Source organism: Jatropha curcas, chromosome 9 (genome assembly GCF_041381405.1).
Source record: "Jatropha curcas cultivar XTBG-Jc1 chromosome 9, XTBG_Jcur_1.0, whole genome shotgun sequence".
Lineage (NCBI taxonomy): Eukaryota > Viridiplantae > Streptophyta > Magnoliopsida > Malpighiales > Euphorbiaceae > Jatropha > Jatropha curcas.
Window position 1 is genome coordinate 25,351,044 of NC_143159.1, and position 111,755 is coordinate 25,462,798.

General features: G+C 31.8%; 11 protein-coding genes and 3 long non-coding RNA genes across 39 annotated transcripts in view; 6 read left to right on the top strand and 8 right to left on the bottom strand.

The window, feature by feature from the left end:
• Positions 1-1,589, top strand: part of RPM1 (NB-ARC domain-containing disease resistance protein) — a 5,985-nt gene extending 4,396 nt beyond the window's left edge. For 5 of the 6 annotated variants that reach the window (XM_012221661.3, XM_037638100.2, XM_012221669.3 and 2 more), the window contains 2 exons: positions 1-993; positions 1,113-1,589. The exon at positions 1-993 is cut by the window's left edge and continues 1,749 nt beyond it. In XM_012221661.3, the coding sequence (XP_012077051.1) occupies positions 1-993; positions 1,113-1,125 (1,006 nt within the window). In that variant the 3' untranslated portion in view covers positions 1,126-1,589. The remainder of the gene's footprint in view (positions 994-1,112) is intronic. The other variant, XM_020681282.3, reaches the window with a different exon arrangement.
• A 5,175-nt stretch (positions 1,590-6,764) lies between these two features.
• Positions 6,765-7,458, bottom strand: LOC105637980 (ubiquitin-ribosomal protein eS31 fusion protein). The gene has a single exon (XM_012221680.4). The coding sequence runs from the start codon at positions 7,396-7,398 to the stop codon at positions 6,928-6,930; it is 471 nt and encodes a 156-aa protein (XP_012077070.1). The 5' UTR covers positions 7,399-7,458; the 3' UTR covers positions 6,765-6,927.
• Positions 7,459-14,278: 6,820 nt separating this feature from the next.
• Positions 14,279-15,114, top strand: LOC105637990 (uncharacterized). The gene is made up of 2 exons (XR_005177905.1): positions 14,279-14,382; positions 14,829-15,114. It is a non-coding gene; the product is annotated as an uncharacterized LOC105637990 (long non-coding RNA).
• A 4,406-nt stretch (positions 15,115-19,520) lies between these two features.
• SGR2 (shoot gravitropism 2 (SGR2)) lies at positions 19,521-38,157 on the bottom strand. 3 transcript variants are annotated; one of them, XM_012221699.4, is made up of 22 exons: positions 37,926-38,149; positions 36,997-37,318; positions 36,703-36,803; positions 36,183-36,374; positions 34,539-34,694; positions 34,226-34,297; positions 33,967-34,119; positions 29,854-29,904; positions 28,924-29,094; positions 27,648-27,797; positions 26,933-26,998; positions 26,291-26,836; positions 26,124-26,202; positions 25,912-26,033; positions 25,411-25,483; positions 23,288-23,390; positions 22,855-22,948; positions 22,702-22,764; positions 22,290-22,338; positions 22,035-22,138; positions 20,584-20,630; positions 19,521-20,191 (listed from the first exon to the last, which is right to left on the bottom strand). In XM_012221699.4, exons 2-22 carry the CDS (start codon positions 37,196-37,198, stop codon positions 19,951-19,953), a joined length of 2,835 nt encoding a protein of 944 aa, XP_012077089.1. In that variant the 5' UTR covers positions 37,199-37,318; positions 37,926-38,149; the 3' UTR covers positions 19,521-19,950. The 3 variants fall into 3 exon arrangements, 2 of the variants coding, with proteins under 2 accessions (XP_012077089.1, XP_089581969.1); XR_002284908.3 differs by lacking the exon at positions 22,290-22,338 and having other exon boundaries at positions 20,097-20,191; positions 37,926-38,157; XM_089725843.1 differs by lacking the exons at positions 22,035-22,138; positions 22,290-22,338 and having other exon boundaries at positions 37,926-38,154.
• Positions 38,158-39,630: 1,473 nt separating this feature from the next.
• On the bottom strand, positions 39,631-46,635 carry LOC105638011 (uncharacterized). 14 transcript variants are annotated; one of them, XR_016322605.1, is made up of 9 exons: positions 46,450-46,635; positions 45,549-45,672; positions 44,471-44,510; positions 43,866-43,975; positions 43,066-43,677; positions 42,690-42,881; positions 41,561-41,641; positions 41,077-41,317; positions 39,631-40,057 (listed from the first exon to the last, which is right to left on the bottom strand). It is a non-coding gene; the product is annotated as an uncharacterized LOC105638011 (long non-coding RNA). The 14 variants fall into 14 exon arrangements; XR_016322606.1 differs by having other exon boundaries at positions 43,866-43,980; XR_016322608.1 differs by lacking the exon at positions 45,549-45,672.
• A 2,623-nt stretch (positions 46,636-49,258) lies between these two features.
• On the top strand, positions 49,259-56,029 carry LOC105638022 (KH domain-containing protein). 2 transcript variants are annotated; one of them, XM_020680910.3, is made up of 7 exons: positions 49,259-49,700; positions 49,854-50,161; positions 50,821-51,006; positions 51,233-51,334; positions 51,425-51,499; positions 51,623-51,739; positions 54,537-56,029. In XM_020680910.3, exons 1-7 carry the CDS (start codon positions 49,463-49,465, stop codon positions 55,812-55,814), a joined length of 2,304 nt encoding a protein of 767 aa, XP_020536569.1. In that variant the 5' UTR covers positions 49,259-49,462; the 3' UTR covers positions 55,815-56,029. The 2 variants fall into 2 exon arrangements, with proteins under 2 accessions (XP_020536569.1, XP_012077120.1); XM_012221730.4 differs by having other exon boundaries at positions 49,260-49,700; positions 51,425-51,496.
• Positions 56,030-56,381: 352 nt separating this feature from the next.
• Positions 56,382-64,385, bottom strand: PFI (tubulin folding cofactor E / Pfifferling (PFI)). The gene is made up of 15 exons (XM_012221778.4): positions 63,555-64,385; positions 63,279-63,449; positions 63,020-63,066; positions 61,992-62,138; positions 61,792-61,866; positions 60,765-60,874; positions 60,521-60,657; positions 60,377-60,438; positions 58,659-58,766; positions 58,529-58,563; positions 58,298-58,360; positions 57,811-57,902; positions 57,651-57,727; positions 57,489-57,566; positions 56,382-56,906 (listed from the first exon to the last, which is right to left on the bottom strand). Exons 1-15 carry the CDS (start codon positions 63,865-63,867, stop codon positions 56,808-56,810), a joined length of 1,614 nt encoding a protein of 537 aa, XP_012077168.1. The 5' UTR covers positions 63,868-64,385; the 3' UTR covers positions 56,382-56,807.
• On the top strand, positions 64,143-70,215 carry LOC119370374 (uncharacterized). Its single transcript, XR_005177920.1, has 3 exons — positions 64,143-64,279; positions 64,913-64,997; positions 69,935-70,215. It is a non-coding gene; the product is annotated as an uncharacterized LOC119370374 (long non-coding RNA).
• On the bottom strand, positions 64,649-75,691 carry LOC105638041 (uncharacterized). Of its 2 annotated transcripts, XM_012221758.4 has the most exons (20): positions 75,459-75,690; positions 73,489-73,544; positions 73,271-73,375; positions 72,905-72,961; positions 72,053-72,123; positions 71,207-71,306; positions 70,528-70,598; positions 69,956-70,056; positions 69,766-69,869; positions 69,618-69,671; positions 69,402-69,457; positions 69,238-69,276; positions 68,972-69,116; positions 68,655-68,830; positions 68,494-68,561; positions 67,408-67,480; positions 67,217-67,278; positions 66,204-67,122; positions 65,738-66,028; positions 64,649-65,193 (listed from the first exon to the last, which is right to left on the bottom strand). In XM_012221758.4, the coding sequence occupies exons 2-20, from the start codon at positions 73,540-73,542 to the stop codon at positions 64,917-64,919; spliced, it is 2,823 nt and encodes a 940-aa protein (XP_012077148.1). In that variant the 5' UTR covers positions 73,543-73,544; positions 75,459-75,690; the 3' UTR covers positions 64,649-64,916. The 2 variants fall into 2 exon arrangements, with proteins under 2 accessions (XP_012077148.1, XP_089582119.1); XM_089725993.1 differs by lacking the exon at positions 64,649-65,193 and having other exon boundaries at positions 65,734-66,028; positions 75,459-75,691.
• Positions 75,692-78,040: 2,349 nt separating this feature from the next.
• LOC105638066 (esterase/lipase/thioesterase family protein) lies at positions 78,041-84,035 on the top strand. The gene is made up of 13 exons (XM_012221788.4): positions 78,041-78,290; positions 78,379-78,463; positions 78,561-78,631; positions 79,246-79,360; positions 79,510-79,589; positions 80,227-80,311; positions 80,412-80,492; positions 81,899-81,993; positions 82,178-82,228; positions 83,011-83,091; positions 83,417-83,489; positions 83,594-83,671; positions 83,766-84,035. The coding sequence occupies exons 1-13, from the start codon at positions 78,145-78,147 to the stop codon at positions 83,802-83,804; spliced, it is 1,080 nt and encodes a 359-aa protein (XP_012077178.1). The 5' UTR covers positions 78,041-78,144; the 3' UTR covers positions 83,805-84,035.
• A 130-nt stretch (positions 84,036-84,165) lies between these two features.
• LOC105638075 (uncharacterized) lies at positions 84,166-86,994 on the bottom strand. Of its 4 annotated transcripts, none has more exons than XM_012221832.4 (5): positions 86,771-86,994; positions 86,525-86,585; positions 86,317-86,434; positions 86,033-86,185; positions 84,166-84,573 (listed from the first exon to the last, which is right to left on the bottom strand). In XM_012221832.4, the coding sequence occupies exons 2-5, from the start codon at positions 86,530-86,532 to the stop codon at positions 84,334-84,336; spliced, it is 519 nt and encodes a 172-aa protein (XP_012077222.1). In that variant the 5' UTR covers positions 86,533-86,585; positions 86,771-86,994; the 3' UTR covers positions 84,166-84,333. The 4 variants fall into 4 exon arrangements, with proteins under 4 accessions (XP_012077222.1, XP_037493956.1, XP_020536682.1 ...); XM_037638028.2 differs by having other exon boundaries at positions 86,525-86,620; XM_020681023.3 differs by having other exon boundaries at positions 86,697-86,994.
• Positions 86,995-87,079: 85 nt separating this feature from the next.
• On the top strand, positions 87,080-89,100 carry LOC105638107 (uncharacterized). Its single transcript, XM_020681003.3, has one exon. The coding sequence runs from the start codon at positions 87,156-87,158 to the stop codon at positions 88,785-88,787; it is 1,632 nt and encodes a 543-aa protein (XP_020536662.1). The 5' UTR covers positions 87,080-87,155; the 3' UTR covers positions 88,788-89,100.
• Positions 89,101-89,296: 196 nt separating this feature from the next.
• Positions 89,297-90,803, bottom strand: LOC105638114 (Ubiquitin-like superfamily protein). The gene is made up of 4 exons (XM_012221855.4): positions 90,411-90,803; positions 90,190-90,295; positions 89,966-90,065; positions 89,297-89,604 (listed from the first exon to the last, which is right to left on the bottom strand). The coding sequence occupies exons 1-4, from the start codon at positions 90,634-90,636 to the stop codon at positions 89,509-89,511; spliced, it is 528 nt and encodes a 175-aa protein (XP_012077245.1). The 5' UTR covers positions 90,637-90,803; the 3' UTR covers positions 89,297-89,508.
• A 1,672-nt stretch (positions 90,804-92,475) lies between these two features.
• LOC105640479 (ethylene-responsive transcription factor ERF022) lies at positions 92,476-93,430 on the bottom strand. Its single transcript, XM_012224803.4, has one exon. It carries the CDS (start codon positions 93,395-93,397, stop codon positions 92,807-92,809), a length of 591 nt encoding a protein of 196 aa, XP_012080193.1. The 5' UTR covers positions 93,398-93,430; the 3' UTR covers positions 92,476-92,806.
• Positions 93,431-111,755: the final 18,325 nt, after the last annotated feature.

The following is a 111,755-nucleotide window of genomic DNA, read 5'->3' on the forward strand; positions in this document are numbered from 1 at the left end:
AGTATCCAAACTCAAATTGTTGAGAGTCTTGGATTTGGAAGATGCTACGATTGAGAAATTACCAGATGGTATAAACATTCTATTCAACTTAAGGTACTTGAACTTGAAAGGAACTCGAGTGACAGAGCTTCCAAAAAATATTGGGAAACTCCGTAACCTTGAGACCTTGAACATTAAAGAGACACTAATAAGGGAACTTCCAAAAGGAGTAGCTGAATTGCAGAACTTGAGAAATCTGATTATGTATCGTTATAATCATGGGAACAGCCATCAGTTTCAGTATGCCAGTGGGACTCGAGTTCCATTTAAAATTAACAAGTTGAAGAAATTGCAAGTCATGTCTTTCATTGAAGCAGAAGGTGATGTGATAAGGCAACTGGGGAGCATGACCCAGTTGACCAGAATGGGGATTTCAAATTTAAGAGCAGGAGATGAGGAGGACTTGTGCTCTTCAATTCTAAACCTGAAAAAACTACGCTATTTGTTTCTTATGGCGCATAATGAAGCAGAGTTCCTTCAAATGGATGCATTGCTATCATCCCCACCTCACCTTGACAAGCTTATATTGGTTGGTAGACTCAAAAGAGTACCACATTGGTTTTGCTCACTCAAGTACTTGACATACTTATACTTGCATTGGTCTAGATTAAATGAAGATCTTCTCCCTCACATTGCAGCACTGCCACATTTGGGAAATCTTGATCTAGACAATGCCTTTATTGGGGAGGAGCTACATTTCTCCAAGGGCTTTACTAAGCTTAGAAGTTTATGGTTGACTAATTTCCCTCAGCTGAGAGCAATAACTATAGAAAAAGGAGCGATGCCAGATATCCAACTGTTGTCTCTTGCCTCTTGTGCAGCATTAGATTTACTGCCTCAAGGTATTGAATTCCTAACCAATCTCCATACTCTGCTATTGTCGTCAGACTCTTCAAGCCTTGTAGAAAAAGATCATTCAAAAGTGCAGCACATCCAAAAGATCGAGATTTTTCAGTAGGTTCCATGCATCTTTCAGCTCACACACACGAACACAAAAGCTTTTATCCATTGAAAGTTCTCAATAGCATTCTTAATTTATTCTAACTATAATTCACTGTCATCATCTCCTGCAGACTGATATTATAGAGACTGGGTGATTTTGCTCCAAAATAAAGCTAGCTTCAGTTTGAAACTGTAACGAGAATTCCATTTGTCATTTTTCTTGTCCAATATATGTGAGAAACCATTTCCGTTTGGCATGTATCATTAGCATGGATGTTTGTGTACATGGCTCCTGACCTTTTTTAAGAACATTTTTCGGAAGGAGAATTTGAACTTTAATTTATTGAAGTCTTATATGCACTTAGATGTGCATAGATGGGTCTATTAAATTTGTTTGACTACTAAATTATAAACTCGAGCTTTTCGGTTAAGTAGTTTTATGAAGGTTTAATCATTAAATTGTACTGTATATCATACTACAGTTTTTGAGGTTGGTGTGGTCAAGCACTTGTTATTGAGTGTAATCCTTTGCTAGGCTGGACAATTTGCATTGTATATTATTTTAAAAAATTTTTGAAACAAATTGAAGAATGGAGTTTGATCTTGAATATCTGTTTCAGTTGTCACTATTATTGAGCTATTATCTTAATGATTGGAATATGGTATTTGATTGTATAGTAGCAAGTAATTAGAATATTTTAGCAATTTATACTGCTAAATGACAAAAAAAAGCCATGAATATTAGTCATTTTTATAATTTAGCTAATTGTTTTAGTTTAAAATAATCCTCAGATCTGTAAACAGATCTGAATTATTGTCGCCCATATATTGAGATTTATTATTACTCATATATTGTGATTTATTATTGTCCATATATTGAGATTTTGTCCTCAGATCTAGTTCTGAGTTATTGTTATCATCATTATAGTGATTTTGTCTAGCGTATTTTATTATTTGGATAGTTATGCAAAAACAAGTGCAGATCTTCTCTCCAATAGAAGGAAGAAATTTGAAGATAATCAGATCGGATGTATAGAAAAAACATGGAGTCGAACAGTGGTCATGAATAGCCACCAAATAGAGCAAGCGATCACTTATAGCACAAATATTATACTTTGTTGACTCGACCAAATACTTCAAATCAAGATTGTGTTTTTTTATTATTTGTATAAGTGGTTTATTATTAGGCTTCTTATACAAAAATATAGAAACATATTAATTTGATTTTATATCTGTATACAGTTTTCAATTAATGAAATTTTAGTTTTATTTTTCTAAAAAAAAACTAATGCTGTGAAATTATTTTTTCGTTGCAATTATAACCTCTATTTTATATTTATATATATGTTTTGTTTTTTTAGGAACCTCAATCTTTAAGCCATCAATATTTAATGTTTCAAGATTATGAAATCTTCCAATTGATTAGGCAGCTCCTTAACCAGGATCATGGTAGCTCAGTAACCAGATGCTCCATTCTAATTCTGAGCTTTTAGCAAACCAGAGGCCATCCAGTGAAAATAAAATTTTAATATAATAACAAAAATGTTTTGTTATTTAACATTAAAATTATGATAAATATTATGCTAATAAGGACCTTTATTGTCTAATAATTAATTAATGGTCCTTATGGTTTACGTTAATCTAATTATATTATTATCTTATTAAAACTTATGAACTATTTTCCTAAGTCAATTGAAAATAAGAAAAGAGAAAAAGCTTATAAATTTAATTTCACATACTTTAATTGGCATTTCCTAATTTTTTTACCTTTTAAATTTTGCTCAGTTTTTGGTAAAATTTCTGATCACATACAATAACATTATATACTTAGACATTTAATCTATAAAAATAAACTTGAAATATTAATTAATATCAAACTTGATGAAATTGAGATATTTAAAACAATATATTCACCACTCATTGATATGACGTGGTACGTTATACAAAACTCAAACAGTCCAACGCTCCAACTCTGTCCAATGGGCATTAGGGCCTGATGCTGCCCTGCCGTACTTCATCCATCCGGTGCACATTAAGATCAGTTTTTGATAATCACCATTAATCAAATTACTGTTATAAAGGATGACCGTGTAATAATTAAATTATCTCATTGGGTAATATCATTATTATTATATATAATAAAGGAGAATCACGAGTTTTTGTCGTACGTTGACGTGATATTTCATTTGAAAAGAGAGACTCTATTAATTGAGCATTCGAATTTAAATAATTTAAGAAAAAAATTATAAATTTTTGAGGAAAAAATATGTTACTCGTTAAAAATTGTCTCTCTAATTTATGAGAGAATTTTAAATAGAATGACTTCATTATTATATATAATTCTTTATTTATGAGTTTGTTAAACAATGTTTCGTTTCAAGTATATTATGATCTATGTTTTGAATTTGACAATATGGTCTTTTAATAACATATATAGATCGACCGAGAAAGTGCTAAACATTGATAGGCAGTTCTTGGAGTCTTCAAATTAAAAATTTAGGTATTTCAAATATAACAAATGAGTTTTTCGATAATTTATTTTCAACTATTTGATTACTGTCTACATGAGTGTTCTCAAATATTGATCAATCCTGTAAGTAGAAATACTCAATATATATATATATATATATATATATATTGAACTTATTGCATTAGTTTTTTATTTGAAACAATCATATTGGTTTTAAAATAGAACATGTGAGTTCTTAAAATTAAAACCAGTTCCACTTTTAAATGATGATTTGTTCATAAATTGGACTAAAATAATATTTTATAAAATAAAAAATCAAAATAAATAAATATAAATATGGACAAAAAATGTATTACCAAAAAATATAGCAGATATGAATTGCAAGTAATAGTTTTCATACATCTTATCTAATTTTGTTTTTTTAAATTTACTGACTCATATTTCTTACTTATCATTCATTATTTTTTACAAATTTGTTCATGTATGCATTTCTATGATTCAAGTTATTACTCCAAGGGAATAAGCTCTTACTAATTTTCTATCAGTATTTCATATTTATATAGTAATATGTTTTCTCTATTTCAATTGACTATATATAAATATTAAATTAGTATTCTTTTTCTTTTGCATGAATAATTCATTCATTAGTTAGAATAAAATTTTTCAATTTTACATAATACATTTGAATCATACTGCGGATGCATTGTATGGACTTTAAATTTTAATAATTTATTCAATACATATATTTTACAATTCAAAATTAAATATATTATACAGTCCGCATAAAACACGAGAAATCGCCTAATACATATATATATATATATATATATATATATATATATATATATATAGAGAGAGAGAGAGAGAGAGAGAGAGAGAGAGAGAGAGAGAGAGAGAGAGAGAGAGAGAGAGAGAGAGAGAGAGAGAGAGAGAGAGAGAGAGAGCAAACATTTTTTTTCCAAGAAGTTGACATGTGATATTTTTTAAATGAATACTCTTCATTTGCTCTTGCCATATAAGAATCTTGATGATAATACATAGGATTATAGTGTCACATAGAGCTTTTAAATTTTGATAGTGCCACATAAAATCTAATTGTTAGTTATAGTGTTATATAAATATAAATATTAATTATTATTCAATTATCATAATACATACATAGTAGTAAATAATTATAATTATTATAATATTATAATCTATTTTTTTCAATTAAAATTATAGAATATTGGTCTTAATTGTCATTCAATCATCATATTAATATGTATTAAATTATTAAAATTATTATAATATCATAACATATTTTTAATTAAAAATTATCATAATTTTGACGTTGATTATCATATTAATATGTATTATAATTTATCTTTTAAATTAATATTATTATAATATTGATATTTAATATCATTATATTCAATCATAATTATCATTTATTATTATGAATGAAAATTTTATATTTAAAAAAAATAATAAAGTTAATAGTGAAAATATTTATTAATAGTTTTTATTACCTATATAGTTGTCTTTATTAGTTCTAATGATAATATATTGAATTGCTGTCAATGATAATATATTGGTAAAATCATTTTTTTTTTTGGATTTCAATAATTCTTATATAATTTCTTTTCGAAATTAATATATTTTTTTCTCTTTTAATTTCTATTACTATATCAAATTAGAAAAAAATTTAATAAATCACAAGTGAAAGCGATTTATATGAAATTATCATTAAAAATAATATATATACCTCTATAATCGAATTTCTATTGTCCATCTTATTTTATTTATTTTATTATTTTTAATATCATCTAAGAAAATTTATTAATTCAAAAATATATTGATATCAATAATTTTTAATATATATTTCCTTTTCTTTCAATTTTATTATAGACATTAATTTTTATATAATTAGTCTAGTGTTTTGAATTTGAAATAGATATTTTTTAATTTAATAATTTTCAACAAAATTAACAAATATGAAATTAAAAATAATTTAAATTATAAATTTTTTTTCTTAATTAAATTATATATTTTAAAATATTATCACAAGATCTCTAAGATGATATTTCATGCTGCTAGTAATAACATATATTAAAGAAGATGGCAAGATAAGATGTTCATTAGCTCTAAGTTATGGCTTAGGCTTAAGCATCAGGCGACTAAAGAGATAATACCCCAAAAACCACATCAAGTTCAGAGATGAACTCAACCAACTCAGCACAAAAACAAAGGGCAGGCATTTTCTTTACCAGCCATACCAAGGAATCAGGTAACCGCTTATAAAGGTACAAAACGATACTAGCTAGAGCTAGAGCTAGAGCAACGCTTTTAAAGAGCCTGCGATGTGTAGAAAATCTAAGCATGTTATCAAAAGATGTAAAATTGTCGAGAGTATGCCTATTCAAACTACACATAAGCCACCTGAAACACGATCAGATACCTGCACTGGCAATTGGCAAGCAGGTACAAGAACCATGTCATTCATCAAACCTCCCGTTCCATGTAGCAATAAAAACCACAAAATCATGGAACATAAATTCAACATAACAGCAAGGAATCTGATTGAGGAATTATACTTCCCTGTTCAGTTCCACAAAAACAAAGGAACTCAGTTTTCCCAATAAACTTGGCTTATATATGAGATTGGTGGCAGGAAACTTTTGTTGCCCACTGGGCAGTGTTTATGCTTGAATCTATTCTCAATCACAAGATACTACATAGGCTTCTGAAAATTTCCAACATCCAATCCTTATTGAACAAATTAACTTAACTTGCATCCAACCTTAAAAAATATTTCTGATAACAATTCAGTTTCCAATCTCAGCTTACATTTCCATCACTACAAAATTATTCCTGCCTATATTCAAGGACTGTGAATTTGGTTCTATTAGTGAAATGTAAGTACATCTTTCATAAAAAGTTAACTAAACTTTCAAATGGGCTGAGCAGTATCGTACATGTTAAAGCAGAATCAGCACATAATCTAACACTAAAATTAACCAGCTGCCTAAACAAATGAAATAAAGTAGCAATTTTTCTACAGCATAGCCAAAAAGGCCAAGACTATGGGCCAACCACTAACAACTATCAATACAGTTAATGGTAACAATTAACAGACTCTACCCACAGAAACACCATTATCAATACCAATATTGAAAAGGAATTTCCTAAAACCATATCAAAACCTCAAAGACCAGCATGAACGCCATTAAAATAGAAAAACTACCCTTAATGTCAATCAGCCCCAATCAAATAGAAGAAAAGGGTAAAATAGCAACATTTAATTCTATTCATGAAAAGCAAAGCAAATTACTCCTTAGATATAAGCTATCCAGATAAGTATATTAAGAAACTAAACCAATAAAACCAGTATATGAATATCCATCAGAAGCATACTCAACTAAACAAAATTAAGCCAAAAGTAGCAAACTTAGAATTACCAAATCCATATAACCAAACAAAAACGCATTAAAAATAACCTAATCACCGCCAGCCTTATTGTAAACATAAGTCAAGCCACACTTGCCGCAGTAGTGCCTATCAAAATGGTTGGCCATGAAAGTTCCAGCTCCACACTCAGCATTCGGGCACTCCTTCCTCAGCCTCTGCACCTTTCCGGAGTCATCGACCTTGTAGAACTGAAGCACGGCAAGCTTGACCTTCTTCTTCTTGTGCTTGATCTTCTTTGGCTTGGTGTAAGTCTTCTTCTTTCTCTTCTTAGCACCACCACGAAGACGAAGCACCAGGTGGAGGGTGGATTCCTTCTGGATGTTGTAGTCGGCAAGAGTGCGGCCATCCTCCAGCTGCTTTCCGGCGAAGATCAGTCGCTGCTGGTCTGGAGGGATTCCTTCCTTGTCCTGGATCTTGGCCTTGACATTATCGATGGTGTCAGAAGACTCAACCTCTAGGGTTATCGTCTTCCCCGTTAGGGTTTTCACGAAGATCTGCATTTTTGCAGAGGAGAGGATCAGTAGCCAAAGCAGGGAATTTAGGGTAGCAGAAGAAAAATTAGTAAAGCGGGATTTATATAGGTATGGCAAAATCAAACCGATCCTATGGGTATGCTCCTGACCCGAACCCAATCAAGCCTGAATTTTAGGGTTATTGGATTTAGATAGGGTATGAGTAAAACCCGAAAGTTTTATTTTGAGTAAGTGTAGGGTATAGGTATTGCTATTATAAATCCAAACCCGATCCCGTGCCCGAAGTTCAAACCCCAGAGATTTAAAAGTTTTTAAAAAATTATATTATGTAATTTTTAATAAATTGGGTTACTTGTAATAAATTATCTATATAAATTATAATTTTACTTTTGTAGTGCGAAATAATTTCACTATAATTTTTATATATTAATTTGAATTGGTCAAATTTTAAAAATTTTAGATTTTGAAATTTAAAATTTTATTTCTAATATTTTTTTTACACTTCAATTTCAAACAATGTAGAAAGATCATAATGATATGATATGGAGTGTTGATATTATATGAGCTTTTTAATTATTTTATTAATTGATTTTGTTATAATTACACTTGTAGAGTCTGCTACTATCACATTTAAGTGAAGTACTATGATAACAAGAATAACTTTCAAATTATTTGAACATTTATTTATATATTAATTTATTTTCACATTTTTTATGCATTATATAAATCATTTGGATAAATGTTTTGATTTTTTTTTTAGTTCAATATAATCTAATTTTTCAAAAATATGAGTCCGTGGGTAAATGAATATATGTGGATAATGGATACTCATGGATACCCACATGCAATGGATATCTATGGATACCCACAAAAAATGGACACCGTGGGTACACCCAAACCCGTTGGATTTGGGATGGGTATAACATTCCCTACCCGATAGGGTATCGGGTAGGGTATGGGCATTGAGGATGAGATATGGTGCCTTTAAGGGTTGCACAGGGATGATTCAATGCATTGCGGTCTCATGTAGTGTTTATGATAGTTGGGGTGAGACACGTGGATATTTATCAATATGCTAGACCGGCTACATTTTGGCTAGTAAGTCTCGAAATTATATGGTGTCGTTTACATGGGATATTTATCAATATGCTAGACCGGCTACATTTTGGCTAGTAAGTCTCGAAATTATATGGTGTCGTTTACATGAGATTGAATGACGTCATTTTGATGGATTTTGACGCCGATAAAATATCATGAAAATATTCATATCACATATCCATTGGTCACCCGCTTTCTTCTTCACTCTGCTGTATGTGCAACTGAAAAAACAGAAAGAAACCTCTCAGAAACTACTAATTAATAGTTTTTTTTATTGTTGGATTAAGAATGACAATTGTGGTTTCTCTTTCAGGTATCAATCTCTTCTCTTTACTGCCATAAACTCCACCTCCAAACGATCCAACATCATTTGTCTCTCCTCGTCAACCACCAATCCCTATCCCGAAGTACCCTCCCCCACTTAAAAATTCCAAAAATTCCAAAACTTCAACTCCTAACCCAGCTTTCAAGTTCCCTCACCATCGAACCAAGTACTACAAGGCAGTGTGTTGTTTCATCGGACGACGACCGCTACGTCCTCATTGGTAAAAACGACATTTCTTATCAGCTTCCCGGGCTCTGTTCAAGTTTTAGTATAGCTACTCTGAGACTCCTAAAGTCAAGCCGCTAGCTATTCGTGAACCGGCTTTCTTGCCTTTTGTTCCACCTAGAATGCCGCGACCATGGACAAAAAAGGCTCCATTGAAGAAATCAAGGAAAAAGATTCCATTTTTGGATTCGTTTAATCCACTTTCGCCTGATAAGAAAGGGGTGAAGTTTGTGGAAATGCCTCGTTAGGTATAATTTAAAATAATAAATTAACCTCTAACCTAAAGTAAGGATTTTCATTTTAATTAATTGGGTGTCGGTTGTTATAGAAGAATATTAATAATCTCATATTATTGCTTAGGTTAAGTAGATTAATAGTTCAAGAAGAAAAATACAAGAAAAGTAAAAGATGAATATTTTTTCTATTACATATATAATAATTAGTTGTACTCTAATATCTCAATTTGTAAGATTTCTGATCAGTAAAGGCATATATACTATTTTTTAAAGCGTTAAAAATATTAATTTGTACTAACAGGGAATGAATGATCTCTGCAACATCAGATGTTCAGTTCATGAAAAACATATTTACAAGAAAAAAAATGTTAACCTGAAATAAATTAATCTCATACCAAAAAAATTGTGTAAATACAACAACAGTAATAATAAAGTAAATTTGTGATTTCATACACGTACGAATAAATAAATTGATCAATCATTTATTCATTGCAAACACCCATAAACAATGAGTAACAACACAAAGTTTATGATTTTGATGTTTTACAATTAATAATTTACTGAGTCTCAAGAAAAATCATAAAAATTGATAAAGATAAATAAGAAAATAAAAAGTAAATGTGCATTCAAAACGAGGAATCATGATAATTTATTTTCTATAATTTTTTTTTTTAGGAAGCTTATGTATCATAATGATGTGCTAATAGTAATATTTTACCTATTGTAGTCTTTAATCATACAAGAAAAATTTATTAGCTTTCTTACATTCATAATAAGATATTAAATCTTGAAATTTATAAAATTATGTCTATTATACATTTTAACTTGTAAAATTGCATCTAATTAAATAAAATGATTATCTCATTACAAAAATCCAACCACATTAATTTTTAATTATACAAAAATCCAAACACATCCTTGTATTATGGTTAAATTAACACTTTCGTCATTCTAATATTAAAAATAGCTTTAAATTTTTTAATTTACTATTCCGTCCTATAAGTAGGTCATTTTATCCATTTTAAGAAAAAATCATCATTAAAAAAAAAAGTAGCACACACTGCACTCAACTACCATAAAAAGGGGAAAATCTGCAATTTTTCTGAAAATTCCTAATTTTTTATAAATTTAAGAAAAAAAAAATGTTTGATGAATTCCATTGAAATTCTAGGTCAGAAGCATATTTTGGTAGTGGAGATGATGTAACTAGCCTTGAAGCTTTGAAGAAGTCATTCACTAAACCACTCTGTCAAACTCAGCCGACTCGTTTTCAAACACCTGACTAACAACTCAATTGCCTCTATTTGCAAGCTAAATGGTGTTGTTTGCTAGAAAGAGAAGGAGAATCACATTATCAGTGATTTAAATCGCAGAAAATGAACAAGCCTGTGTACATCTAACTCAACCGAGGTTCAGACCGGCGTTAGCTCAAATGAATCCACATTGTATATGTCTAACACAGTGACTGCTTCTCCTACTGAGTTTAATTTGACCAATTTAGATAGCTTTATGGAATCGGTTACACCAACTCAATATCTCGACAATAATTTCCCGTTGAAAATGGAAAGCTTTTGACTAGTTTATATGCATAGCTCTATCAAAAATCTTTTATCTTTAAGTTGTTTTTGTAAAATGGATGGAAATACTTACTTATAAGGCAGAATGGTAAGTTAGAGACTTCAAAATTATTTATTAATACTAGAAGGACGTAAATGTTAATTTAACTATAACTTAGAGACGTAAAAATATTTTACTCTTATATAATGATTAGTTGTACTCTAATATCTCAATTTTTAACAAATTTTGATTTATTGATAAGCAAGGTATATATACTATTTTTTAAGCCCTAAAGACGTTAATTTGTGCCCATAAAGAGTGAATAACCTCTGCAATATCAGATGAACAATTCACAAAAAAAATATTTATAAGGAGAAATAAATATTAACTCTGAAATGAAATTAATCTCATGTAAAAAAAGGGTGTGCGAATGCTCGTATAAAAATAATATAAAAAGACATTAAATTTGTAAATTCTTACACCTACCACTAAATAAATTGGTCAATCGTTTATCCATCCCAAACACACATAAAAAAATGATTAACAACACAAAATTTATGATTTTGATTGTTCACAATTAACAATTTACAAAGTCTTAAGAAAAATCACAAAAATTGATAAAGACAAACACATAAAAAAAATGATAAACAACACAAATTTAATAATTTTGATTGTTCACAATTAACAATTTACAAAGTTTTAAGAAAAATCATAAAAATTGATAAAGATAAATAAGAAAACAAAAATTAATAGTTGCATTAAATATAAGTAAACCATGATTTTTTTTTTTCTTTAGTGCAAATTATACGAAAAGTTGATTTTTTGGACAAATTGAATATTACTCCCAAGTTCAAGGGGCAAACGAGTTTTATTCCTTTTGTTTATAAAAACTTACTGAGTCTTGTCTACAATTAGTTTTTTTTATTTTGGCATTTTAATTTAATTTAATTTAATTTTTTTATCAATTCAATTTGGAAAAATTTAGTTAGCTTTTACATACATGTATTGCAAAATACAAAAACACAAGTCCAGTCTCGATATTTACCTTTACATTCTTGGCTTCTTCTATTTGGGTCAATTTCAGCAAACTACTATTATATTATCTAAAATTGGCAAGTTTTCCTCTTTTAAGGATTTTCTTCAAATTCTAAAATTAAAAAACAAAAAGAACATTATTTTTTATGACTATGGCTAGCTTCTTCTTCAAAAATAAAAAAGAATCACAAAATATCCAATGCATGTGTAAACTTAAAACTAATTAATTTTATTTTGGTAAAAGTTATGATGAATTATAATAAATTAAAATGCATTATTCTATTTAAACATTTAATTTAATAAAATTAAAGGTAAAATATTAAAATGATTATGTAGATAAAATTTTCTCTAATTTGCAAAGCTCAACTCAATCACAGGAAAAACTTATCTAGGTCAGGTTCATGACTTCACTTATGAATCGAACCAATAAAATTAAATATTTTTATTGAAATGAAGATATTTTTGACTATACACTTAAAAAAAAAATAAAATTAAAACACTTTAAAAAATTATCAGTTTTATTGATTTACCATATAAATGGGACCAACCCGGTCTATGCAAGTTTTTTCCCTCAATCACATCCACTTCACTACCGCTATCTCTCGTATACAAAGCTTGCATCATAACATTTGTCTTTGAGAATTATAAGATTCAATCACAATTTTATAGAGATACGAAAGTTGAGGATGAAACAGTATATTATATTAGCCTATTTGTACAAGTTTTTTACTTGTACGAGTTCTTCTTTCAACATTTCTAATGTTGGGATCACTTACTAGTTTTAATTTTAATAGAAATTAATTATTTTTTTAAAAAGAAAATGCTATATGTATGTTGATTTATAACTAAGTAAAAATCACATAGTTAATAGTAGGCTCTCACTTTTCAAATTCATGTTATTTAAACAACAAAAAGGAATAAAGTGTTAAATCGAAATTATTAAAATTTTGTCATTCTTGTCATTATTTTTTCTTCTCTCAATGTAAATTTTATGGTACATAGGCATTCATATAAAAAAAATAAATAATTATTGTTATTTGTTGATTTAGGATAACTATCAAACTATGAATTTGAAGAAGATTGTTTTTCCTATATTAAGAAAAAGATAATTAATTTACTAAATAAAATTTGATGGTGGCAGGAAATGAGGGGCTTGGAAAAATTGTGCAAGGTTGCTATTTCTAAATTTGAATATTGTAATTAGGATATCTAAACTATAAAATTAATTACTTTTAGAGGAAAAAGATGGATGATAATTATTACTAATGAGAACAATTTGAAAGTTATAATTGGAATGCACTTAATGTAGACTATATTTCCTTTGTTCCACTCAAAGTGCCGGTTTTTAGAATTGCTCTTCTTCCATTTTAAGTGTCATTTGTTAAAATTCAAGAAAGAATTTATTATACTTTTACTTTTTACCTTTTTTTTTAAATGTAATTCATTAATAATAATATCAATAATTACAAATAAGCATATGGAGTAGAACTTTACTATTAGTAACTAATATAATTCGCTGATCTTTTAACGAAACAAAAAAATTTATATCCTTTTAAATAGTGAAACTAAAACTAAAAAAATATAATATTAGATCTTTCCACTTGGAGTTGATATTGACAAAAGATATAAACTGATTTGGACATCAAAATAATAACTCTTCTGAATCTTCTATAATTGGATTATTTTTTCAATAGTTTGCAATATATGATAAATACACATGAGTTTCCGTCGCTATGAATACAGATGAATAGCATCAATAGAGGAACAGACCGCACTACTAGGTTCCATCGATCGAAGATCCACACTTGCAAATAAAGATTTAAAGTCTCCAACTAAATAAAATCAAATATCATAGATTTATTTAGTAATAAACCCTCATAAAGAAATGACTACCCTCACAAAGAAGGAACAAAAAAAAAAAAAAACTCTAAATATGGAGATAACCAATAGTAATAAAACAAAAAAGATAAATATGTTATGGGAAAAATATATCTGAGTTTATTAGAGCAAAAGAAGTTGAAGCGAAATAAATAGTAGATAATAGAAGTTAGGGGTTACCGCTGATAGTAGAAATTATTTTTTTACCTTCATCTATTGAATCTCAGTATAGTGTTAGAAAATTAGTAAAAAGCATATTGAAGTAATTTCAAATGTAAATTTTGCATAATCAATATAAAGTAATCATTTTCTTGATCTACGTAAAAAGTTAAAAGCTAAAAATTTAAATGGAACGGAGAAAATATATGCTGGGTTTGCATTAATTCCATTGATTACTAGGGTGGCCATTTGGAAGATATAATTGGAAGGAATATCTAGTATATATATTTTCTTTTTTGTGAGCTTTTTCAATATATTAATGTAGGGATTAGTTACTAATTTTAGTATATATATACATGTCCATTGATAGCTAAATAACAACCATATAGTCATAATAGGATCTCACTCCTCAAATTCACAACACTCAAAGAAAAGAAACGATGGGTAGAAGCTTTCAAATTTTTGTCATTCTTGTGATGGTTGTTTTCATCTTTAAAGGTAAACTTTCGCGGTACATATTATAGTTCGGTTTTCTCTATTTACAACTATTGGTGTAGAAAATATAAGGAAAAATTACAATATAATTCCTGTAATTTGCGAAATATAATTAATTTATTCATATCTTTTAGAAAATAGATTAAAATATCTTTATAGTTTGCTTCCGTCATCAATCAAAATTTTGGATCTTTTTTGTTAAGTAACTTATGAAATGATTAAAATATCACTTTTATTTTTAAAAATACAGAGACGGACTAGTTGTATTTTGCAAAGCACAGGGATCGCACTGTAATTTTTTCAAAATATAATTATTCTTATCACTTAATTTAGGAGCATATCAATTACTTAACAAAATTATCGATTTGTAGAAGATTATTTTTTTCCTGTATTTATACTTTATATTGAAGAAAATAATTAATTATATTAAATAAATTTGATGGTTACAGGAAATGAAGTGTTTGCAGCAACTAGACGCGTCTGTGCAAAGCAATATCCTCTTCGTAATTGCACCGATAAATCATGTAATGATTTGTGCGAGAAGAATCATGGCAATTCTCGTGGGTTTTGCGCATATAATGGTCCATTATACTGTGGCTGTTTATATCCCTGTGGAAATGAGGAAAATTTAAAATATTAAGTTCGAAGGGGCTAAAGTCTAAATAAAAAGTTTTGAGAGGATATATTTGTATAACAATAATTTACAATTTCAATCCACCCTCAAAACTCTTTCCAGTTTTTGCCCCTTATTTGTCTGTTATTGTGATAGAAAGAAGTAATTCAATTCAATAATATTTAAAATCTTGAATCTTAATTACAATTAATTAAAAATAAAACCTTTGATTGAGATTTTGTTAGTCTATTTATTGCTTAACGTATAATAGGATGAACGGAAATTGAAAACTTTTTATTGAGTGATTCCACCGTTCAGTAAAATTAAATCAATAAAATTTAATTGAAGTTTTAAAATATTTAATTTTTGTTTTAACTTTTTACATATTTTCGTGGGTTATTAGAAATTCACTCATTTACCTACTGTCAACATGGTATGAAATTAAGTAACATTCAATTATAAATTAAAAATAATAAGTTAACCTGTAACCTAATTTGGGAAATCGCCTTTAATATTTTAATAATTTTTTTTAACGGAATGAGATTAAAGATTTAATCCTTTAAAAAAGTAGTTACGGAAAACGACAGTAATAAATTTTAAAACGAGATTAGTATAAATTTATATTCAACGGCTGTAATTTTACAAACTAAAATATTCCAAATGTATAATTTTATTTGTTTATTGAGAATTCTACAATCGTTTTCTTATAAAAGTTGTATCAATTCATGTACCGAGTCTTATCTAAATTTAATTAATTTTTTAGCATTAAAAATTTATTATTTTATCGATTTAATTTCGCCAAAACTTACTTTTTTTTTTAAGGAGGTATATCAAAATAAAAAACCATAATTTCCATTTCTATCTTTAGTTTTCCATTCCTGGCTTCTTCTATTTGGGTTCAATTTCAGCAAAATATTATTATATTATTTAAAATCAGCAAGTTCCAATCAAACATACTTGTTAATATTATTTTCTTATTTAATTAAATAATAAAAATTATATTTAATTTTAAAAATACGAAATAGATAATAATATATAATAATACATGAGCACTTCATAGTTTCAATTAAAATTAAATCAAGAAGTTCTAATGTTAAAATTTTAATGAAACACAGTATATATTTTTATATTTAATATAAATAGAATTAAATATTTAGTAATTTAATTTTATCAAACTTTAATAAAATCACACTCTATGGTATAAAAATAATTAGAGTGCAAAAGATGTAAATAAAGAAGGTTTTATTAGTTATAAAATTTATATATATTCATGTTTATGATAATTAGTTGTACTCCAATATCTCAATTTTTTTCAATAAAATATAATTTTTTGATAAGATAAGGGCATTTATACTTTTTTTTTTTTCCCTCCTAAGCATCAAAGACTTTAATTTGTAATTTTTGAGAATCACTCATAATAAATTGATGAATCATTTATTCATTGCGAAGTGAAATAGTTAGCAGACATGCATGAAGAATGATTTACAACATAAAGTTTTTTAGTCTAATTGTTGTTTCATAAAATATGATATAAAGATTAAAAACAAAAGAAAATGAAAACTACAATAAATGCATTGGATAAAAAATCACGGTAAAATTATTTTATAACAAAACGTTATAATAGTGAAACCATGGTAAAACAAAATAATAAGTTTCACATTATTATTAATGGAATGAAAATTTGAATTTTGAACTGGAAAAAATTAAAAAAAATAAAACTATTTTGATCCGGTTAATTTTTGTGATTCAATCATAGTCATTTGTTCCGGTTAATTTAAATACTCAATAATTTGCTTAACAAGTTCACCATAAGTTTCTGATGCCAATGATTCAAACCACATCAAGACAATACTCATATCTGATGCACTCATTACATTCAAAAATGACAAGATAATTGATAAGTTATGAATCAATTAATATTTGAGTGATAATTTTGTGTGTTAAGACATAATCCGAAATAACCTCGGATCTAATTTTATAATCAAATCTGCCCCATGTTATTATAGTAATTGAATGGATGATAAGGGAAATGGGAGAAGCTTTAATTAGTTATACTCTAATATCTCAATTTTTAAATAAGTTTTGATTTAAGAGCATCTCCAATGCAACCATGGATTGTGGGTGATGTGTTTTAATAAATAAAAATTGTAGATGGTGATGTGGCTGAATGTGTATTTATAGATGTTAGATTTTAAAAATGGTTCTTCAATACACGAAGAAGAAATCAGTTTCAGCGCAAGAAAAAGTTTAAGTCCAAATAAAGGAGAATGCATACAGAAAAATAAAAAAAAATGAATAAATAGGAAAAAAGAATAAAAAGCTGAGTCACGCTATCTTATAGACCCTCTGAAAATGGAGAGAGTGATAGATAATGTCTCTTTTTCTTTTTAATACATCAGACTTGCAGACTACACAGACAATAGCATTGAAGAAAGTTTTTGTTTTTAACTTTCAATTGTTCAAACATGACAAATAAATTAATGCAATTAACTGTTGCATTGAATATGCTCTAAATAATTTTGCTTCTTTTATTTTTTTTAGTGATAAATGATTATTAATTTTAAATAATTATTTATTTTTTAAAAAATAAAAAAACAGGGCTGGTTGAACATTATTTGTAAACTAGTAAAAAATTAATTTAGTGGCCCTTTTAATAATATAAATAAATTAAATGAACTACTACAATTTATTTTTCTTCCCTTTTGATATTCAAAATCACTAATTAGATTTTTTATTCAAATTTAGAAAGTAAATATTTTTCAATTAATAATGTGGCTAAATTACTTAATATTTCCTGTGACATTGTTCAGAAAAGTAAAATTTTATTAAATTTTAATCTTGAAAAACCTGTTTCTGTATGAATGATATATCTATCAAGTGCATATTTTTGGGATTAAATTAGTTCTACAATTTTTTTTTCCTTAGGTATTCAATCCAAATTCAAAATGTTTTAGTAGACATTTTCACTCATCTTATCTTTGATTTTGTTAATGAGAAAAAAATTTAAAAAAAAAAAGGTTTTAATTTCAGTTATTCAAGTATACAAATTATATAAAAATTAATTATAGAAACATAAATTTAACAAAATTTGAGGTTTTAGGAACTGGCCTCACAAGTTAAATTAAGAATTTATGATATAAACATCAAAATGTCCGAATTACTTCCATATGAGTTGAATAATATAGTTGAATTCAAGAGCTGAGCTATGGAGTGCTTAATATTAGAAGAATAATTCTGAATTCTGTGAATTTTTAGGAAATGAATTGTGCAAATGGTTAATGAATGAGATTTGGGCAGTTAAAAAGTCCAACCCATGTTAATATAATTAAGACAGTAATAAATAGATTATAAAGAAAAAATAATATAAATTCCAAAATAATCTTGTCGTCCTAGGGGCAAAGGAGCTAGCCTGGAGGCAGCCCGGTGAGAACTGAAAATCCATGACCTAAGCAATGGTTATTAACCCCATAAGTGCTTTTCGCAACTGAGCTACCCCGTTATAGTTTCTGAAGAATATTGCATTGATTATATATATTCAATTTCCATATTTATAATATTTAGTTGGATTATAATATCCCAAAATTTTAATAAACTTTGATTTATTAATAAGATAAGGACGTATATATATCAATTTTATTTTAAGAACAAAAAGACATTAATTTATCATTTCTCAAGTCAATTATGAATTCTTTTTCTAGGTAGAAAATATTAATAAGAGATAATGAATGATTAAAAATTATGCTACCCAATAATCAAATAAAGTTTTATTTGGCCAATTAGGTGTAATCTGATTGATCTTCTTACCTCTTATAAAATATGTAGAGAGTGAGAAATCTCAGATTCAAGTCATCTCTACCATATGTAACCACATATGTTATTACTAATTTAGTAAATGTTATTTAAAAAAGAGTTGCCGAATGCTGTGTAATCCATAATGTTATTTTAGTTTATCGAGCCTACCATGTATCCAAAAATTAAAAATATAATTTTGTTCATCCTTGGAAAATACAATAAAAAACAATAAAATGAGCGATTTACTATTTATTGAATGAATCATAGGGAATAGTTCTTCCTGGCCGGGTGATCTACTATTTACCAATTAAATTATAGCGTATATTATCATTTTGTGACCATCTAATTATATTATCATTTTAAAGGAAAAAATAAAAACTGATAAATATAATTTTAGACACCAAAATTACCCATTGGATGTTATTTCCTCTGTTTTTTTTTTTCTTGTAACTATTTTTTGGTTTCTTTCCAGTCATTTCATTGGTAAAGATGGATGTCTCTTTCTATCAATCAGATATTTTTAGTTTGCGGTTACAGTTGCACCTTCAAATTTTGTTTTATGAGACTCTTGCCACAGCCACCTCAACATTTGGGAAAAAAAAAAAAATTAATTTCCATCCCAAGTGGTTTGTTCATTTAGATTTTTGGTCGAGCTCATACTACGTTTACATTTCATTTTATAGCAGAAAATAAAATGTTGTAATAGCATTAAAAATAAAAATCTGCAAGTATGATATTTGCTACCAAATAATCAAACCTCCAATCCAATATTAACCAATCTGAGTTAAATACAAAACTGTCATGTTCGCAACTCTGAATTGTACACTCTATGGTATTCATCTTTTGCAGCATAGATATACACATTATATGATAGGTTCGCTTTACATTTTTGCCAATTTCCTATATCTCCTTTTATGTACAGACAAATATAAAACGGCCATTTAACTGCTCAGAAATGTCTACATGCAACTAACAAATTCTTGAATACGTATCCTTCTAATAGTTCTTTTAATTTCTAATCGTACTGTGTAACATCATCTTCATTTTGAGGCGTGATAATTCAGCTCTACGAGTATACAATTAGTGTAAGCTTCAGTAGATGTTGGTTTAGGGCGTCGGTTGCATTGAAATCCAGCATGCATCAATAAGAGGACTCCTTATAGCATTCATGTATTCTTCATAAACCTTTTAGCTTTTCTCGAAAAGCTTTTAACCATCATTCTGTCTGAGAATGTCAAAGGAAGCTCCTCCTCTTTAGTCTCCCTTTGATCAGTCCATCCTGTTGAACTACTCTCGACTTTTGAGTTGCGTTCACCATCTATGTTATGTAAGCTGGCTTCTTCAGGTATATCCTTATACAAGTGTTTCAAAATAAATAGAGCAGTATCAAAATCCCTCCAGTAGTTTCTGTACAGAGAGATCCATAGATTAGAGGAAAGCACTTGGTCAAGGAGATGGAGCAATATGTGTGTGTGTGTAATATATGTATATTTGGTCAAAGAAAAAAAGTTGAGAAAAAAGTAAAGATATGATGATTTCTCGTATAACTCAAAAAAGAGCTACAAACAAGAACAGAACAAACAAGTAAAAGTAATGCTCTCCAACAATTTCCATTTTCTCAGATATGCTCCTAAATTTCATTTTTCCTAGGTACACAACAGTTTGTCCCACATATCGCTGTCTCCAACATGCATCAAAAACTTTACAAGAGACAACAAATGTTTCTCTCATATAAAACCAAGATGAAAAAATCCACACCGTGTTTAATAAAATTGTTAGTAATGGTATATAGCACTTACGTATGTGACCCAATAGCTTGTAGATATGGATGTTCAAATGTCTTATCCTGCAAAGTTAGCAGCAAAACATTAGGGCAAAAATAGCAGCGTGAAATCTAACATGACATTCATGACAAAATTAAATATCTTCTATTCTTTTATAGGTTAAGGCAACCAGACAAATCCATCAAATCAGACAATATGGTACCTCAGTCCTAGGAAAAATTATTGCTATGCAAAAACAATTTCAACATTGATAGAATTGCATTGGCTTTGAAATTGGTCAGACACACCTGCATTGGTACCAGGTTTTATTGCAAAAATTTTACCGATACAAACAAGTTTCCACATTTGCAGGTGCACCAGCCCTTGTCACTCAATAGAAATAGATAAACACTGGTGAATGGCCATTACAACTATCAATGCCCCATTTCTTACCTACCCTACTCACAAGGTTTATCATTCCTTTCTGACTTCATCCTGCTATAACTTATTTTGGCATCAAAATATTTGTATTTCACTTCATTTTTAAAATTTTTTCACAATTCCAAGACTTACTGCAAAAGCTTTCATCAAAACAAGGTCCATTACACGTTTTGGTAGGCCATTATTTTAAACAACTATAAATTGTTAGATCTACAAGATTACGATGCTATTTTTCTAATTTTCCTTGACATGCAAGCTTACCGTGCATATCGAGCTAAATTATTTCTAATATTGCTTGAATTCATTCTGTCATATTTTTATAGGAGACAACAAAAAACAGTAGTACAGTTTGGTAGATCTAGAACCACAACAATGCCACAGGAAATAATAACATAGTTTGAAACCTCAAATGGAACCCCAAAACCTTTTTAAGCATGTACAAAATTACATGAATGATGAATTTAAGTCATTAACATGCTTGATCAACACATTCTATCATTTGCTAGAAGTATCAAACTGAAATGGTGTTATTGCAGTGGTACTTACTCAAATCCAGTGACTATAAGCTAAAACTCAAGTCAAGTAAGCCGTAAACCCAATCTTGCTTAACCATTACTCCAACCAAATCAGATCAAAAGCACCCACATAATGCATAAATTGTCTATCTACTTTCTCGGCTCTTGCTCGCAGAGATGACTAACAGAACCAGAAATATCAATAAGGAATCCCCAATTCCATGAAATCCTATTTTCATTCTAATTTCCCATATCATTCCAGAATAGCTGGAGATTCAACCAGCTAAAGCATATTCAAACCCACTAGAGGATGGACATCAGAACAAGTACATAAATACTTATGAGAAGGGATAAGAAACACCAGTAATCCGTCCTGCAATCTAATAATCCTATGTTTCTAAGAAGGTATATGGACCTCAACAACAACTACATCAACTACTCACAAGAAGTATAAACATCTAAAATGCATACACACACAGAGATGGGAACAGAATTATAGCATTGAACGCTGGAATGTAATGCACAACATACTTGAAGCATGTGATCAATCCGCCCTTCTTCACTTCCGGTTAATCTCTCCATCATTAAAGAGCCATATGTCCTCTCTTCTTTTTCTTCAGCATTTTCCGCTCCCTCTGAAACATAGTATTTTCTTTCTAATTTTAGGGGGGATAGTACAATGGATAGCAAACAGAAAGGACAGAAGGCTGATACTATAGTGAAATTCCACCTAAAAAAAAAAGGGGGGAGTGACACAAGCAGCACTGAATTGGAAATTTCTTTTACCTTCAAGGCCATCCTTGTTTCTTGATTGGCAAACTGTAAGCACTTTAATCTGTTTGAAGTGCAAAGAACTTAGAACTACAATGTTTTCTCAAAAACAGAAAGAAAACAAACATAAACCCTAAATATAAAGGAACTGTTGTTTCAGCCACTTGTGAAACAAGAACTCAAGCATGTACTTAAGCCAGGTATATCAGCGAATCCAAGGATTCATAGATTAAGAGTAAGCATATTTATCAATTCTAACAGATCAAGATCTTATTAAAATCCAGCATCAGCCTTTTCTTTTTCCAATTTTGCCAATTTAGAAATAGTATTGATGGTACGGAAGGGAAAAAAAGACGACCAAATCTAAGCTCATTCATTGAAAAAAGAAAAGAACTTTGAAACAACTGAGATTGAAAAGTTAATCCACCTTTACAAAATTTAGACGATCCATCATCGCATGAGAACGAGCAGCTAAATCTTCTGTAAATTCCTGCAGAACACAGTAACAAGCATTGAGAGAGAAATAACAAAAAATAGAAGGCACTTTCAACCACACTTATAGAACATCTGAGGACCTTACCTGAAAGCCAATATGTAACCTTTTTCCACCTCTGTGATAAGGTATAATAACTGGGCGTTTGGTCATGTATTCTTTACAGACAAGTGGCTCTACTCTGCGTGAAAATCCAAAATAGCATCTATAATGTGTTCCAGTGTAAACATAGGCCCCAATATCAAGATATGAGAAAACATACACAATGTATCGAACTATCTATCGATAACATTATAGAAAAATATAAAAAGTGTGGATGCATGTAAGTCGCTGTTCTATATAAGGTAAGAGAAGAAAGGGAGAATTCTACCCCATCCCAGCTTGGGTGAAAGATTATCAAATTATAAGCTCACATATGCTCTGTGCACTATAAAAAAAGGCAACAAGACATGGAAATTTTACAAATGAGACGACAAAATAGTAGCATCTAACAATTTAATATTGATAGAAGAGAACAAACCTATAAGCAACAGGATCAAATGGGTGAAAAATGTTGAACATTCGCTGACAAGCTGGCATCTCTTCAGTAATATTTTCCTCTGCCCAATATTCTTGCCCTTTGCCTGGAAATAGACAACAAAAGGATAAAAAGCTGCTGAAACTTGGATATCAAGATATTCAAATATTAGACCAAGATTAATGACAGAGCTGCACCCAGAAATGATTAACTTGATTCCCTCAATATCATTAAGTATACTATTGAATTTAATGTAATGGTATAATATTTAAAAAAAAAAAAAAGTAGTAGACATAATACTTTCTATAAAATAAATTATAAATTAGACGTAATAACTTGTTGAATTTGTTTGGATTTATAGTATGAAAGGTCAAAATATTTTGGTTGTTGAATATGTAAACGTCTCTAAGGATATTGTGTACAAATTAAACGATATTGATGGATATTGTAAAACGTACATTTCCATCTCTAAGGATGCAAATGCTATTTCCCATGTATATTGGAAAATGGCAATTGGAACCACGAGCAAAGAAATGGAACTTTCTAGGGAATGCAACATTTTGTGCAAACCATGTCACATTTCTGATCCATTCTCACAACTAACTCTAGCAACCAAATTCAACATGAGTACTAAAAAATAAGTTGTTGATGTTTAGAATGAACACTGTGTTAGCGTACAAGCCCTGGAGGCATAGCTACCCAGATCATGTATTTTGGAAGGAAAAAGGAGGTCAATTTCATAGTGGTTGGCATATCTAAGAGAATAGAAATCCAAAAATACAGCAACTCTAAAACGTAGGATTGGCAATGAGGTTATCTTTAGCATATAACTAATGTAATTGCCTACTAGATTTACTAATTATTTTCCCTTTTGAATGTTATTTTATTTTCTAATCAACAGCGAACTTTTTTCCCCCTATTCGTATTTGATTTCCTTCTTGTTCTCAATAATACAGTATCCTACTATCAAAAAGTAAAGAGAGAGGATGGAAAAAGAAAAAGAGGAAGAGGGAGGGGGTGGAAGGGAAAGGAACTCAACGGAATTGCTGCAAATGTATACTTGAAATTAGATGGGCCTAAATCACTGGAAAAAAGATCAAACTATATAAACATCTCAAAATAGACTACTTTACTCAAATTTCAGAATTAGTTGCAATTCTTCCAATTTGATCATTTTTTGTAATTAAGGAGAGAGTGATGAGGAGTAATGTCAGAATTAAGTTTGACAATGAGTTCTTGAAAAAAAAGGGCACACTATATTTCATTCAATTGGGCCCTATTCGAACAGCTTTTAAGATAGTGTTTAGTGTTTTGATTAGGGCCAAAACATCATCTCTGCTATTTATATTGTTCGGAAATATAATGTTTATACTAATGTTTAGAAGTTGAGAGAGTGAATCATAAAACGCTAAACAACCCACCCACCCCCCCCCCAAAAAAAAAAAAAAAAAGTCAGCTAACAACTAGCGGCCACTAGAATAACTAATATTGCCAAACAAGACCTAAATAAAATTGCAACTAATTTTAGAAACTAAGGTTTTTTTTGGTGCAACTGCAATTTTTTGAAAAGATTCAAGTTGCTTTCGATCAAAAGGTCAATTAGATACTATAAGCAGAACACAAAATAGTTTCTAGATATAAACATAAACATGTCTAGTTTAATCTTAAAAATTGACAAATAACCCATTGAAGAACCTATCATTTCGAAACTTTCTACAAGGAATGCAAACTAATTGATTCTTCAATATTTGTAGCACAAAAATTCACCATATTGCATTACGTTAAAAAAAAATGTCAAATAAAAGCATTAACATATTTGTGTAGTTGTGATGGGGACACTAGCATTTGAACCCCTATACTTCTTGCACTATGACTCTATGAGGCAAGCACTTTAACAATGGCTGATCGGCCCAAACATCTAAAATTGATATTGTGGAGATATTTAGTTGAAGTGCACTTACGGTTAAAACTAAAATTGAAAAGAAATCCTTCATGTTCGATCCAATAAATTGTATGCAGCAAACATAAACATAAAAAAGAAAAAAAGAAACTATAAATGCAATGTCACAATTCTTAAAAGTATGGAATCAATAATGCTTTAAGCATATCAGGAATTTAAGTACTACCAACTCCAATACGAATGTTTCGAAGCGAAAGGAAGACTCCAAGAGGCGATCCAACAGCAAAGAATGTGTCAACCTGATATGTAAGAATTTCACTCAAATCAGTGTCCCATCTCATGAGATATTAAATATGAACTTTAAAAGATGATAAATTTACAACCTCTTCCCTTCCTATTTTTTTTTTAAACTACACATATTAGCATTTGAAACTCTTATCTTACACATAGAAGAAAAATTCACGCGACACAAAGACTCCAGATTATATCACAACATAAAGGGTGCCCTTTGTGCAAAGGAGTCCCCATTTTGCAAGGGTTGGTGGAGGTTCATCCATTGTTCACAACCTTGTCTCTGCTTTTCTGCAGAGGCTGGATTCAAAACTTGCACCTATGACCTTCTAGTTGTAAAGGAGCAAAATACTGAATGCCAACGCTTGCCCTCTATATCAAAAAACAAATGTAAAAGGAACTTAAAAGAAAGGTATAAGAAAATTTTTATCCAAACCTTGAATTCAAGCTTTGTGTACTTGATATAAGGTGTATAACTCTTCGGTTCATCATCTAACCCAGATGGCAACTTCTCTGGAATGGGTTGCTTTTGTGTGGTTGCAACATCAATTATATTTTCTGTTTATCATATAAAACCCAGAGATATCACACATTAGAGCACCTCTATAGCACAAGAAACAAACAAATACTGAGAAGATCAGATATTACCTCTATGCAAACATCCAGTTGTATCTCTACCATTGAATTGCAATTCCAGTTCTGCTATTTTGGCTTTTAGGGAATTAATCTGGAACATAAACCCCAAATTTTAATGGATTGAGAATCTGTCTTAACTAAATTATATAGGAAACTAATTAAATACTATAAACACAGACCTCTTCTCTTAGCAATTTGATAGTTTTATCTTTATCCTCAGCATCGTTGCAGTCCTCTGCTACCATTTCGTCCAAACCATTAACTTGGTCATGAAATTCCACCTCTGTAGCTTTAACTAAATAATCCCTTCCCTGAGAAAGCATGTCAGTGGAATCATTACCCAATTCACAGTCACCTTTGTCATCGTTTCTCTGATTAGAATCCACTGCAACTGCTGGTAATTCTGAATCTGACACTCGTGGTTTTGAGATTGAGGAAGAATCTGCAGCTTGTTCATCTGGACAAACTAAAGTTGATTGTTCACTCATCATTTCTTCATGAACATCATCCACTTTGTCTGATGCCTCGTTTAGTACATTGTTGTCACTCTCTGCACTGGCTGAAGAGTCACGTGCAGAAGATTTGTTATTCATACCAAGAGAAGATTCATTACCCCCATGCTCCTTATACATCCAATCCATTGGAAATGGAGAGGACAGATTCTCCTGATGGCAGAGGATGTCATATGAAAGGACACTTCCCAAAGAATGGCCATAAATAGAAACCTATTCAAACATTGGCAAACTTTTGAGACAATCCAGTGCAAATCAACTGCCATGCCTTGACAACGAAATGAAGCATCTGCTCAATGAGCCACGTACCTTTCCATCATAACCAGGATTGCGTTTAATAAACTTTAAATATAAGCGGTTTAATTGGGTTGATACCTGGGAAAGAAGTAATTATTAATCAATTCAGACAAGTTTCTAATCCCAACATAAATAGCCTTCATCCATTAATTGTTGTCCCCTATGAAATGAAGTTATTCTTTTTCAAATTAATTGGCAAAAATTACCAAAAGGAATAAACATAGATCACTATGATCATATCAAATATTATCACATAAACCTATGAAAAGGATTTGAAACTTGTTGATACATACGACAGATAAAAGGTTTTTGAATTGTGCAATAATATATCATCTGTTGCTAAAGATATCTCTAGAAAAGGTCATTTCCACAAGAAACTACTAATAAAGGCCATGAAGAAAAATTCATACACTCTTAAAAAGGCCAAGGCATTTCTACATATACACTCATCAACAGCAAATGTTTTGTCCACCTAGAACACTTAATCACTACCCTTCCTCATCAATAATGTGGACTCACAATCAGGAATAAGTTTTTCAAAAGAAAAAAAACAAAAGAAACTAAATTTTGATATGCCAAAAATGGATTTTAAAACAACCTGCAAGTACATGTGATTATCCCATATCCATCAAGTCTGAAAATCCAAAAAAGCATTTTAGAATATTCAAACAGCCTAGGATATTGAACAACAAAAAGAAGAAAGAAAATTTGAACATCAGATACACACCGAGTTAATAATATCTTGACAATAGATGGGGCTCATGTAGTATAATACATCATGTACTGTTGCACTCAGCATGACACGCAAACCACGTACACCATCCAACGTAATCTTTTCAACTGCAGTTTCACCACTAAGCTTCAAGCCCTTTCTCCACTGAAATGAAAATTCAATATGCGTATCCAAAGTGAGAGAAATAAATGAAAGCAAGATAAAATAATATGAAGAAGCAAAAAGGAAGAAGTTGACAAGAATTACACATGTTAAAAAATACAAGGGAAAAATGTTTGTTTCAATGCAAAAAATAAATAAATAAATAAAGAATAGTTCATACCAAAAAGTGAACTTCAACCATCCTACAGCGACGCTTGAGTTTTAATTTACCATATTATTTGTGGGATCCCTCTTCTTTTTCATGAAGTTTCCGCAAAAGCAGGTCCAGAAGCATCAATATTAAAATTTTAGAAAATTTTAAAATTTTCTACTCTCAATTTTCCTAGAGTAGAAAGCCTACCTGATGTTGATGCTCAAAAGATCTATAGCTTTCTCAGGAATTCTCAAAGAACCTATCTCATTGGTAATTTTAGAAAATAAAATAATAAGGGCTTAGTGGTTTTGGGAATGCTTAGTTCAACAAATTACATACACCTTAAAAAAAGGCAACCCACACCTTAAATTTTGTCCACTTCTAGAACACCCTATATAAACTTTTTTATGGTATGCCACGTTCACAAAAATAGATAGCACAATCTTGACACATCCGACTTAAATATGCAAATAATAAACTGCACATCCTGCTGATACCATGAGAAGAATAACATTTTAGAAATAAAATGAATGGAAATAGATAGAAAGAGGAAATGAAAATTCTGATAAAACCTAATCAAACAATGACGAGAGTACCCATCTATTCATAGTAGATAACAAAGCCTATCATCCTCCAAACTATTATTTTTTTTTGGGTGGCCTATTTTCAGAAAGGGAGTCGACCACACAAATAGGTAAGTAAAGCAATAAACAATTAGGGTATTTTGTCCTATAAGACAATATCCATTTGCTTTTCCAGGATTTCCATTATGGTTGTTTGCCTTGCAGAAGATACGATAAATGTTATCAAATGACCCTTTCATGTAAGGAGCATATAAAATTGTTTAAGGCTTCAAAAGTAAGCATTTATTCAGGAACATGTTTAGGTAAACACTTAGGTAGGTTATGACTAAATCATTTCTTTATTAAAGGGTTTTTCCAAGGGAGCTCCAAAGTAAAGAAGTATTTTGTTTACCTGGCATGGGATAAAAAGGACTCGCTGAGCACCACGTTGGTGTGCAGTAAGGTGTTGTTCAGCAAGACTTGCTGTGATATGGCGGAAATTACCCACATCATCAACCAAATTGGATTTCTCCAACCTTTGACCAATACCATGAACCATAAAAACAAGATGTTGAACAGGAACCTAGAGCAGAAATAAAGATTAAACCATATCCAATCAACAAAATAAATCAATAACTTAGTACAATTTAAAAAATAGGAACCTAATCACTAACAAAATTACTGAAAATAATTAAAAGAAGAAGAAAAAAAAAAAGCGACCCAATCTGAATATGTCCATATGCAACCTGCAATTAAGTTTAGGTGCACATAAAAATTTTAACAAAAAAAAAAAAAATTATGCCCTCATCAGAACATAAGAAAGTACAAGATCAATAGCCACATTCATTACAAGATTACAATCAAGAAAAAGGGGAAGTAAACATGATCACAAGTAAAATGGCCTTACCAAAACCACTCTATGAATCACTGAGTTTTGAAAGAATACAAAAGAGCATCTGTAGAATTAACAACTGCCTAAGGAAAAAAAAAAACGATTTGTATCCATGGAAATCATGCATTCTCTGAATTATTATTGACAAATTATTCAAACAATCCTAAGATCCAGAGACAGGAAATGGCCCAAAACCTTATGATCATCCTTCTTTTTACCAAACAAATCTCCTGGCTCAAAAAATAAATTGTTGGCTCTGGAAATAACATTTTAAACTGATTATTGCACAAAAAAACTCTATAAGGACAGAAATTCTGACTTCCAAAAAAAAAAAGTAGAGATTTCTTTTAACTTCTTGAGAAAATCTAAATCAATTCAATCATTCTTCCACTTCTTGTATGTTGTAACTAGCTTGAAGCAGCAGAACAAGGAGAATCAAACAAAAATCACCTGTGAACAATAATCATCCATCTCTTCTTCCTTTTGCTGTCGAAGCTCATCCTGGATAAAAGAAAACATATGTTAACAGGAGTAGCAGTAGTAGTCTTTATGGGAACAATTGGGAACAAGTAAATAAGACATTCATTTTATTTGCAAACATGCACTACAATTGAATTTATTTATACTGAAAACTTCATGCCAGCATACTATATGCATAATTCAATTGAGTCGCACTTAACTTTTTTATGTGCAGCAAATGATGAATTGAATTCAATATACCTTTGCCCTAAGACCCCCTTAACACATATTAGATAGGTGAACAAAAGAGAGTAGGTATTCCTTTCACTAACTAAAATGTCTTATTGATTTTGTAATTCAATTAATATTGAATTTAACAAAGTGAAAAGCAAGTTCTACAGAATGGCAATGAGCCAAGTAATGTTATATGGAAGTGAATATTGGCCCAAAAGGTCCAACATATTCACAAGATAAATGTTGCAGAAATGAGGATATTAAGTTTGATATATGGTCACACGAGATTGGACAATATTAGAAATTATCACATCTGACAAAATGTGCAAGTAGCACAAGTTTGGGATAAAATGAGAAAAGGACAAGTGAGATGGTTTGGATGGGTTTATAAATGTGATGTAATGATAATGGAGGGTGTTAAAAAGGGACAAGGTAGACCTAGGAGCACATGGAGAAAAGTTTTCTCAAAAGACCTACTACTTAGCGAACAAGAAGTAACACAAGAAGTGGTAGAAGACACCGAGTCAGATGGGGAACCAAGATCTGTGCTGGTATACTGGAGAAGGAAAAAAACAGGGAATCAAGCAGGCAATCAAGTTGAAGATTGTGACTGATAAAGAAAGAATCATAATTGACTCTTTGATTACAAGATAATAACACCCTAGGAGATTATAAAAGCATTTCAGAGGAAGAGATAAAGACGTCACAATCAGTATTGTTTATGGCTCAAACTACAAAAATACTCCAAACTATACGACTTGTTGCAAAATCACTCCAAAATGACCTTTATACTCTAAGCATCCTCTTTTTGAAACTTATATATATTGGCACCCTAAATTTGAACTGGGACCACAAATTGGACTAAAATCATATTATGGTGGGACACATTGCTTGACCTAGGTTAACTTAACCCAAGAAGACAAAACTCACAGTTTTGATACAACTTCCCGTATCCCTAAGAAATCAACTTCAACTCATTGAACCGCTATTCTAAAATTGCAATCGGGCCTATCAGCAAAATCAAACAACCACTGTAGAAAAACGATTGCCTATTATTGAGGCTGGTGCAGGAACTGGAATATCAGCAAAGTTTAAGGAAGCCGGTTGTGTTGATTTAATTATACTATACAACTTGGGACGCTTTCGCATGGCAAGAAGGGATTCTTTAGCAGGCTTATTGCCTTTTGCTGATGCTAATGCAATAATAATTGACATGGCCAATGAAGTTTTACCAGCAAGTTTCCTACTTCCTAGTGCTAGGGTTTTAAAGGAAATATTTAATATTTTCTTTTTTTTTTTTTTTTTTTTAACTTCCTCTTGCATACTAAAATTAAATATATATATATATATATATATATATATATATTCTTGCAATCCCAAATCTCCATGGGACTCCAAAGCAGCTTTCATTTCCATAGTTTCTCTTTCATGTATAGCCTGCCGAAAGTCAATGAAGGAGCATAGTTCGATGATTGATATTCTATTAAAAAAAAATAATTTCATCTATTATAACCTCAAATCAAAGTCATAGATGGATTAAAAGTTTGCAAGCGTTTTTTGATTTTGAAAGCAGGCGCAATTTGGGAATTGGAAGTTGATTTCTTAAGGTTAGGGAAAGTTGTATGACAACGGTGAGTTTTGCCTCCTTAGGTTAAGTTAACACAAGTCAAGCAATGGGTCCCACCATAATATCATTTCAATCCAATTTGTAGTCCCAGTTTAAATTATGGTGCTAATATATTTAAGTTTCAAAATGGAGGTGTCCAAAGTACAAAGGTCATTTTGGGGTGATTTTGCAGCAAGTCACATAGTTGAGAGTATTTTTATAGTCTAAGCCATTGTTTATTTAGCTCTAGGAGTTGTATCAAGAATATTCCTGGAAACTTTTTTGCTTTTCTTTACCAATTATCAATAAAATAATCATCCTATATTCTGACAACCATTTTAACTCTTAACAGTTATGAACAGAGAATAATAAAAACAAAGGTTTTATACAAAGGTTTTATCCCAACAAGTTTGGGATTAAAGGTTCATAGATTCCAAAGAAATGAGAATCAGCATTACCATCTACTGCTCTTCAACATGGGGAACCACATCTAACCTAAGATTCATAAGTTTGGTTGAGTTCTAATTTCTTTTACATTTTTTTGACATGCTACAGCATTCGCTATTGTTTTCTTGTGCTATTGTAATAACTAACCAATGCAAAAGAGTACACAAAAACTTATAGAAGAAAGAACAAAGTTCAAACAACTACAAATTTATTGAGCATTATTATCAAAACTAGTGTTTATAACCAATGTGGTTGTCTAAATTTAATTATGATTAAAAAAAATCTACTTATAAGATTTTATGCTTTGATGTCATCCAATGATTTCTTTTCTATTAAATTATTAACTTATCTTGCTACCTAATTATTAAATTACCTTCAGATAGCAGGACGGATAAAATAGAGAAACATAATGACAATGATGCAACACTCCTCCAATAAACTGAAGGGAAAGTTCTATAAGACCACAATTCAACTAGCTATGATGTAGGGTCACTAGTGTTGGGCATGAATAAATAATGTCCAAAAAATTGGCATGGTAAAGATGGGGATGCTGCAATGCATGTGTGGAAATATTATTAATGATCATATAACTAATGAGCTCATTCGTAGGAAGGTCAAGAGGCATCCATCATAGATTAGTTGAGAGAGGCAACTAAAATAGTCTAGACATGTCCCTAGAAGGCTAACAAATGCTTTAGTACAAAAAGTTGACCACATAGAACCTATATAAGAAAAGACAAAAGTAGAGCTACGATGACATGGGTAAACTAGTGAAAAAGGATTCAGTAGCACCAGGCCATTATATAGATAGCCCTAAACCAGGTGAAACCGAGGAAAGGATCCATATAGCCATTAGAACATATCAGAATTTTTTTTATTTGAGCTGGTAAATTGATTAGTATATTAAGAGGAAAATATTTAACATTCAAATAATTAATGTAAGAATTAGGATACCAACAACTTCCGCGTCATGGCAGAAAGCACTCTTATTTCAACCAATGGACTAGATAACTAATCTATGAAAATAATTTACCAATAAACCGGAAAAAAATTATGAGCATTTAGCTTTTTCTTATTATATATTATTAAACCCAAAAAAAAAATATGAACTTTCAGCTTTTTCTTATTATATATTATAAGTCTTCCTAATAAATAATGTTTTATTAAAATATATCTGCAAAGTCTTCCTAAGGCACAATGCTTCCTTAAGGCACATGTCTATGCTTTACACCTTGCAACTTTCACTTCGGCTTCACCAGCAGTCGACAGTTGAATGGGCCAAGTGCTTTTAATAACAAATTATGAAAAATAAGAATAGTTGCATTTCAGTCAAAGAAGATATGTATACAGCCATGTATTGTATACTGTTTCTTGTTTCCAGAACTGCATTTTCCAGAAAAAATGGACACTAGAAAATACTAAATAGGCCCCACATAAGCATATGCATGCTAGTGACAAGATGTATACGTCATTAGCAATTTGGCATCAACTAAATAAATCAAATATAACTCTCCTTTACCTCCTTATACACAAGCAAATGCACCTGTGCTAGGATATTAAAGAAAATCCCCAGCCATATGAATGAAAGAGAGGAACTCCTACAATTTTTTATATCATAATAAATTCAATTACAAAGCTATAATTAATTCTAAATTTGACATAAATGATATGTCTGAGAGGAAAGGATTAGTTGTCAAGGTAACACAAAGAGCAGCTCTTAGACCAGTTTTGCTATCATGCATAAATGCCATTTTTCTGTGAATGATAAAAATAAAATGATAGCTTGCTATCTGCTATAATGAAGTTTATGAAGAAACCTGGGTTGGTTTTGCAGAGTGAGATGCTGCATAACCACGCCTTAACTTAACCCCATTTCCACTTAAGGTAACGATACCAGAAAAACCAGAAGCATCAACATTAAGCCAAGCCTCCCAAGTATCATCTTCTCCCGTAAAAAGTGCATGAAGTCCCTGCATGCCACGGCCCATCATATATATTGTCATGTATTACATATTTGTACTCCAGAAGATAATAATCAAAGATTAAAATTTCCCTTTTACAGCAAGATATACTCACTGGAGTAGAGCCTTGCAAATCAACACGAGCTGCAAACAGCCCTGATGCTTGAAATGTCCTCCGATGCCAAACCTAAAGCCAAGTCCAAATTTGAGGAAATGGAAAGAGAAAGCTTCACGATAATGGTAAAGAGAAAAATAAAAAGGAAAATATAATATCAAATAACCCGCATAAACAGCACTATAGAATTCAAAGGCTGCAAACTTAAAATATGCAAGTTCAAAGAGAATCATACTTTCTCCAACAGACAATAGAAATTATTAGACAACAATTGAGAAATGGTATCAAATAAAATTACTTAGGACTAACAAACCTTGCTACGATATGCAATCTCTAATTGTTCTGCAACATCTTCACGAAGTGGCAACCAATCAAGGCCTCCTTTACGAGCGAACCAATGACCCCTTAAAACACGCCGATTTTCTCCATTCCAGTAAACAGGGAAACAATGTCTCTTCACTAGATCTACCTGCATAAGAAAAACATGTCAGTTTTAGAAAATATCATCAAGCTGATTCAAATTTTACATGACATTATAGAATAGCATGCCAAACTGAAGAAAGTTAGATAGAAAATTATGAGCAAAAACAAATATATAAGATTATAGTGCATTTAATTACAAAAAATACAATAGAACCAGATATGTCATTGTCTCATTACATGGAAAGGTCAAGAAGAAACTGAATTTAAAACTAAAGGAAATGGCTTAGTGTGACAACACAGACAAATGTTTTAGCCATTCCAGCTTCTAAAACTAGAAAATGAATGCAATGTAAGATGGCAAGTAGTAAAGAGTGAAGAGCCAAATAACTGCCCAGACATCCCAAATCTACTTAAAACAACTAATCATTAATTCCAAACTAGTTGGGGTCGACTATATGAAATGTTTGTTCCATTCTGGTCTATTCATAGCTAAATCCGCACTAATGTCAAGAAACTATAGATCTTTTGCAACAACTTCCCTCCATTTGGCCCTAGGTCTACCCATCTCAAATCAAACCATCTTAGACATCCTTTTCTCAATCTATCCATGATTTGTGCTACTTACACCTTTCATCAGATGCAGTCATTTCTAATCTTGTTCAATGTTATGTGACCACCTTCATCTTAACATTTATACCTCCACAATATTCATCTTGTGAACATGTGGGCATTCAGTGCCCAACATTCACTCTCATATAATCTTGTAGGCCTCAATGTTGTCCTATAAAACTTGCCTTTTACTTTGTTAGACATCTTCCTATTACATAGCATATCACTATACCGCAGCTTGGGTGCAATAAATAAGATCACCGTACCTGGTAACATCTTCCATTCTATGTAGCTAAAAGATCTACACCTTTCCTACAAGAATTTTATTTCCTTATTTTGATACAAAAAGAATATTATATGGAGAGAAAGAAGGAAATTGTGCACCACAAAGAATCCATGAACACTTGCTTATCCAAGAGTAATAGTTCAGCAATACTGCTCCATACAAATTCTAGCATTATGCTTTGACCAATCAATCCAACCACTACACCATGAACAACCAAGCAAACCTCCAAGGTGCCAGTAAAAGCAATATTCACAATTAATAGAAAAAAGATTGTCTAAATATACCAAGTGATGGAACAACCCATTATTCTCACCACAATGAGAGCACAGAAAAAATACAGCCGACAACACCAACCACAAAAATATAAATCACTATTTGCACTAGTTGTAGCTATTATGAGCACTGAGGTTACTTCATTTATACATCTTTTGTCATCCCCTTTTCTTCCCCGTAAGTGAATTTCCATCACTTTTCTTTTTGTTCAGTTTTTGTGTTTGCCTTACAAGTCCTTGTTCAGGATTAAAGTTTATCTTCAAACTGACCGCTTTCGGGATAAGAATATAGCATCCAGTAGAACCAAAATGAAAATTACTGACAAATTAGATAAGTAAAAACAAATAGGGGAAATATGAGGTATACCTCATAGAGTCCTCCCTTTACAGGCACACCGACTCTCTCCTCTTCCACTTCATATAATTGAGCTGCTATAGCACCCTCTAGAGAATATCCACTTTGTTGCATATCTTTCTTACTGGACGTCGGTCGACTCCTCGGACCTTCACTACATTCTGCGTACTCTCCCCACCAGCTAGAGAGCAACTCTTCCTCTCTCTATAATATTTTCACCAAAATAAAAAGTAAACAAACCAAAAACGTAAACAAATCAAACAAAAAAAAAAAAAAAAAAAAAAAAAAAAGAAAGAAAAGAACTACTATATACTGATCAGACTTCTCACTTAGCTTGATACACAAAGTACAAGATAGGATGGATAATGCGAACTATTTCATTCAATATTGACAAAATGCATCAAACACCAAAATAAACACACCTAAATATCCTAAATTCAAGAAAAAGTTACTAAATTAAAATTTTTTCTGGGACTACACTAAAAGGGTTAGTTTAAATATCTAAAGACAATAGAATTTTCAACATCCAGACCTGCAAGAAAGATGCCTCTATTGCAAGAGAATCTCTCATACCAAAACGAAAATAATCACCCTTTCCCACTATTTCAGTGCGAGGAATTGAGGCAGCTAACTCTGTAGAAACACCAATAACAAGTAAGTTGATTTTCACTTTCCTTTTCACCAGATACTATCAATAAAAGTTGTTTCCAGTTATAAATTAGAGGCAGCAACAAAAATAAAAATAAAAATAAACTGACAGTGACATTTGAAAGTATGCTATAATAGAACAATTAAAAATAATAATAATAAAATCCACAAAATTTACCATTTTCAGCCAAAGGCACCTTGCAAAAATACCATCGAACATCACTTCCATCAGATGGACTTCTAGTCTGCGCATGATACTTCTCTCGGCCCTGAGAATGCTCTATCACATCCTCCAATCTCGCAATATTCCATGGCGTATTCTTCAACAAATCAGGCGACGTCTCCTCTGAAATTCCCGAGTTTGCTTTGGAATCCGCCATCTACGGTTCCAAAGCAAATTGATCAAATTGGATAACCTTCAATATCGATTATAATCACATTAATGAGCACTGTCGCTGTTGTTGGAGCAGTGTCGCTGTTGTTTGTACGTGGAATGCGAACTGAAGAAATGAATAACAAGTGTTTGAAATTTAGAGGAAAGAAAGACAGTTGGATATTGAATGTCAGGTATAAGCATACCCAAGAAGAGAAGAAAAAATAAAAATAATAAAAATAAATTTGGCGGTTGCGTAAGCGGTAGGCGTAGGCGTAGGCATGGCCGGAGATACTGCACAAGGATGGCCCCAAATTCAAGCTTGTCAGAGGGCCTAACTGTTGGCCCATAATAAAGGGTCTTCAGGCCCATAATAGGTCTATATCTCATTGTTACACAGAACTCCGAGTTTCGTATACCATTTGGATTAACTCGGTGGTAGTCGACCCTTGGGTTATGTTTGGTTGAATATGCAATACAATATGATAATGAAAAATGTAGTGTAATCAGTATCAATCGGAACAAATATTACGAATCTTAGTTGTGAATCGAACTAAGACTGAATCGCGTTTAAATCGACAAAATCGATACTGAATCAAGGATAATAACTATTCGAAAATCAGTCGAAATAGAAGAAGAAGAAGAGAAAATACTCTCGTCGCATGCATATTATCCCAACAAGAAGGAAAGCCGATTGCAAAAAGGAAATAAAAGGCTCTTGAGTCTTGACTTACCTAAATAATTTGAAAGAAAATTGGGACTAGACCTCTCCTCTCCATCAATTCTAAGAACTCTAGAGATATGAATCTTTTTCCCTTCCTTCCCTCTCTTTTTTTGTTTTGCCTCTTCCTTCTCCACTTCTCCATCTTCTTTCCTCTTTGTTCTTATTGCACTGCAGTTTTCTTTCTTTCCCTTTTTTTTCCCCTCTTTTATCTTTTAAAATTACCAGCCTCCGTCACACCCTTTTTTTTTTCTTATAAATATAAGCATCCATCTACTGTTTCCTTCCTCCTTTATCTTGAACACTTGGCTCAAACTCGGAGTTAAACTTTTGGCTGATTGCACTGTACTGATTCCCTTTTTGATTTATTTTCCTTTGTTTACTATTACTGTATTATTTTAGAAGTGATAGACAGGTGAAAGAATTAATTACTTATATTTTATTTAATTCAAAAATTAAACTTATTGACATATAATCTTTAGTTAAAATTTTAATATCTTTCAATAAAATTAGTAGGAAATATGTTTTATTTAATCTTGAAAATTTATAAAAAATGTTACAATTCGATCCACAATTCAATTCAATTGTCGATTTCCAATTCAGAAAATGAATATTCGGTTCTCAATTTGACAACTATGATTATAATGTAATACAATTAACATTTCATTGCTGTATTTGGCCATGTGATTAGAAAAATTTATGAAATGTACCCAACATACCATTTTTTATGTTTGTTTCTAAATGTGATATAATCAGCATAACACCACGAACAACAAAAGCAGTTCTCCCGGCAAGCAAAAACAGCCAATGATGCCCAAATCAAGGAGATGAAAACAAAGCATATGACATGATTACTTAACCAAAAAGCTTGTGTAACCAACAATATATTCACAATGAATTGTGACTACTTGCTAATTGATTCCTAATTCCAAGATTGCAAAAACACCAAAACCTCAAAAAATGAGCTGCTATTACATATCTCTTATCTGAAAGATATTCTTTTGGGAAAATCATATTGCTTCTGTTATTATTGGCTTAGTCTGATCAAGAAACATGGGAATGGGTTACTAAAACTTGCTGAGGTGCAGAAAATAGAGAAGAAAAAAAATACAATTTCTAACTGTTTTCTTCTCAAGTTTTTGTGTCCTACATCAATATTACAAAAACATGAATGAGAAATAAAAGGGAAAATAAACCACAGCGAGTATTACATGCCATGCACATATTTATTCAATGAACAAAAGAACAAAAATAAGCCAAGTGGATACAAATTTTACCATTACAAACTTTTTTTTTTAAACCAATCAAGTTGGCAGCTAATGCCAAGTACAAGAAATAATTATACAGAAGTGATAAGGACATAGTTAAATGAGAAAGCAATTGGTAACTTCCATCTAAGTTTCAACTAATAGATAAATCACTATTAAACCCATCATTCTGGAATCACAAATCTTGCCCTTATCCAGACATTGAATGATGTATCAACAGCAACACAAAAAAACTTTGCATGCAGTAAAATGATAAGAACTGGTATATTTATATCATATTATAATACAGCAGTTTGTCATTTTAAATGTTAAATAAAAAATTAAAAACTCACCCAGTCATCACATTGTCAACAAAGGCAATGAACTGCATAAATGTTCAGGGCAGAGTAGATTAGATCAAGTTCTTCTATCAATCATTTTCTAGAAAAATGGGGTAATAAAATTTTCAAGTGGATTTAAACTGCAAAAATATGAATTAAACAAGAGGACAAGTTAAATGCAGAGTAATGATCTGCTATTAGATTCAACTTGGTGTTGGTGGAACATTTTACTGGATGGATGGTCAAAAACTAATAATTACAAATTCAAGAATAGCAGATTCGACCACTCTGGGACATAACCTACTGTTTTGTAGTATTATTTTTTCCAAATCTTGAAGATATTAATTAACCAATCAAGAAACTAAAATAATCAATTAATTCATCCATCAAAGATCATAAAACTATGGGGTCTGTTTGATTGTACTCGTCCTTATTACCTGTTTCCAATAATACCATGAAGTTGAATAACAAATTTCTTGTAAAAGGACACCTTTTTATATCTGACCTAAGATAGTTTGTCCATCTAAGCCTGCAACTGTTTCCACAGCGAAGAAGACCTGTCAAAAACAAATTGCTGAGAAATAGAACATGACTAGTCTTATTTGCAGCTATACATCTGTTTGCGCAATACCATTTGGCTCAAACACACTAGCCAAACTCTGAAAACTGAAAATTTTAAACTCAAAGAGAATTAACAGGGTCATGAAAATTAAGGAGATGTAGATGCTCCGTAAAATTTGCACAAGCAAATGGCATGCATATCCGTGGTTGTAACATTTGTTAACCAACTACAGGAAATTAATTACATGTATTTTCATCAGAAACCACAAAAGAAGATAGACCCAAAGGAAATTTGAAACCAACTTATAGAGCATTAATCTCATCAGCAACCGAAATAAAAAAATACAAAAGAAACAATCGAGAGAAGCTTACTCAAAGAGAGTTAAGTGAGCAAAGCGGAAAGAAGATCAAACGCGGGTCTTGTTGAGTTGTGATTTGGGAGAGAATCAAGAAAGCAGCAGTTAACAAAGAGAGACTCGATTGGAGATGATTCACAGCAGAGAAACAGAGAGAAGGGAGAATGATTCAAAAACGTTTTCAAAGCAGAAGCACCAATGCTAAACATATGAGAATGCTAAAATTGAATGCATAAGCATGTGAGATTGTAGTGAAAGAGTTCTTGGCTCTAGGGATTTCGAACCAAAATGTTGAAAATATCTTCAAATACTTTTGGGATCCATTGATTCTATATTGACAAAGATGTTTTTGGTGGGATTTTGATGATATTGTAGTGAAATTCGGATTTGATTTTGGAGATAGTCACTGAGTTGAGAGAACCAAAAAGAAGAGATTTAACAAAAATCAGATGGGTAATTGGAAGTTGCATCGATGGACCCGGCGGTGGTGGAGCTGGAGTTGCTTGAGGCTGGCTAGGGTTTCAAAGAAAGTTGCTTGATGCAAGGCCTCAGTTGTTTGCAATTTCACCTAATTTTGACCTTTATTACATTTATATTTTAATTATGACCTTTTGAAGCATCCTAAAAATAAAATTAGGTTTAGAACAAGCAAATGTTACCCGCGCTTCGCTGCGTGTTTTGCAAGCATTAAAAAATAGACAAACTGAAATTGTCTTCCTCTGTTAAAAATAGACTGTCTTTCAAACACATCATTTCTAGCCTTCCCACTGCAGATGGATATCCAAAGACTTTCCCTGAGGGAACACACTCTTTCGAATCCATGTATAAACTTCTCCCCACTATTTGTGCTTAAGAAACCAAAAATTGCTCAGTCTACCAGTTGAGAAAGGGTCATTTTACCTAAGGAAGCATACGACATAGATAAAATAGATTAGTCAAAACCAACTAACCATGCCCTGATATATACAATAAAGAGATAAACATTACATGTAGCTGCTACATAATAGGCCGAATCAGATGCAGAGGCTCAAAAATTTTCTTACCGTTAAAATTAGAAGGGAAATATAGGTTAGTTCTAACAATGCAAAATAGCTAGCAATAAAACATGAATATAAAATAGAGTCTTATATAGTGCCACAATACCCCATGTTTCCTGGATGCCACATGTCACATATGTTCGATCTAAATCGTCTGTTGAACCCCAAGTAATGAGCTTTCCAGACTCTGATTAAAAAAGAAGCATGAGTAAAATACTTGCATTTTCCAAATCAAAAGGGGGGATCAATTGACTGAATAACTAAACATATAGTTTACTTAGTTTTAAAGAGATCCATGAAAAAGCAAACTTCATGTATATATACTCATCATCCAATGCAAAACTTCAAATAAAAGCAAGCAGACAATTACAATACATGTTAATATAACTCTACTCCCAAACCAAATAAAGTTCAATGTCAACATGAAAAACTGTTTGTTTAAATTGCAAAGTTACTACATCGGAAATCAAATAACTGTATTAATCTAAAATTTTTTTTATTCAATACTATTTTTTTATATAGTTTTGGAGTGTTCATTACCCATGACATGCATGGCTTAGCTAGCTTTTTCCATATTCCACTCGTCCAATTTAATTTCTTCAAACTCCTAAGGCTTTCACGTCAAGATTCCCAACTGCGAATCGGCTGGATTTCTACTCAACTATACCAATTCGCAACTATAAGTAATTAACTTGATTCAAGTCAAAAGATCATTCGCATTATTAATGAAATATATAGCATTAATTAATAATATATCCTTGTTTAATTAGCAGTAGCTATATACTTTTGCAATTGAATTTCATTAAGAAATTTTTCTTTTACTTGTAAGTGAATGTTCATGTTTAGATCATCTCATTATCCATTGTTAGGATTTGAGCCAAGTACAACTAATTTCTTAGAATTAAAAATGTAAAATTTTAAATGAATTTAGATTTATATCAAACATGAAAGTTTAGAAAATCTTATGGAATTCATTTACACCAAACAAACTGATAAAATTAGACCATCAGATTTAAATTCTCGGCTAGAGCATCTCCGCCGACTTTACAGTTTAAAGGCTGGCCAATTCCATCACCATCCTTTGGACCAACAACAGCAACACCACCACCATTATTGAGAGATATAACTCAAACAAAATGAAATAGCATTACAATGATGAAAGAGGAAACAAGATGTGTACACGAAAGAGGGAAGAGGAAAGAGAAAATATAGAAGGCTTAACGGGGAAAGCTTACTTTCATATCTTTTGAAGGTTGAAGTCTTTGTCCTTGGTTCAATCTCACTTCTGAGCCATCCCAAAGGTTCCTTCCCCTTTGGAATATTCAAATTCCAAAAATATTCATTTTCTCTTCTACTCTGATTCTACTCTGTCTCCATATATAATACCCACAATTTTCCTATTATCTTCTCCTTTCCTGGAAAATTTTCTGTATAGGTTTCATGCCAAACAAAAGAATAAGAAATTGATTTCTCTTGTTTCAAAATTCATTGTGAAAAGAAGAAGAGGCCAATATCTATAACCTGAATGAGTATTTTTAAGTTTCTGATAGAAAAAACAACAAAATAATAGAAATTAAGAAGAGAATAAAGGCAAATAAAAAGGAAAATTACATTGAAGTATCATCTGGAAAGGTACATGAAGAAGATGAGAGTGAAATTAGTCAGTAGGGAAAAAAAATCTAACGTCAAACGAAAAGAAGTTTCAAGGGAAGATAAGGGTATAATAGAAATAAATTAAAATGAAATGGTTAAAAGGGCATAACATTGTTCTATGAACAGTGAATTTGGATTTCGTTTTAATACATGTACAAGCAAAGTTTCCCAAGCTTTGTAGCGGGTTAAAATTAATTTTATTGATATAATTACTATTTATTGTTTACTCAAATTTTTATATATTTTTTTCACGGAAAAAAAGTATATTCATCATATAAATTTTTTGTTTCCCTATTTGTTATTATAAAAGTTACTAAATTCATACAAAAGATTCATTTCTATACCTTTAGATTTTGAAGTTTTTCCTTTCAAAGAAAAAACTTTTGGTATTTTAACTCTAAAAAAATAGTTTAAACTACTTATCACAATTTTTTTCCATATATTTTCGGTTCATCATTGAAGAAATACATAGAATGGAAAGAAATTCAAAGAAGTAAGTGCTAAGCGAGGATGATCAAAAGTTAGTTGATGAGCCATGTGAACGCAGTCTATGATATCCCCATCTAGACTCTGCATAGCCATGAAAAAGAATAAGATATCCAGAATTATAACTCAGAAATTTTTCACTCAAATAAATTATGAAATTATGTTTAAGGTAATGAGTGATCTTAATGTATTCAAACATGTAAAAACAAAAATATCAAATTTAAAAAAAAAAAAAGCCCAAAGAATAAAATAAATAATGGGAGCTGACTAACCATTAGCATTTCAGTTCTATTTGATTGTATTATAAACACATTTTGCACACCAAGACCGAGCCTAGACAAGTGCATGTACGACCTTACAACAGTTCCAGCTTCGAATCCCCCTGTACTAAAAAAAACACATATTTCAATTGCCTTCTTTATCTCTTCAATAACTACACAAAAATAAATAATTGCAAATAGAGAGAGAGAGAGAGAGAGAGAAGAGGAAGGTAATAATCAGAAAATCATTGATTCTTTGGAAATCTAAATTTTTAGCTATAGATTAAAAAAAAAAAAATTGATGGACATTATAGAACAAAAGTTGAAGAAATGCCCATTAGCATTCATGACCCATTTGATTGATGGGAAAATGCAGGAAATCAAAAGAATATGAAATCCTATTTAAAATATTTATTATTTGAACTATAATTTCAAAAACCCAAACAAATCTGCCGTATAAACACTCCCAGTGGAACCCTTGTCAGGCTTAAAACCTTTGGCAACCAAAAGCCAACAAAAAAAAAAAAAAAAGAACTCCAGTGTCAAAATTAACTTTGTTTCACTTTTCTCCGAGTTTCTCAGAAACCAAACGCGCTTTAGAGAAAGAAAGAGAATACCTTAATGCTCTTAACAGCAGGCTTGCTCTTAAGAGAATACCTAGGTTGAGATAATAACAATCAAAGAAACAAAGAATGTACTATGCTTTTAAAAAATCTTAACAACAGTAACAACATGAATGGCATAAACACTGTCAGCTCTAGAGTTAGCAAAGATAGTATATACTAAAGAAATATAAAAGAGAAATCAAAAGCCGCAGCAACCCACATTGTCAAGGACGTTATGTTTTATTATTTGAAGCATTAAAAAGTTCATCTTTCTTAATTTTGCTTTCTACAGCAGCACTTATTGTTTTAGTTCTGGAGAGGCACGAAACTGCTTCTCCTCCTAATTTCTGCAATTTACGTAACAGGTTTCATTTTTTTTTATTTCTTGTTTAATTATAAAATCTGAATAGCTTTTTATTTCTTCTTTTTATTGAAATGCCAGGAACCCATCCAAAGTAAACAAACAAAGTAATTATTCATTTTATGCGTGATTCCATGAAAGAATGAGACCACTGAGCTCAGTAATTGAAATCTCTAAGCATGCTTTGTGTAAAATTTGTATAACATGTTCCCAAACTATCCAATTAGAAGAAATAACAAATCTAATTATCTTCAATCATAAAAAGCTCAAGGAAGAAATCTTCAATAGCCAAACAAAACAGACTTTCACTACAAATATCAAATCCTCAAACAGAAATCCTCAAACTCATAACAAATAATTTGGATAATTAAAACCCTGATTACTAAAGTTTAGGTCTAAGCTCCATTAGTATGAGTTAAAGATCAAAATTCTCCCATTTCTAGGCCATCGAATGCATCAACATACAACAAAGAAAAATTAAATATAAGTATTCAAAGAATGTAATTAACTCGAATCGTAATTCGGAATCAATGAGTATGAACATATTAAGGATATGCAGTAATTTCAAATATAAAATCTAGCAAGAAATATAAAGATGGGTTTCATGCAAAAGAAAAGAAAAAAAATTCAGTTTCTCTCATTTTAATTTCATTCTTAAGTTTCTTACAAAAGAAGAGAAAACAATACAAATCAAAAAGAGAATTAAATGCAAATAAAAAGGAAAATTACCTGAAAGAGGAGGTATATTCTAGAAGCAGTACATAGAAATAGGAAAGAAGTGAAGGTGAAGGCAGCAGGGAAAAAGGAAGAGAAGGTCTGATGGAATTTGGAGAATGTGAAGTAGCGTTTTTGTCTGTAAATGAACGATACACAAAAAAGGGGTAAAATAGAAACTTGGTTAAATTGGTATAACCCTGTTCATATGATTTTGGATTTTGTTTTAGTATACTAGGAGAACTAAAATCAAGTCAAAGTCTCAATAACAAAATTGCTTTTGTACGCATCCTACATTTACATTCAAACTCTTGTAGATAGAAGAATAAAAATTCAAGAATCATGGACAAACACAAATCAAACAATTGAAATTTTACAGCTAAATTTTGCACATGCATCCAAAGAGATGAAAATAGATTGGGACTGTAAACCACTGTCTCTAATGTCAAGTTCGATTTTGAGATAATTAAAATTAAATTTGATTGTAATCTTGAAATTGCAATTGTAAGTATATATTCCATTTTCACCTAATCAAAGCTACTAATATATAAAAATATTATAATAAATTTGGTTCCCCATATACTGAACAAAGTAATCGTCTTCCACCACAATTCTAGAGTAAACCAAACATACAGACCATTATTATAATTTGTTTGTGCCATTCATGCATATGCAAGCCCTAGTAAACAACTCAAGAATACAAAGATTGGGCCAACTGGCCATCTAAATTTTGAATAAATGTTAATGTCAAACCCTAGAATTCGAAAATTATTGAAGAAAATATAAACAAAAGAAGAAAGGTAATAGCTAGACGGACATCATTGATGCGATATTACATAATTCTAATGAACTTACTACGCTCTTCAGCTTTAAAGATTCGAAAGATAAAAACAGAAGACATGGTTTTTGGACTCACCTGAACGGAGACGCGACGGCGGAGTCTTCAACGGTAAAACAGCACAAATGATTTTGCTAGCAGAGGAAGCATCTCATTACCCAGAAGGCCTAGAACACGTTCTTGAAAGGAAAAAGAAAAAGGTCCCAGCCAACTACAAACGCTGTCGTTTCTCCTATCCTCTTCTCCTTGTGTGCTCTTTTCCCTCAACAAAACAAAAGAGAGTGTTTTTATAATTTTTCACTTGATAGTATTTTTATTTTATATAAGTTTTTTTAATATGTTTTATATTTTATATTGCATAAAAATTAAATTTACTTTTTTTTTAGAATGCAAAATTATATTTACTAATTTAAATTTACTTAACTTGTTTAAATATCTAATAAATTATTAAAATTAATAAATACATTTGTATAAGTATATTTTTAATTAAACTAAATTAAATTAAATTCAAATACTTGATTATAGTTTTTAGGGTTACTATTAGCACTATTTTTATTATTATTTATAGTTTTCTGTGATATTAGTCTTTTATTCTATTATTTAAAAATTCAAGAGTATTTATGAAATATTAGAGGAAGTAACCAATGTTAGTAAAAAATAATAATAATAATTAGTAAGACTGGTTGCCATGAAAGTAAAAAATTTGATCCAATCGCAAAATTTTTAATTAAATTGAGCTTAAATAGTATATTATTATATTATACAAATAAGTTAGTTCAATGTACAATCTTTAACTATGGATTACTTCTTATTATACCTACTCATTATTTAATTTATAATTTTTTATTATTTATAAAATGATATTCATCATTGTCTTCAAATTTCAGTAAAATAATAATTGAATATAATAAAATATAAAATATAAATAAAATTAAAAAAATTAAAATTTCTTTTCTTTCTATATATTATAGATATTATTTATTATATAATTAGTCTAACGTTATGAATTTGAAATAGATGTTCTTTAATTTAAATAATTTTTAACAAAATTAATAAATATGAAATTAAAAATAATTTAAATTACAAATTTTTTCTTAATTAAATTATATATTTTAAAATATTATTAGACAATATCTCTAATAATATAGATCAGGATATTTACTGTGCATATCAAACGCACATTGTTAGTGAGTTGTAAAAGCAAGGAGGGTAAAAAAGTAATAGCAAAAAAGTGAGATGGTTTAATCGGTGTTACACTGTGCAATGAACAATGATTTTGCTTTTCATTTTAATATCTATATAATATAATATATCTATTTATAATTTATATTTATTATTTATATTTATAATTAAAAATATAACATATATATATATATATTTATTTATTTATATTACATATATAAATGCTGCAATAAGAGGAATCATTCAAATAATATATCTAATCATCTAAAAGATATCCTAAAATGTCTTACTCATTGCCAATTGCAAAATTTTAATAAAATAATAATATGTGACAAAGATTTAAAATTAAAAGTTAATTAAAATTATTATTTGTTGAAGTAGTAGTTAATTATTCTATTAGCTGTTTCTGTAATTGTTAAATTATAAGTTTTCGGTAAAATTAGTTCATTAATTTAAAATAATTAAAAATGACATTAATTGTTTAATTTTTATAAATAGCTGAACGTTATAATGTTTAATATTTCATAAAAAAATTTCATAAACCTCAAACAATTCCCTAGTCAATAATACTTTATCAATCTTATAAACTATTGACCACTCCTCATCTTTTATTGTTCTCATTATCTTAGTTGTTATAACCGTTATTTTTAACGTTATGTCTTCTGCATTAGTTTACATGATGAAACCATGCTTATTAGCGCCGTTAGTAGCCAATGTGTTCATAAATCTGTTACTGGATGTCAATATTTGTAAGGACCGATAAATAAGGATTCCATAATATAGCAGGAATGACACATTTTGAGCAGTGGTTAAGTTTTTATACTCAGGCATGAAACAGTTTATGATAGTTTCAATGCGAAAGGAGCTCATGGGAAATGAAAATAAGGAAGATGAAGACTATGAACAGTCTAAAGAAAATCATGGATGGTTATTTTATGGGTAGGTGTAATCTTGAAGAAGTTGGGGTTTTGGAACTAGGAGAAAAAACAAAAAGAAGAAAGGAGAGAAGGTGCAAATTGACCTTTTTGGACCTTGAGTTAAGTCAATTAAAAGTTATATTGTGAACCCACGATTATATTATTTTAATTTAAATTTTAGTTCAAATTTGAAAACAGGGTGGCTCGAGATATAGAGGTAAAATTAGAGTGTTTTTGTAACTATTCGCAAAGTTGAAGGTATTTTTTAGATTTAGCTAATTAAAATTTAGTTGACGCTTCACATAAGTTTGCCCGGAAAAAGGATGAAGGATACTTTTTGTTATATAAATCGAAATTTAGGAACCTTTGTTTCACAAATTAAATGTGAGGTAGGTTGTGTTCGATAGCCACTATTTAAATAGTTTTTGCACGTTGTGACTGAACGTTATTTTTATAATATTCGATAATATAGAGTTTAAATTAACTTTTTAAAAATTAATATAATGTTTTATAAAAAGATACTCCTGCTAGCTACTAAAATAAAAGCGCTACTAAAATATACAAATTTGTCGAATATGCCTGCAGTATAATGTGACAGTGATTATAGTTCGGAGACACCGGGTGAAATTAAGCCTCCGGTTTATTTGCCCAATGAGGATATAGGCCCAATGCCCATTTGCAATGCAAAAATCTAGAAAAGCCCATCTACACCCAAACCCTAACAACTGGGTCACAATCACAATTAAGAAATCAAAAAATATCTCCTCCTTTTATATAAAAGCCTTAAACCCCCTTTTACACTGTGTTTGCCTCTCAACAGCATATCACATTCTCCACCTCTCTCTCTCTCTCTCTCTCTCTCTCTTCCTGTATCTTTAACCCGGTACCAAAACCCTTCTTCACAAACTTACCAACGACACCACGTCCTTGTATTCGGCATTTCCGATCTCAATTCACTAACCCTAGGGTATTTTGGGGTCTTCTTGATTCCAATGGCGGAGGAGGAGGTTGTCCCACTGACAGCTAGCCCCGTCCCTTCAGATCACAAGCGTAAGCTCGAAGATTTAGAGCCTGAAGCTCCAGAGCCAGTCGAGTCCAACCCGGAACAGCCGGCTGACTCTAGCGCTGAGCCTGATGCAGATAAGAAGGCGGATGATGCGGCGGTGGAGGATGGTGGATCGCCGGACACTAAGCGTCCACGGCTAGATGAGAATAAACCTGATGGATTAGGTAATTGCAGTGTCTGTTGAGTCTTAAGTTTTAATCTTTGGTTGATTTTTACTAGGGTTTTGTTTATATATAGCGTGTAAGTGTAAAATTACTTGGTGCATTAGTGATTTTGAGTTTGAAATTTGTTCTGATACTCTGTTTTTATTTTATTAGCTAGTGAAAATGGTTTTGAAGGAGAGAAGTCAGAGCAACGCGCAAAGGAGGAGGCTGAAGAGCCAATCATTAAGAATGAGGAAACAGATGATGCTTCTCCTCCTCAACCTGAGGGTGTTACTGATACAATAGTTAACGACGAAGCCACTGGACATGAGCATGAAACAGTTGATACTCGAGAGACTTCTTTTGAGGATTCCAAGCCAGATGATGATGAGAAAAAAGAGGAAAATCTCTCCCTGGAGGCAGAGGAGACAGCATCCGAGACTCAAACCACCTCACGCAAAATGGATGTTCCCAATGATAAGGTAGAACCAAAATGTTGACTACTGAATTTGCTTAAAGTGATTAGCTTTTTACAAATCTAATTTTCGTAAACTAATATAATGCATGGGAGTTTTTTTTTTTTTTTGTACAATTGAGCACAATTCATAACTTAAATGATTCTCATTTTTATTGCTATGATTGTAGTTTTTGAGCAGAATGCTAGGCTAATCCAACTTATTGTATCATTGGGAATTGAGCTGAAGTCATAGTCCCATACATAAATGAATCTTCATTTTCATTCCTGATGTCCTAATCATAGAATAGTGATAGGCAGTTATTGGCACAGCTGTGTCCATCACATATTTTTCCTGTCCCATGGACTGTGAACAGCTTTTTGAATTTTGGATTGAAGCATTGCAAATCATCGGCTAGAAGCTTCATAGCTCCGTAAAAAAGTGGGTGGGTTTTTTAGCCATGGGCCTAGCAAAAGAAAAATTGGGATAGGATCCTATAGGGTCTCCCCCCTTCAAAATCGGATGTGAAAGTTTCCTCTCATCTGGCTCCAGTAGTCACTCTACCCTTGTCATGTTTTTTGTGATCCTAGTGCAGCCATTTCTATTTTTTTTAATTTGTTACTTTGATTATTGAATTTGTCATCAGATCGGCTTTGATTGATGTTTAGGAAACGCTATGTTTGCAGGTTGGGGTTCTTATTGGGAAGGGTGGGGATACCATACGTTACCTGCAGTATAATTCTGGGGCAAAAATTCAAATCACAAGGGATGCAGATGCAGATCCACATTCCACAACAAGGCCAGTGGAAATAATAGGGACCTTAAGTAATATAAGCAAGGCTGAGAAGCTCATTAGTGCTGTCATAGCAGAGGTGGCTGATTTAATTTTATTTCTTGATATATATCTATATTCCATGGTAACAAATGATTCATATAGTTGATCCCAACTATTTTGGGACTAAGGCTTGGTTGTAGTTGATATATATTCCATGGTGTTGCTTTGAATTTGTATGTTCTTTTTAACAATCAAGGAGTTGATTAGAGATTATGTTAATGTTTTTTCTATTCTTCTCTAACTTTTTTGTGTATTTATTGCAGGCTGATGCTGGTGGTTCCCCTTCTCTTGTAGCTAGGGGACTTCCTAGTGCGCAGACTGCTGTAGTGGCAGATCAACTTGAGATGCAAGTTCCAAATGAAAAGGTTGTTGGTCTCCCGTTGACCATTTAGTTATTACAGTTGATAGCTTTGCGTACTTTTTTAGCATGTTTATGGATGCTTCCCTTGTTCCAGGTTGGTCTGATCATAGGCAGAGGTGGAGACACCATTAAAGCTCTCCAAGCCAAATCAGGGGCTCGGATTCAGGTAGTTGATATCGTTGAACATACATTGAAATTTATTTTCTTGAAGCAATGCCACTGCTTCAGTTTCAACAGCTTTCTGAAGGTATTTAATCACATGGATGCAACTGATGATCTTGTTTCCATTTAGTTGATACCTCAACACCTTCCAGAAGGTGACGGATCTAAAGAAAGGACAGTGAGAGTGACTGGTGATAGAAAGCAAATTGAGATGGCAAGAGAAATGATAAAGGATGTTATGAATCAGGTATGTTATTGACTCTTTTTTTTATAAGTTCTGATCAATAGAGTACTGGTTCCTCTTAGATGTAATTGCTTCTATTCGATTGCTATATTGGTATATTTTTTAGTAGTTTCTAATTTTGTGTTCTCTAGTTAATTGTTATATTGGTATTCGCTGAATGATTGCAATCAGTATCTGTTATTAAGTCCTCTTGTTACATGAGGCAATTGAAAAAAAATATCTGAAGGGGATTAGAAATCTGTTAGTATTTGAGTGGGAATAGCATGTATAATTTTCGTTCATTCCATTGATAAATGCATGTGTAGAATCATGTGAGCTGCACTTCCATATTTATTGGTTAATATATTTCAGTTTCGTGATCTTTCTAGATCTAGGATTCACATGCGGTTTATATTCGAAAATGTTATGGAGTATGATATGAACACTTTGTTCTTGCTCTTACTTCAATCAATGGTGTCATATTGGGTTGTATTGTTGTTGTGAATGATATGCCTTGGCATAACATGATCAGCTGTGGTTGTGGAGGAACAATGTTAGGTTTACAATTTATAAGAGAAAATGTGAAGAGAACTTTTTATCATAGCAGTGATTGATTGGTGTATATATCTATAGAAAATAAAACCTGATTCATGTTTTTATGCTGAAGTAGGAGTCTAGCAATTGCCTTTTGTGTTGCCAATTCATGTTCTGGTTGGTTTCTGCAAATCTTGTGTTCATGGATAAACTGAGATGTTGATCGTTATCAGTGGGTTTTGCCAAGAAATATGCAACTGTAGGTCATGATATGTTTTCTTTGCATGTATGAGCAACTTTTTTTTTTTTTTTTTTTTTCCATTTGAGGAAAGAGAATGTAATAGTTTAGCTGTGGGAGGGAGAGCTAATTGCTTGATAAGTGGGAATTTGTGGTATTATCCGTTCCAAGGTCACTTGAATGCTCTTAGGAAGATCATATATTCAATCCAAGATGTCGGTTGCCATGATTTATTTATGATGAAGGTGCCGATTTCGAATTGGTTGACTTTAAAAATGCAGATTTGGCTTTTGCTTTTCCCATGGGGTCAGCATTGCTTTCTTGGTGTAGCAATAGACAACCACCATTCACTATCATCCACTGAAGAGAGGTATCAGGCATTAAATCTCGCAATGCTGGATGTTAATAGTTGGTAAGATTGCTTTGAGACTTAAAAGTTAATAGTTGGTATTAACCTTAGTGCTATGTAGTGCCCCATCTATGCATGAGACATTTGTTGGAAGAAGTGTAATGTCTGATGAAGTCGTCGTGTATGAAGTTTTTGCCAGGCTCGTACAAATTTGTTTTTATCTATTGCTGTGCTGAACATAAGAAGAATGTGGTAAATCTTCTATGATATGCATTGGGCTGCAGGAAAATTGTAAATAAAGGCGATCACATTAAGATCAGTGTAAGAATTATGATTTGTTGCCTTTTCAACATGCTAGTATTCCGAAATGGATTGATATGATGTGTTGAGTTATCAGGCATGCATGATTTGGAATGGACATTTGGTTATGGTGAAAATGTGAACTCTACTAGATTTTAAACTTCAATTCCTTCAGTAATGCGAGATATTTCTGTCATGGATGTTCAGTTTCTGTCTGAGTTTACCTTCTACGTGAGTTTGTTGATCATCATGGCAATGTAGCATTGACCTTGAGATTGTAATTTTTCCACCAGTTCTAAGTTCAAAAGTTATTGTGCCAAAGGGTCATTTTGCTCCGTTCATTTGGTTTTTGAGTAGCTTAATTTTTATATATTGAATTGTACTCTGAAGTAGACGTGTAGATTGATATCTTGATGAACTGTGGCTATGATAACATTTTTAGGCTTTTCCTTCAATAACAAGAAAGGAATCTAAGATATTTTGCATGAGCAATTTATTTTACTTTAGTATATATTGTATTGCTTTGAGCTGAACATGGGATAGTATCTGAATTGAATAAATTCAAGCAGGGCAAGCTGCGGAGAATGGCTTATGATTGTCTTTCAGAATGCTTAAGTTTATCACTACAGTTTGTGTTTTCCTTGATTCAAAAGGGAAGTTTAAATTGGGATGAGTATTCTTTTGGACTAATAATAGAAAAATCTTGCCAGTGGTTTGAAAGTAATACTTTTTAGAACTTTTGTAAATATATCATGTACAATGTATTTATGCAGGCATGTTGTCATGTATATATGCATGTATAAGCTCTTAAATTTCCATTGTTTCTCTTATGGTCTTTCCATCTTGCTCGGGCTCCGTCCTCAGCCTGTTCTGGTCTTTCCTGCCAGTTTTGGTATTGACTGTCAATCAGTATCAAGAAAAAGAAGAAAGCATGTATCATATGATAAGATTTTCTCATCGTAGTGTTCCTGCATTTTGGTTCATGATTCAATGGGAATAGTATTATGAGATCAGTTCGTTTCTGATTCTAATTTAGAAGGTTTGAAACATGGAATGCTTTTTTTTTTAGCATACGTTTTGACTTTGTAATATTGCTCTTCTTTGGTTTTTTGCCGGCTGTTATGATTTTGAAGAGTAACATTAGACTAGGATGATTTCCTTGTTTTTATTTATATTTCTATTTTCAGTTATTATGGTTCATATTTTGTATATGTTATACATAGTGTTGCATTTAATCATTGTTGGGGGTTGCCTGGGGTGTATTTGCTTTGCAAAAGAAGACATGGTTACTCTATATAAGCAGCTATGCCTTTCTTTCCTCTCTTCCCTATTTCATTTTTATAGGTTTTTACTGGACAATTGCTTCTTGCTAACTTTGTTTTGTAATTTGCCTTGAATAGAATGTGAGGCCATCACATTACTCTGGTGCTTACAACCAGCAGCAATCGTATAGACCTCGTGGACCTCCTGGTCCATCTCACTGGGGTCCTCGAGGTCCCCATTCATCACAGCAAAGCCCTTATGATTATCATCACCGAGGACCATATCCATCTCAAAATTCACAATATCCACCTCCAAGTTATGGTGGCTATCCTCCACAACAAATGGCTCCAAGAGGTAACTATGGTTCTGGCTGGGAACAAAGACATCCTCCCAGTATGCAGGGGCCAGGGCCACATGGTGGTGGTTATGATTACTATGGAGGTCAGGCAGGCCATGCATCTGACCACACAGCATCTGGCCCTATGTCAGGGCATGGTCCTGGCCCTTCCCCTACCCCTGCTATGTCACATCCACCATCGCAGCCAAATTATAATTATGGGCAGTCACATGGCCTAGATTATGGGCATCAAGCTCCTTATTCTCAGGGTGTACCTCCGCAGAGCTATGGGCATGTATATGATGAACCAAAATATGACAATCATGGTCAGACTCAGCATCCTTATGGACATGGAAGTTCGCAACAAGTATACCCACAATCCAGCAATCAACCAGGCTATGGGGCTCAACAGCAGTATGGAAAGCAACCATCATACGGCATGCCATCGCAGGGACCACCTCCCCAATCATATGGCCCTCCTAGGCCTAGTCAACCTGGTGATATGCCTTACCAAGGTCCCATTCAATCCGGTCAATCATATGGTCCAAATGTGCCACCTCAACAGCAGTACCCATATGCATCAAGTGGGCCCGTGCAGCAATCATATACTCAGTATGGATCTACATCGGCTGCTGATGGGTACAATCAAGCAATGCCTGCTTCTGGCCCTGGCTATACTCAGCAAGTTGGCCAGCCAGTTCCGTCGTATGGTCAGCCTAGTGGACAGCAGGCAACAGGCTATGTGCAGGGTCCCTCTGGTGGTTATGGTTCATACCCATCGTCACAACAAGGTTATCCAGAGCAGCCAGCTCAAAACAATGCAGCTTATGGGTATCAAGGTTCTCAAGATCCTGCTTATGGCAGTGGCACTGCATCAGCCTATAGCGCACCGCAAAGTGGCCAACAAGCCTATGCTCAGCCAGCACCAACTCAACCAAGTTATGATCAGTCAGTTCCACAGTCAGGTGCTTATGCTGCTGCTCCAGGGAGTGCACCTGTTGGCTATGGTAAAACTGTCTCTCCTCAGCCTACTTATCCTCAATATGACTCGACCCAGATGTATGTTGCACCGAGATGAGGATTCTGTTGTAGCTTGAAAGTGATTTTGTACTCTGAATGTTATTAAGCTTTTGCAGTTAGTATTTGAGATCTGTTATCATTTGGTAGTCTTATTAGCCTTAGACGTTTGATATTCTTAGATCTTTCTCTGACTATTGATGGAACATCTTAGATTTGCTGCTCAATTTCTGTATCCACATGATGCTAATTCACAAAGTTCCTTGTGTTTTCTTATTTGTTGTTATTTGTTTCTTATATTCTTTTTTGGTTGGCTTGTGAAATCGATTAAGGAAAGGCATGAGCACTTGCCATAAGATGAACAAGGCAGGGTACTGCAAGGTGAAAGAGGTAAAACTTCTTTTAGTTCCGCGGGGAAGAATTTATTATAGTAATTGTATATTATTTGACTTTTATATGTATTTCATTTCATGAAAAGTAAAATTTCTTTTTTTTCCATAACTTTTTATTTTATTTTATTTTGTTTTCATATGGAGCAACATGTGTGTACTTAAAAAAGTCAGTCTTTAGAAATTCATGCAATAAAAAAAATTAAAAAAAGAGATTAGAATCATGAAAATACATGATATTCACACAATAACAAAAATTATTAAAAAGAAAAAGATGAACCTTTTATAGTTCCATAAATTACAAATTTTTAGAATTTTCAAGTAATTCTAAAACTACTACTACTATAAAACAATAGACAATGAATCCATTTGTAACTTGAAGAATATTTTTCAAGAAAGTTATTCCATAAAATCAAACGGTTATCGATCAAAAACTGGTTGCGACTTGTTCCTCCCAGGCATTAATTAAAAACTGGTGTTGTCTCAGATCAGGAGAATATTTTAATTTTGACAATAAAACTACTGCCATCATCTGCGGGGAAAATAGAGAGACATGGCCGAATTATCTTTTGTGTCACCAGCATGCATGAGAAGTGTAACTCCAGCAAATCTAAAACAGCATTCAGTTTGCAACAGATTACATTGAGCTCGTTAGTATTTGCGTATCAACTCTCTTCATCCACGAGAATGGTTGAATCATTGCCAATTCCAACGTCCATCAAAGTTGCCATTTCATCATCCAACAGCAAAGGTAGAGGGGAGCCCTGCAATTTCCCACTCAAAAGAAAAAGTAAGAAAGGAAACTCTTTTCCAAGTCAGTGGTGAATCAAACTTCAAAAATAAAACTACTGGAAAAGAAATTCTACAAAAGGAAAAGCTTCATTTGGTTCCTTCAGAATGAATGGGATTTATTAGGTCATAACTTATGTCGTTTCAGCTATATCATGTTCTCAATTTCATTCTTTGGCAAAATCTATCAATGTCAGCAAGTTATAAAGGCATCTGAGAAGTAAGAAATCAATTGAACGAATGAATGATTATATTCTTCTTTTTCTGGTTTTTTTTTTTTTTTTTTCCATCTCTTTTGGTGTTGGAATGGGTTATTTTCAACATTAAAGTGATAAAGTATTGCTGTGAAATATGAAGAGTGTAATGCCATTAAAAAAGAAAAAAACAATTCAAAATAGCTACCAATTTTAAGGGTTGAGATATTTTCTTTTTGAATATTTACTATATAGAAAAGATGATTTAGCAAAAAAATGCTACACCAAACTGGATGATCAACATACCAAGAGGTATTCACCATAGTTATATATATCAATGAATAAAAGGGTGTAAGGACAAACCTCTTCTTGAAGAAATAATTTGGGTTTGATAGACTTGAGATTGAAAAAGCTTTCACACAGAATTTTTAGCTTGCCAACCTAAAATGAATTCAGAAGAATAATTTCATCTTAAAATAACATCCAGGAAGATATGCATTTTAATACAAGTCATGTGAATATCACCGTTGTAGTGGCTGGCAATTTCTTTGTTAACAATGGTTTCTCACCAATGGATGCACCAACGCATTTCAGGGTGATAGCTGCAAGATTTATTAATAATGTTCGAGCATATATATTGCAACTGTGTTAAATAATCAGATGAGAAAAATCTGAAGATTCATACATAGAAGACTGGATGCCATTTTTTGAGGGCCTGATGTTCCAACTGATGGCCTTTCACCTTCAATGCCATGAAAAGCCTTCAGCTCAGCAAACCTTTAACAAAATAGGTCCAGGAGTGAAAAGGAAGAACATTATTGCTGAACAACTAATACCAAAAAGTTATTTGCCATTGTAAACGATTGTAGGTGGGTTTGTTCCAGATTTTCTGTTAAGGCCCCAAGAAGAAACTTTGGCACATCCAATGGAATAAAAGGGGGAGGTGCCGGAAAATCAGGGGTAAAAAGGAGTTTCAGAATAAAAATTTAGTCCCTCTTAGATATGCAGACTGAACCTGGAAGAGATTTGAGACAGTAATACTGAAAATAAATAGATCATCACTAGAAGAAGGGGCATTGGCAATCACTAAGAATGATGAACTCCAGCAATCAAAATCTATGTGGCAAAGAAATTTTGTGGATTTTCATGTAAATTCACAGGAAAGTGATTACCTGGGATGCTCTTTGATTTCATCTGGATTTTCATGTAACCTTGACATAACTAAGCGGACATATCTGCAAAAGATATTCCAAGGAAAGAGGAAGCAAATATTCTTAAAAAAAGAACAATAAATATATGTAAACCAAAGATTATATTCATTGGAATGAGAAAACACAATAGCAAGAATATCTTATTTTCTGAAAAGGTAAATAAAGAAGTCAGAAACAGGATAAAGTATTTACCGAATCTCAGAGTCCTTCCTTTCGCGAGGGCTTACCTAAGAGGTATATCAGATGATGGTAGATCGGATTTACAAGAGCATCGACATTAAAATCCTTTTAATATATAGAACTTAGAAATTTGAGAAATTACCTCACTTCCATTTAGTATTTCAACTTTGGATAACCGTGCAATCAAAACAAATCTTGGGATACCACCTCTTCCAGTATCAGTTATTGGATTTTCAGAAAGTCTGATATCCTAAGAATGTGACAAAGCAAAAAAATAAAAAATAAAAAATAAAAGAACAGAAAGCTGCATTTTACCTCTCAATCATACAATCTAAAATTCTGAATGCTTCTCTATCACCCAGGTTTCAAACCAAATTGAGGCTAAATGTCATGTGCAGAGCAGGGACAACAGGAATACACTATATTGAAGCATGTAAGGGGCATCGTATTGCAGCCGGTAATTTGGCATGTTGACGAGGCCCTACTAACCTCAAATGTAGTAACATTTGGACTATGAAAAAAAAAAAAAAAGTGTGTCCATACGGAGAACCGAGGCTTCCAATGCACAATAAGACAAGTTGCATTCTATGCCAACTTCGAATCTTTGCTTGGAGTTGCTATCAATCATACAGTGATGATTTTATTTAATAAGCACATAATCAGGCAACTAGGTTCAAATATTCAATTATAACAAGGCCAGTTGTCCAATTCTTTCTTGCTAAATGAATGATATCAAGTCTTATTCATTATGTGAAAAAAAAAAACAGAGAGAGAATTTCATCTGCATCAAATTTCAGATCAAAATTTTTAATCATAAGGATTTCTGACCACATTCTCCATGGGGCCCTGTTGAATTCTCAGAATTCAAATTTACAACATAGGCCATTCATCCAAACTAAGCGTTGGTCCAGTACAAACTTCTGTCATGTATGTAATAAATATTCCTCTCTCGCTTTCTTCTCTTTTCATTTTAATCTTTAAGATGTTTAACCTTACCATTCAACTTCTATATGCAAATGTGTGGAAGGCAATACCTATATAGTGTTGGTAGAGCCTTGTCATGCATTCTAGTCAAGTAAATGAATAATCAGCAAAATCTGATTAGACCCTGAAGGTTAGCAACAAGGAGGTAGGCTAATCAAGCATTCAAGCAACTAGACCTCTCTCTGCTAGCAACATTCATCTTGCCAGAAATCTGTTATGATCAAAAGGAGGGATCATCTAGATCCATAACTTAATCCATTTGTTGAATTCATAATGCAAATTTACAAATAAATACGTGTAACTAGCATAAAAATTCGTAAGTGAAATCTATTTTGCAACTAACTTATAGCCATTAAAGTAGAAGAATTGGATCTCAGACAGTCAATCTGCATCTTATTAGAGCTGAATGAGACTCAGCAAGCAAGCCTATTGGCTCAGCAAGTCTTTTGCTTTGGTGGTCTGTTCCCTGATAATGACAATGAAGATTTAAAATGTGGAAAATCAATGCACTATATGAATTAAATGTATGGACCAAGAGAAAAACATATCAAATGAAATGGGGCAGTGCACAACCTTTTCTATTTGCCTAGCTTTCTTCTTCAGCATAAAGGAGTATATGTGGTACAAAGACAATAATAAAGATACAAATATTAATTTCTTATAATCTGTAATGCCAAAGTAATTCCAAATTACCTACTAAGGAATATATAATCTTTTAAACTAAAACCTAGCTACTCTAAAAAGTGATATATGAGGATGATCGGCCATATGTAATTAAATTAGTAGTCTTATTGATTGATTTTATATTACACAGATATGGTATATTATATATTCCTAGTCTGATATCAAGTAATAGACTTGCATACAACATATTACCACCAATTTCGGGAATGAGTTCAGCGAGTCAATTGATGCTAGATCCTCAAGTTTGTTAGCCCCTGACGTGCATAGAAGAATCAGAAACTTCTATGAAGTAAAATAACAAATTAACAAATCAAAGAGGAGTTTTTGATTAATTACCCAGAAGAAGGCAATGCAAACTTTGAAAAGGCGTTTTCAAATGAGATTCAGATCCACCTAGTAATTTATCCATTATATCAGCACCCGGGTAGAAGATACGTTTCAAATTGTTTTTATTCAAATGAAGCTGCTCCAAACTGAGTGCAAAACATGTAATAGTGCTTATCAAGAGAAAACCATTGGCAGAAAAATTGGGATGTATGGAAAAGTTTCAGATGGAAGAAAACACACACAGATTTTTGACCTTTTTAACAGTGAAAGCTTTAAGATTTCATTCCATTCAGCTATCAAATTATCTTCCAAATTTAGAAGCCGTAAAGAATCAAATCCTTGAACAATTGATGAAGCTGTTGACTGAAAAATGAAAAAAAAAAAAAAAAAAAATTGAGTCTTATCTACAAAGAGGTCAACACAGAACATACATAAGCCGAGTGCAAATGTTCATAATATGAAACCCCAATCTCAGCCAGAAAATGGTAAAATAAAATAAAGTTCAGTGAAGCAGCTGTACACATATTTTCTTTCTGTTCCCCTTTTTGTTGTTACTTTTTTAACAGGCAAACATCTAAACAGTAATATAAACAACTGTGCATTATCTTGCAGTACCACAAACCTGCATTCACACATCAAAACTTGTAAACCTGCATATTACTGTCCAGTCTTAGCTGAAGGTTCTGCAAACGGAATTCTTAACATGGATATTTGACTTCTACTAATGATTAAACTAGAATGGATTGAGTCCACTTTACAGTTTAAGATTTATTTCTCACATTTGGAGTTTCAGCAACATGCTCATCTTCAACTATATAGCTACACGCCCCTGCCCATAGGCAAGAAAAGGCCTTTATCCATAAACTCAGGGCATTTCTGGATGAATATTTCAAGCTGAGCAAATCAGTTATCATCTTCTCCATCATCATTATCATAGGTTACTAACACAGCTTATTAGAAGTGCAAAGCAAAAGCATACTGGATAGTGATTATGAGGGTCCAATTCTTGACTGGAGGGAGCACTAAAGGCCTCTGCTCTTCCGTCCCTTGGGGTGAATGATTAGTGGAACTTAAATTTGGTAGCGTGTAGTTTCTTCCTCCTTTTTTGATAGGATTATTACACATTCTTTCATAATTTTATAGTTCACCATAACTTTTCAACTTCATGCTATTGCAATCAGTAACCATCCACAAAATTAAGTTTATTGTGTGAGAACAAAAATAAACATGAAAGACTGTTCAAATATTATCATAATGGCAAATATATATAAGAGTAAAACCGTTATTGTGCATATGCCGTTCCCCATCAAATGTAGCTCCTCAATCACTGGTAATAAATGATTAAGAACTTCAACCTGCAACGTCAAAAGTACTATATTTAGGTTCTAAATTTAAAATTTAAAAGGGAAAAAAGAGAACAACAATTCTAAGACAGATGGAAAAATAACCTAGACATGAAAAGTACATAAAAGCAGTCCACCTGTGTCCAATTTATGCCAGAATTGTTTAGAACTAAAACACGGATGTTTTTCAGTTGGGGTAGCCCAGTAATGCTCTGTGACATTATATTATTAGACAAATTGAGAGCTGAAAGAGCTGGTAGATGCTCACACATGGTACCAACGTCCTGCAATATTAAGAAGCATAGTTCTTCAGCACCAAGAAATTCATTAAACAATTCAGCAATAAGCAAAATTTGAATAAAAATTAAGAATGCATCTCCTCACTAACATCTAGAGAACCTAGTTAAAGTAGGAAATACACAGTAAAGGAACATGTATCACCAGCAGACTCCATATCTAGAGGCAAACTCACAATCCTTTACCAAGAACATAAAATATGAATGGGAGCAATTTCCAAGAATTTATTTATTCTTAGGCTCCTTTTGTTCCTCCTCCTTGTGATTTCCTTAAAAAGTGAAGGCATCGGGATCTGATATCCTAGTTACTGACAAGCCTTATGTATGACTGGTAAATCAGTATATCTCACCATTTTAAAAAAAAAAATAATTCAAAAGCCATATCATGAATCTTCAGATGTATATAAAAACTTTGAAATGCATTGTGTATCCTAGTTATTTTATGACTTCAAAAAAAAAAAAAAAAATCATTGAATCGATAATACACAAGTGGAGAAAAAGGTAAAAATCACCAAGAAAAATTTCTCCAGAAATTGCGTACATCACCTGTCTAACGAATTTAGAACTGAGAAAACTGCAACCTAATTTGTGTTGCAAAACTTAGTAGCTGAACTTATTTGTCCCATCTTAAGTTACAAACAACATCTAATGGACTGAACGTGTCTAGAATTACTCTGAGTTTTAAATAAATTAAAAAAAAAAAAAAAAATCTACTTCTAGCTCAAAAATTATAAGTGGCAGGCAGATGGATTGTATTCTATATAGCATGCAGAAAAAGTATACACTTACATTTTAAGAGAATGGCAGTAAACAGTACAAGAAATGCAAGTTCATGATAAAAAATTCGATTGCTCACAAATGGAACATACCTTCCATTCCGAAAGTAAATTTCCTGTCAAGTCCAACTCCTTCAGATCTACAAGAGAAGCATTAAATCATTAAACAAATTACTATCACATATGTCATGCTAGCATAATCATGCTATATATAATTGCAATAGCAAACAATTAGGAAGATGCACAAGAAGTACATGCTAAAATACTCTTGCTTTAAAATCTTGCCTCAAAATTTACTTAATTACTTGATCTTCATAACTGAAAATGGAAAGCACAGTATTAATATACTCACTGGGAACCAAATTGCTAATATCAGTTGGATTTCCAGTAGTGCTAACACCCAAATAAGGTAGTGAAGCACCCTTCAGTTCTTCAAATCTACTTAGCTTATCTTGAATTTTCTCTTTACCCACAAGTTCAACTGATACCCGTTTGTTACTAGATGAAAGCACATACATTTCATCTGTATCGAATCCATGCTACACAAATTAAGCTCAAATTGCCAAAAAAGGGGGAAAAAAAAAATACTGAAATGATCCAAAGAGCGATAATGCAACAATCGCAATACCTTCTTCTTCCTTAGTGGACTCGCTTCTGTACCTGATATGGAGAGCTTCAAGGAAAGAAATGCCCGGACTTAAATTTTGGGTTCGAACAAAGGATCCTGACCGTTCCAATCTCGAATGGAAGTAACGGACGCCGTTGACGGATCCGTCGTGCTTGCCTTCTCCATTGTCCCAATCAACCCCGACCCATGTACCCGGATGGCCCTGCAAGGGTCCAACGTACTTTACCGTCCCAATTCGGCGACGATCGCTAGTTGAGTGGACCCGCTGGCCGATTTTGAAAGACTCGTTGCTTGACTCGGTTGAGTCTTGCATTTTCTTCGCTAAAATCACAGTCGCAAACCAGCAAGTAGGAATTGTAGTGTAAACCAAAAGGGAAGGTTTTCGCGCTGTTCTGGTATTTGACTATTCGGGTCAGGAACCCGTATAGAAAACAAAAGAATTTCTATGAACCTGCAATTAACAGGTCAGTACGAGTCCAATACCCGAAAACACATAAAACGTCACGTAATATCAGTGGGCCTGTGTGCCAGTTATGGAATAGGAAAAGTGTCAGTTCTGAAATCGTCAGAAGCATATGCTAATTTATTGTCGTTTTGGTCTTCGACGATGACGATGACCCCTTCCCTCCGATTTTCTTTCTCCATCTCTTCCCACTGTTAGTTCTTTCACTCCTCTGCTAGTTTCTGCCACCGTGGGGGTGCTCCCAAAATCTAAGAGTTTTCCAGTGAGTTTGCTCCCAAAATCGTGTAATTTTATGCTTTGAATCGATAAATTATGCTTTTAAGCTCAAATTCATTTTTGTCTGGTTGCTGCTATTTCGTTGTAATTTTCTTTCTTTTTTGTTTAAATGAGTGCTGCCATAAGTAGATAAAAGAGGACTCTTGTACTGACACGTGGCGTTCGACCAGTTTCCTTTAGGAAATACACATTAGTAGATTAGTAGAGTCAGCAGTAAGTTAGAAAAGGCCAAGGAGTAGGAGACAATGCCCTTCTTCAACAGTGCAAGACCTGATTAAGTCCTCTTAGTGCTAAGAGGTCAGAGGTTGAACCTTATTATCAGTCAATATCCCCTTATAAATATTTTAGATATATATCAAAAAAATTTTAAAACTTGTCATTTAAGTTGGTGATCATCATAACATTTTGTGTCATAAAGATTATAGGATAGTCTTGCAATTTCCTATAATTTGTAGTTGGTATAAACCACATCCTGAAGTTATGTTCTGAAAGTCTGTTGGAGTATTATACTTGTATAACATCTAGCAGAACAAATGAACTATTATAACAATGCCATCTTTTGTTCATATATCCAGCTATTCTACCACTGAAATATACAACACTTCTGAATGTTTTGAAGGTTGCTATGGACATCTACTGCAAGTGAACTCATAAGCAACCTGTAGCAAGCTTTTAGAAGCATCATCATCTGGCAACTTCAAAAGGTGAGCAACTTTAGAAAACCCAACATTTTGCTTAAGATATAAACTTTCATTAGTCAAGTCAAGCTCCATCTCCTCTTTAAAGAGCTCAGGCTTTGATAATGCCCACTGCATTGCCCATATCGCTAATGGTCGCATGTAACAAATAGATCTATACTGGTCATCAGTATTCCACCCTTCTGGAATCTGAAATGAATAACTATGACCAGAAAACAAGTAATGAGTAAGTTTTAGTGGAAATTGCTAGAGAGAGAAAAGATACAATAAACCCTTGTTTGCTTTCATACTTTTACAGAACAATTTTGTTATAAAATTCATGAGTTTGTAATAAATTTTAAGTGATAGTATATTTGAATTCTATTGTTTGGAATAACTGAAAAATAAAAGGGTTGTATTTAGTTATAAAGAGACATATTTACTTTAAATAAGGTTATCTAGGGTTTTAACAGTGAGTCTCTTTAAATGAATTTAATTCTTGCAATATCTTACTATTTTGGACATCATTTCATTTCTTCTAAAACGACTCATACATGCTGCTCTACTGATTTCTTGATATTCAGTTTCCTACTTTTTCTGTTTTCAATACTTTATTGTACTCATATTGTTATTGTTCTATAAGCTTATCATCATACTATTAAAGGATTCTTTGATACCACACAGCTTCAAGAAATATTAGCTGAACATAAAGCATATCTAAACATTAAAATAGGAAATTATAGTTAGTGAAAGAGAAGAAGACTCACCCGAGACCTTCTTGTGACCATGCCGCTTGATAGATACCTGCAGCAGTCTGAAATGCCATTTCCACCATGTCCTCTTGAATCATAGACGCAGCAAGACCATATGTAACTCCAGGCCATATTTCTCTTGATTGCAATGCTGACTTATCTACTCTTCCATCTGGTAGCATCCCATTGACTGCACCCCGCATTCCCCCTTTGACTTGTAAGACGTTAAACTTGTAAATCTTTTCAAGGGCGCTTCTCAATTTTTCCTCATCAACGATCGGGGAAAGGCCACATGCCCTGGCATACCTGTAAAACAATCAAAACATTAAGCCCATTTCCAAATGTCAGGAAGTATATGTAAACTACTCCTGTAAAAAAGAGTTAAGCACTTAAATAATGTAAGTTTATCCTATAGGTTATTATTATCAATACTCTGAATCTCGACATAAAACCTTTAGGAACTAGAGAATTTCATGCTCACCACTGCCCAGCCAACTGATCAGCTTGAATAGAACTATTACCACTGCTGTCATAATTGAAGTAGGAACCATTCCATAGTGTGCTATATACAGCTTTTGCCTTCTGAAACTTGACCCAGAAGTAGCTAGCAGATGCATTGTCACCAACTTCACACGCCAGGGCTGAAGTAGCCTGGAGCGCCGCCACCCAAAGCCCACCACAATATGCACTCACACCAGTAACAGACCATGCATCATAGGTTTGATCAGGGAATCCCTCGTTCTCAATCATACCATCTCCATCCTTGTCAAACTGATCCATATAAGCCATTGCAACATAAACTGATGGCCAAACAGCTTGTGCAAAACTTTTATCCCCAGTAGCAATTACATCCCTGTATATTTGGAGTACAAATTTAGAATTCAAGTCCTTCCATCTTGATGTACTGAAAAGATTATAAGCATTTACTTCAAACCAAGGGTCATTAAGCCCAATATCATGTGGAACAGCACCGAGAACTGTTCGTGGAACCTGCTTTCCATCGCTCATCACTTGCATCTTAGTAGGATCATGCATCATCACTCCAGCTGCAAAGTCTCTTTGGATGCTTAGCTCAAGTTTCGGGAATAGCATTAGAAGTGCAAAAGATGAGTAGAAATGAACATCATAGGTATTCCACATGAGGTATTCAGAACCTTCAAGGTACAGGAATTGACCAATATTTTCTTCTCCAATTTGGAGCAAATTTGTTCCGAAAGCAGCATTTGAGATTTCTGGATTTTGTATTTGCTCATATATAGATGCCATCCTTTCTAGGATTCCAATAGCTGTATCATTCTTGTGAGCCATACCATAAGTATTTCCGAAATCTGAGCTTGACTTATCCAGAAAAAATTTTCTATCTTTAATTGCTTGAAAACTTTGCATTGGAGGTGATCCATCTGGGGAAAGTAAATGTTTAATATTGATAAAGAGTAAACCAGGTTCCTGCAATTACATATTGAACTACATAAATCATGATCTGTCATAATATACCTGTCCAAACAGTTCCCCCAGCAGTGAGATAATAAAGCTCATTGAAGAGAGCAATAGGATACCTAGAAACAAATTTCTTGCAGTTAATTTCTTTTTAAATATTATAGCCATAAAAATGAAGAAAAAGAATTAAACTATTGGAAGTTTTAATATGGACTCATACTTTTAGCAGAAGATTCGTCTTATCTTACCATTCAGGAAGTCTTTTGTCTTCGAGAATTGGTCTTTGCCATGCTTCTATCTCAGATTCCCAATGAGCATGCTCTAGTTTCAAAAGGAAGAAAAAGGAAAAATATTTGAGTTCCGTATTATTCTCTCTCCATTTATTTCTTTCTTTTTTTTTTTTTTTTTTTTGAAAAAAGCTACTGCACTTGTTTTTGGTTTTTATTTTTCCTTTTGATACGCCTTCCATCCAATTTCGGACATAACAACTAGGACCTCAGTGAATGACTATTCAGTGACCAGTATTGCTCGTAAGAAAAAAAATACTGATTCTGTTCATATCAACAAACAGAAAGCAACTCGAACTATATCAAATTTTGCAAAGATGATGCATAAGTAAAATTCTCTTCTTAATGCTGTAGAGAAATATATGCTGGTTTCTGAAATGCTTGTGACAGAAGAATTTGCATTTCATAATGTTTTGAAAATTAAATGTTTCATTCATAAAAATGATATTATTTCTTTTTTTATTATAAATACCTGCATATAGTTTCCGGGCTGAATCTCCAATTATAGCAGTAAAGAGGATGGGATATTCCCAAGAATGGCTCTCTAAAGTTCGAGGGATTTCAGAAGACTGATTCTGAACAATTCTATTACAGTCCCAAGTTTGGATCTAGTTGTGTATATTTGATTAGATTTAAACATAGAATTGGGGCTTGTTAAGGGAGTACCTTACAATCTCTTAGGACTTGTTGACAAAGAACCCTACAATCTCTTAGAGCTCGTTAAGGTAGAGCTTGTTAAGGAAGGACTCTAGAATCTCTGAGTTTTAGGATCTCAAAAACTAGAGTAAAATTCATTGATTGTTGAAAATCCCTCGATCATTGTAATATCTAGTTTGAGGGTTTTGAAATCTCATATAAGAGGTAGAATTCTGTTGCATTCCTCATGAATGAGGGATTTCATGACCATTTATTATAAAAAAACGCCCTTTGTTTCTACTGCTCTAATCTTCATACCAAAGAAATGAAACAACATAATGGAATCAGATATCCAGATTTTCAATTCCATATATTCTGAAAATCTTCAATCCAAATGGGGCCTAAAATTACCAAGAATAGCATCATGTGCAATATCAGCAGCTGCATCCCCTAGAGTGCCATAGAATTTTGTATAACGCCTGTTTTTGAGGTGTTTTTATCAGTTCAAGGAATGCATATAACATAACAAACCAAGTAATAGCGCAAGTTCTAGGGAACAAAAGGCAGTTCACCTATGATAACTTCTTCCGCTAAATCTTACTTCTGGGCTGTCCCATGCCAATGAAAATGTTACAGTACGGACACAGTCAGGAGGAATAGACACCGAGGCTGCTATCGCTGCACCAATGGACGATCCTGGTTCTGAAGGTGAGGTTTTGTAGGAGCCTAGGTGATCAAATGTTCCATGCTACAAGAATAAAGGTTAGAAAATTCAAAAAACTTTGCGAAATCCTTGTATCGTTGTCAAGTAGAAATTGCATATTAGTCCCTACAAAATTTGTGCTCTTGAAAGGTAGAAATGCGGTCATGACAAGAAGAGAAGACGTACCTTTTTAATTTCCTCCCACATTTCTTTTGCTGTAATGCCCTGAGAATTGCCTGATGTAGCGAAGCAAGGGCATTCTGATACATGTATATCAGGTGTCTCTTGTGCTGCAATGGCAAAAGTAAATGGAGGCTGTCCATCTGGTGTTCTGCAGGAATTAGGCTTAGGATTAGAGTTACAAGGAGGCCTTGATATCATATCAAGCATATGGAAGGGAATTTTACTTGTTAAATTGGGAGCTAGAACTATTTTCAGAAATTAGGACTCACTTGTGCTGTAAATTGACTACATGAACTCCATCTTCTTTCCTGTTATGAGCTAATAACTGTATTAGTTGATTGAACTATTAGATTAGATGAAATATCAACTTGCAGCAGAACATTATATCTGGTGCAAATGATAAGTTCCAGTTAAATAAATATATAGAACTTACATGATAATTGAGTTGGAATGATGACCAGAAAATCCTGAGACACCACCAACCGAATTCTGGACGATGAAAAGTTAAAATTTTAAATAGGTTATGTCAGACAAATTTGTAAAAACTCCATTCTCTTTTTTTTCTTCTATGATACTATAACCACATTCCTGCAGCTAGTCTGCTTAAAAAGAAAGAAAAATTCTATGAAGAACATGTTCCTAAACTTACAGCCCATGTAAAGAGCAGAGTGACATCTGCTGAAGTCCTTCCATAATTAGATAACTGAAATAAGCATATAATAACATACTTAAGTCCTCAATCAAGCTAAAGAGAACTAATAATGACAAGATTACATTTCTTTGAGTCTCTGTCTTACTGTGAATGTAAAGACTGATACAGGAAAGCTGCTTTCTTTATAGTTGTGAGGAATGAAAGGTGAGATTTGGCGCGAAACAATTTTAAGTTCTGGATCTGGTTCATCTGGTTTACAAATATTTGTTATATTTCTAATTATGAATATCTAATTCCTAATTTTATGTCTGCAGTGTCACTGAAGCAGATATTACCTTCATAGGTTGTCCAGGCCCTTGGAAACAAACCATGGTATGTACATTTTTCGCCTTTCAGATTCCAATCCCATGATTCAATTCCTGAGCCTGTGCTTTCTCTGCATATTGCAATTCATGAGAAAATATAACTGTATTTCTTAAGGATTTAGAAATCAGATCACGAGGAAATAATTTAAGCAGAAAATGTTAATTACTGTATAGTCCTTCTGGTTTAACCATATTCATTAATCGGAACCTCTATTTATTCGACTCGGTCACTACGGTACAAATTCATTCTGTCGACTGCTTAATCATTTTGTTAAGTTTTTCCTTAGGCAAAGGAATTACAATGAATTAATATTTGGTCTTAAAATTGCGAAAAATTCTTTAGTCATGAGCTGTATTTAACAAACCTTAGAGACTAAATAGTTTATAGAATGAATTATTAAGTACTTAATCTTAATAATTTATTTTTTAAGATAGCATACCATATTAGAGAGCTTAAATAGCAATTAAGAAAATACCATATTAGAGGGCTTAAATACCAATTAAGAGAAAGAAAACTAAAGAATATGGTATTGGTAGCTTACTTTGGTATCTCTGGCTTTCTTGAACACAATACAGTAGAAAACTTGTTACCGTTTGGGCGGGTAACAAAAACCTACAAGAGATAGCAAAATTTCACTAATGGTTAGGGAACATAATTGTCTCTAATGATTCCTCTAACTTGCTATAGCATGTGTTTGAATTTCTGAGGAGCTTGTGTTTCATTATATGGCTACATGCCAATTTACTCTCTTCTTTACACTACCATAAATCAATATAAATTTCCTTATGAATTTCAGAGTGAATTATTATTTTGTTCTTATAATTATTGAATTTACAAATTATAACTTTTGCTTTCGAAAATTAATTAAATAGTCCTCAATTTTGTTATTGTTTAACTAAATAATCTTTCAATTAATTTGTCAATTTAATTGTGATAAAATGTTAACTTCACCTTTAACATTTACCATGATTTACCATGAGTTAAATAGTGATTTACCATGATTCAAATGAGATCTTCTTTCTTTTCTTAAAAGAAATATTTTAAGAAATATTAATTCTTTTGGGAAATTAAAAAAAAAAATCATGATTTGATCTATGCTTACAAAATTGGAAACTAAAATGATCTGTCCTTATATATGATACATTTGTACATAAGAGTTCATCTATTTATATTATTTCAGGCAATAAAGTAAAACAAAAAATAAAGAAAGATGAACTTACTGAAAACTGATTTGCTAAAATGGGGCTTTCTTCACATATTAATGGAAACAATTTAAAGAATTGAAATTCCCCTTTGTAGCTTCTTCCAATGTTTCCTGCTCTGAAATTTGTAATCTCAAATAACAACAGTCACAATTTTTAATTTTACGTAAATAGCTTTATAATACCTTCAATTTTTAATTTCACTTATTGAACACTTCAGCTTACAAAGTTGTATCCGTTAAATATTTCAACTTACAAAATTATTCTATTGAACATTCAAATTTGTAAAATTAGATCGTTTTATATGCTTATTGAATAGTTGAAAAATATAAAAATTATTATTTTAAAAATTATAATAACCACACATCAAGTGAATATTTTTTATATAATTTTTATTTTTTTTGTAAAGTATAAGGGTAAATTTATGAATTTGACCCAAAGAGACAATCTACAACAATGTTGTTCGATTAATAATTTAGTACTTAAATTTATGATCCAATCCATAAATTTGACATTGAATTTTAAATTAATGGATGCTTGTCGTGACCACCTGAATTTTCTAAGGTTTAATTATAAATCTACATTTTTTAGTTTCAATAATAGCTATGTTCTCGTTAAAATAAAATATGAAAATTCAGGGTCAGTGATATGACCGTGCACTTTCAAGAATTGAATTAAATAATATTATTAATTTATATTATGAAAATTTTTATGTTGGTAGAATTTATTAGAGTATTTTAATAATAATTGAAATTAAATATTAATTCACATTTTAAAAAATAATAACAGAAATTCAGTAATATGCACAGGCATGGTGTAGTTGTCAATTGTCACAATCACTGTAGGTCAAAGAAAACGACCTACCCAATACCGCCTAAGGGAACGGCGTGATCACCCGTAATCACACGCTTCTTGGAAAAGTCAAATATTGGAAACTGAAAAAGAAAAAAAAAAGTTGACAATTTGTATAAAAAAATATTATATATTTTTTTAAATTTAATAGTTTCGACTTTTACAAAAAATTAAATAAATAATTGAATAGTCTCAATAAATTATAAAATTATAAATGAAATTAAGAGTGATCGACTAAATTACTCTTTTGCTTGGAACGAATTTAAATGCATATGTCTAAACAAGCATAAAATTGGGATAAAATAATTAATGTTATTTTAATTTTCTGAAAATGTCATCCGCGAAGCATAAAAGAAGTAAAAAACTGTCAAATGAAACGGAGAAAACTTCATTTTGACTTCATAATTTAATAAAATTTAAAATTAATTCCTATATTTCGTAAATTTGAGAATTTTTGAATTTTTTTGTCCATTTAAATGATTCTTTCAGAAAATTAAAATAGCAGTAAATTTTTTTTTTCAACATTTAGATGATACAAAATCTAAGTTCTTTTTTTTTTATAATCTTAAATGTCTTATTTATAAAAAAATATTAAATACAACATGTATATGTTTAGATTAAATTATTGAATAAAACTTGATTTCTTTCCCACAAGCATAAAATTAAAAGAAAAAAAATTTTCCATATTTAACTTCTTCTTAAGTTGATTAACGAAAAAAAAAAAGTAAAATTTTTACAAAAAGACTATTTAGTTGAACATAAATAAATAAATAAAATTTTAATTTTTAAAAATAAAGATCTAATTCATAATTTTTATAAAATTATAATAATAAATAACAATTCACCCAAAAATATATTAATTACTCTTCTTTTCGCTGCTTCTTCCTTGGTGTAACGCCATAGTCGCAGGCCTATTGGAAGCTTCCAAAAAAAAAAAAAAAAGTCAAAAAATGCAACAGCTACGTAAGATAAATATAATAATTAACAACTAATGCAAATAATTGTTACTAAAACTGAATTAAGCCCAAATTATAATTAAAAACTCAAAATTGAATTGAACGGAATTAATAAATTCAAATTGAATTTTTTTGTTAAGTATTTGAGAGATTAAATATTCAAATTTAAATCTATTGTCAAATCGTACATATACTTATTTGGGTGTGTCTTCGTCCCTAAGTTGTAAGTGTCCGAATCATGAAAGTATGAAATAGAAATAAAAGTATAGCATACCATATGCATTATTTCTCGAAAACTTAGGTTGAAAGCCAAAGGTATATTTCCATTAGCATTCAGCTGTCGTTGCCAAGTTAGTAAAGGAGGTTTTCCTGGCGATATCTAATTATTGAAAATACACAAATTTATAAATTATAAAAAATAAGATGAAATATTAAAGTTATAAATAAATATTAACTTCATAAATATATATATATATATATGATAACACGCACCTCGTGTGCAGAAGAATCTTTTTCAGCATTTTCTTTCACAGTATCCTCCACCATGTCTGAGGTAATAAAGAGGAATAAAATCATGACAAAGCATCACCAAATTATGTCCATTTTCTTTTCAATATTCCCATGCTTTTTAAAATGTCTGATTTAGGATTTCAGATTCTCGGTTTGATTTCAATTTTGACTCAACGGATTCGATTTGATTTCGATCTCTTTAAAGCTAAAATCCAGTAGAAATATAATTCAGAAAATAATCCAATACATAAAGGGTTTATTTTCTGATTTGCTTTGCTGAAGATAATCAAAATCAAATACGAAATAAAAATCAATTAAATAAACATTTAGAAATTAGTTCTAACTAAAAAAAAACACATAACCAACAGTAGAAATAATTTCTCAAAAAAAAAAAAAAAAAAAAAAACAGTAGAAATAATTAAACTACAATATTTTTTAAAAAGAAAATGGAAAAATCAAAGTAAAAACTGAGAACCACCTCCGGAACCAGGCATGCTGGTTCAATGCACCGATGGCTTCGGTTCACTGAAGCACGGATTCAAGTCTAACATGTTAAACCTGAATCAGGCCTTCAATTGATAGTTCTTGGCCGACTCTGGTTCTGATTGGTTTTGGTTCAATTTTAATGAATCGAAGATTCTGATTTTTTGTGCATTTTTTTTTCTAAAAAAAAATGCTGAGAAAGTGAGAATTTCATCTCAAAGTTATACGCGACTTTTTTTATAAAAAAAAAAAATCGAATTTTAGAAAATAGACCCATAATTTTTGCTATCTAAACCAAACAATACATTTCTAAATTTTAAACGATGTGGACTATATTTGTTTATTCACAATTGAAAATGGGCTGAAGAGCCAAAAATTTTCACAAAATAATTTTAGGTGTGCCTATATTGAACCGGACAAGACTGAACCGCCGGTTCAACATCCAGTTTCGAGCCGTTTCGGTTACTTTTTTCCGGAAATATAAACCTTAACCAACCTGAGAACCGCTGGTTCTGATTCAAATATTTGAACCATCCATTTCAGGCTGATTTCAGTTTATCAAATTGTGGTTCAGTTCAGGTCCAGTTCCGGTTCAAACCAGCCCGGTGGCAAATTGAGACCGGAACCCACAATCAAAATGAGGGAGTTAACGAGTCAAGTCAACAAAGCCAACTCATGGGAATCATCAAGAAGTTTACTCTTAACAAATAATAACTTCTATGAAAAAATGAGATCAGATAGCTATGAAAGGAAATCGAAAAGGAAATTAAGGAGAAATATAAAATGAAATGAGATCAGATGGCCGTTAAGATGGTAGATCCACCACCACAATAAAATCTGCACCAAGTATGAGATTAAAAGGATAGAGAAGGCAAAAATAATGGAAAAAGAAGAAAGAGAGAGGAAGGACTTATCTAAACCTGGATTATTTCATACACCAAACTAATCAAAAACAGTGAGGGAGAATAGTTGATCACAAGTGGCTCTTTTTTTGTCCTTGTTTTACTTGCCTCACGGCTTTTTTATTCTACTACAAGACAATGTCTAAAGCAAATAAAGCATCACTGAAAGCTAAGATTCATTGACATTCAGAGAAAAGCAGAGTAAAATTACTTGCTCTGTTTCCTTTAATATATACCACCGATTGTAATAGACGAATACAACATTATATCAAATATTGAATGACCCATTTTTAGAAAAGAACTGAATTTGATATTTAATGCAAAAAGGTTGAGAGTTTCTTGTTTATATATCAAGTGTTTGTTAAAACAGAGGAAAACCAATAAGAAACAGAGCATTCTCTTGGTCTTGGATCGACCTTTGTTTTCCGTTTTATTATCAGTTACCATTTCCTAAAAGCATAAAATTCAATTAAAAACAAAAATCATATTCAATTTCTTAAAACTTAACTTTCAGGATTAAAATCAGTATATTCATTTTCAAACTAAAAACAGAGCTGCAAGACTAACCTGGAATTGCAAAATTGCTGTCTTTTTTGGATTAAGCAGCGAGAGAGAGATTGATTTTGATTAGAAGCAAAAATAGTGAATAATAATAAGGTTGTTCCAGAAAATTGCAGACCAGTTGATTGGGAAAAAATGGATAATGGGTGATGAAGTTTCCAAGTTTCTCTATTATTGTATGGCTATGGCATATTTTTCTTTTTTTCAATGCTTTGTTTGGTAATGTGGTTGGTGAGAGTTGTGAATTATTACTATTCAAATACAATAAAACTATAACTTATCATTGTATGTTCTTATCTGTCAACCTGTCATTGTCTATTTGCGTGTAACTTAAGGAAAAACACAGAAAACATTATTATTTAGTTTATTTTAAAAACTAGAAAATTAAACCTTCTAAAAAGAAAAAAAAAAAAAAAACTAGGAAAAAAAGTTATAAAAAAAATATCGTAATAAATGTCAAAATTTGAAATTTAATTTAAAAAAATATCAGTTTGACTTTGAAATTTAAATAATTATTGTTATTCATTATATACTTTTAATATCGTCTCTTTTGCCCTTATAAATTTTCTTATTGTTCTTTTTCCTTCTGCTGATTAAAGTTTCAATATCAAACCAAAGTGAGTATGTGGATTGACATGAATTTGTGACAAATGCCATTGCTTTGTCTCGTGAGCTTAACCTTAGGCTCCTTTCTCATAACTTAAGGTTGAGCTCGCTTCCCAACAAGCAATAGCTCCTTGGAAGAAAGAATGACTTTAGAAGAACTTGGCCGTCATCTAATAAAAAGGGCTTCCATTTTTTTCAAATTAACGATTTCAAGACCTATTAATTCTGACAGCTGATTGTAGAGTCGATTTGCACTCGTTGTTCTCATTATTGGTATTGTTTCACAATTTTATTTTTGATTCATAAAATATGTTCATTTTATGTTTTTGATCGATTGTTTATTATTGGAAATATCTCTATCAGTTTTGTTGTACAACCAGTATTCTTGATTTTGTTTGGATTGATACAATATATGCACCGCATTTAATTGGTTTGATCCACTGTGTTAATTTGTGTATATGTGTCTATTATGTATTTAATTGATTTTATAGTATTTACTGATACAACATATATATACACACATATATACACACAGTATATACCATGTATATCGTGTTTACCTTCGCTGTTGTTGCCATCATATGTCGTTATAATCGTGGTTGAATCACATAAGCTGTATAGGAATTTGCTGTTACAGATTTCGTATTTCCTTGTGTTTCTTTTGTTCAGTGTTTCCTTGTTTAGTGTTTTTTTTTTAATATTTCTTTTTTTTAGTGTTTCTCGTTTCTCTTGCAAGATAACCAAATTTGTTACTCCCTCTCTTCTCTTTATTAAGAGAAAATAGAAAATGCACGGGAATTTAGGTGGTAGTTAAACTAAATATCTTTTTCATTTTCTACCTAATATATCCTAATTTGCATTAATTGTTTTTTAGTTTTCATGGAGCCAACTCACAAAAAGAGAGTCCCCAGAGGACATTTATTTGAGAATTAATGCCTGAAATGGAGGGAATATTTAAGGAAATGCTGTAAATATTTTGAGAATTCAAAATTTCCAAATTTGATTTTTACAATTCAAAATTTTGATTGCCCCGCATTTATATTGAGTGCTAAGGGTTTTCAATAATATACGACCAAATTTAGTGAAAATTTGGGCCAAAATTTTTTGTTAAACCAACAATCTCCTCAACTTCTATAATATGGTTCCATATAAATTTCAACTAGACTTAGAACACATGTTTTTGTTTAGTTATCTTTTGTTTTCTGGCTTCTGTGGTCGTTTTTTTGCTCAATGATTTCATAATGAGAAGGCACAGGGCGACAATTGTGAAAATGAAAGGATTGTGGAGAGGTGCAACGAACAGTTTTCAAATATTGTGTCTCTTTATATTTCGAAATCTTTATTTGAAGAGGGAGAAAAAAAGATGCATAACCCTACAAATACACACTATCGTATGTAATAAAAACATAATGCTGATAGACAAAGATAATAAAATGAGCACACATTTATAAATTGAGCACATTTAAACGACTTAAGACCCTTATAGGCAAAATAAATATGTGTCAAATATATTTTTAATATGAACACATTTGTTAATTCTCAATAGTTTACAATTCTGTAATAAAATAAACATTGACTTTTACTTTGGAAACACAAGGGCATTAAATGTCCATTTTTTTTTTTGCCACTTTCTCTTGCTAACCGTGCACAATTAACACGGGGACTCAAATGAAATGAACGTATTTTAGTCTTTGAACAATTGCATCCTTTCTAAAATTTTTATTTTAAATAAATTTTTCTATATAAAAAGAATCCTGAAATAGAAATTTTCTCTAAATAAAAAATCACATAAAGTATTATCTCATTAAGTATTATTTCTTGACATTTTGTTGGAATCGAAACATGATACACGACATTTGCTAAATTGCCCCATTAATTAATTCACAGTCCAAACTTTACTTGTAGATATAATGGGCCGCGTTAGACTTTTAGCCGAGACAGAGATATATATTAGCCCATTGGTTTTATTATTTTTAAATTTATTTTTCCTTCAGTTTCTCTCACTTTCTTTTGCACATAGGACGATTATGAACAACTTGTTTTAGTTGTTACCTTTCACATTTGGTGATCGATCCAGAAAAACTGTATGGACAGAGAAATGGACTCTTCAAAGAATCTAACTTCACTTCCCGAAGAGGTCTTAGAAGGCGAGAAACAACAAGAAGAGGAAAGCCAAAAGCCATTTGTCTCCGCTTTTGATGCTGTTCCTCATCGCCCTCCTCCTCCTGCTCAGTAACTGCAAATTATTAATTAAGTATTGAATTCTTATTTCTTTTTCTGGTTGATTGAATCGAATTTTTCATTGAAAATGTTCTTGTAGGAGTTCTTTACAGAAGTACTCTCCTTTGGACTGGAAGGAGTTCTTTGATCGAGAACAAGATGTTTCAATTCCAAATAAAAATGATGTTAGTGTTGGTTTATGCTTTAACAGCAAATTTTATTTTTTTTCATTTGTTCTTATTATGTGTGATTGTTCTCTTCTAATTTTCTTTATCAATATAGGTATTTCATGTGTATATGGCAGGAACTGAAGGACCAGTTGTTTTCTGTCTTCATGGAGGTGGCTATTCTGGGTATGTTTGATAGTGTTTTTGCTCGGGTCATTTTATGATTTTCGATACCTTTTGAGAAAAAAAGAAAAAAACAAAGTGTAGTGCTTGAAGTGAGATAATTATTCTGTTTGCATTTTCTTTTTCTGTTGAAAATGCTTGAACTAATAAGGAGCTAACAATTATTTTCTTCTGCCAAAGAGTGTTTTTTTTTACATGTATATGGAACTTTCTTTTTTTTGGTATTGTTTATTGACAGTTATGTATCAATGCAGTTTCTTCTAGAATGTAGAACATAAAGGAGTTGATTAAACAAAAAATGATGTCAATGCAGTTTCTTCTAGAATGTAGAACATAAAGGAGTTGATTAAAAAAAAAATGATGTCAATGCAGTTTCTTCTAGAATGTAGAACATAAAGGAGTTGATTAAAAAAAAATGATGCCTCTTAATTAAGAAAAATGATGCATCTCTTGCAGATGGTAACAGATTTGGAGTTTGGGATTTGATACCTTGATTATATTCATTCTCTTGGGCTGTTTCTGCCCCTCAAATCAATTATATACACAGTTATTTATCATTTAAGAAAATGGTTTGTAAACTTTGTCATTCTGATTAATATAAATTACCACTGGGGCAGGCTTTCGTTTGCACTGTCAGCAAGTAAAATCAAGGAGAAAGTCCGTGTAGTTTCCCTTGACCTGAGAGGACATGGGAAAACATCCACAGAAAATGATCTTGACCTATCTATTGAGGTAGTAATGTTATATTCTGTCCGTATAATTTAATGACACTGTTTGTAACTAGTCATGTTTTTCAGATTTTATGTTCTGGAAAATTCTTTTCTAATATTCTTTTGTATTGTAATATATATGCTATCTTAAGCATCTTGTCATATGTGCAGACAATGTGCAATGATGTTTTAGCAGTATTGAAGGAAATGTATGGAGATTCTCCTCCCGCGATTGTGCTAGTTGGCCACAGGTTGTGCTCTTTCTGTATGTTAATTTGCTTGGAAGATTGATTTTTTAGTATTTTTAAGTTCATGTAAATTTGAAGTTAAAGAAAAGCAATAGCTAATCACTTCAATCTTTTCAACCATATTCCAAGTTTTCCATCCCTCCTCCAAACCCCCTCTTGCACTATGAATGCTGTTATATTGTGATGCTTAATATTATTGATATTTACAAGGTTTTTTTTTGGATGGGCTTGGTGTTATGGGAGAGAGGAGTGAGGCCAGATGATTGTCTAAAATATCACGTACTTTGAAATTTTAACAGATATTATTTCATTACTTTTAAGCATATGCCTGTTGTTGTAATGGCCTTTGCCAAACAACTATCAAGAAATGTTGTTAGCTGATCAAGGATGGGAATTGCGCAACTTCTATAAAGTTGTTATCTCTTAGTCAATAATTCTTGAATTGTTTAGTCCAACCATATCTCGTAAATTTTCCTTATATAAAATGAGGAAGCTATTTTGATATTGTGATTTTCATATTTCTTTTCTGTTTCTTTGGCAACTAAATTTGAAAATTTTTATTCTTTTATGCTTATATCTATTTCATAGTTTCCTCTATCTTTACTTCTGTTTTTTATTGTCCTCGCGTGATGGAACACAGCATGGGGGGCTCAGTTGCAGTGCATGTTGCTGCTAGGAAAGTGTTACCCAGCTTGCATGGGCTCGTTGTTGTTGATGTTGTAGAGGTCTGATTTTTAATAATAAAGTTTTAAGCGTTGCATCTGATGGTTTATTTCATATCGATCCTCTTTGAAGCTTTTGTTGTATAATGTGATGGAATTTCAGGGAACTGCTATGGCATCTTTGGTTCACATGCAGAAAATCTTATCAAACCGGATGCAACATTTCTCCAGCATAGAAAAAGCGGTATTCATAATTTCTTGGTCCCAATTATTTCCTATCTAGTAGTTCTTTGGATATCATGATTTGTTCGTACCTGTTTATTTCCGAAGTTGTAAAATTGAGAATCAAAATTCTAACTTTATGAATCAAGAATCAAATTATATTGTAATATTTAGTTCAAATTCTCTTATCAGTTAGAAATGGCACAGGCGTTGTTCAATGAAATCTTTTCACTAATATATAGAATTCTATGACCAATCAGGATTGTGAGTGCTTTTAGGGTGAATGATGCGGATCATAGTTGTAATTAGTTCTTCTTAGACCTGCATTACATGTTTAGTAAATTAATACTGAAATATATTCTCGTATAAATTCAATGACAGGACTATTTGAAATTCATATGATATCTGGAGTCTAGACATGTACAGAAAGACAGAATTTCTTTTTTTTTTTTTTTTTTTTTTACTAATACTTTTGTTGCTTTCACAATTTCACCTTTTAATAAGTTTCCTATGATTTATAGGTGTTTTTATGTTCTATATTTTATATAGAATGTTGCCAAAGTTTTTCTCTTTATGACCACTGTCATCTTTGCAAGCTCCATTTTTTCACTTTTTATTAGCTTTACTGTTTCCTTTGTTTTTTTCTTTGGAGAGGGAAGGCAGAATGAAGAAAAGGACAAGTGAGGAACAGAACTGAGGATAAGTAGAGGGGAGACAAAAGAAAAAAAAAGGGATTAAGGAGGAAGAAATTCAACTTTTCACTTATGATTAGCTCTAGTGGTTTCTTTTACCTTCAGAGAGAGAGAGAGAGAGAAAGAAAAATGAAAGAAAAGACAAGTGATGAATAGAAGTAAAGATAAGTGGGAAGATAATTTGAATTCTTACTTGAATGACTCCCTAAAAAAATAATCGTTTTCCTGATCCCTATGAAAAAGGTTAATCATTTAGGTATTGCATCAATTATTTGTGGATTACTTGCATGTGTTTGTGTTAGCTTATCCATTTACCTGTATCCAATAGTTGGTCCTTTTTAGCGAAGTCTGAAATTTAAACATTAGATGTGGTCATGCAGCTAGTAGCGGATCTAGAATATTTTTTTCTGGGGTCAATATAAATTTTATTGACAAAAGGGGGGTAAAAATATAAATTAATTGAATTTTATGGATTAATTTTGACAAATATACATATTTATATTAGAAAATTCCAAAAAAAAAAAAAAAAAAAAGAAAAAAAAAGAGGGGTCAATTATTGACCGCTCTTTTTACTAAGTGGATCTGCCACTGCATGCAGCTAGCTATATATACCTCCATCTAACACCTGTACCCAAGTCTGAACAATACAAGTTTTAGGCTGATAATTTCCCAGTGAAGCTTATGCATGCTAATGAAGTAAGCGCTAATGAATTGGAAACTAATGTTTTTGCACCAGATAGAATGGAGTGTCAAGGGGGGTGTTTTGAGAAACATAGATTCTGCCCGTATATCTGTGCCCACCACTTTAAAGTATGATGATTCAAAGAAATGGTATGTACTTCTACCACAGTATGTTTGACCCACGGGAATATTCTTCCTTTGAACTTGTAACCAATTGCTACAATATAACATTCTAGAGCTTATAAATTGTTTATGAGCAGTTATTGCTTTTAATCTTAAATAAGCTTACAAAATGGCAGCTTGACTAACAAGGAGTTATTATTTTGTGCTGCAGTTATGTTTATCGATCACGTCTAGAGGAAACAGAACAATATTGGAGAGGATGGTATAACTTATTGTGCAATTCGTGTCCACTTCTATAAATTGTTTTATGATGATTACTTAATAATAGTTATATGATAAAAGCCAAATTCTTTTAGTGTGCAACCTGATTACAATTTTCAATTTCAGTGCTAAATGTGGAATGCAATTTTCTCACCTAGTGTCTTAAATATCCTTTATAGCATACACAGTTTCTGTTTAATTTTGAACTTGCTGAAGATCAAAGATACTTTACATTGCCTTGAGCATACTGATTATTGAACCAAAGAATTCTAGTTTAATTTCAAAATTAAGATATATTATTTTTGCTGTTCAATGGATGGGGAGGTCAGCACTTGAACCTTGACAGCTTATACTACAGCTTACTAGGTTACTTGCATAGTTGATTGTCATGTTGAAAAATTATTAATAAAAGAAAAGTAGCCATAGACGTATCTAGTTAAAAACTGTAATTAAGTAATTATGCATGTTCAAGTGTTATTTATTTCTTATATTTTCTATTGTTTTATTTTTGTCTTTAATTTTTTATATATTTACCAAGTGATGTACGCGATCAAACAAATAGGTTACAATTTTCAACCATCAATTAATGAAAAATATAATATTAGAATCTTGAAGTTTTGTAATTAATTGAAATAGTATCAAGATGAAATTAGACGGTGTTATAGAGGAAAAATTTGAGCATTTTAGGAATATAAAAGAGCTTTATTATCCTTTTTTGCCTGTCCATATAGGCATTTCCAATTCAAATATGTTGATGAATAAGCTACTTTGCATATCGTGCAGGTATGAAGGCCTTTCAGAAAAATTTCTGTCATGTCCTGTTCCAAAGCTCTTGCTTTTAGCAGGAACGGATAGACTGGACAGGTTAGGTTCAAGATTGTCTTAAATGGTGTTATTAAATAAGTTTGCATGTAAAAAAAAAGAAAAATGGACCATGATGGAATCATTGGTGAATAACAGGTTTTTGAGATGTAGCTAATGAAGTTTATGTGATCATGCAAGTTGTCATGTTATTAGCTGCCTTTACATATCAAATCTTGAATTTCATGGCACTAAGTATCTGAAAGGTGTTTTTACTTGGGATACATCCAGCAATTTTGCTAGTAACAAGCACTCAGTGTAATTGATTGTGGAACGATGGGAATTGGCAAGTTTATATTCTGATACTTTATTTCTGTTTTCATGACAGAACTCTTACAATTGGCCAAATGCAAGGGAAGTTCCAAATGGTAGTTGTCAGACACACTGGGCATGCTATACAGGTCAGCATCAGTTACTGTACATTCATAAGACATTTTAATTTCCTTAAACTTTCTTTTTTATTTTTTATTTTTAATTTCGGCTGGTGTACTCCAAATGATTGCAGGAAGATGTACCTGATGAATTTGCAGCATTGGTACTCAATTTTATATCTCGCAACCGTATAGGCCCTCATGGAGTCGAGGTTAGTGCCACTACTCTTAATTGCACAAATTAAATCACCAAACAGAGTGCTTATTTGGAGTACCCTCTAATATGAAATGTAAATTCTGTTGCAGATACCTGGACTCCTACGGCCATCACAGCCACAGCATTGAATCATGTTGGATAAATTAGTTGACAGCACTCTGTTGTGGAGAATTTATGGATTTGTGAATCATATGTTGGATAAAAAAGGGCGACCGGTGAAATCATATATTGGATATTAGTAAATACGTTTAGAGGTTTTCCTTTGTGAAATCTTGCTAATTCCTGAATTAACTTAGGCTTGTAGATTTTGAAGTGATATTACAAGCAATTATATAATTACAATGATGTGTTTGTCAGAATCTGCTCTGGTTGAATATCGAATTGGTTAGCCTTTTTTTTCTAGGTCAACTATGATCCTTTACAATGTGCATTGACATCAATTAGGGAATTTATTTGAAATTATATTTTTTTGGTTGAGGTATTCTCAAATTCACAACAAAGCAGGTTACTTAAATAGTTAAATCTATATCCATTAGTATGTATATATATCATACTAATTTGGAGAAAGGCTAAATTACATTTTAACTATATAATGCTAAGTATCTAATTTAGAATTTAAAAGTCATTACACTACCAAGGAAGACCAGCAGATTGGCATCAACTTATCTCCATTGGCTCCTGATCAGCATTTTCATTTTCTTTTCCCTCTTCATCAATCTGTGTCTCAACCGAAGTTTCGTTCTTGTCTTCATTTTGTTCCTCATTGCCAGTTTCTTCTTTATCCTCATCTATCCCATCTTCCGGTGTTGGTTTCTCTGGCCGTGGAAACACAGTTGTAACCAAGTCTAGTAGTTCTTCCACCCTGTCTCCCAAACGCTGATCAGGTTGCTCTATAAGCTGTCAAACAAAAGAAGCAAAAATTACTGATGCACTTGTAAAATATCACATATCTTAAGGATCACAAGCAACAATGGTCTTCCTGCTTGTGATTCTTGCAATTAGCACTTCCATCACACAAGCAAATGATAAAAGGAGATAATTACTTGTGGAAACAAAATTCTTGTGTTTGTCAGACATGTAACCTAAGCAAATGAAACACTCTACTAGATGCCTGTGAAACAAAAATATGCTTTAAAACCATCAGTAAAAGTCCTGTCACCTTATCCTACCAAGGGACAACTGCATTTACATAAAAAGGTTATCAGAAAGTCTTACAATTTTAAGGTTCACATTTCCCCTCACCACCCTTCATTTACAACATCTGATCCATGATGCATATCCAAAACTCATAAATAGAGTAGATTCAGGTCAACATTTGTTGTTAAATGGCCACTCTCCATAAAGCACGAGATTACAATTTGATAATTTGAAGAGGTTGATAATCCAAGGTAAATATGACAGTTTGATTCTCAACTAATGATTCATCTTGTTATGAGTTCTAGACTAATAATTTTCAAAACCAATCTCCCCTTGTTTTATTTCAGGCCGTCATCATATCAAAGCTTATCTGAAATATTCTGCAGCTGCTCACCAAATTTTACCAACAATTTGGCAATTGATTAATTAAAAGCATTGGAACATAATACTACCACTTCTATTTGGTAAAAATCGAATCGGATTAAAAATAAAAAGCGTGTTGCAAAAGGCTGGAGTTATTTATAACTGTCCATCTCTTTGTAGTTAAAATTAACATTTTGTCTCACTGTTCTCCTAATTTAATAATGTTAAGAGACTTCTAGCATCAAAACTTAATTAGGATAACAACCATATAAAATGTTTATAATTCATGTTCTTCACCTTAAAACCAAGCACCTTTATGAAAAGTAGAAAAGAAAGCAAGAATGATTATTTGGATTGCTTGACAAAAATCTACTCATATTCAAAAGAACTGATCTGCAGAATGATAATTATCTCCAGAACAAGACAATTGGACACTAGGATGACACCATAACCATACCAGGGAAGTAGGGTATGATGCATAATGCAGCTAATTCCCAGAGTTAAACAAATTTTGTGACTGTAAATGGAAAATAAGTAATAATTGATGCATGATACAAGACATTACAATCTACCATTTAAGAAGCCAAAAAAAATAAAAATAAAAATAAAAGGCAAGTTTCTAACATTTTCCCGATCCAAAAGACTAAACTAAAAAGCCATTCTACCCTCAAAACAGAGTCCAATAACCGAGAGCAGATATCCAAATGGGAGCTCCTACAGTAGCAAACAAGTAACACATATATGCAAATTGAGAAAATAACACAAAATACCTGACATTCATTCCTAAGCAAAATTTTCAGCAAACACACCATAAAAGGAGAGGTAGAAAGAGAGAGAATTATAATATTGGATTTACCGGCTCAAGTTCAACCAATTCATAAGGCACAATGTTAATGATATTGAGGATCTCAGCTTTTGCAAGTCTATACGGCTCACACTTTTCAAAAAATTCAGTGATTTGTTCTCTTGATTGCCAGCAAGCCGGAGTCTCTACCAAATAATCATAAACCTATAACAAAAACAACCAAAGAAATTAACAACCATTATGGTTTTATCTTCTTCCAGTCAATCCAAAGCCTACATGCCAAACTTTTCCACAATATAAAACTTATATATATATATATTACTGAAAAAAGAAACCTTGTACTCTGATTGTGATACTGGAGCAATAACCCTTGAAGAATCTTTTGAAGCACCTCTTGCCTTCAAAAATTCAAGTACTTCAAAATTGGTAAGTGCACCAGCATTGGCCTTTATTCTGCAAATGAGGCAAAAGTTTTTATGACAAGAACATATAAATCAAAATACAACAAAATAAAACCATGATAGTAGTTAGCTAAGCACATACATGTGCATTGGAGTATGATTCTTCAATTTCTCTGACAAAGGTCTTCAACACCAGCAGTAAACTTCACCAATGGAAACATATTGATTAGCTTTCTCTCTAAAAAAAAAAAAAAAAAGAGAGAGAAGAAATTGGATTTATAGCAATTTATCCAAGCCCACGATTCCAACCTCACCATATAACAGCAAAACGAAAGCTAAAGCAGCAAACTCAAAGCAACTAGATTCTAAGAGGACAAATGACGAACACCTGGTGACTGATAGGATGACGGCGAGTATTTTAGGGCTTCAAAGCGCCGAATAAAGCTGCCACCGACTCTCAGAAGATGAAAGAGCTTCCTTTTGTCGTCAAATACTCAACGACGGTGAAATCGGAGACAGGTTTTTGAAATCTCCGTTGATTGATAAAGGCGAGAGGAGCAGTAATATGGAGTGTTCAACGTGAGTGAAGCTTTCATAAAGTAACAAAGCTACAAAATTTTTTTAATAAATAAGAGCGAGAAAGGATAATACAGTCATTTCGTTGGGTGTATTTAACAAAGTACGAGTGGAAATAGCGAAAAGCTTTCTGCGTATAGAAACTCTCTCTCTTTGATAAAACCCCAGCAAGTACCTCTGAAATCCAAATACTGACTATGAAAATCTCAAACCCTTCTAAGAGGAATATCAGGTACTTCTCAAACCCTAATTACTTTTTATTCTTTCATTACAAACTAAAACATTTTAATCCTCCTAAAACCCTAATTTGTGCTGCCTCATTCGGGTGTCCAATTTTGAGTTCATATTTCTTAAACCCCACTTCATATTCTTTAATTTTCATAACTGGGTTTTGTTCATTTTCTGAAACTTACCAATCTTCTCATCCTCTTTACATGTGTAAATGTAATGGTTATAGAAGTTTATCTTCATTTTCCTCAAATGGATTGCCTTCCCTTAGTTCTCTGATATACCCACATTCTCAAGCGTTACAAGTTTTAGGCTTTAGTAGATGTAATATTAGATATATCGGTTGTGCAAGTCAAATTTTGAATCTTGATTTGATGAAGTCTATGGCTCATGGTTGCTTTCGGCTTTATTCAGTGTCATCTACTGATGCTTCTCGGTATAAAAAATTGGGTACTGGTGAGCTTAGACCAAAAGCGACTGCAAAACAAGTTTCAGAGATTGTTAATTGGCTAACAAAAGACAAGGATGATTGGGAATCTAAGTTGAAAGTTCTCAATGTAAGACTATCTATTGCCTCGGGTATTCATGTTTTTGAAGTTTTGAATAATAAGAAAAAGTCTGCATTGCAGTTCTTTCATTGGATTAGAATTTGGCAGCCAGAATTGGGAATGAACTCTGATATTTGTAGTTTGGTTGTTGATAATTGTGGGCGTTTAGGTCATTACAATGCTATGCAATGTCTTCTGAATGATTTTAAGCTGAACAGATTGTCCCTAACTAAAAAGGCATTTGAGTTCTTACCTGTTATGGCTGCAAATGAGGAGTTGCTAAGGAAATCAACACAGAGTGTGATTGATATGTTACATGAAGTTGGGGGGACATGTTATGGTACTGGAGTTTACTCATTGGTCGAACTTTTCTGTGTTTTGGGATCCTTTGACATGGCGAAGTTTGTGATCGAGACAACTGAGAGGAAGTTGTCTTACTATGGTGTTTTCATTCGGGAAATGTGTAGGAGATGTGATTTTGAAGGAGCAGGAAATATGATGGATGAGATGAGGATGGCAGGCTGTGAGCCAAATGCCCAAATTTACAATTACATAATTAGTTGTTTGCTAAGGAATGGTAAGAAAGATGATGCTTGCAAATTGTTTCAGGAAATGAAAGAGAAGAATTGTCCTCCTGATGCATTAACATTTGAAATATTTATACATGACTCTTGTAAAGATCACAAGTTTGATATCGCTTTTGAATTTTTTGATGAAATGGTGTCGAGGGGTCTTGAGCCTCGGCTTTCAACACATGCTGTATTTATCAAGGGATTCTTCAACTCACAGCAGTACGGGGAGGCATACAAGTATGTTGTGGGCTCAGATGATAAGTATTCAGCCAGTATGAATTACACCTTGCTTGCAAGCCTTCATCAGAAGAGGGGAAATCTGGTTGCTGCTGAAAATATTCTTTCTGAAATGATTAAGAAGGGTCTTAGACCTCATTTTAAAGTGTATATGAAAGTCTTAAAGAACCTCGGGAAGTCAGGCGACGAAAAATTGGCTTTAGATTTGCAACAGAAGTTTTTCCAGCTTGAACATAGAGCTTAGTACAAGTATCACATGGGTTTTTTTTATATTTTTAATTGTAGCAATTAGTTTGCCCTGTGACTGACTAAGTTGTTTAATTGTAATTGACACATGTAAAGGGTAGTCAAGGTTTAAATTTTGATTAGGAGTTTGTCTTAACCAGATCTATAAGCTAAGCTTTGTAGAATAATGGCAGTGAATCAGCATAGGCATGGGCTAAAGTTGGGTGCCTAACAGAAAAGCACACTTGTATCCTTTTTTTATTTTTTTTATTTTTTATCTCTTTATATGAATGAGATGGCAAGAGCTCCTGTTGAGTGAGCATTTCTGCAAACACTTCCCTCTTAATTCTTATCTCTTAGTTTCATTATCAGCCTCAAATTGATCGGTTTTATTGGTTAGCTTATTTCAAAAGGTAGCAGAGTAGAGAATTAGAATATCAAATTTTAGTTTTCTGATCTGCAGACCCAACAGGTATTCAGCACAAGTTTTTCAATGCGAAATTATGTGGATTCCGAGCAACATAATAATGACTCAGTAATGAAATATTTTGGATTTGAAGATAATCTTTAAATACCCTACAAAACATTTTTGCATTGCATAGACAAGCAAGTTAATCATCAGCATCTCAGGTCCAACGATGCTGCTGTTTAACTAACGAAGGCACAAACATAAGAAAAGAAGATTCAGGTGAGAACGTCACAGCTGCAGCATCATTTCGTGAAGCAAAAGAATCCAGTCCTTAGGCACGATTGTTGAGGCCATGAAAGAAACGGTGTTTCCTCCGCTTGGAATGCCTTGCCGAACCCTTTGACATGACATAGGGCACAAATTGCACCTGCATACAACCAACGTATACCTCATCATGTACTCTAATGCCATATAGAGCCAGCCCTTTCATTTACTTTTTCTAACAAATGCATATCTTCCATCGGAAAAGAGAAGCAATCAGACGAATCAATTTCATAAGATTAGAAAAATGAATCGTTTAATAAAAATGAGTTAGCTAGGCTATGCAAGAAATTAGATAACTGAAGACAATGGAACCAAAAGCCATTATTTCAACTGGTTTGGTGAGATTTCCCTGAGACTTTCAAGTTTATTATCAGCAATGGGTTTCTAATTTGAAGTATGTCTATGACCCATCTTGGATTGCTCAATCACAAAGCTCAACTAATTGCAACTAGTAGAACAAAAACCTGAGAATTGTTGCGTATGCCAAAATCTTGAAGTGCAGAGTTGTCATCAAGAAGCTTTTGATTGCAGAAGGAAAGGGCAAAATTGGTCCAGACATGCTTCCTGCAAATCCAAAATCCTCAATCACAGGAGAAACCATGTATTAGACAGTGGCCAAGCTCAATAGATTCTTGGTTGCTCTAACAAAGAGAACAGGAAGAGAGTTTCTTCAAAAACATTAGCTTACCATGAAATATGTCGATGACCCATCTTGGATTGCTCCATTTCAATAATTTTCTTCTTAATTGCAAGCTTCAAATCCTTAACAGTCGCCGAATTCATCAGCGCCACATCTTTAGCAACGCAAAAAAAAAAAAAAAGAAAAATCTATTAAGTAACTGTTACGGCTCGCATATTAATTGTTTGTTATAATGCCAACAAGAGAAGAGAGTATAGCTTATTGAGTACCAAAGGAGGTGCCGTCCAGTTTGAGGACGGAGATTCGCATGGCGCTGCCTAATTCAAGGCTGATGAGAGTATCGACGTCGGATAAGGATGGTTTTTTGGGAACATCGGCAAGAATTGGATCGTCGAGGAGAGCTGCAAGTGTTGACTGTAATTTGGCCTTCTTTACATTGTTGATGTTGTACCCAATATCCTCTTCTCCCTTGGATATCGATTCCATAGTCGTCATCGTTTCCCCTCTCTGATTGAAAAAGGTGCGACGTCCGAACGCTGGAGGGTTCGTCTGTGACTCAGTCTGCCAAGACGGCTCGCTGCATCCACAACTCGTTGCTTGTTGCAGCCTTGTGTCGCAACAATGCGATACTACGCGTCACAGCCATAAACTCGCCAAGACGACACCTTCCAATTTTAAGCAAAAGAAGTCATAACGCCAAGTCGTTTGTCACACCCTGCATGGGACCAAAACACAATTTAAATAGAATTAAAATTTTTTTCAAAAATTCACCTCTAAAATTTCTTAACATTTTTCAATTTTATCCTTTAAAATAGTGTACTTTTTTAATTTTGGCCCTCCTAACTTTAAAAAAAAATAAATCGCCTTTTATGACTCTTCCATTGGCTCCTCTCGGTATAAAAAAATTAATCCAACCAAGTCGAAAAGAGTTTACATTAGAATTTAATTTAAAAATTATAATCCTCAATCAAATTAAAATCAAATCTAGAATAGTAAGTTTACATTCTAGTCATTCTCTTAAAGATTTCAAGAACAAAATGAACGTGAAAATCCTGAATTCAATAATCAAACTAGGGAAATTTACGATTTTATGGTTTGTGAAACACTACTAATATGTCTTTGTTTTTTAGAAAATAGATTAAAATTTTCTTATAGCTTACTTCCATCAAACTTTAAACTTTTTCTATTCTATTTTTGCATCTTTTCTTTAAGTATCTTATGAAATGGCGAAAATAATCTTTCTATTTTTAAAAACACAGAAACAGATTTAGTTGTAATTTTTCTTTAAGTATCTTATGAAATGACAGAAAATAATCTTTCTATTTTTAAAAACACAGAAACAGATTTAGTTGTATTTTTCAAATCATAAAGATTGTATTATAATTTTTCTGATATAAAATTTTAGTATCTCTCGTTTGACCTTTATTTTTTTTATTAACTTAACGAAATATATGCAAAAATTGAAAAAAAATGACTTAACGAAAGTAAAATATAAAGAAAAATTAAGATGTTTTAGAAAATATAAGTACAGATTAATTATATTTAGCAAATTATACTGTGATTTCCCTATCAAACTAGATTGATAGTGACTTTTCTAAACCTTAAGGCTAAATCAAATTGAAACCTCAGGAATCGATTTCCATATAGGCTATTAGGGTGCTGATCCCAAAAGAAACTTACCTAAAATTAGAGATTCAAGCAATCTGACAGCCCCTATATGGTACTGACAAATGCAGGTCTGGTGGAATAGCACTTTCTGTATTAAATAAACATCCCCATCCGGTGAGTCGAAAAAGTAATTAAGCCCAGGGGCCACGCCATTGGAAAATTTTGGTTCTCTTCTTCTTGTCATAAAAAGTAAATAATACCAGCGCCGCTTGATTCAATAATTGGACTCGGACTGAGGATTGGGTGAAAAGTTTTAGATTTGAATCGTGTTATTTAAAAGCGTTTTTATCAATTTAATAAATATAGAAGAGTATTATTTCTGTTGTGTTTAAGTATACTGAATCTCATTAGGTAATCGTAAAATTAAATCAGGGTTGACATTTTAAAAAAGATTTTCAACGAAAGAAATAGTTTTTCACAAGACGGTTAAAAATTATTAAATAAAAACTATTAAATATATTGACTCTGAGGTCTCCTTTTTTGTGGTTATTTTTTCTTATCTACCAATCTCCTTCTCATAATTGAGGTTTATATATAAGTTAAGTAATGCAACTTCCTCTTATTTATTACATTATTGTTTCCTAATGTCATAATCACTTCATCTTTTGACTATATTAAAAAAATTATGAATTGCTCAAATTGGAAGCAGTCTACATGAACTCAAAATAGAAAAATTATTCAAACATTTTATATATTATCTTTAACATAATATCACATTTAGGCTCTATAACACATTTTACATACCGGAGCAAAGCCGGAAACTATCCCTTCTCTTCAAAGTGACTTCGCCACTGATTACACACTAAAAGAGCTAATTAAATAAATATATATAAAAAAAAAAACTCCTCCAATGCTTAAAATAGAGCCTAATAATTACATCTTTAACGATTAAATTATTTGTTTTCTCTAATCAAAAGAATTTTGATACTTGCTTTTATGAATACAGTGTGTTAATTTTTAAGTATATAATATTTAATCTCCATTAATTACTTATTAATTAGTAATTCCAAATGGAAGTATCTTCAATTTCCTCTAACTCATTGAAATCAAAATCAACATTCTCCCAAGCTGTAGACTCTGCTAATAATAGAGCCCCAGCCAACTCCATCCACATCTTTGGTGAATCCAATGGCGTCTCATTAATAGCTTGAATTTGACTAGGCGAAAGCCCAATCCTTACAGGACCTAAACCATCGCCAACGCCACCACTACCTCCACCAGAGCCGCCGCAGCCACCAACCTCCGAACATTTTGTCGCCCTTATATTATTCCCAAACCTCATAGCCGCTTCTTGCGCTGCCATTTGCACATCCTCCGCACTAGAGCTCGCTGGCCTAGGTAAACTATCCACTAATTCCGGAAAGTTCAAGTGAGCTCCACTTCCTCGGAAATGCAATGCTGCCACATCATAAGCTGCGGCTGCCATCTCCGGTAATTCATAACTCCCTAACCAAATACGCGTTTTCTTACCTGGTTCCCGGATTTCAGACACCCATTTCCCCCATTTCCGTTGGCGGATGCCGCGATATCTTGAAGGAGGAAGGCCGGTGCGGCCACTGTCGACGGTGGTGGTATAGATATCTTCCATTGTAGTAGTTGAAGTAGCAAGAGTAGAGTATAGAGTATGGCTATATATAGAGATAAAGGGGATTATGGGACAGTTTGAAAAGAGGAGAAGAAGAGTAGCTTCCGTGTAAGTACGTAAGTGAGTGGGAAGATGCTGGCAGTGGCAATGCATTGCATGTACTCTTTTTTCTTTGGTCTTCCATGACACAACCATATGTTGCCACGTTGGCTCTTTTATTTAAAATAATAATTTTAATCAAAAAATTAATTACAATGCAAACGTATGCATATGTTGTCCTTAGTAGAAAACCAGGAAGGTCGTTGGATTTTTAATTATTACATTTTTTTTAAGAGGGTAATTATTACATTATAATTATTAATTAGGACCGTGAATATATGATTGATTGAAAAAGCTCTCGAATTCGAATTGCCTCGAAATTTTTTTATTCAGAAATTTGGTTATTTCACTTTCTTCAATTATAGTCTAATTCAAGATTTTAGTTTAGAAATTCAGAACTTTTCGTGATATAAATATGTAATTTATCTAATATTTTGATTTTTTTATTGTCAATATGTTATAGAGTGAAATAAAGAAAAAAAAAGATAAAAAATAAAAAATTATGTTTATGAACAAGTAAATAAATTAAAAAAAAAAACACATTCAAATATGATGATAAATCTAAAATTAATATATATATATATATATAATGGGATCGATATTCGGTTCTTGAGTTAATGCAATTCGATATTGTTGGCTATAATTTTCAATTTGGTTCTAAAAATTTAGAAGATTCTTCCGCGCCATGTTTCCTATACGTTGTCGTTCAATTATGGTGAACCCACATGCATAAAATACACTTTTCTTGCAACAATATTGCTTTTAATTTTTATGCAACTTTATATGAAATATTAATTATATAAAATTAAACTTTTATAAATTTTAAATTATTATATATAATTTTTAAAGCAATGAATTATATAAATTTTGACTTATCTATAGCTCCATCCACGCGCGAAATCAATAAATTATATAAATTTTTTAAAAAATCTTCCTATTTTATATTTTTTTTCTGAGTGAAATACGTCCATTTCAAGAAAATAATTATTTTCATTGGTTTATGTATCCACATTGCCACATCTGAATCTAGACTAATCACTTTAAAAAAAATGCATAAAGTGGAAAAAATAATTTTCATATTTTATAATTGTGGATATAAAAATCTATCCTTAACTTATTAAAACATTTCAATTTTCAGGAGAAAAAAAATTCTCAAAACATTTTGTATTTTATCAAGCGAATAAAAAATGTGAAATAATATAAAATTAATTATCAAACAATTGAACGGCTGTTTTAAAAATGAATCGAATTAGATAGGTATATTACGTAATTAATTATTTAAATTGTTATATTTTTCTTCAAAGAGAAACGGAAGTAAATTCATCCTTTTTTATTTGGTCAACATACCAATTAGTCTTTGTCCCATAATATTATTTTTTTCATTATGTCTAAAAAGTTTTTTACATTTAATATATTTTAATATTTAATTCCTGATATTACTATTAAATTATTATTTAATCCGCGACTTAACGGTAAAAATGGCACTTTTAAATGAATGATTAATTAATTTGAATAATTAAAACTCAAATTAATCAATATATTTACCAAATAGGAAGTATGAAATTATAATTAATGATTGAATATATAATTTAATCATAGACTTTGTTACTTTAATCTTGTGATATCTTCGACTTTTACTCTGACTCAATAAATAATTTAATTTATAAAATTACATATATTAAAGATACTTAAATTTACAAAATCATTTTATTGAACACTTCAACTTATAAATAAAATAAATTACACCTATTAAATAATTAAAAAAATATAAAAATTATTCTCCTAGATAAGATTAATATATAGCGCTCAATGACATGGACTAGTGGAAAGACATACGAGAGGTTAGGGGAGGGGAAGCGTAAGGAGGGTTACAATAATAAAAGTGTCATGTTTTGAAAGAGGTATATTAATGTAAAAGTAAGGACTGTTAATGTTTATTTTTTATGTTTGGGAAGACGTGAAGGAAGAGAGATAAAATTTATTTTTAGTTATAAATTAATTTAAATCTTATCTCTCCCTCCTTACGCCGAATTTCAGGTGTAAGAAAAATTAAAATTTGAAGAGGAAAGAACGACAAGACTCATCCTTATTTATTCTTACCTCTCTTTATCTCAATTCTTTTCAAACACGAATAGTTACGTTGCTTAGCACTCTTTATCTTATCTATCAATTCAAACAGGCTCTAAGAAATAAAGTCTTTTATAGGTTATACAATTGGCAATTAAGTTACCATGGTGGATGTCATCTCACTTGGTTTGGTTTCGTGTTCTCTTTCTTTTTGTTTTCTTTTTTCTTAAACTTACAAAAAAAAAGAAACGTGGAAAGCTTTATTTTCAATATCTAGTCCTGCTCTATTTTCAATTTTGTGTTTGTTCCATTTTGGAAGTATTAACAATGTTAATATAAGGTTGTGCTTGTATAAGAAACGCTAAGCCAGCCTCTAATTGCAACCTTTGCCGAAGTTCGAAGAACTCCCCTTGCGTCTCTGCCGCAACAAGGTTCACAGCTATTGCTCTCATTCCTTGGCTTATCCATTTCACTATATACTTTTCTAGAACTCTCCATCCAAGTGAATCCTATTTATCTTTTTACTTTCCATGTTGCTAGAACTAGCGGCTCTTGAATTGTTATCGTTGTATTTTGGGATACCATTAGATTTTTTAGGAATTTTCCTTTCTTGGCTCTGGTTTTGGGTTTGGTGGTGCCATAACTGTTGTTTAAATTGAAAATTTGAAGTTTTGAAGAAAATGGGTATTTGGGATTAAAGAAAAGCAAGCGGGATTTAATGGAGGAAGTTAAAACGCAATAGGTTGCCACATAAGATGCTCTTACGTGACCAATTCACTCATTTCTCGTGTATTTCACATTTCGTTTTCTAAGGTGGCAAGACATGCATAAGTAACAAAAAAAAAAAAAAAAAAAATTATCTAAAATAAAGAAAAAGATAATGGTTTACAGTGTTGTGTTGTTTATTAGAAAAGTGCATAATTTATACAAGTACAAGTATCAATCTCATCCTATAATTAAGCTATGTCAATCTCGTATTTATAGAAAGGATATACAATGACAGATGGTAAAGATAATTACAATTAACTGATTAATATTTTCCTTAATACTCCCCCTCAAGTTGGAGAGTGTATGTTTTGTATTCCCAACTTGCTTCTCAAGAACTGAAATTGTTCACGTCCCAAAGCCTTTGTGAAGATATCTGCTAACTGTAATCGTGTAGGAACATATTGTGGTTTGACCAATCCTGACTGCAACTTCTCTCTAACAATGTGACAATCTATCTCGATGTGTTTTGTTCGTTCATGAAAAACAGGATTCGCCGCTATATGTAATGCTGCTTGATTATCACAAAACAAAGATGCCGGCCCCGTCTGACTTACTTTTAGATCACGAAGCAAATAATGGATCCAAGTCAACTCAAGGCATGTATTTGCCATAGATCTGTATTCTGCTTCTGCCGAAGACCTAGAAACATTAGTTTGTTTCTTTGACTTCCATGAGATCAATGAACTTCCCAGAAATATGCAATAACCTGAAATGGAACGTCGTGTTGTACGACAACCAGCCCAATCTGAGTCACAAAAGGCTGACAATTTCAAATTATTTTCGCGCGGCAACAGCAAACCTTGTCCTGGAGTACTTTTAATATACTTTAAAACCCGAATGGCTGCTTCCCAATGTGGTTTTCTTGGTTCATGCATGTATTGAGATAATGTGCGGACAGAATAAACAATATCCGGTCTCGTTACCGTTAAATAGATCAACCGACCGATCAATCGTCTGTATCTTGTTGGATCATGTAATTTTTCTCCATCTGTGAGTGTTAATTTAACATTTTGTTCCATTGGGAAGCTCTCCGGCCGTGAACCTGTATGGCCAGAATCTTCCAAAATATCTAGCGCATATTTGCGTTGGGACATAAAAATACCCTTTTTAGAATGAGAAAATTCTATACCCAAAAAATAACCAAGCTTTCCCAGATCCTTGATTAAAAATTTCTTGAATAAGAATTGTTTAAGGGCCATGATTTCTTGCATACTATTCCCTGTCACAAGGATGTCGTCTACATAAATAAGTACTGCAGTGAAGGATGTATCTTGCTGTTTGGTAAATAAGGAGTAGTCTGCTTTTGACTGTGCAAAACCGGCGGATGCTAATGCCTCAGAAAAGGTAGAAAACCAATTACGGGATGCTTGTTTTAGCCCATAGAGGGACTTGTTGAGCCGACAAACCATGTTCTCCCCCTGTCGGCATAATCCGGGAGGCAGTTCCATGTAGACAATTTCCTGCAAATTTCCATGTAAAAAAGCATTTTGTACATCCAATTGATGAGTAAACCAATTTCTGGCAGCAGCAATAGTAAGTAAACAACGAAGAGTTGTCATTTTTGCTGTAGGAGAAAAGGTTTCCTTGTAGTCGAGACCTTCTACCTGTGTATATCCTTTTGCAACGAGGCGAGCTTTATATCGCTCAATTGTACCATCAGAATGATATTTTATTTTGTAAACCCACCTGCAGCCAATAGGCTTGTGACCGGGGGGAAGAGGAACAAGAGACCAAGTGTTATTGCGCTGTAATGCTTGTAATTCAGCATCCATAGCTGCTTGCCAATGAGGGATTTGGACAGCTTGGGAATAGGTGGTAGGTTCAACCTGGGATGTTATACTGGCTAAAAAAGCACGATGAGATAATGAAAATTGTGAAAGAGATAGATAATGAGACAGAGGATACCTTGTATTTCGACGAGGACTTGTGCGAGGGGATGAATGATTGACTGCAGCAGACATGAAGTACTCTTGATGCCAGGCTGGAGGTTGGCGGTCGCGAGTTGAGCGACGAAGATTTTGGAAATTGTCATTCAGTTGAGGTGGTGAAGAGCTGGAAGATTCTGACAAAGGGAAAGATTGCGGTGATGACGAAGTGGAATTAATGGGCAAAGGGCGGTTGTTTTGAGGAGATTGTGGAGATGTAGATGGCGCTGGAGATAAAGGAGAATCTTGTGGAGATGGAGATGGCGCTGGAGATAAAGGAGAATCTTGTGGAGATGTAGATGGCGCTGAATTATGCGGGGGTGGGGATGAATCTGACGTAATATGTGGTTGGGATATCTTGGATTCTGCTTCTGGGAAAATTGGCAATAAAGGAAAATTATGTGCCACAGGATTAGGAGAAGATTGTGATGACGGCATATTATTTGGAGACGCAAAAGGAAAAGTATCCTCTTGGAAGTAGACATCTCTGCTAATAAGGAATTTTTGTGTAGAGAGGTCATATAATTTATAGCCTTTTTTGCCATGAGGATATCCCATAAAAACGCACCGAATGGCACGGGGATCGAATTTTCCTTTTGGGTGAACGTTTGTTGCGTAGCACTGGCAACCAAAAATTCGCAAGTGATCAAGTGAGGGTGGCCTTTTGTAGAGCTTTTCATATGGTGATTGATTAGATAAAAGAGGAGTTGGAAGCCGGTTAATTAAATATACGGCTGTAAGAATACATTCCCCCCAGAATTTAAGAGGTACATGTGATTGAAAAAATAAAGAACGTGCCACATTTAGTATGTGACGATGCTTGCGTTCGACTACTCCGTTTTGTTGTGGAGTATAAACGCATGTATTTTGGAACTCGATGCCTTGATTGAGAAGGAAATTTTGTAAAGGCTGAAATTCACTCCCATTATCTGTGCGAATGATTTTAACGGAAGTGTTAAACTGTGTTTTTGTAAACTGAATAAATTTGATGAGTAAGTCGGATGTTTCTGATTTTTGTTTCATAAGAAAAACCCAAGTACAACGAGTAAAATCGTCAACTATGGTGAGAAAAAAACGTGCCCCAGAATGCGAAGGAATTTTATGAGGTCCCCATACATCGCAGTGTAATAATTCGAATGGAATTTTAGTTGTGATAGAACTAATTGGAAAAGGCAATCTCGTTTGTTTTGCAAGAGGACAAATACTACAATTATTGTGAAATGAGACTGTTTCTTTATTAATTGGTAATGAAGAGGAAAGTAATTTGAAGTGAGAAAAAGAAACATGTCCGAGGCGTGAATGCCATAAATCGGGACTATTTGAGACTTGGAAGGAAGCTGGAGAAATGGAATCCTGCATCATGTAATAGAGTCCCCCATGTTGTTTACCCCAGCCAATCATCTTCCCCGTCGTTAAGTCCTGCAAAATACATGAGTCAGGAAAAAAAGTGACAGAACAATTAAGATCTTTTGTAATTTTGCTGGCTGATATTAAGTTTAAACGAAAAGTGGGTACGCATAGGACATTTTTGAGTGTTATATCCTGATTGAAAACCATGTTGCCAGTGTGTGTAATCGGCGCAGATGTGCCGTTTGGTAAATTTACTGTGTGAGAGAAAGATGGTTGACGTTTTGACAAGAGGGAAGGGTGCGACGTCATGTGATCGGTGGCACCACTATCTAAAATCCAAGAATTGGTAAAAATAGAATTGACATGAGATATGAATGTTGAAAACAAACCTGCTGCGTTTGCAAAAGTATCACTATTACCAGAAGAGGAATTCTGATTCATGGTAGATAATGCTTTGGCTAATTGTTGAAGATATTCAGGCGAAAAACCCATGAGGGAATTGCCATCATTCATGCTCGAATTTTTTGCCATATTTGCCGCAGATTGTGGCTTGCTTCGTGAACCTCGATTCTGTTGTGGTGGTCCGCCTTTGTTGTTTTTCAGCCTACAGCGATCCTCCGTGTGTCCGCCTTTGTCACAGAATTTGCAGTAATATTTCAAAGTTCTGCATTCTTCAATTGTGTGACCAGAACGATGGCAATGATCACACGTTTTGTTATTTTTGATCCCGGATGCCTTGCTCTGGATATTCGCGGCAATGGTGAAGCTCTCAGCGGGTTCTGATGACAATTGTCTCTGTGTCTCCTCTTGAATTACCAGGGAATATGCCTGTCGTACGTTGGGTAATGGTGTCATCATGAGGATATTTGACCTTACCCCTTTATATGATTCATTCATACCCATAAGAAACTGCATCAACCTGTCCTCCTGAAGTTGTTCCTGATGTGCCTTGGCATGATTACAAGTGTAGGGATCTCGATAATTTTCGAGTTCATCCCATAAAGCTTTGAGTTTGGTATAATATGAGGCCACAGACATAGAGCCTTGTGAGATTGTTGCAATAGATTTCTGAATTTGGAATATTGCCGGTGCATTCTTTTGGGAAAATTGATCTTTGAAGTCTGTCCAAACTTGGTATGCTGTTTTGGCATGAATGACACCTTCTGCCAGGTCTGCTTCAACAGAATGAGTAAGCCAAGAAAGTATTAGGCTGTTGCATTGATTCCACAATGCGAGTTCCGTAGGTTTTTCTTCTTGGGACGGGGCTTCTAGCGACCCATCGATGAATCCTAACTTGTTCTTCGCAGTAAGAGCGTGAATCATAGCCTTACTCCATGATCGATAATTTTCTCCATTTAATTTAACTGGTACGAGCATGTGACCAGGTTGATCTGAATGATGAACGTAATATGGATGCGAAGGATCCATATTACCAGCTTTTGATGATTCCATGTTACGGGCTTTTGGTGATTCGTCGCCCATTGTTGACTATGGAAAAGGAAAGAAAACGGAAGCTTCAAGAGCACCAGGAAAGTTGCTCTGATACCATCTAAAATAAAGAAAAAGATAATGGTTTACAGTGTTGTGTTGTTTATTAGAAAAGTGCATAATTTATACAAGTACAAGTATCAATCTCATCCTATAATTAAGCTATGTCAATCTCGTATTTATAGAAAGGATATACAATGACAGATGGTAAAGATAATTACAATTAACTGATTAATATTTTCCTTAATAAATTAGAGGGTCATAAGATCATTTCAAAAATATAAGGGGCCACAAGACTTTTTATACGGAAGTTTAAAGGCAATTGGTGTATTCGTTCAATGAATGTTTAATAAGATTATTTTGTTTGGTTTGATGGTACATAAAGATAATGTTAAATATAAAAATTACGAAATATTTTTATTATGAAAGATTTAAAAATATAACTATGAATAATTTTGAAAATAATTTTTTTTACACTCCAATTCGGTGGGCTGAAACTTAGAGTGTTTAGAAGTACTTTCAACCTTAAAATAACTTTTAAAAACTATCATCTTCTTCAAACCACCTTCTCAAATAACTAAATAATCTCTTTTACCTTGCTTTACTGTGCAAACCCACCAAATAACATCCATCCAAACGATCTGTTAGAGTATCATAGGGTTAAAATTGTAAACATCATGAATGATTTATATATTCCGTCTATAATTAATTATAACTAAATATGAGATACTAAAGTCTGAATATATAATGAAGGTATACAAAATATACAGAAAAGTAGTTGATGTGAATAGCGTTGGAGAGGACAATCACCGGTATGCTCACGTGATATAAGTGTTCCTATTCATGACGCGGTTTCATACCACGTGGCAGTAAATTGACCCGTTTATCCGTTCTCTATTCTTTGGAATTGTTTTAAATAATTAAAGGAAAAAAAATCTTTCAGCCAGGTAAGCACCCACAGGAATGTTGTTAAGAGCTTGCCCGTTTCCACGTTTTCCACGTGGTCTTTCTCGCAAATACATACGATAGAATATCTAGAATCTATGGTATTCGAATCGAGTATAATTTTGAATCTAAAATTGCTGATTACATAATTTCAGGGGTCAGCTTCGTCATTGTAACTTTATAGCAGCTTAAACTTTTATTTTTGACTCATTTAATATTTTAATATATAAAATTTTACTTATTAAATATTTTAATTTGTAAAATTATTTTAGTAAACACTTTAATTTACAAAATTAAATCAATTAAATACATATTAAGTAATTAAAAATATAAAAATTATTATTTTAAAAATTACACTATCTACACCTCAAATCAATAAAACATATAAAAATAAAAAATCCTCAAAATTATTGCTGTTGGTGTGGAAAGGCACACAATATTATCAAATTTTTCAAATTTAGACGCTTGATAGATCATTCACAAAGTTAGAGTCCCACAAAATTAAAATTACAAAGTTTAAAAACGATTTATGTATTTGACCAATCTAAAATATAAATTAAACATAGACTCATGTTGTTTAACCATGTTTGAACAAATTAAGTGATGATCTTACCCTATGATTAAATTAAAAAATCTTCTATGTAACTTTTTTTGGTATAAGGGAATAGATAAGTTAAAAGTAAGATTCATAAGATCCATTGAATCATAAATTGATTCATTTATATTCTAAATTGATTTTTATAATTGTCAATTTGGCATCCAAGTGAAATTCTTTTTCAATTTGATTCGATTTTTATCATGTAAAACTAAAAATTGAAACTAAATTAAAATAAATCAAAAAAAAAATTAAAATGAGTCATTTTGATTGAATTTTATAAAGTAATTAATTTGACCCATCGGCCCACTTTAATTAAAGAAAAGAGGTATGTTTTGTCATTTAGAATAATAAATACTTTAATTCTAACATTAGAAACATGTTTAATCTTAATTAGTGACATGATTTAACGGTTAACCTACCGAGCAAAAAGAAAGCAAATAGAGTTAAACCGCGGTTTGAATTCTAGAAAGTAGAAACAGCTGGATCAAGCTAATACAATTCTGTCTTCCAATATGGAATATTTTCCCATTTTTGTCAATTTTGTTCTTTTAACCTTTTTATTATTATCATCACAAAAGAATAATTTTCAGAATAAATTCGACTGCACCGCCACCGTCCCATACCGTACCCTAGTACGATTTCCGCGTGCACCGGCAGCAGCCGGTACACCGGTTTCAGAATTATTGCACGTTCATGACTATATTTTATTTTATAACTTTTTTTTTGTTCGTTTTAAGAATTTGATGTACTCTAGTCTCTAGAAGCCATTACGTTACGTATGCTTCTTATTCTCAAGTAGATTTGCCGGAGAATGAAACAAACTTAGCAGATCAGTTTTATTCAATATAAAACCGATTAATAAGCTGAAAATTGAAAAATATCATTTTTTTTATATCTATAAATTTTAATTTTCAGTATTTTATATGGAATTATTATTATTATTAGTAGAAATGATGATAGATAAAGATAGAGCGAAATTTGCTAAAACCGACTGAAAGTTAGTTCGATTTTTATAACAGTTTGATTTAGTTTCAATTTAACAAAAAATAATTTCTACGCCCAGCATGTCTACTTAAAATCTAGACCATAAACTTTTATAGTTTAACAATTTATTTGCAAAATTAATGATGGGACAAGGGAGAGATATAATTCGGTGGTAGAGTATTACATTGATATGATGGAAGTGATCAATTCGAGTCTGATTATCTCTAAATCCAATATGAATTTTTCTATTTTTACCTGTTTCCTTGCCGTGGTGATAAAATGGAAGTAGATAAAATATTCATGGGATTGATCCAAGGGCTATATTTCTTGGAGTGAACTATAAGTGAAAAGGACAATTTATTTTTTTTATGAATATGAACATTTTAAAAATTACTAAAATTAAAATTTATTAACTTTTCATATTTGCATTTTTTTTTTTGAAAAAAAATACGTAACTTTATTACCAAATTTCGGTTAAAAACTTTTTTTGAAAAAATATGCATAACATCGGAACCTTCAGTTTGTTGAAATTTTACCGCGCATGTCACCTTTCAATATTTTGCATGAATGATTATACTATATATTAATAAAATTACTTTAAAATATATTAATAAAATAAATCAAAATTTTTTTTAAGTTGGTTGTTTTTTGACAAAAGAGCAATGATCCGCTGGCTAATAGCTTGATTTGTGAACTAATTGCGGGCATGCCAGGTATATGAAGTACACCGACTAAGGAATTAAAGTGCGCTTGATTTGACTTTTAGGCTATGAGATGAATCCATGGTAAAAATTTCACTTATTGTGCAATTAAAGTAAATTTGAGTAAGGAAAATTGTAAAAAGAGTTTGATTCCTTAAAAAGTAAATTGAATTTGATTGCTTGAATTGAAATGAAAGCTTGTAATTACAGGGAACGTAAATAAACTATGCTTAGGAAAGAATAAATACAATGTTTTGAAAATAAAATTGTTTAACTCGTTGGAGAGTTTGATTTGTTAAATTCATCGGAGAATTTGGTTGTTTTTTGTTGGGTTCCCTTGCTCCATTTATAAACTTCACAGGTGGTTACCAAAAGAATCTACTGATACACATTTCCGTCACTGGCTCCTTTCCTCCCCCACTCTCTGTATGTGTCAACAACCGCTTGAGGAGTGCTTGCACAACTGCAGATTAAGTCTTCTTTATCTCTTTCTTTTAATTAATAAATTGATCAATTAATAACCCAAAACAATATTAATTGGGTTTCAATTAACTAAACATCTAAGCCAAAACCCAAAATGCAAAACTCAAATTTAATCTGGTATTGCAATACTCATATCCAAACCCAATTTAATCCACATACCTTACCCGATACACTATCGGGCAAGGAATAATCTAATGGGTTTGATTATACCCGTGTGTACCAATGGGTCTCTATTACCCATGGATACCATTATCCATTGGCTCATTGAAAAATTAAATTATATTGAATTAAAAAATTAAAAAAGTTATTTATTTAACTTTTTTTATAATACATAAAAAAGTGTGAAAATAAATTAATACATAAAGAAATGTTTGAATAATGATAAAATAAAATTTTAATTTCAAAGCTACTCTTCTCATCATAATACTTCACTCAAATATATTAATTGCATAATATCCAAATGTAATTATAACAAAAATCAATTAATAGAATAACTAAAAAACTCATATAACAAAATTACTAAATGTAAAATATTAAATCAAATATTAGAAATTAAATCTTAAATTTAAAAATCTAAAACTTAAATTTGACCGATTCGAATTAATATATAAAAACTAAAGTGAAATTATTTTACACTATACTATAGTAAATTAAAAGTAAAATTATAATTAATATAGATAATTTACTACAAATAACCAATTAAAAATTTCATACTATAATTTAAAAAAAATAATAAACTTTTAAATTTATTTGGATATGAATTTCGAATACACATCGGATTTAGGTTTAAAACAATACCCATATCCTACCTATAAACAAATACAACTTTCAGATTTTGCCCATGCATTATCTAAACTTAATCAAAAACCTAATATTCGGATTTAACTGAATTTGAACTGGACGCATATCTATCGGATTGGGTTGATTTTGCTATCCGTCGTCGCAATCATAATAAAGTGGGAGTAATAATAACTAGTATTCGTTATATGTGCAAATAGATTATTCAGTGACGCGGATTTAAAGAATTTCCTTTTATAAGACTATTGATGGATCAGGAGATTTTTATCCTGGACTATTTTAAGGCCCATTCGATATTACATGGATTGATCTTTATACATGTAATGGATGCGCACGCATGATATAATAATTCTTAGATTTTAGGTTCATTCTCTTGCTTGGGCTTTCGATTCATCATGTTCGTTTTAAAGTGTGGGAATCTATTCCGTATTGTTTGTTCTACCGTTTTATGTTGTTTAATGCAAAGGTTTGATTTGCTTTAAAAAACAATTTTGGTTTAGGGTTAGCATCAACTCTAATCTTGATTTTGGTTTGATCTTTTTTTTTTCAAGAAATTATAAAAAAAATAATTTTAAAAATAAAATTGAATGGAATATTTAAAAATTGTAAATAAATATAATTTAATTGAGTTTAGAATAAAATTACATAAATGGTTTGAATATTATGAAAGAAAAATTATTTTTATTATCTATAATATTATTCATTAATTATACAACTAAATTTAAAGAAATGGAAATAAGCTTTAATTAAATTATTTAAATTATCTACGTATCCTCTTAGAATTTAGAGAAAATCAAAACTTCTATAGTTTTACTCCATAAATTAAAGACAAACTTCTTCACTTACATTTTCTTTTTACTCTAATTGTTATAAATGGCATTTTTTCATAACAAAGTGAAAAAAAAGGTTAAATTACACAGTTGTTGAACTCCAACCAAATCGATGTATGACAGCCGATGAATCAGATTTTGACCTAACTAGTTTTACTTTCGAATTACTTAAGAAAAAGAACCCAAATGAATTGGTTGAACCATAGTTGAATCTATCGATCCAGGCAAGTTCAATTGGATAGTTAGGTAGATCGATAATTATAATTATATTTATATTATTTAAAATTTAAAAATAATTAATTAATATATATCATTAATATTTTATATAACCTACCAATTAAACCATTTGACCTATTAATTAAACCAGTGATCTATCCGCCTGATTTTATAGTTGGGTCAACATCTATCCACCCATGCCATTAAAAAAATAATTTTATTTTGGTTACTTATTTCCTTTTTTTCTTCTTGCCGTAGGTAAAAAGAAGAAGAAGAGAAAAATATAAAGCATTGACCTGCCAAAAAATCCACCGGCATTTGATCATAATGGCCCACAAAATCCATCACATTGTGGAATTCACACTTGTTAAATTCTTAATTATAGTCAAAAGAAACATAATAATTTCTCTAATAAATGTTTAATTATTTAAAAATAAAATAATTTTAAAATATGGTCATTTTGATTTTCAAAAAAGAATTGTGGTTAGTCAAATAAATACTCATATAATTAAGCATACAATACAAAACATAACACCTTTGCTTTGTGTGCACCAGCTGTTGTCCTCGTCTTCTTAATTTAAATGGTTTAAACCCATTTTGTATTCTAATACACTAATCATCATTTCTTTTTTAATTTTTAGATTCATCTAACGTACCTAAAACCCAAGATTATTATTATATTAATTATAGCGTTCAGTAATATAATTTTTATAAAAGCTTTTAGAGATTGAGATAGTTTTTTTTATTAAACTTTAGATATTCTAACATTTAACGTTTAGCTTTGAATTAATTTTTTTTTGATAATCATACTCTTTTTTTTTTTCTCCGAGTTCAATTAATTAAACAATTAATATCTCTTTTTATCATTTTAATTTAAACGACTAATTAAATAATTATTTTTACTAAATACATCTAATTTAAATCGTTATAAAAACAATCACGAATTAAAAGTTAACGGTTAATAACTAATAAAAAAAAAAGTTAAAAACTTCTATAATAACTAAAGGCTGCTAAAACCGATAATACCGTCCAACAAATCCAAAGTCAAGATATTATTCACCGGCACTAATTAGATCAAGGTTGAAAAAAGTTAAAAAAGAATTGATATATATGGGTTTAGGAGCTAATTACTGAACCATATCCAAAGATTACAGATACACAGTGACCACTTTCCTTCAACTACTTAAAGTAGTTCTAGGTGGATGTCTTCCATGTTTTAGCACCCTCGTCACAATAAAATACTATAATAAATAATATATAAAGTTCCAAAATGCTTTTGTTGTAAAAAGATAACTCGAGTAGTTAAGTATGGAAAAGGGTAACATAGGTTTGAATGTGAGTCCAATCTAGCTTATAGGTACATTCAAAAGTGATTGTTGTTATTAATTAGTGGTGCTAGAATAGGAGACAGCGTCGGTGAGTTTTTGACCTCTTGGGTAGGGTAAAAAAACAGTCTTCAAAAGCTACTTTTGGTTCAATCAACAATACTAATGACTTATTACTAAATATATTCATTAAACGACTGAGTAGGGTGGTTAAGTATCATTAAACAACAAATGCACTACCTTAAACTTTTTTTTAACCTTAATTACTATAAAGTAAAATTTATTTAACTTTTGTGTAATTCCTTTATGTCATTGATAATCATAATATGGAATCGTTAACATAATAAGAAAAAAAATATTAATCTCCGCTTGAATTTGAAAATAAAGGGATTGATTTTAAATGAATTTGCATTGCGGATGATTAAATTTATGATTTAAATCATGATAATTAATTTTACAAATGATTTTTACCGTTGAGTTATCCATTCGGATTGACTTGTATTATTTTGGTAAACAGTAGACAAGTAAGAATTATATGTAAAATGTAAAATCTAACCATGTATATTTGGTAGGTGAATGTTGAACTTGATTATAATAATAATAATAATTCAAAAATTTTTATATTCGTGATAATAAAAATTTTTTAAAAAAAATGGAAACTTATCCATAATTGAATTGAAAGCATTTAAAGGAAACATATTCTCACGTGCGACATTGTGGTGGTCCTGCAGAACGCGGAAGACCTATACATAATACATGTAATGTAAGTGTTGAAGAGGAGTAAAGAAAATATTAATAAATTGAAGATATTTTGTTAAATGTTAATGATTAGATATTAATTAATTAGTTGGTGCTTAGCATCATCCAGCTGTTTTCAGACTCTCTGGCTCACTCAATTTCTGGATGAATACTCCATTTTAGCTCATGCTCACCTCTGCTTTTTTTTTTTTTTTTTTAATTCCCGTGTCTAACACTTTGACGGCCGTCTAATCCGACTGTCTGTCTGCTTTACCTTCTGTTTTTATTTGTCTGAAAGCAGCCAGTTCCGCTCGAAAATCGACCGGTTCAGATCGGATCCGGTGAAAACAACTTCCTCTGCTTTCTATCTATTTCCAGCTAGTTTTAATTTTCTCGATGATTAATTATTATAGAAACTGAAATTGCAATAATTCATAAAAAAAAGAATTAAATTTAATAATTTTAATGATTTAATATCCATCAATGAAAGTACAATTTTCTATACCAAATTTTTGTACTTGAAAGATACTTATTGTTGATTAGATACATGCTGCGACATACACCGTGTTTGGCAGAGTCAAAAATGGACAGAAAATAAAGAAAGGGAATTTACTTCTTGTTTTGGAAAAAAAAAAAAATAGAAGAACTCCACGACAAAGCATAACTTACTGACAAGTGCATATCCGATTTGTCAATAAACTTAGGTTCGAATCCTCAATACTGAAAAAAATTAAAAAAAAAAAGAAAAAAAAAACCTTTTTGGTAACATCATTTAACACAATATTTAATGTTTTTACTAAGAACAAAATGCTATATTTGCTGATTACTATATATTATTCGGTAACGTAATATTTATAGTAATGTTTAGATTAATATTTAACAATAATTAATAATAATTTTTTAAACTTATTTTATATTTAACAACTAATCAAATAACTATTTTTATTAAAAATTTCTATTTTAAATAATTATATAAACAACAAACTATTTAGGAATTAGTATTTAACTGTTATTATTATTACCGCTAACAATTATAAAAATCAGTGGAAATCAAACTCCCCGACTTAAAATATATAAGTGAATAGAAAATAAATAAATTTATATATATTTATCATTTTTAGAATTTTTAGAAATTTTTTTCCACAGAAACAGAGGACACAAATATAATTTAGTTGTGACGTAATTAATTTATTTTCCTTTCAATATTTTATCCAAACAAAATTTTTCTTTTTGGTGTGAGAGTGGGCTTTATTTATGTTGCGTACCTTTGCATGTGAAGCGTGCTATGTGCAAATTTATGTTATAAATTCACAAATGGGAAATGCACTATTTGCAATATAAGTTCTATTAGAGATGATAATAGGGTGGATTCAAATTGAATTTTGCAATATCAACACTTTGATTCGCGAATAAAAATAATTAGATATTAGATACTCAGTCTTGTGCTGAAACGGATTGAGATAAGATAGGATCATAGATAAAATAAATAAAAAAAAAAACTTATTTTATATATGAAAAACCTAATCCGATTGAGTTCGGATTAAATTAGTACATGGTCTGTATCCATTTGATTTATAAATGGATCGGATTTTCCTGCTCTATTCAAGTCAAATTAGGTCGGATATCTAGTAGGGCGAGTAAGTGAGCATCCTTAACTTTTACGCACTAACATTATAATGTTTTCATTCATATTTCTGTCCCCTCTCTTTTTGCTTCCAAACACAGCATAACAGGCACTCATAAGAAAGAACATCAGTGGGCCAGTGGCTTCTTCGTGGAGAACTTAGGTTGTTGGATTTTGAGTAGGCCCCGGCCCATGCTTGTTAAATTTTTCAGCCCCTTCAGGTAGGCTCCAGAAAATACGGAAGAAACCGAAATTAAAATTATTCGGTAGTGCTAGCGCGGTACGAGTAGAATTGAATCAGTTCAGTAGAGAGACACGTACAATTCAGCACGGGACAGATACACAAAGGGCTCAAAGGGGCCCTGCCCCCAATATATATATATTTTTTAAATTTTTAGGGTAATAAAAAATTAAAAGAAAATATTTTAGTTTTATGGTTTCACTCCCTGCCCCTGTTTAGCATCCAAAAAAATTATACTTCATCACTCCTTATAATTTGTAGCTATTAAAAGAATTTAATCAATTCGATTAAACTATAAATTTTTGCTTTATTTTTTATGATATATCTTTATGTTATTCATATTAAAAAATTAAAATTTTCATATTAAATTGTTCTAAAAATTAATCAAAACATTTTATTAAATATAATTTTATTGAAAGATCAAATATTAATATGTTAATTTTGTTTATATCAAGATTTAATTAATTACAATATAATAGTTTGATTATTATATTTATTGACAAAAAAGCATATTAAATAAAGGTAAAATAGTAAATTTCAAATATTATTCATTTAAAGAAATGGGATAACAATTCGAGACGAACGAAAAAGAAAAGTAGTATAAAAATTATGAGATGGAGGGAAAAATTAAAAAATCTTAGTCAAAAGATTTTGGTTTTAGTTTTTTTTTTTTTATTAAGAAAATAATTTGTTTTAGCCTTTTACTTTGGTTTAAGTTTTATATGTTTATAGGTAGTTATGTTAATCATTCAATCAGTTGTGATATAGTTTGTCTTACCGCATTTTTAGAAAATGTAAAGAATAAGAGGTCTCGAGTTCAAGTTCTCTCTAGGGGAACTATCCATATTATTATAGCCAATAAAATTATTCCGGTCCACTGATGTCCAATGTATTAATGTAATCTATATGATATAAAAACAGAGCAGTTTCTCTGGAATGAAACCCAAGTGTTATTCTTTCGCTTGTTTTTTATTTTTTAATAAAATATAACTTTTCCTTCTTTAATATATTTAAAGAAAAAACTGTTAACATTCAATTTCTCCGGAATCCCTTCACATTCAAAATTCTAATACAAGCAGATATCACATTTAACATCCGATATTCCAAAACTTTCATTTAATGTTATCGTCCCTTCCGTTTAATGTTATAGAGATTTATATGTGGAGACATAAAATAGAGAA

What these genes read in the sequence shown, in the direction of transcription:
- LOC105637980 (XM_012221680.4), bottom strand. Translation starts at nt 7,398, where the DNA reads ATGCAGATCTTCGTGAAAACCCTAACGGGGAAGACGATAACCCTAGAG.
- SGR2 (XM_012221699.4), bottom strand. Translation starts at nt 37,198, where the DNA reads ATGGCGGATTCCAAAGCAAACTCGGGAATTTCAGAGGAGACGTCGCCT. An exon ending in ATCCTGGTTATGATGGAAAG is followed by an intron (nt 26,837 to 26,932) that starts GTACGTGGCTCA and finishes ATGTTTGAATAG; the next exon opens with GTTTCTATTTATGGCCATTC. An exon ending in GGTTACATATTGGCTTTCAG is followed by an intron (nt 22,765 to 22,854) that starts GTAAGGTCCTCA and finishes TGTGTTCTGCAG; the next exon opens with GAATTTACAGAAGATTTAGC.
- LOC105638022 (XM_020680910.3), top strand. Translation starts at nt 49,463, where the DNA reads ATGGCGGAGGAGGAGGTTGTCCCACTGACAGCTAGCCCCGTCCCTTCA. An exon ending in TTAGTGCTGTCATAGCAGAG is followed by an intron (nt 51,007 to 51,232) that starts GTGGCTGATTTA and finishes TATTTATTGCAG; the next exon opens with GCTGATGCTGGTGGTTCCCC. An exon ending in TAAAGGATGTTATGAATCAG is followed by an intron (nt 51,740 to 54,536) that starts GTATGTTATTGA and finishes TGCCTTGAATAG; the next exon opens with AATGTGAGGCCATCACATTA.
- PFI (XM_012221778.4), bottom strand. Translation starts at nt 63,867, where the DNA reads ATGCAAGACTCAACCGAGTCAAGCAACGAGTCTTTCAAAATCGGCCAG. An exon ending in TATTAGCAATTTGGTTCCCA is followed by an intron (nt 63,067 to 63,278) that starts GTGAGTATATTA and finishes CTTCTCTTGTAG; the next exon opens with ATCTGAAGGAGTTGGACTTG. An exon ending in GAAATCAAAGAGCATCCCAG is followed by an intron (nt 57,903 to 58,297) that starts GTAATCACTTTC and finishes ATTTTGTTAAAG; the next exon opens with GTTTGCTGAGCTGAAGGCTT.
- LOC105638041 (XM_012221758.4), bottom strand. Translation starts at nt 73,542, where the DNA reads ATGGTGGAGGATACTGTGAAAGAAAATGCTGAAAAAGATTCTTCTGCA. An exon ending in TTCGAGAAATAATGCATATG is followed by an intron (nt 72,962 to 73,270) that starts GTATGCTATACT and finishes TTTTTTTGGAAG; the next exon opens with CTTCCAATAGGCCTGCGACT. An exon ending in TGTGGGAGGAAATTAAAAAG is followed by an intron (nt 68,831 to 68,971) that starts GTACGTCTTCTC and finishes TTATTCTTGTAG; the next exon opens with CATGGAACATTTGATCACCT.
- LOC105638066 (XM_012221788.4), top strand. Translation starts at nt 78,145, where the DNA reads ATGGACAGAGAAATGGACTCTTCAAAGAATCTAACTTCACTTCCCGAA. An exon ending in GAACAATATTGGAGAGGATG is followed by an intron (nt 82,229 to 83,010) that starts GTATAACTTATT and finishes CATATCGTGCAG; the next exon opens with GTATGAAGGCCTTTCAGAAA. An exon ending in GGAACGGATAGACTGGACAG is followed by an intron (nt 83,092 to 83,416) that starts GTTAGGTTCAAG and finishes TTTTCATGACAG; the next exon opens with AACTCTTACAATTGGCCAAA.
- LOC105638075 (XM_012221832.4), bottom strand. An exon ending in TATCACAATCAGAGTACAAG is followed by an intron (nt 86,186 to 86,316) that starts GTTTCTTTTTTC and finishes TTTTTGTTATAG; the next exon opens with GTTTATGATTATTTGGTAGA. An exon ending in AATTGGTTGAACTTGAGCCG is followed by an intron (nt 84,574 to 86,032) that starts GTAAATCCAATA and finishes TTTGTTTGACAG; the next exon opens with CTTATAGAGCAACCTGATCA.
- LOC105638107 (XM_020681003.3), top strand. Translation starts at nt 87,156, where the DNA reads ATGAAAATCTCAAACCCTTCTAAGAGGAATATCAGGTACTTCTCAAAC.
- LOC105638114 (XM_012221855.4), bottom strand. Translation starts at nt 90,636, where the DNA reads ATGACGACTATGGAATCGATATCCAAGGGAGAAGAGGATATTGGGTAC. An exon ending in GGTCATCGACATATTTCATG is followed by an intron (nt 90,066 to 90,189) that starts GTAAGCTAATGT and finishes TTGGATTTGCAG; the next exon opens with GAAGCATGTCTGGACCAATT. An exon ending in GCATACGCAACAATTCTCAG is followed by an intron (nt 89,605 to 89,965) that starts GTTTTTGTTCTA and finishes GGTTGTATGCAG; the next exon opens with GTGCAATTTGTGCCCTATGT.
- LOC105640479 (XM_012224803.4), bottom strand. Translation starts at nt 93,397, where the DNA reads ATGGAAGATATCTATACCACCACCGTCGACAGTGGCCGCACCGGCCTT.